Source organism: Diceros bicornis, chromosome 18 (genome assembly GCF_020826845.1).
Source record: "Diceros bicornis minor isolate mBicDic1 chromosome 18, mDicBic1.mat.cur, whole genome shotgun sequence".
NCBI lineage: Eukaryota > Metazoa > Chordata > Mammalia > Perissodactyla > Rhinocerotidae > Diceros > Diceros bicornis.
Genome location: NC_080757.1, coordinates 35,857,163 through 35,995,849, shown reverse-complemented (window position 1 = coordinate 35,995,849; position 138,687 = coordinate 35,857,163). Strand labels below are relative to the sequence as shown.

The 138,687-nt window shown below is 49.3% G+C and overlaps 7 protein-coding genes across 17 annotated transcripts; 4 read left to right on the top strand and 3 right to left on the bottom strand.

Annotated features, from left to right (window-relative positions):
* The first annotated feature begins 19,837 nt into the window (after nucleotides 1-19,837).
* On the top strand, nucleotides 19,838-34,472 carry XYLT2 (xylosyltransferase 2). 2 transcript variants are annotated; one of them, XM_058560690.1, is made up of 11 exons: nucleotides 19,838-19,996; nucleotides 27,070-27,562; nucleotides 27,821-27,996; nucleotides 28,305-28,507; nucleotides 28,976-29,056; nucleotides 29,253-29,469; nucleotides 29,558-29,734; nucleotides 29,995-30,257; nucleotides 30,545-30,740; nucleotides 31,407-31,740; nucleotides 33,287-34,472. In XM_058560690.1, exons 1-11 carry the CDS (start codon nucleotides 19,862-19,864, stop codon nucleotides 33,607-33,609), a joined length of 2,598 nt encoding a protein of 865 aa, XP_058416673.1. In that variant the 5' UTR covers nucleotides 19,838-19,861; the 3' UTR covers nucleotides 33,610-34,472. The 2 variants fall into 2 exon arrangements, with proteins under 2 accessions (XP_058416673.1, XP_058416674.1); XM_058560691.1 differs by lacking the exon at nucleotides 19,838-19,996 and adding an exon at nucleotides 20,596-20,725.
* A 6,029-nt stretch (nucleotides 34,473-40,501) lies between these two features.
* On the bottom strand, nucleotides 40,502-46,075 carry MRPL27 (mitochondrial ribosomal protein L27). The gene is made up of 4 exons (XM_058560718.1): nucleotides 46,010-46,075; nucleotides 43,496-43,627; nucleotides 43,027-43,094; nucleotides 40,502-40,917 (listed from the first exon to the last, which is right to left on the bottom strand). Exons 1-4 carry the CDS (start codon nucleotides 46,047-46,049, stop codon nucleotides 40,711-40,713), a joined length of 447 nt encoding a protein of 148 aa, XP_058416701.1. The 5' UTR covers nucleotides 46,050-46,075; the 3' UTR covers nucleotides 40,502-40,710.
* Nucleotides 46,076-46,267: 192 nt separating this feature from the next.
* Nucleotides 46,268-53,615, top strand: EME1 (essential meiotic structure-specific endonuclease 1). 5 transcript variants are annotated; one of them, XM_058560699.1, is made up of 9 exons: nucleotides 46,271-46,562; nucleotides 47,474-48,285; nucleotides 48,371-48,498; nucleotides 51,040-51,129; nucleotides 51,230-51,351; nucleotides 51,543-51,669; nucleotides 51,893-52,008; nucleotides 52,231-52,277; nucleotides 52,792-52,975. In XM_058560699.1, the coding sequence occupies exons 2-9, from the start codon at nucleotides 47,499-47,501 to the stop codon at nucleotides 52,911-52,913; spliced, it is 1,539 nt and encodes a 512-aa protein (XP_058416682.1). In that variant the 5' UTR covers nucleotides 46,271-46,562; nucleotides 47,474-47,498; the 3' UTR covers nucleotides 52,914-52,975. The 5 variants fall into 5 exon arrangements, with proteins under 5 accessions (XP_058416683.1, XP_058416682.1, XP_058416684.1 ...); XM_058560701.1 differs by lacking the exon at nucleotides 52,231-52,277 and adding an exon at nucleotides 53,234-53,615 and having other exon boundaries at nucleotides 46,272-46,562; nucleotides 51,504-51,669; nucleotides 52,792-52,981; XM_058560696.1 differs by lacking the exon at nucleotides 52,231-52,277 and adding an exon at nucleotides 53,234-53,615 and having other exon boundaries at nucleotides 46,274-46,562; nucleotides 52,792-52,981.
* Nucleotides 53,616-53,695: 80 nt separating this feature from the next.
* On the bottom strand, nucleotides 53,696-67,788 carry LRRC59 (leucine rich repeat containing 59). Its single transcript, XM_058560714.1, has 7 exons — nucleotides 67,507-67,788; nucleotides 65,407-65,466; nucleotides 63,615-63,773; nucleotides 63,279-63,383; nucleotides 59,774-59,846; nucleotides 57,469-57,642; nucleotides 53,696-55,733 (listed from the first exon to the last, which is right to left on the bottom strand). Exons 1-7 carry the CDS (start codon nucleotides 67,609-67,611, stop codon nucleotides 55,489-55,491), a joined length of 921 nt encoding a protein of 306 aa, XP_058416697.1. The 5' UTR covers nucleotides 67,612-67,788; the 3' UTR covers nucleotides 53,696-55,488.
* An 18,003-nt stretch (nucleotides 67,789-85,791) lies between these two features.
* On the top strand, nucleotides 85,792-120,907 carry ACSF2 (acyl-CoA synthetase family member 2). 3 transcript variants are annotated; one of them, XM_058560695.1, is made up of 16 exons: nucleotides 85,792-85,872; nucleotides 107,673-107,868; nucleotides 108,253-108,381; nucleotides 108,648-108,701; nucleotides 109,089-109,207; nucleotides 109,347-109,512; nucleotides 110,072-110,167; nucleotides 110,311-110,468; nucleotides 110,763-110,854; nucleotides 111,140-111,216; nucleotides 117,620-117,727; nucleotides 118,934-119,085; nucleotides 119,953-120,094; nucleotides 120,181-120,291; nucleotides 120,429-120,497; nucleotides 120,774-120,907. In XM_058560695.1, the coding sequence occupies exons 3-16, from the start codon at nucleotides 108,313-108,315 to the stop codon at nucleotides 120,822-120,824; spliced, it is 1,464 nt and encodes a 487-aa protein (XP_058416678.1). In that variant the 5' UTR covers nucleotides 85,792-85,872; nucleotides 107,673-107,868; nucleotides 108,253-108,312; the 3' UTR covers nucleotides 120,825-120,907. The 3 variants fall into 3 exon arrangements, with proteins under 3 accessions (XP_058416678.1, XP_058416676.1, XP_058416677.1); XM_058560693.1 differs by lacking the exon at nucleotides 85,792-85,872 and adding an exon at nucleotides 86,646-86,810; XM_058560694.1 differs by lacking the exons at nucleotides 85,792-85,872; nucleotides 109,089-109,207; nucleotides 109,347-109,512 and adding an exon at nucleotides 86,646-86,810.
* On the bottom strand, nucleotides 111,424-115,583 carry CHAD (chondroadherin). Its single transcript, XM_058560713.1, has 4 exons — nucleotides 114,643-115,583; nucleotides 112,628-112,791; nucleotides 112,219-112,364; nucleotides 111,424-111,948 (listed from the first exon to the last, which is right to left on the bottom strand). The coding sequence occupies exons 1-3, from the start codon at nucleotides 115,414-115,416 to the stop codon at nucleotides 112,223-112,225; spliced, it is 1,080 nt and encodes a 359-aa protein (XP_058416696.1). The 5' UTR covers nucleotides 115,417-115,583; the 3' UTR covers nucleotides 111,424-111,948; nucleotides 112,219-112,222.
* A 76-nt stretch (nucleotides 120,908-120,983) lies between the features above and the next one.
* RSAD1 (radical S-adenosyl methionine domain containing 1) lies at nucleotides 120,984-128,953 on the top strand. 4 transcript variants are annotated; one of them, XM_058560704.1, is made up of 10 exons: nucleotides 120,984-122,672; nucleotides 123,088-123,221; nucleotides 123,338-123,542; nucleotides 125,932-126,069; nucleotides 126,175-126,297; nucleotides 126,491-126,554; nucleotides 126,981-127,128; nucleotides 127,334-127,388; nucleotides 128,302-128,405; nucleotides 128,590-128,953. In XM_058560704.1, exons 1-10 carry the CDS (start codon nucleotides 122,538-122,540, stop codon nucleotides 128,705-128,707), a joined length of 1,224 nt encoding a protein of 407 aa, XP_058416687.1. In that variant the 5' UTR covers nucleotides 120,984-122,537; the 3' UTR covers nucleotides 128,708-128,953. The 4 variants fall into 4 exon arrangements, 3 of the variants coding, with proteins under 3 accessions (XP_058416687.1, XP_058416686.1, XP_058416685.1); XM_058560703.1 differs by having other exon boundaries at nucleotides 126,139-126,297; XM_058560702.1 differs by having other exon boundaries at nucleotides 125,932-126,297.
* The last annotated feature ends 9,734 nt before the right edge of the window (nucleotides 128,954-138,687 follow it).

Genomic DNA, 138,687 nt, shown 5'->3' with positions numbered 1-138,687 from the left:
GTGGCTAAAGAAACCGTGAGCACTTCTGTTGATAGGGAGAAGGTCCCCTCTGTGGCCTCCAATAAAAATGTGAAAACTGACCCCAGGAAATAAAAAGGAGTAATGGAGTTCCAGAGAAGGTCAAATTCTCAACTAAGACAAGTCTGTTCTGCCAAGGTCATGCCCAAGAGAGAAGGATGGGACTCAGAGACTCGAGATGGGAACATCTGGGTCAACGCACTCGAAAACCTTGAATCTCCACATTCCACTGAACCCTCTGGACCTGCAGAAGGGCCTCCTCCCTGTTAAGGGCTAAAGCTCCTCCTCCCTGAAGATGATGCAGGGACCTCTGCTTTGCAAGGCAGTAAGCATTCCCCTTCCTGGCCACCAGACAAAGAACTAGAGTCAAGTCATAACAAAACCCAGCCCAGGAAGTGCTCCAAGAGCTTGCCAACATGTACTGGCAGGAGCTGATCTGGGACTGGATCCTGAGGGTGAGGACCAAGGGGGCAGAACACAAAGTTTGACTAGAGAGAATTTATTAATATGGGAGCACTCACTCTCCTGTGATACAGGATTTCACCCCCTCACAAGGACCCCAGGAGAAGGTGCTAGAATGGCTCTTAGAAGCCTGGAAATAGCAATGGCCCAAACTAAGTGAAGTAGAAAAGCCCAAACTGCTATGGCAGGTGGTGGAAGAAGGGATCAAACGGCTCAAAGAAGAGGGCCTGCTAGACTGGATTATCCCATGGAAGGAAGGCCTGCAAACTCCCCAACTGACTGTGTTCTCTGGGAAAGTGCATAGGACACTCTTACCAAAGCTGGTAGAAGAAGCACCAGTATCATTGAGAAGTTCTTTGTTGGCTGTATCCTCCATTGGCCAGGGCTGAGGCTGGGGGGCACTGTTATAGAATGGGGCTCCCTGATAGTAATGGCAATAAGAGGAACTCTTTACTCCTTGATAAGTAATTGGAATAATAGAGGCCAGGTGGTAGCACTTAACTGTCAGAAGATGCCACAGTTCTCATAATGAGCAGCAAGGTCAGAGAGGCAGCCAGAGGTCCTGACTCTCAGAGAGCCGTGAAAATGGTTAATAGGACATGATGTCCCTAGAGGCAGGATAGATGGATGGCCAGAAAGAGCATTGCTTACCTTGTTTTTTAAAAAATCAGCCACCTCAATACAAAATCATGATTCCTGTCCAGTTCCCAGCCTAAGGTAAGACCTAGAACCTACTGAATAAAGAAGGACGTTGTATCACCTGGAAAATGTATAGGGTAAAGTTCTCCCAGCCCTTCCGTAGGATGAACTTGGGTGATTACTTAAGTAATCATACACTGGGGAAAGAGGACTACCCAGACATTTTGAGGACTATTGGACACAAAGTCCAAGTTGACATTGATTGGCAGGGATCTGGAGCATCATCCTGGCCCCTTGTTAGAGTGGGGACATATGGGGTCAGGTAATAAGTGTAGTCCTAGCCCATGACCAGCTTTACGGTGGGCCCCCTAGGTCCACAGACCCACTTGGTGATGATTTTTCTGGTCTCTTAATATATAATTGGAATAGACATAGCTGAGAGGTGACAGAATCCTCTCACTGGCTCCTTGGCCTGTGGGGTAAGGGCTATCAGAGTGAAGCAGGAGAAACAGAAGCCTCTGAAGCTGCCTCCCACCCCGGCCAACCAAACCCCGTATCTCATCCTGGGGGAATGGCAGAGATTAGACCTACAGGGCGGTCTCCATCATTTCTCCCATTTACTTCCCGGGTCTGACCCCTCCGTCATCCACCACTGTTGAATCTGTGCCTCTCCCTCCCATCACATATAGAGCCACCTTGGGATGGAGGGTAGGGGGCAGATGAAGGAAGCTGATGGAGGAAGAAAAGGAACAAGTTTGGTTCATGGATGAGTTGGCGTGGTATGTGAGTGAAAGCCAGAGATGGACTCCCGCTACACGATCGCTCTCCTCAGGGGCGGCCCTGAAAGAACAGGGAGGAGAAATCCCTCCACGGCAGAGTTTCAAGTGGTACATCTGATGATTTGCTTCGTGTACAAACAGAAGTGACCTGAAGTAAGAATGTACATGGACTCAGGGGTAGTGGCAAATGGCTTGGCTGGTTGGTAGGGACCTAGAAGGAGAAACATTCAAAGAATAGGAATAAGGAAGTCTGGGGAAAAGGCATATGGATGGATCCACAGGAGGGGGCATGAAGTGTGAAACTTCTGTATCACAAGTTAATGTGATCATTGAGAACCACACAGGGGCTGGGGTGAAGTCAGTCCCACCCAGGCCAGAGAGAAAGGATAAAGGGTGCTGGGAGGCAGAAACAGCAGATGTCCACTACACTGATAAATTTATTTTGGGAACAAGTAGCCAAGAAAAATTTCCCTGGATTTTTACTTCTAAGACAGAGTGGAAAGATCATTTCATCTAGTCTCTTACCAAAAAGGTAACTAACCAGCCTCCATTCGAACACTTTCAAACAGGATGCTCACCACCTCTCCAAGCCACCTGTTTCCCTTTAGGACATTTGCAACCATTCAGCAGTTTTCCCTTACATGGCAGGCTGGGGTTTTCTCTTCCCACCCCCCAAGGAAGTACACCCGCCTCTCCCCCATCTTCAGGCTCCATCCCAAGCTAGGATCTAGAAGAAAGTATTTTGGTAAGGCAGTGACAGACACTTTGTTAGCAGAACAATCCAGTGAAGTTATGCTGCGAGAAATTATCCATTTTAGTAAGAGAAAGATTGTTTGACTGGTACATGTTTCACTCAGAGGGAACTAAAACCTTCTCTGTCACATGCAAACCTCCTCTACTTCCATTGAGAGGAAAACCAGAAAGAACCATTTGGCTGAGAGCCTGGAATGGGGGGGCCATTGGATAAAATGACCCAGGGGCTGTTTGCAGGTGGGGGGTATAGTGAAGAGGAAGAGAACAAGGAGGAACCAGAGAGGGATTGCCCAGTGGTTTGGGCTCAGTGGAAAAAGGAGAAAACTTTTCTATTTTATTCTTGACTGTAGGGTTGATTGTCTAATGATAAGGTTTTACCTTCCCACTCTTTCAAATTTGAAGGGTCATACTTACCTTGAGCTTAAACCAGTACTAATTATTTCTGAGTATCACCCAAACATCTCTGGGTAGAGCCAGACGAAGAGGGAGGCCAGCATGGCAGTTGTGTGGGGTGAACCCTGGGCGTTAATTAGAAAGGCGGTGCCAGCGAACTCAGATTTCCACAAGTGACTCCTTACATAAGAGGCAAGAGGTAAAGTATTCCCAATCCTGCTGGAGTGGGCAATGCCCTTGGGTGCAAATTCTAAAATACTGTTCATCAGCCCCAAACAATTTCTGTTGAGTATTTCTACCAACATGTAGATCATAAGGTGCAGCCACGGGCCTGGCACCAAATCTAAAACCAGCCAGCAACTCTGATATGCTTCCCTGAAGACGGCAGCTGCAGTCAGCTGAAATTATGAAACCAAATCACACAAGGGGAAGACTGCTTACCCAGAAGGAGAGATTTATTTTATTGTCTAATATTTAAACAGTTTTATATGCCTCCCAATAAATTGTCTGAATGGTTCAGAAAAGAGCATGTAATAAATACATGCAATAAATCCCTCGTTTTTAACATAAAGCAATATATACACAGATTTTATTAACAGGGCATCTGTTTCTCTCCATCTCACCCACATCTCTCAGTCCCCGTGGCCTCAATAGCCTGTGGGTACAAATGAGGCCACATGATCATTAATGCCCAAACCACAAAAGCTCTTTGCTTCAGCCTGCAGCACCTCGGATGCTCGGCCACCCCCTCCCCAACATCTCTGAGTGAGGAGTCTCTCTGTGCCCAAGGACCAGCCTCCCTGTCTGAGCCTCCTCCCCAGCCAGCCATTGCCCATATGCCCCCTCACATAGGGACCCAGCCCCGCTGCTGCTTCTGGAGCCCTGGACCACCCGAGGCCTCTCCTGATGCCGCTGGGCAGGCTGGTCTTTGCTGGTGGCACCCAGCGCCCTCGGGCCCTGAAAGCTGCCGAGGTGTCTGGAGATCCAGAGGTGGAGCGGGGGGGAGAATGGCCCCTCCACAGCTCCACATCACGTCCCGTCACCTGGACTTCAAAGGGGCGGGGGGTCCAGGGTACAGAGTCTCCCACATCCTTCAGCTTCTGGCCCTGCACGTGTCTCCATCAAGTTTCTAAACCAGTTCCTCAGGCGGGGCCAGGAGACGCGGGCCACTCCGTTCCCTCTCTTCTCCTTTCTCATTTCTTCCCTCTTTTGGATTTTCTTCCATGCTAGCGTGTGTGTGTGTGTGCATGTGCACATATGCATAGACACACACACACACGAACGAAAGCTTCATGAGAGGTAGGATTTTTTAAAATTATTTTATTGAGGTCATATTGGTTTATAACATTGTATAATATCAGGTGTTCGTTATTATATATCAGTTTCTGTATACAATGCATCTTGCTCACCCCCGATAGTCTAGTTTTTATCCGTCACTATACATATGTGCCCCTTTGCCCCTTTCGCCCTCCCCCGGCACCTCCTTCCCTTCTGGTAACCACTAATCTGTTCTCCTTATCCATGTGCTGGTTTATCTTCCACTTATGAGTGAAATCATGCGGTGTTTGTCTTTGTCTGGCTTATTTCGCTTAACATAATACCCTCAAGGTCCATCCATGTTGTTGCAAATGGGACGATTTTGTCTTTTTTATGGCTGAGTAGTATTCCATTGGATATATATATATATATGTATGTATATATCTCCAATATATACATACACACACCATGTCTTCTTTATCCACTCATCCATTGATGGACACTTGGGTTGCTTCCACATCTTGGCTATTGTGAATAATACTGCAATGAACATAGGGATGCATAAATCTCTTTGTATTGATGATGTCAAGTTCTTTGGATAAATATCCAGTAGTGGGATAGCTGGATCGTATGGTAGTTCTATTCTTAATTTTTTGAGAAATCTCCATACTGTTTTCCACAGTAGCTACACCAGTTTACATTCCCACCAGCAGTGTTTGAGGGTTCCCTTTTTTCCACATCCTCTCCAACACTTGTTATTTCTTGTCTTGTTAATTACAGCTATTCTGACAGGTGTCAGGTGATATCTCATTGTAGTTTTGATTTGCATTCCTCTAATAATTAGTGATGTTAAACATCTTTTCATGTGCCTGTTGGCCATCTGTGTGTCTTCTTTGGAAAAATGTCTGTTCATATGAAGGCAGGGATTTTTTGCCCATTTTACTCACCATTGTATCTTTAGTGCCCAGAACAGTGTCAAGCACATAAAAGATGCTCAAGGAACTTTGTAGAATGAGTGAAAAAAAAAGTGAATCCAAGAACCCCTTCTGCCGTCTCCTTCAACACAAAAGCCCATGCCCCTATGTGTATCATTCAGACAAAGAGAGCCCACAGGGTCCCCAGTCCACCAATTCTACAGCTCAGCTAGGCTCAGCTAGGACGAGGACTCAGCTGTCATAGTCATGTTATCTGCATGCTCTGGCCTTAGCAGCGTGGCCCTACAAAATGGGCACAAGTCACAGGGGATCCAGTTCCCATCCCATTCAACTATAGGAAGCCCAGCCTTCCCAAGTACTCCTAGGATCCCTGGGGGAATGCTGACATGCTCCCTTATGTCACCCTGAGCCCCTACTGCCTCACCCAGCCTTCTGCCCCTACCACTGCTCCACTCTCTCCATCCAGCCACTGCCTGCCCTATTGCAGCCCATCCCCAGCCTCCCTCAAGCTGAGCCTCCTTATCCCCAGCATTGGCCCAGACCCTTCTGGGAGTTCAACACAAGAGTAGGAGACTAGGTTCCAACTACTAAGACTTTACTGAAAGTTTGAGGGGAGAGAAAGCAAGCAGAAGACAGAGAAACACTTCCTACTGCCTCTCGATGACCCTGGGCCCACCCCCCAGGGCCTCTGACATCTCTTGGACCACCCCAGCTGGCTGCTGTGGGCAGGGCCACTGCCCTGAGAACGTGATCTGGCCCGGGCCACCACTCCTACCTCATTTCCTCCCATCCCCCCTTGCTTATCAACCTGCAGCCCCTGGAGCTTTCTTTCTGTTCCAAGAATGTGCCCACCTTGCTCCCACTGCAGGACCTTGGCCTGGCTGGCTTCGTCCGGTCTTTACTGCCTCTCCTGATGTCGCTCCAGGAGGCCTTCTCTCAGCACACCATCTACAATAGCCCCCCAGCCCCTCATTGTCACCTCAGCCTGTTGTATGGTCCTCATAGCTTCCATCACTATCTGAATCACTCTTATCCATTTATTTCTGCTTGTGTGTCATCTGTCTCTCTTCAGGAGACTGTAGGCCACATGCGAGCAAGGACTTTGTTCCACTCACCACTGCATCCCAACACTTCGAATGGTGCCTGGCACACAGTAGGTGCTCTATTAAAACCCACTGGATGGGGCTGGCCCCATGGCTTAGCGGTTAAGTGCGTGTGCTCCACTACTGGCAACCCGGGTTTGGATCCCGGGCGCGCATGGACGCACTGCTTCTCTGGCCATGCTGAGGCAGTGTCCCACATACAGCAATTAGAAGGATGTGCAACTGTGACATACAACTGTCTACTGGGGCTTTGGGGGAAAAAAAACGGAGGAAGATTGGCAATAGCCAGTCTTCCTCAACAAAAAGAGGAGGATTAGTATGGATGTTAGCTCAGGGCTGATCTTCCTCACAAAAAAAAAAAAAAAAAAACCCACTGGGTGTTGAATGCTGACTATCCTCCCTGCTTGGAGTCCTGGTCCAACAACTCCCAAGCCCAGAGAGAGGAGGGCTTTCCCTCCTCCCAGCATTAGGCCCACCCCTGAGGCTCTGATATTTCATGATGGGATCCAGCTCCTCCCAGCATGCCTGGCGGTGGAACTGTTGACTCTGCTCAGGGGAGACCCCCGACAGGGGTACGGTCTAGCCCTTAGCCCCAGTCAACCCAGACAGAATTCTCCAACAACAGGACATTTCCTAGTGGTGCTCATTTAGGGTTGAGGACCAACATGTGGAGGGCATCAGAGGTCTGCGGAAAGTGAAGCCCTGCCAGATCCAGGCCAGTTCCTTTAGTCAGTCAGAGGCAGGCAGGGTCAGGCTTGTATGAGCTTTGTCAGATCCCTGGCACCCCTGATCTGTGAGTGTGTGAACAACACACACACACATACACACACACACCATAAGACACAGACCATCGAAATCCATTCTGAGAAGCTCCTGAGTCTGGAGACAGAGGTCCAGCTCCACACAACCATGCACCCCGTTAACATTTGGAAGCAGACCACTTACTTCACCTCCGGGCACGGGATGGTCAGTGACTCAACAGTCCTCCCCAGGAAGGACGAGTGGGAACTCGCTGGTCATCCATGTAACTCACGTCTCCTCCCGGCGTTTTGCCCAGAACAAGAATCAGCCTTGGTGCAAAGGTGAATTCAAGCCTCCACCACAACGGCTTCCGCCTTTCAGAAGGCAATTTTCCTGGGTCCAGCCATCAAGGTTTCAAAAGGCCTCCATTCCCTCCACGCACCCCATCACAGCAAGGCCCTTCCTGTTTCCACCTGCATTATCGCTCTGGTGCACAAACACCATAGGGGGCGGAGGGCTTGATTAACTGGGAATGGCTTTAGCTGTTTCAGCCTCTCTATGATCATTTTTAAAACATTAAAAGCACAGAAGATGATTCTTTAACTGTTTTCACAATCAGAAATCAAAGGGGAGGAGGAAACCTTTTAAAATCAGAATAGACTGAAAGTGGAACACGTGCCCAGCAAATGCACAAGCCCACACTGACGGGAGGGGGGTAAGTGCACAGGGAGGGGGGACACACGTGGTCACTTCTGCCTGCAAAGACGGGAGGGCCCAGGAAGAGGGGTCCTGAAGGGGCACTTTAACCTGCGTTTAAAAGATGTTTAGGGGCCGGCCTGGTGGCGTAAGCAGTTAAGTGCGTGCGCTCCGCTGCAGTGGCCCGGGGTCCGCCGGTTCGGATCCTGGGCGCGCACCGACGCACCGCTTGGCAAGCCATGCTGTGGCGGCGTCCCATATAAAGTGGAGGAAGATGGGCATGGATGTTAGCCCAGGGCCAGTCTTCCTCAGCAAAAAAAAAAGAGGAGGATTGGCAGATGTTAGCACAGGGCTGATCGCCTCACCAAAAACAACAAAAAAAAGATGTTTAAAAGATGAGGTGGTGCACACCAGGCAACAGCTGGCGAGGGGTTCAGAGGTCATCCAGGCCTGTGTCTCTTCCATCCAACACTATTTCCATGCAGAAACCTCTGTCTTCATTGCCTCTATCACCAGGAAATCGTATCAAAGTAATTGGGAAGATGGATCCCAAAAGCCTGGAATGTAGAATGTTAAGAGTGGAAAAAAATTGTTTTCTCTTTTTCAAATGTTCAAGTAGACATAAGAATTGTGAATAAGTGAGCAAAAGTTGGCTGGGAATTCTGGGCAGGAGGGTGACATAGACGCTGCTCTCTGGATATCGTTCTCAGCCTTCCCTCCCTCCTGTCCCAACGAAACACCCCTGAAATGGCCGTCAGAAAAAGCAGAAGACTTGCAAAAAACCCGGAAACTAGCCGCCCACACCAAGGAAATGTGAGGACTTTCTGCTGGACTGTGCCCTGAGGGCCAAACAGAAGGCCTGGTTGAGAGAAGGCAGGCTGCTACCGCACCGATAGGGGCTGTGTGTTCAGGACAAAGTAGGAGATGCTGGCTACCCAGGGGAGTCCCCCTCCCTCAGCAGGCAGCCACCATCCCAGGGTGGCCCAAGGGATGATGGGGTGAAGGCGCACCCCTAAGCTTCCCTCCCTCTCTGCACTCCTGCAGCTTTCAGACCACCCAAGTGCACTCTGTGCCTGGCTGGTCACACCTGGGCACAGCCACCGAGAAGCTCTGAGAAGCAGTTGGTGGCTCCATAAAGCAGAAAAGCACGCCGCCATCCTGCCAGGAATTCCCCAAAATCTTTAATTAACTTATTTGCAATGGTATGTCTTCTTCAGAATTTAAAAATAATAAAACTCCATTTTTTTTTCCTTTTCTAAAAATGCATCCACGGAGGTGGCACTAAATCTCCCAGCAGCGGCGGCTCAGCTCCTGCTTTCTCCCACTCCTCCTGGGCTGCATGGTGTCTAAAACGATCATTCCCTGCTGTGCTCTCTGGCCGTTCTCCTCGAGTCCTTGGGTTGAACCTGAACGGCTGAGAAAGATTCAGGCAGAAACTCTTACCACCTCCCACTGAAGTGGCTCGGTTCCTTCTTGACTTGAGTCGTCGCTGGATAGCTAAAAATGATGTCCCTTTCTTCCCCCGCTAAGTGTGGGATCATTTGAGAAACAGGTCACAGGAATTAGGCAACTGGAGATGAAAATGTCAGGTTTATCACTGACAAAGGGGACAGGAGAATGTGGCTTTATCTCAGACAAATTGGCTCCCTAGTGGTTCACGCTTGACCTAGACAGACTTTGCCATCAGCCCCTGATAACGCTGCCCCCTTCAGGGCCACACCATGTATTGCCAGGCAAAGAGCAGCCCAGAAAACACTCTTGCTGAGGAGCTGAGCCACATTCACCAGTCAGGTAAGACACTCCTCTGAGGAGTGGGTGACAGAAAGGCCTCCAGAGATTCTGTGGCCTAAGTTGGCACCCCACTCCTACCCTCAATCTCACCCCCGCACAAAAAAAATGAAACCAGGGAGGGGCTGGCCCAGTGGAGTAGTGGTTAAGTTCACGTGCTCCGCTTTGGCAGCCCGGGGGTCGCAGGCTCAGATCCCAGGTGTGGACCTACACACCGGTTATCAAGCCTGCTGTGGCAGCATCCCACATATAAAATAGAGCAAGATGGGCACAGATGTTAGCCCAGGGCCAATCTTCCTCAGCAAAAAGAGAAGGATTGGCAAAAGATGTTAGCTCAGGGCTAATCTTCCTCACACACAGAAAAAAATGAAACCAGGGAAATAAAGATCCTACTCTAACAGTCATACCGGTCAGCCTTAGACTTTTCTCTGTGAGGATGAGGCAAAGGAAAGCTCACAGGATCTGGGAAGATTCTGCAGCTCCAAAGATAAACATCCCCTAAAGTTTCTGAGGAATCTGCCTCTTTAGGAGGGAAAAGAAAAAGATTTACTGCAGCACAAGTTTCTTAAAAAATATCTGAATACCTGATTCGAATTCTCAATAAGATTCTGGGGGCTCTGGAAAAGATCTAGAAACTAGAAAAGATCATAATAAAGAGGCAGAAATCTCAGAGCAGACAGTGTAACAAGGAGACAGAAACCACAATAGCTGGGTCAAAGCCTATGACGTAGGCTGTAAATAGCAGACAAGACACTGGAGAAAATAAAATTAACATGGTGAAGGGTGAAATGATGGAGAGACGAAAAGGAGAGAGGCAGGCGGTCAGACATGGGGGCTATAACCTGGGAATGACGGGGATTCTGGGGAGAAAAGAATAATACAGCAAAAGCAGTAACTAAAGACATGGGAGGAGAAGACTTTTCTGGGATCCAGAAAGAACTCATCTGGAAACTGAGGGGATGTTCCGAGTCTCAAGCAAAGTTAATGAAAAGAGGGCAACATTTAGGCACGCTATGCTGGAATTCTCAAAGGAAAAGGAGTTCACAAAATTTCTGGAACACACACACACACCCTTGGAACAGGGAACTGAAGAGTGAGAGAGATTTTGCTTTTCTTTTTATATCCTTTGTTCTGTTGTATTTTTTTAAACCACCACGTGCATATATTTCTTTTATAATTCTAACAACAGGCTTAAATTGGAGGAAGGGGTGATAAATAAGGATCTTATAGACAAAGGGGGAAAAGAACACAGAGCCTAAAATTAAAATGATTTCAGACTTCTCACATCATCCAAAGAAATAAATGTCAATTTTTTTTACCTCAGCTCATCATTAGAAATACATTTTACTTTGTAACCCATATATATATATATATATATATATATATATATATATATATATATATATACATATGTGTATATATTGAAACAGGATAAAGGATATAAAAAGAAAATTTAAATCTCCCTCTTTCTTAGATCTTCAGATATTCATGATGCAATAATTATCCTTACTACAGTCAATGCACTTGAATGTTTTCTATTCTTGTCTATATCATTCCATGTTTTTTAAGATGCAGTCACAATCTATTAAATGGAGTGGGTTGTGACCTGCAGTTTGAAATACACTGATCTAGAAAAACCTAAAAGAAAAGCCATGTTGTCATTCATGGATGACGGCAGCAAAAAGACCTTCTCAGGTGTGGAAGTTGTTTGAAAAATAATCCCCCTGAATAAATCCCTTGAAAATGTATGCTAGGATACCAGGGAAAAAATCAGATGTAAAAACTCAAGAATGAGGAAAAAAAATCCAGCTTAAAGCATCTGCTTACAGGTTTATAACTTTCATGTCTTCTCAAAAGAATGGGAATTGCTGGCATCTTTTTTTGCAATCTTCTGGCAATATCTTTTAAAAATTGGAATGTACGTACGCATCTCACTCTTGGGAATCTATCATACAAAAATAAAGATATCAGTATATAAGGATATATAAACTAAGATGCTGCTCGCAGCTATATGTAGAGCAGCAAAATCACTAGCAATGACCTACAAGTCCAATAACATGTAGATGGTTTAATAAATTATGGTGTGTCTATACTAAAGGAATAAACAGCATGTAGCTATTTCCAGTAAATTAGCTATAAGTGTATTAACTGGAAAAGTGTCCATGACAAAATGAACCTACGAGAATGTCCGTGATAAAATGATTTAAAAAAGCAAGTAGTTGAATAATTTCTGTATGATTCTGTTTTTGTAAAACATTGAGGCAGAACCTATTAAAGGGTTTACAGCTGCATGTATTTATGCGAGCCGAAAGATGTGGAAGGGACACAGCAAACTGTCAAGGCTTGTTAATTCTAAAGGGTGGGGCAGAGGAGAAAGAGAGGGAGATCACTGGCTGTTCTGAAACACTTTTGAGCTGACTTGTTGCAATAAATATGCCTTACTTGCGAAATTTCTAATCCAATTTAAAAAATGATCTACTTGGTAAAGGGCATTAAACTTAACTTATAACTTAAAGTTGTAGGTTATATAACTTAAAGTTAATATACATGTACTACTCTAAATAATTGTTTCTTTAAAAATTTTTTCAAAATTGAAGATTCCAAAAAAGTATTTATTCCTTTAAAAAAGATTAGCTATTATAAACAAAACTGACAAAGTTTATAATCCCAGATGAAATTAAGAGAAAGTGGGAATGAATGAGGAAAAACTTATTTTCCACAACGAGAAGTAAAACTTATAGTTCTATATGGACTATGACCATTGAATATCATATCAAACACATCTGACAACCTTTAAGGTAAACTCATGTAGAGTTAATAAAGAATTCTAACTCTTGCTTTCTAAGTTATTGAGGATGACAGTAAACAAGCAGTCTATGCAGCACTAAAAAGAAAATTAACAGAAAAATGTGCGTTAGGCCTAAAACTAAAGCACAATATTAAGTCCCAAACAACCCTCCTTATCAAGGGGACCAGGGCAGGTCCTGCTTACTCCTGAGGAGTGGGTTTCAGTTCCCTGCTAGCTTGCATGATTATTCAAACAAGCCAATAATATTCTCTATGAAAACCAGGGGTCATCTCACACTTTTGATACTATAAAGCCTGCCTCCCACAGCCCTTGCTTATTCACTCTGTTCCTGAGTACCCTCTGGTCCCTGTATGACCCTGCACAGTATGCTGTTCCCTCCTCCCCTGGACAGTGAGCATATGTGACTAAAGAAACCCCCCAGAAACGGGTGTCATGTGTTCAGCCACCCCCATAACCCTAGGGCAGGAATCTCTCCTTCGCCAGTGGGGTGAATAGCTGGCAATTAAAACACAAGAAGATATAAAAAAGCAGAAGGCATCAAATAAATTGACAAAAGCAGTGCTAATCCTGGTACGGCTGGGAGAGAAAAGGAAAAGAGAAGATTTCATTAATTCAACAGAAGATAGGAAAGGAGAAAAAGGATGGTGAGCAGAAAATATAGCATAATAGTAAAAGTAAGCCCAAATAAATCATTAATGGCAATAAATGTGAACTGATTAAGCACATTTGGGAAGACACAGATTATCAGACTGGGTAAAAATTAAAATCCTATTGTATGTTATTAATTTTTCCTTCAACTCTGGAATAATCTCAGCTACCGTATCTTCAACATTACTTCCCCACCATATTCTGTTTTATTTTCTTCTGCAATTCCTATTGGACATGTTTTAGAGTCTCTCAATCTATCCTCCTGCTTTTTGAACTGTTCCCTCTTATTTTAAATCTCTTTGTTTCTCCATCTGCATTCTGTGTAGATTCTTCAGAACTATCTTCCAATTCACTAACTTTATCTTCAACTATATCCAGTCTAAAGTTCATCCCATCTTTTGAGATATTCTTTATTTCATGACTATATTTTTATTTCTGAGATTTATAATTGTTTATATGTCATATCCATATGTTCGTTTCATTTTCATCCACATTGTTTCATAATTTCTTGTTGTCAAAGGATGTCTTCATTTATCTCTTTGAGGTAAATGAGAAATTCCTTATTTTGAAGTGTTGCCAGTATATTCTGAAAAAATGAATTTCATCTGAGTTCATATTTCAGTTGTCGAGTTGGTTGGCTGTCTTTTTTAGCATTTGATTTCTTCACGTGCTTTAGAATTTTGGTTTGCAGTCTCATTATGGCTGGGAGTTTTTTCTTTTGCTTTGTGCTCTATTTTTCACTTTCTCCTTTCTCGTCTGGTGGATTTAGTTTGGCGGTTGCATCCACTGTGCCTAGTCCAGAACTGGTCCTGTGATGGCAGCTGTGAACTTGTGCTCTTCACTGACGTGAGGGTCTTGCAGACCTAGGCACAGGATTAGAGGACGGCTTGACCCAATTCTTGATTGTGAGGCTGTCTTTGCTCTGCTGCCTCCTTAAGCCCACAGTTTGGGCCATAGCTCCTGAGAGCTGGTCAGTTGCCATTTTTTTCAGCCTCCTTTCACAAGTGAGGGGGCCTCACTCCAGTCCCCGGCTTCAGCCAGAGAGTCTGGCTCTACCCTCTATTCTGTGTGTAACATTTTAGCTCCCACTACCCCATCGGCCCTTGGCTTTGGCCCTACTCACCACTTTGCTTTCCAGTTAGTTCTCTTTCTTGTCCACTGAGATGTTTATCCTGTTTTTTAGCCTGTTTATGTCTTATTAATGTTTTTTAAAACTTTTTCTCTCATTGTTATGTGTTTGGAGCGTAAAGGGTATGTCAAAGTATGAACTTTCCAACCTTCCTCTAGTGAATGTTTAAGTCACTTGGAGATGGAGTTTCTACTTCTCACGGTGGAAACATACTAGTGGATAGAGTTTGGGGTGAAATAGTTGAGCACTGAGACTACAACCCTGGAGCTTAGTGGGCTGCGCAGGGATGTGGACCAGACCAGCAAAAGTCCATCCGGGCAACATCTCATTACGGACCAGCTTCCTACAGCTACCCCATGTGGCAGTAAGATGATTTGCAGGAGCAGAACATTCCACCCAAAGTGCTCTCCTGCTTGGGAGTGGAAGCCCAGCTGACACCCCCTTTGTGAACTGCACGTGCCCACCACAGGCTTTTTAGACAATTCAGAAGACCACAGAGAAAGCTAATATCACCTATGGGCTCTCAGTCGGCTAAACAGAAAAATGAAAAAGAGGTGACCCTTTCATTTTTGGAACAATGCATACTGTTAAGATAGAATACAAACAAAATAGAAAGAAAAATAAGAGAGACATAGTGGAGTGTTTAAATTCTTCTCCAGAAAAAGACTCATAAACTTCAATATTGACCGAAAAAAGAAGCACAAAATTCCGAAGAAACCAATAACCAAGAGGGAAATAAAATAGAACTTACCAAAGAATTAGCTCCCTAAAGGACTCCTGGGTTAGATGCTGTTGCTGGCAAGGCTTTTCAAATGTTTAAGGAACAGCAGTGTCTATTGTTGCACAAATTATTTCAAAACGCGGAAGAAAAAAAGAATGCTCCTCAATTTGTGTTGTAAACTGATATAATTCTGATTCTCAAATCTACCAAAAAAATAAAGTAATAAATAACAAGCAAAGAAAACCATAGACCAGGGTTTGCAAACACAAGTGTCTTTAAGAGCCAGAAAGTAATATAAATGGGTGACATAAATTGGGTGCGAAATGACAGGAAAAAGCAGGAGCTACAGGAAGTGGAGAGTGAGCAGTCCTTCATCAGGAATTCAAAATCAACCTGGGCTGGTCAAATTAACAAGTCCCATGAGTCACCAGTTTGCAGCCTCTCATATAGGTCGATTTCTGTTACAAACATAGGTGTAAAAATCCTAAATGAAATATTAGCAAGTCCAATTCAACCTATATTACAATTAAAAAAAAAATCTACTGGGGCCGGCCCGGTGGCGCAAGCGGTTAAGTGCGCGCGCTCCGCTGCGGCGGCCCGGGGTTCGCTGGTTCGGATCCCGGGCGCGCACCGACGCACTGCTTGGTAAGCCATGCTGTGGCGGCGTCCCATATAAAGTAGAGGAAGATAGGCACAGATGTTAGCCCGGGGCCGTCTTCCTCAGCAAAAAAAGAGGAGGATTGGCGGATGTTAGCTCAGGGCTGATCTCCTCAAAAAAAAAAAAAAAAAAAAATCTACTAAGACCAAGTTACATTTACCATAAGGAATGCAAAAATGTTTTAACATGTGGAAATTATTTTTAAAATAACCCATCATCTCAATAGGTCACATTAGAAAAACCCATATGAGCATTTCAGTAGATGTTGGGACTTACTTCCTGACAAGCAGAGGCCCAGGGCTCCAGAGCTGGGTTGGGTGTGAGCTGGAAGAGGGTTTCCTAAAGGCAGCATCTAGGAGTAAAGCCAGCACCAGGCCCAGCAGACAGCCCAGTGAAGTGTCTGTCCAAAAAATGGACCAGATGAAGGCGTGAAGAGAGAGGCTGGGGAGATGCTTGGAGGCACAGTCTCGGGGCTCTACTGCAGGGAGCCGCCATGTCCTCTGGTCCTGAGCCAAGTTCCGACTCGAGCTGCCGAAACCGCATTTGAAAACATTCAGCATCTATGCCTCATAAAACATCTCCTAAAACTACGCCTCGAAGGATAATGCCGTCACGTGAGAGAGGATGTATCATACAAGCATCCCACTTAAAACCAAAAAATCCTTTCTCATTCTGATTTTCTGAGGAGGCATTTTGTATCTTCAAGACTTTCTACAATAAAAGGGAAAAAAAGCACAGTGGAAGTTATGGGGAACCTGAAGAGGAGACAGAGGGCAGCACAGAGAGCAGCAGTGAACGTTGCATTTTATATATAGTCAAACCTAAATCAGTCTACGCACGTCATACCTCGGTAACAAATGTGTTTTAAAAAAAGTTAAATCTAAATGGATACTGATAGAGTGACTGGGAATAAATGCTAAATAAAGACTCCTACACCTCCACTTCATACTACATACAAAAACAAACTGCAGAGGGATTAAAGAGTTAAATGTAAAAGTATAAAACAGAAATTGTGGGGGACAATATATGAGACCATATACCTCATCAAAGATGGGGGGAGATCTACTGAACTGGAACAGAAAATGAGGAGCCACAGAACAAGAGGAACATATTTGATTCCCAAAAAAGTTAAAAATTTTAGAAAAGTCTTAAAAAATCAAAGTACAGTGATAAATTTAGGGAAACTTTAAAAGGATGAACAACTCTTAAAATTGATAAGAAAAAGACAAATGCAATATCATTAGATAAACTCATGAAGAGTGTGAAGAAGCAAATTCCGGGAAGAGCAAATCCAGTCAAGAAAGCAATTAACAGACACTCCCCAGCAGAGAACTGCAAATTATAAAACCAAGGAGGTCACTTCTCACCTCTCAGGTTAGCAAAAATTAAAAACAGCGCTAACACCTGCTGCTGGAAGGGATGCAGGAAAACAACACCCTCATACACTGCTGCTGGAAATGGGAACTGGCACAGCATTTTGGAAGAGCAATCTAGCAATAGCTCTTAAAATTAAAAATTCTTTTTTCCCCAGTAATCCCATTCCTGGGAAACTCTACCATTGAAATAAAGGCATTAGTGCCTAGAGTTATGTGTAGAACCACATTTATTATAGCCTTGTGGGAGTGGCAAAAACTGACCAAGTGAATGCCTGTTCAAGAAGGGAGTGGAATATTATGCGGCCATTAAAAAGAAAGAGTTAGACCTGTCCCATCCAACTTGGGGGAATTTCTACTATGTATTTATGGTGAAGGGAGAAAAGCAAGATGCAGAGGAGTGTATGTAATATGAGTCAACTTTTTAAATATAATGACATCCATTCCCCCCAAAATAAACGTGTGTGTGTGTGTGTGTGTGTGTGTGTGTGTGTGTGTGAATTGTTACAGAGAAAGGTGGAAGGAAGGAAGTTAGGCAGGAAACAAGAAAGCCAGCCAGGCTGTTAACATGGAGGGGAAGGGGAGAGAAATACTTATAAATAAGTTTCTATATTTAAAAATCTTGTGTGTAGTGCCAGCCGGGTGGCATAGTGGTTAAGCTCTCACACTCCGCTTTGGTGGCCCAGGGTTCTCTGGTTCAGATCCTGGGCGTGGACCTACGCACCGCTCATCAAGCTGTGATGTAGCGGAGACCCACATACAAAATAGAGGAAGATTCGCACAGATGTTAGCTCAATGACAATCTTCCTCAAGCCTAAAGAGGAAGATTGGCAGCAGATGTTAGCTCAGGGCCAATCTTCTTCACCAGAAAAATAAATAAAAATTAAAAATAAAAACGTTGTGTGCAATGTGACCCCACCTATGCAAAATTATGTCCACATAAAGAGATGGGGGAAAGGATGCTCACCAAAATATTAATGATATCTCAGGGGGTGAGATTGCAGGTGACTTTTACTTTTTTCCTTATATTTTTTCTGTTTTAAATGTATATAAAAGTATCTATTATTTATATAATCAGTGGAAAACAAAGTTATTTTCATGAGGGGGGCATATTGGCAGGCAGAGGTCCCTAGGGGACCTGATTTAATGAGCACACAAGATCGATATTTAATTAACATATCAATTGCTGGCATGTCCAGGGACGGTTTCCAAAATCCTTGAAGTGTAGGTTCTCTTAAGTAGCCAAGCTGTTGTCTGAAACATTGTTTACAATTCTCCCATTTAACTAGGGCTGAAGAATGGAATGATCGCGAATACCGAACGGGCGGGAGATGATTAAAGGTGGTTTTATGTAAGTGCCATCAAATACCTGGATCTCCTGTACTCATCCCAGCTTAGAATTCCCTCACCAAGCCCCTCTCCCAGCAACTTCCAAATCCCTTTATCATTGCCTTCAAATTTTTTCTTTTTTTCACCATTTCTTTTTCCAGACCCCTCTGTAGTGGTTTTTGCTTTGTGTGTGTGTGTGTAAGAGGAAGATTAGCCCTGAGCTAACATCCGTTGCCAGTCCTCCTCTTCTTGCTGAGGAAGATTGGCCCTGGGCTAACATCCCAGCCGGTCTCCCTCTACGTTATATGGGACGCTGCCACAGCATGGCTTGACAAGTGGTGCGTTGGTCCACGCCCGGGATCCGAACCTGTGAACCCTGGGCTGCAGAAGCGGAGCTCGTGAACTTAACCACTTCTGTAGTGGTTTTTAAGGTCTCCATTTTAAATCTTCAGTCTTGGTTCTGTTCCATTCTGGTGCTCGGCACTCCCCGGCGGGGCATGCACCTTGCTTTGGTGGGGACTGCTTTCTCTCTTCTCCCCTTTCTCTCTCCGTGGACCTGTCGGCTTCAGGGGAAAGCTACAGGTGTCTATGCGGAGCTTGAACATGCCACGCTCTGAAAAAATGTTAGGGTCAGCTGGTTAAATAGGAAGTTGGGCTTCTCCTGCTCTTTCTTTCCCAACATTTTATTGAGCATTGCTGGGTGTCCAATGCCGGCCGCAGGATTCAAAGGTGAATAAGGCATGATCCCAGAGAAATCACGCCCAGATACGTCCTCGACTGTACAGTGCTGGGGAAGCACTTGGGGAGGATGCCATTGATGGGGGGAACAGCACATGCCAAGGTCTAGTGGTTTCCAAGTGTGTTCCCAGATTAGCCACACAGCATCACCTGGGAACTTGTTGAAAATTCTAATTCTCAAGCCCATTCCCCACCTACCAAAGCAGAAACTCCGGGCGTCGGGCCCAGCAATCTGTTTTATCAAGTCTTCCAGGTGATTCTCACACAGCCTAGAGTCTGAGAACCGCAGCTCTAGCAGAGGCGTGAGGATGCTTAGGATGAGAGAGACAGGGGAGAAGAAAGAGGCTTTGTGAAGGGCCTCGGATGCCAGTCAAGGGGGTTAGACTTCGCCCCATAAGTGCGGCCTTCAGGGTCGCAAAAAAAAGCAGCGGCCTGTGGCACTTACGCACTCGCTCCCAACTGGGCGTTTCTGGGAGCTCTAGCATTCTCTGCGCGCCCTGGAGCGGAGAGTTTATCCGCGCGGGGCTGAGTTCTTCCCCCCCCCCCCCCCCCCCGCGACACCAGGCAGCCAGCAAGAGAGAGGTCGGGCCCCGGTACCCTGGGTTTGCCGTCCAAGAAGAGGTGAGCACACACTCGACATGGATCACGGAGGGAGACAAGGAATGCGCGGCGTGGGTACCCGATCCCACGCCCTCCGCGGCCGAGGCAGGCGGCTCTGCGGGCCCCAGTCTCCGCCCCTGGCCCGCGGGGCGCGGCGATTCGGGCCCGCGGGCCCCGCCCCGGCGCGCGCCCGGCCCGCCTCCCGAGGGGCAGGCAGCAAGGCTCGCGCCCGTGCGCGCGCCCGCGGCCGGGTTGCAGGGCTGGGCGCGCGCCCCGCGTCCCGGGCAGGAAGATGGTGGCGAGCGCGCGAGTGCAGAAGCTGGTGCGGCGGTACAAGCTGGCGATCGCCACGGCGCTGGCCATCCTGCTGCTGCAAGGCCTAGTGGTGTGGAGCTTCAGCGGCCTGGAGGAGGACGAGCCGGGCGAGGTGCTCCGACTGCGGGGCTGGCAGGAGGGCAGGCCGGGCGCGGGGGCGCGCGGGGTCCTGGCGGGGCTGCGGGCGGCCCCGGCCGGGGAAGTGGGGCACTGGCCGCGTGCGTGCCAGGCGCGGGCGGCTGCCTGGAGTGCAGCATCGGACGCCTGGCGCCCCCTTCCCAGGCGGGCCCGGGGCACTGCGCGTCGGGGCGGTGCGCGACCCGGAGGCCCGGGCCGCGGGCGGACAGGGGACTGGGGTGGGAGGGGCGGGTCTTGGTGGCGTGGTCTCCCGCCCCAGGAGCAATGAAGGTCAGGCGTAGGGAGCGGGGCCGGGAGGCGGAGCTGGGTCCGAGCCTGCTCCGAGGTGGGGAGCCCCAGGCCAAACTTTCTGAAGTTGGGAGGGGGCGGGGGTGTGCGCGCCGTGGGCGGAGCAGGGGGGCAGAGGGACCCCGGGCATCCGCGCCCAGCGGCGCCTGACGGGCAGTGGCTAGTGGGGAAGTGGAGCCCGGGGGTGGAACTCAGTCTGGCAACTGAGGGAAAAGGGAGCGACCCCGGGCAACTGAGGGAAAAGGGAGCGACCCCGGGCAACTGAGGGAAAAGGGAGCGACCCCGGGCAACTGAGGGAAAAGGGAGCGACCCCGAGGGAGAGACGTGGAGTGTCCCCGATGCATGGCTTTCTCAGCCAGGGGTCTGAAGAACCTGCGTGGGTCTTCAGGAGAGGATGGCAGGGCAAGGTGAGCTGGTGAGTTGGCCTCAAGACATTATGGAATTGGGGAGGGGGCCCCTCTGGCTCTAAGGGAATGAGGACAGCAGCAGCTGGTTTAGCAGAGCCCCAGGCCCTGGAGCAGGGACAAAGCCGTTCTGCTCAGTCCCCAAGTCCCTGCCCCGAGGGTCTCACTTACTCTTGGCTGGTGTGATTTTAGCTGGAGGCCCAGATATGTCCTCCTCAGTCTGGTCAGGAAGGGTCCAGTGAGGTCTGGGGCCATCCTGAAAGGTCTGGGCAGATAGGCCAAACCCTGGCCCCAAGCTGTGGGTCAGAAGGCGGGGCTTCCCTGCCCCCAGCGCCACCCCCTTGGTTCTAGTGCCCCTAGGGCTCTGAGTCAGATGCTCTGCTGGCCATGTCCTCTTGGGTTCTCCACCTGGCAGGGTGAAGGCCAAGGGAGCCCCAGTGCCCACTTCCCCTTCCTGCATCTGGGCAGTCTGGAAAGCCTGGTGTGGATGGAGACTGGGAGAAGAGCTGCCCTTGCCTTTTTTGGGAGAGCCAAGAGGCTGGGATGGTGAGGGGAGCTGGAACAGAGTCACATGAGACCATAACTCCAAAAGGAAGGGGCCGTGGGGGAGGCTGGCTCTGTGACATCCAAAGGGAGTGAGCTTGTTCTGTGTGGACCAATAAGTAGGAGAAAGAGGAAGAGTGTGTTTCGGGCTCAGTGTAAGAAGAGTCTTTGGGCAGATGAGACATTCTAAGATGGAATGGCTGCCCAGGCAGTTAGGGAGCCTTCTGACCCTGGAGTATGTGACAGAGGCCGGTGACCACTCTGGGGAGAGGCATGGCACGGCATCTGAGGCTTCTCAGAAACAAATGGCCCTGAACAGCATGGCTCCATGAGTCTTTGTTTGGGCTGCGAGATTGTCCAGGCCTCAAGGTCCCTGCTGCCCTGCCCACAGGCTGGGGTGGAGAACTGGGGCAGTAGAGTGGCTGGAAGCCCGTCTCCCCACCTCCTCCTCCAGCTTCCTAGCAGAAGCTGATAGGGGAATCCCTGGACTGGAATGGAAAACGATCCTTGATGACCTAAAGGTTGTGCTATCCAAACAGCCTTCGGTGCTTGGCCCCCCTCAGCAGCCACCTCACCAGACCTCGGGGTTGCCAGGCAGCATAACATAGTGCTTACGAAGGTGGGCACTGAGGTGGGACCACCCCACTTCACCGACCTATGTCCTATTCTAGCACTGCTACTAAGTAGCCGTGTGGCCACTGGCAAATTACCTAACCTCTGTCCATGTTCTCATCAGTATCACCCCACAAGACGGGGATAATAGCACCTCTTTCATTGGGTGATTGTAAATATTAAATGAAAATGATGCCTCTGAAGTATTTGCAGGAGTTCCTGGCATATCCTAAGCTGTCAGTAAATGACTCTTCTTCTTATCTCAGCACTGCACACTGAGAATAGGGATTCATTCATTCATTCACTCCTTCATTCAACAAATATTTCTTAAGTCCTACTTTGTACCAGGCACTGTGATAGTACTGGGAATACAGAAATAAACAAAATAGACAAGGTCTCAGCCCTGGTGAGCAAACAGTCTGCGGGGAGAGACTGACAGTGAAAAGGAAATTCAGTAGAATAACAAGGGGGCTGGTTTAGAGCAGGTGGTCGGGGAAGGCTTCTGCAGGAAGTGGCATGTGAGCTGAAGGAGCCAGTCAGCCTGGGGAAGTGGGGGCAGAGTTTGGGCAAAAGACCCTGAGGAGAATGGGCTTAGCTGGGGCCCTTTGAGGAATGGAAACGAGGGTATGGTGGTACTCTGGAAGAAGGTTCAAGACCTAGTCCAGGGCACATCCTAGAGACCACAGTAAGGGGCTGGGGTTTTATTCTGAGTGCAGTGGGAGAGCACCAAAGGGGCTGAAGCAGCGATGGGATCAGATATGCATTTAAGACGCACACTCTCTCTGTTTATGGAAGGGCTAGAGTGGAGACCAGGGGTGACTATTAACATCCAAAGAGCCACTTTATGCTTTTCAAAGCTTTCACAAACATTGTCTCACCACTTACTTTAAACACAGTCTGAGAAGTCTGAAGGTGGTAGGGTGTGGGGTGAGCGTTTCTCTGTTCACTGTCTCCGTGGCTCAGAGACGGATTCCGAGGAGGGGCTGTGGAGCCTGGAAGTGGCAGAGGACTTTGAATGCCCCCTCAGTGGGGAGGAGGCGGCCTCGGAGGCCAGAATGCATCCATGACAGAGGTCAGAGGGCCAGAAGGAGGGGACGCTGACCTCAAGGACCACAGAGGGCAGCTCCACTAGGGCCACAATATGGGCCTCTGCCGCTGACCAGATGAACATGCCTGCAAGGGGGCAGAGGTGGGGGTTGGTTGCCCACCAGGGGACCTCCCTCCCATTCTTCACTGCTGCCTCCTGGTCCCCCAGCCTCCTCTGAGATTGTCCTTCTTGGGGTCCGCCAGCTCCCTGCTGCCGTGCATGGCACCACGATGCCCATCTCCTCCCACATGCTGTCCCCCACCGTAGCCAGCCTGGCCCTGCGCCCCATGCCCTGCCCTCCGGACTAGCCTCCTGGCTCGCTGATACTGGCTTCCACCCTGAGAGCCCACAGCTCCTCTGCCATCTCTACCCACCTAAGCTTGAGAATGTCTTTCTCTCCCCACGGTGTGGCCGGATCAGACGTCACCGGGTTGATGTACACTGAGCTCAGTGGGGCTGCCCAGTCCAGGGTGCCCTCCCCAATGTGGATACAGAATGGGGTCTGCTGCTTCCTCCCCACCTTGCCCTCCCTCTCGCAGGTATCTCTTCTCAGATGGAGATAGATGCCCTCATCTCTCATTGCGCACTTCTCAAGAGATTAGAGGGCTGTGCCAGGCACAGAGGGCATGGTGCTAGGGTGTAGGGGTAGGGCTCTGGCCCTAAGGTGACTGTCAGCCTGACACGTGAAGTGCCTGCTATGCTCTTGACAGGGGAGGGGAGGAAGGTCCTAGCGAGAGGAGGGGCGGGGAAAACTCAACCCAAGAGAGTCCAAAGTGTCTGAGGGCCTTGGGCCCTCTCCTGACTTCACATTTGACTATTTCCTCCTCCACTTCCAGTAATAATAATAAAGATGGCAGCATTGAATGCTGAGCCTGTGCCAAGAGCTTTACATTCATTCATTCAACAAATATTTATTGAGCATCTCCCATTGCCAGACATTCTTCTGGGCTCTTGAAATCCATCAGTGAACAAAACGACAAAAAGCCTTGTCCCCATGGAGCTTACATCCTTGAAGGGGAGAGACACAGAATAACACGATATAATAAATACATTAGAGGATGAGTGAAGGCAGTAAGTGCCATGGGGAAAATAAAGCAGAGGATGCAGGAGAGCTGGAGCTTTAAGTACAGTGGTCAGCGTGGCCTTACTGAGAAGATACCATCTGAGGAAAGAATTGAAGGAGGCAAGGAATGAGCTGTGGGGACATCTGGGGGAGAGCATTCCAGGCACAGGGGACAGCGAGTGCCAGGTGGGATTGGAGGATGCTGAGAAGGCCATTGTGGCTGGAAAAGCATGAGCATGAGAAGAGGTTGGTAGGAGATGAGGTCAGAGAGGGGCAGGGTGGCAGGAGGGGGCAGCTAGACACAGCTCACACAGCCTTTGTAGGCCCCTGTAAGGTCTTTGGGCTTTTATCCTCAGAGGGGAAGCCACGGGTGGTTTCAAGCAGAGGGCTGGTGAGATGGACCTTGTTTTCACAGGAACACTGGCTCTCTGATGAGAACCAACTATAGGGGCAGGGACCCCAGGTGGTGGGGGGGTGGGCAGTGATGGAGGCAATGAGAGGTGACCAGATTCTGGATGTATTTCGAAGGATTTACCGGTGATGGCTGTGAGGGAAACAGGAGTCAAAGATGACTCCCAAAAGTTTTTGGCCTGAGCAACTTGAAGGAGGAGTCATTGTTAACTGAGATGGGGAAGACTGAAGCAGGGGCCAGCTGGGGAGGAAGATCAGGAGTCGCTTTTGGACTTGTGGGTTTGAGAGTTCTATCAGCCTCCCAAGGGAGATGTCAAGGAGGCTGGCAGTTCAACACCTGAAGGTTCCAGGGAGCAATTCGGGCCAGAGAGAGAAATCTGGGAGTGGATGGAGTTTAAAGACTCAATGAGGTCTCCTGGGAAGCAAGGGCAAGGAAAGATCCCAGGGTAGCCTTGGGAGATAAGGAAGGGTCAGCCAAGAAGACTGACAAGGAGTGGCCACGGAGGCAGGGGAAACACCAGGAGGGCGTCCTGGAAGCCAAGTGAGGAGGGTGCTTCAAGAAGAGGCTGTAGGGCCGGCCCCGTGGCTTAGCGGTTGAGTGCGCGCGCTCCGCTGCTGGCGGCCCAGGTTCGGATCCTGGGCGCGCACCAAGGCACCACTTCTCTGGCCATGCTGGGGCCGCGTCCCACATACAGCAACTAGAACGATGTGCGGCTGTGACATACAACTATCTACTGGGGCTTTGGGGGAAAAAATTAAAAGAATAAAAATAAATAAATAAAAAAAAAACAAAAGAAGAGGCTGTGGTCCAGCAAGTCAAGCTGCTGACAGGCCAGGCCAGAAAAGGACGTGCCCTTGAGCGGTGGAGAGGAGGCCCGTGGAGTGGGTCCACAGAGAACGGCCGGAGGAATGGGGACGGCCAGTGGAGACAGCTCTTTCAGCTGCTTTATCTCAAGCTCTCTCATTTGACACTGACACTTCCCTCCTATATTTTACAGCTGAGGGAACACACTCAGAGAAGGTAGGTAACTGCGGAGGAGTGGCAGAGCCCTGGTGACTCCAGAGTCGTCACATGATGCCTCTTGCTCCTCCGTCCCTTCCACGTCTCACCCACCAGACACCAAGCAGACGCCCCTATGTGCACTGGGGAGATGGGGCTGACATGACAGGCTCTCCCCAAGGAGCTCAGTCTGCTAGAGGAACGTCCCACTCAGGGCAAAGGGGCTGGCTTGCGACAAGGGGACTTGGAGCTGGATCTTGAAGCATAGATAGGATTTGATCAGGAGTGGGGGGGTGGGGTTAAGACAGGGGGACGGGGTTGGGGGGCGTGCTGGCCCCATGGCGCAGCAGTTAAGTGCACGCGCTCTGCTGCTGGCAGCCTGGGTTCAGATCCCAAGCGCGCACCGATGCCCTGCTTGTCAAGCCATGCTGTGGCGGCGTCCCATGTAAAGTGGAGGAAGATAGACACGGATGTTAGCCCAGGGCCAGTCTTCCTCAGCGAAAAAAAAAAGAAGAGGATTGGCATGGATGTTAGCGCAGGGCTGATGCTCCTCACAAAAAAAAAAAAAAAAAAAAGACAGAGGGACAGGGAAGGCTGGGGATACACGCTTTCAAGTGTGACCGGGCCATCTAGGGAAGCGCCTGGGTTGCGAAGAGGCAGCAGGACCCAGGAAGCAGGGTGTGGCAGCCGTGGAGGCACACCGCTCAGATTTCCCTTCGAGAGAGAACCTGTCGGGAGAAGTAGTTAGTTGCCAGCCTCCAGCTGCAGGTGCCTTCAGGCTCTGCTTCAGCCTTCCAGCCACAGCCAGGCACCTCCTGGGCAGCCCCCAGCCAGTGACTCAGTGTGGCGGTGGTACAAGGGCTGGCATCCGCAGACTTGTCTTTGCACTGGTTTCCCATTAGCTGGCCAAGGCTCTCTCCGAGCTGAGCTGTAGACTGACGCTCTTCATTCCTGCCCCACCTTGCACAGGTGTCAGGCTGGCTTGGTGGTCTAAAGGCTTTCTCTCTGATTCCTGTTCCTGCTCCCCCATCGTCCCTAGGAGTTACCCCCAATGAATCTCTTGCTCTCTATCTTGGTCTCTGCTTCCCAGAGAACCCAGCCAGTCATGGGGTCTCAGATTTCACCTGTGTCCTCCACACCAGGCAAGACCCCTTCACTCTGTTGTGGCCTCAGCACTCCCACGTGGAAATGCTGTCATCAGCAGAATGCTTTCTTTTGAAGAACACGGCCTCTTCCCGGCCAGGCCCGGTGGGTTGTGCTGGGTCGACACTCTTGTGTCATTTGCAGGGTCTCTGCACCCTTCGCTTGTGATATATGTGGACATTCATTTTCATATCTGCTGGAAAAGAAAGTAGTCTCTGAATCCAAAGCACAAGAGACTCAGTGCCCTGTGACCTGTGCCCTGTGATCTGTGAGATAGTGGGGATGTGGGTGTGACGGTGCCATGGAGGGAAGCGACGCTTCCTTGGCCGCTGGTCAGGGAGGCTCCCAGTGGAAGTGCTATGTGTGCAGAGTCCTCAGGTGAACAGAACTTCTCTAGGTAAAGAGTGCCAGGGGCCTCTAGGCCTGATGCCAGCAGGGAGCTAAAGGAGCTGGAGAGTGACTGCCCCAGTGACCTGTGTCTGTCTGTCTTTTACAGAAGGGAAGGCAGAGGAAGCCACGGCCGCTGGACCCCGGCGAGGGCTCCAAGGACACAGATAGTTCAGCCGGGCGGCGGGGCAGTGCAGGCAGAAGGCACGGGCGCTGGCGGGGCCGTGCTGAGAGCCCAGGTGTACCTGTGGCCAAGGTGGTACGGGCAGTAACCAGCCGGCAGAGAGCCAGCCGGCGGGTCCCGCCCGCCCCACCCCCAGAGGCCCCAGGCCGCCAGAACCTGAGTGGGGCAGCGGCCGGGGAGGCGCTGGTTGGGGTGGCTGGCTTCCCACCACATGGAGACACAGGGAGTGTGGAGGGCGCCCCCCAGCCTACTGACAATGGCTTCACCCCCAAATGCGAGATTGTGGGCAAGGACGCGCTGTCTGCACTGGCCCGGGCCAGCTCCAAGCAGTGCCAGCAGGAGATCGCCAACGTGGTGTGCCTGCACCAGGCTGGGAACCTCATGCCCAAGGCTGTGCCCCGGCACTGCCAGCTGGCTGGTAAGAGACAGGCATGGGCGGAGAGGTGGCAGCCCCAGAAGGTGGCATGGCAGGGATCCTCACCCCCATCTCAGAGGAAGAAAGCTCAGAAAGGCCCACCTCCCTGCCCAAGTTGGTGATAAGTGCATGAAGTGGCAGAGGCAGAGCTGGGACCCAGGAGCGTCGGGTTCTTTCTTTGGAAGGCAGGCAGCCCCCCCTTCCCATCTCACTCCCACGCTGGGGAGGGGCCTCACTGATGCCCCTGTTCTCTACTCTCAGGGAAGATGAGTCCTGGCATCCAGTGGGATGAGGTCCGGGCCCAGCAGCCAGTGGATGGCCCTCCAGTACGAATCGCCTACATGCTGGTGGTTCATGGCCGTGCCATCCGCCAGCTGAAGCGTCTCCTCAAGGCTGTGTACCATGAGAAGCACTTCTTCTATATCCACGTGGACAAGGTACTTGGAGGTGGTGGTGGTGAGGAGACCAGGGGAATCTGAGTGGGCAGAGCAGAGATCCAGAAGGTTGCAGACAGACAGGGTCTCTGATCTGCTCCGGTGGCCCAGAGATGGGGAAATAGGCCTAGAATGGGGGAGTGGCCAGCACAAGGTGACACAGCCAGTTAGGAGCTGGAGCCTTGCCTTGTGCCCTCTCCATTCCGTGTCACTTGTACTCTGTCCCAGGGTTGGGGTAGAGTGGGGAGCTTGTAGTGCTGGGGGTCCACCTGCGGCTGCTGAGTATCCCCCTCCTCGCCCCCGCCTCGCAGCGCTCCAACTACCTGCACCGCGAAGTGGTGGAGCTGGCCCGGCAGTATGATAATGTGCGGGTGACGCCCTGGCGCATGGTCACCATCTGGGGCGGGGCCAGCCTGCTGAGGATGTATCTCCGGAGCATGCAGGACCTGCTGGAGGTGCCCGGCTGGACCTGGGACTTCTTCATCAACCTCAGTGCCACCGACTACCCAACCAGGTGTGGGGTGGTACTCTGAACCCTCCAGATGGGAGGGGGCCATCTGGGCACTCGGGGTTGGAGGGTCCTGATGGATTCCTAGCCCCCCCTACGCCTCATTCTGGGATCCGCATAGCCCAGATATGGTCCCTTGGCCCCAGCCATGTTTTAGGGGAGGGGTTGGTGAAAGATGATATGAGGACTGAGAGTGGCAAGAGGTGGGGAGGAGGAGGAGCCAGAGGTCTGTACCTGGGGGTGCTAGGTCAGACAACAAGGGGTGGAGGAAGGATGAGGTGGTCTTCCTCAGGGGCCTCAGGTGCCCACCACCCCAGAGCATCAACCAGGGGTAGGGTATGTGGCCAGGACAGCTCTCAGTGAGAAAGGAAGGGACCAAGGTGTGAAGGTAAAGAGTGCTAGAGGGAGTCTGCGCTGGGCCAGTGACTGAGCAACCCCCCTCACCACTCTGCCCACACACCATTCCCTCTCCAGGACCAATGAGGAGCTGGTGGCTTTCCTGTCCAAGAACCGGGACAAGAACTTCCTCAAGTCGCATGGCCGGGACAACTCCAGGTGAGGGGGTGGGGATGGGCCTTGGCCCTGGGGTCTCATCACATCCTCTCCCACACAGGGGGCTTGGTGGCCCTAGCCCAGGGTTACAAAGCCTCCAAACCAATCACAGATTGAGGAGTGCTGGTTCCTAGGCGGATGAGAGAGCCTGGACCCCACCTTGCACAATCCTCAGCCGTGGCCGGTCTGCCACCCACAGGTTCATCAAGAAACAAGGCCTGGACCGGCTCTTCCACGAGTGCGACTCGCACATGTGGCGCCTGGGAGAGCGGCAGATCCCGGCAGGCATCGTGGTGGATGGCGGCTCTGACTGGTTCGTGCTGACGCGCAGCTTTGTGGAGTATGTGGTGTACACAGACGACCCGCTCGTGGCCCAGCTACGCCAGTTCTACACGTACACACTGCTGCCAGCCGAGGTGGGTGAGCCGGGCCTGCACTGTGACCAGGGAGGGCACGTGATGGTGTGCCCATGGCTCACCCTCTACCCTGCCCTGCCACCCACAGTCCTTCTTCCACACGGTGCTGGAGAACAGCCCGGCCTGTGAGAGCCTCGTGGACAACAACCTGCGGGTCACCAACTGGAACCGCAAGCTGGGCTGCAAGTGCCAGTACAAGCACATTGTGGACTGGTGCGGCTGCTCCCCCAATGACTTCAAGCCGCAGGACTTCCTACGGCTGCAGGTGCATCCCCATGACCCCTTGCTAGGGCCGCACCCCAACTTTTCACTGTCAGCTTTCCAGAGTCAGAAAGGATTCAGGGTGGGCTAGTCAGAGAACCTGAAGAGCCTTCCCCTAGAGCAGCCCTCGGGGCTCTGGGCCTACAGTGGCAGCAGGAAAAGCCGGGGAGGCTGATCTCTAGGCAGTGCTGGGAGGGTCCCCCTCCCCTGCCGTGCTCTCTGGGACCTCCAGACCCCTTCACCCTCCCTGCCTCACCCCTCCAGCAAGTCTCCAGACCCACCTTCTTCGCCCGGAAGTTTGAGTCGACCGTGAACCAGGAGGTACTGGAAATCCTGGACTTCCACCTGTACGGCAACTACCCCCCTGGCATGCCAGCCCTCAAGGCCTACTGGGAGAACACCTACGACGTGGCCGATGGCCCCAGTGGGCTCAGTGATGTCATGCTCACTGCTTACACCGCCTTTGCCCGCCTCAGCCTACGCCATGCCGCCACTGCTGCACCCCCACTGGCCACCCCACTGTGCAGGTGAGACCTCCTTCTAACATATTGCAGGCCCTCAGGGTGTGGTGCCCTATGGGGAGGCCAGTCAGAAAGAGATGGCCCCTGCCCCCAGGGAGCCCCCAGTCTGAGGCAGGGAAAAATGGAAATAAAACAAAGACGGCAGAAGCCAGGCACACAGGTGCTGTGGGTGTGAGATTTGGGGCAAAGGAAGTGCCTGGGGATGGGAGACCCCAGAGCCTCCTCCCTGGGACTCCAGGCTAAGTCAGGTGTGCTGATGGCATCTCCCTTTCTCCCTGCTGGAACCTTCTTAGGTTTGAGCCCAGGGGCTTGCCGTCCAGTGTGCACCTGTATTTCTATGACGACCATTTCCAGGGCTACCTGGTGACGCAGGCGGTGCAGCCCTCAGCCCAGGGGCCGGCAGAGACGCTTGAGATGTGGCTGATGCCCCAGGGGTCGCTGAAGCTGTTGGGGCGCAGTGACCAGGCCAGCCGGCTCCAGAGTTTGGAGGTGGGACAGGTCCTCCCCTTGCTTTCTCCTGACCCCCAGCAAGACTCAGGGTAGTGGGGAGAGAAGGACAGACACCAAGGGAAGGGCAAGGCCTGGGTTAGGCCTTTCAGGACTGGGTTCATGGGCTCTTCTTTCCAGTGATGGTAGCCTTGGCGATGCCCTGTGCACATGCCTGTGTCACCCCCACATGCGCGCATTGAGGAGCGCCTCCCACTTGGGGTGCACGGAGGACGTGCAGTGTGCGGGCAGGGGACTGTAGTTCCACTACAACACAAGCCAGTCTTCTGAACTACAGGGATTTTCTTCTAGAGGGACTTAGACATTCCATTCAGGCCATAGGTTAGGCTTTTGAGTGTCTCCTTGGTCTCTTTTTCAGAGGCCTTGCCTTCATGTGGGGATAGTCTCTGCACGGGGCTTCAAACCTTATCTCTGCCTTACTCTCCCCACCACTGCAGAGCAAGTCAGAACGGGAGCCTACAAGGAATCTCAGAGCTGGGAGAGATATTAAAGAAATCCTAGTCTGAGCCCTACATTTTGTAGGTGGGGAAATGGAGGCCCAGAGGGAGACGGTAACTGGCCCGAGGTCACAGTGAGTTACAGTCAGCATCAGAGTAGGGAGAAGGACATTTCCCCCAGGCTCCTGCCCAGCTGCCTCCCTCCCTACAGGTTGGCACCGACTGGGACCCCAAGGAGCGTCTTTTCCGGAACTTTGGGGGGTTGCTGGGGCCGCTGGACGAGCCTGTGGCCATGCAGCGCTGGGCCCGGGGCCCCAACCTCACAGCCACCGTGGTGTGGATCGACCCCACCTATGTGGTGGCTACGTCTTATGACATCACGGTAGACGCGGAGACTGAGGTCACGCAGTACAAGCCCCCACTGAGCCGGCCCCTGCGGCCAGGGGCCTGGACTGTTAGACTGCTTCGGTTCTGGGAACCCCTGGGTGAGACCCGCTTCCTCGTGCTGCCCTTGACCTTCAACCGCAAACTACCTCTCAGGAAAGGTAAGGATCTAGTTCCCAAATGATGCCCAGAAGCCAAACAGAATTGGATTCGCCAGGCAGGTGACCCTGAGAAGCTGACCGTCAGAGCTGACCCCATCCCTAGAGTAGGGAAAGGGGAAGGTTGGGGCCTTGATCATGTGTCCCTTAGCATCCAGGGCCCTGCACTGGTATGGCAGAAAGAGAAGCTCTGGAGTCAGGTGGAACATAGCTCTGACACTTTAATTGGGCTTTTATCCTTGGCAAATTATTTGGCCTTCCTGAGCCTCAGTCTTACGACATGTAAAGTAGGAGTAATACAACTACTGGAGACCTCCCGGGTGCATGGTACACAAATACACTCAAACTAGCTCAAGTCAAAAAGGGGAAATTATTGGAAGAATGCAGGGCTCTCCCCTGGAACCCAGGAAATGTCTCAGGTCTCACTGGGAACCAGAGGTACTGTCTCTCTCTCTCTGGGGCCATCTTGTCCCTCGTCCTGTCCTCTCTCTGTGTGTCAGCCTCAGGCTCTGGCTTCTCGATACGTGATACATGGCCTCTCAGTGCAACAGAGACTGACCAGGGCCTCTTGGTTCCCAAGGTCCACATTTTGGGGACAGCAAATCTGATTGGCTGTCCTAGTCCATTGTGTGGCAGGTGGGCAGGGTCACATGGCCCTCCACCCACTTGGCTGAGGCTAAGGGAGCAGGCTCTGAACACAAGCATAGGCCGCAGGTTCCCACACGGGGGGCCTAATACAGATAACTACCCCCAAGGAGATATTAGGGGTGAGTATGTGGGTAAAAGTGGCTGGTATGCAGTAGGTGCTCAATAGGTAGGTAGATGTTTCCTTCCTCCAGCCACATCCTGTCACAGAGAAGGTAGGTGAGAACAGGGGTAACCCAGAGGAGGATGGGGTACTGGGGGTGGGGCATGGCAGATCCAGAGCAGGAAGCCACACTCGTGCTCTCCTAGGACTGTCTGATGAAGGGGAAGGGGAAGAATGGAGGCAAGCTTTACAGCAGGCGGGTATTGGAGCTGAGCCTGGAATGAGCTGGATTTTTATAGACAGAGAAGGGCATTCTAAGCTGAGGGGAGACTAAGTTGGCAGGTGTCTGGTGCATGAGGGAACAGAGGGTAGAGGGGAATATGATGCAGTGGGGTGGCGGGAAGGAAGGCTGGTGAAGCAAGCAGGCCCCCACAGCTGGAGGGCCTAAGTACTCGGCTTCTGATGGCTCTGGGAGGCACTGGGGATGGTTGAGAGGGGCATAGGTGACACAAACCACACCATTATCGGAAAGTTACGTTATTTTCTAAAGTGCCTTGAACCTACTGTTTTACTTAATCCTCATATTGGGATCTCAGGGATTACTGTCTTGATTTTATAAAACTAAGTTTTCCAGGCACAAAAAGTTCCATGGATTAGCCCAAGGTCACAGGTCACTCAGCAAGATGTGACTCAGTGGTAGAGTTGGGACAGGAACTGGGGTGCTCAGACCTGACTCCCAGGATCTGGTCTTCATGAAATCAGTTGGGCAGGGCATGCTCACTGCCTGCTCTGCACCCCCAGATGATGCCAGCTGGCTGCACGCTGGGCCACCCCACAACGAGTACATGGAGCAGAGTTTCCAGGGCCTAAGTGGCATCTTGAACTTGCCTCCGCCAGAGCCCGCAGAGGAGGCCGCCCGGCGGCACACGGAGCTCACAGGCCCTGCACTCGAGGCCTGGACAGATGGGGAACTGAGCAACTTCTGGTCTGTGGCTGGACTGTGTGCCATGGGCCCCTCCGCCTGCCCCTCCCTGGAGCTCTGCAGACTGACCAGCTGGAGCTCTCTGTTCCCTGACCCCAAATCAGAGCTGGGGCCTGTCAAAGCAAACGGGCGACTCAGGTAGCAGGGCCCCAGCCAGCAGCTCCGGAAGACCGGGGGATTTGCACCTTACTGAAACAGAGGGGTGTCCACCCCCACAGGCAAGAACCAGAGGCCCAGGCAGCACACCCATGTCAGCCATCAAGAACCCGCATAGACGGCAGGAAGGTGGGCGCAATATCTACTCCTGCTGATGGCTCTGCTGGGGACCAGAAGTTGGCGGGAACATGGGGAGAAGGGCTCCAGCTTCCACACCCCGTTCTTGCTCACCTTCCCCTCTAAGTTTTGGGTTTTTTTTAAAGGAAAATAGGTGGTGGGGGGAAGAACTGGAAACAAAAGATGTGCAATAGGGCTCAGAGGAGCCCCAGGAAGTGGCCATGGCTCTGGGGAGCAGGGGCCTGTCGAGCCCATCTGCTGTTGCCCTGGAGGAGGCTGGGTCTGCCTCACTCTTCAGGGCCTCATCCCCCAGCCTGGGCCTGTGGTGCTCACGGCTGAGGTTCTGCAGGGGTGCAAGTGCCGTGCCAGGCTCTGAGGCCTGGAGAACAGGTGATTTGGGGGAGCACTGCAGAGCTGGACTCTAGCGGGACAGCCTCTCCTCTTGTAGCCAGGGGACCGCAGAGCGGGTGGGGCTGGCTCTAGGGCTTTCCAGCATACCCTGCCCCTGGATGGGAAAGTCACCAGGACTTACTGAGACCAATGCAGGGTCTCCCAGGTAACCAGAACTGCGAGCAGGGCCTGGGCTCCCGCCCTAGAGGAGCTAGCCCTCATGAGCAGCGTGGGAAGAAGACTCTGTCAGGGCTCTCAGAAGCACCTGGAGCAGCGTTGTGCCTGAAGCTCAGTGTGAAGTCTGAAATATGCAACAGAAGAAATATATCTCTATCTCTCTAAGCTAAGCCTCTGTGTTTTTCCTCCTGGATGTCAGGGAGCCATCACTGTTGGGCCTTCTCCTAAAAGTCTTGGCTGGTATTTTGGCAGCTGGTGGAGCTGGTAGAGCTTTGGAGAAGGTGGAGGTCTCATTCCCCCAGAGTGAGAACAGTTTAGAATCCATCCAAGAGCCAGAAGGGATGCAAGAACCCATCTAATCCAGCTCCCTCTTCTTCTGAGGGGTAAACAGGCCCAGAGAGGCTCAGAGACCACCTCATTGCCACCTAGTAGGCCAGCGGGAGAGCCAGCTGAGTTCTTGAGAGACCCGATCCAACCACGGCCTGGTGGTTACCTTTGGTGCTTGTCCCTTTAGAGGCAGGAGCAGTGGTGGCTTGGGTCCCTGGCCACTGCCCTAGGACCTGGGAGGGCCATGGTAAAAAGGTTTGTCCAGGCTCCCTCCTTTCCTCAAGCCCTTTCTCCCTCCAACTCTCCTGCCATTGTCAGCAAGGGCTCAGTATCACCTCACACTTTGCTTAATGTGGGAGGGAAAAGGTTTCTCAGACCTTTAAAATCACCCCCATCAGCCAGTCACGCTGGCCTGATCAGCTGAGCTTGGGGGACAAAGGGCTCAGTTCCTGCCCAGGCTGCCACATGTCAAGTTTTCCGAGTTGCCAGGAGGGGGCACCCTTGACCACCAATAACAGCATTGGGGTCTTTGTTTAGCCACTGTGCTTACCTGGAGTGCAGTATCTCATTTAATCCCCACAGCCCTTTGAGGCACTTTTATTATCTTCATTTAGCCCATCAGAGAACTGTGAACTGATGAGCCCAAAGCTATTAGGTGGTGGCAGCAGGCTTCAGATGGAAGCAGGCGGTCTCCAGGCCACTCTGTCACTCCATTCTCCTGCTCTCCTACGGGCAGATAACCAGGAAGGAGCTAACAGCAAGAACTCCAAGGAAGAACAGTGTTTGGGTTCAGGGACTAAGATGACTGTTTATTCTGGCTCCTATTTTAGTAAACATCTAAAGCTCCACTGTGGGTCACTAGAATTTTTTTTTTTACATCAACTCCTAGGTCAATAAAAAGAAAAATTAATAACTGGGTTCAGCATATTAGGCACAGGCAGTAAATATCAGAACATGTAGACTCTGCTGGCTAAGGACTCACCGACCAGCCTGCAGGTTTAATCCGGGCTGTGGTTATGCTATTGTTAGGTTAGCATGACAGTTTTCAAAGTCCTGTTTTTTGAAGCTAGGCGGGATATGCACTCTGTCTCAGCCCCTGCCACTCCCACCCTATCACCCCAGGTCCTAGTTACTCATTACTGTCACCTGCTGCGAACATTCTGAGTTTGCACTTCCAGCCCAGTGCATGTGATCCTGAGGATTCTGAGGTAATTGGTCTGAGGTAGCAACCCAACAATGGTGTGAGTTCAAAGCTCCCCTAGGCGATTCTGATTTGCAGGCTGGCAGGAGAACTACCAAGTCCAGCCCCACTCCCACTGCTCTGGTGGGCTGTCTTGGCCCCATAAGTTAGAAGCATTGCAGGACTGGGACCAGGCTCCACAACTCCTGACAGGTCCGTAGGGCAGGCCTGGCGGCGGGGGCCCTCTGCTGCCGTCCTCTCCGCTGTCCAGGTCCCTGAGGCAAGTGTGAGTGCGCTTCTCTGCCCACGGTATATCCTACCCTCGTCTTTCTGTAGGGTAGCTCAGCCTGGAGGCTTGGGCTTTTTGAGCCTTCTTTGAAATCCTCCTCTGGCTGGGCCCCTGGGGTCGAGATCAGAATTTGGCCAGACGGGACGTGGGGCGGGGGTGCAGGCCAGTTGGGGCATGCTGGGCACCCGGAGCTGCACACTAATTCCTTTGGAGGGAGGGGGAGAACTTGGGCAGAGAGGCTTTTGTACTTTGTGGCCCACATGTGCCCGGCTTCCAGGGCAACCATGGACACCTCCAGTCCCTTAGAGGTGACAAGACCAGAAGACAGCCAATTGGCATCCAGGGCCCAGTTACCTGGGCCAGTGGGAAGTGGAGGGGGGCACAGTTGGGCTGGGAGGGGATCTGGGAGAGAGAAGTGCAGAGATCTTGGCCAGCTGGCGCGCCCCTGGCTGTCTCTCAGGCTTAGCAGAAGCAGAGCCTGCTCTCCTGAAGGTTATAGAGGGAACTTCATGGCTGCCAGGTCTGCAGAGGGGATTGCCATTTAGGGGACACTAGGTCACGGCATGGGATTGACCATAACAAGCAGGGGCAGAAGCAAAGAACCTCGAGAGCTGCTCACAGATATCCTGGCTCTGAATGAAGTTGTTCCTCTGGGCCAGGGTTCCTGGGTTGGGGGGTGACCAGGCATGGGGAGAGAGCCAGTCCTGTGGCCCTGCTGGCTGTCCTCAAGGTCGCTCAAGGCTGATGCCTTTTCTTGGCACCCCTCTGCCACTGCTCCTCCGCATGCAGAGATCACCATGGACAACAGCCTCCTAGCCATAGTTGTGGCCACTGGTAAGTCCCTACTGCTGTCCGAGTCTCAGGGTTGGGGCAGATGCGCCCTTGGCCCCTCACCATAGTCCGGAAGCCCAGCCTCCTCATCTATAGGGTCATCTAGAGAAGCCACTTGGGAAGAATGCTGTGTATGGTCAGCGTGTGATCCTGAGGTCCCTTCTCTGCCAGTTCCACGATGCCACAGTCCAGGACAGCAGGAGGGGCTGGACACAGGAGTCTGAGTTCAGACTCTAGAGCCCTCCCCTGCCTCCTCAGATCCAGTGTGTCTAAGGGTGTCTGCCCTGACAAAAGTTCCCGCCCCTCCCTAAGTGTGTCCCTCTGTAATCTCCCTTACACACATTGCTCCTTCCCTGGGCTGAAGGAGACAGGATAAAGCTACTCTGCTCTTCTGCACAAATCTCTGCCACAGGGAGTTGATGCAGCAGCAAAAAGGGAGCTGCGTGCACCTCAGTTTCCCTTGCATGTCAAGCTGACACTAGACCCAGCCAGGTCATTCTTCCCCGACTTCTGGAGCAGAATTCCAACCTGGGGAGGTGAGACGGGCCTGTGCATGCCGGATCCAGGCTGCACCCGACTGTGCCTCTGGGGGGAGGGTAGTTTCATCCCTGGTGTTCATCATGGCCATCCTGCTGCTGCTGCTCTACCAGCGTAAGCCCCAGGGCTGCCAGGTCCCCTGCTCCTGCCACTTCTTCCGGAGCCCCAGCCAAAACGTAAGCACCCCTACCCAACAACCCTTCCCTTCATGCCCCCTACCCTAATCCCAACAAAAGGGCACCTGCTCTCTGGCCAAGGAGAAGCAACTGTTCAGTATGGAAGAGGTCTTTGTAACCTATGATAGACTGCCTCTTCCAGCCTGGGGCCCCTCAGGGCCAGGGCAGCAGCGTGGAAAGAGTTAATAACATCCTGGCCAGCCTCCTCCCTGGCCATTGTTAAACAGAACCCAGTGCTGGGAGCTGCTGATGAAGACAGTGGGACAACGGTCTTTTCCCAGCTCTCCAAGCAACTGGAGGCCCACCCTCTCCCTAGCTCCAACGGGAAAGCCCAGAGCCCTGACTTCTCAAGGTGGGGGTGGGTGCTGTCAGTCCTCTCCCCAGGGATGGGGCACCATATGGGATCCTGGGTACAGAAAGCAAAACAAATCTTCTGACTTGCAGCCTCCCCAGGCTCTGATGCCCCCAGCTCTGGGCACCAGACAGAGGATGGAGAGGTGGGACAGGAAGAGGAAGTATTCTCTGACTCTCCCCACAAAGGTCATCAGAGCTAGCTGCAAGATCGTGAGAGAAGGAGCTAGTGGCCAGTAAGGAGTGGAATCTCTACACCCGAGTGCATTTCAGAAATGATGGTCTGAGCTTTGTGCCTTGAACTTGGTGGAGAGAACTAAAGGGATGGGGAGAGGGACACAGGGACAGAAAGGGTTTGGGCTCTGCTCTCTTGCTCACTGACCCTAAATCCTGAGCTTCACTTTAAGTTGTCCCTCATAACCCCCAGGACTGCCCCCTCCCCACTTCAGCACCATGGGACGTCCCACCGAGGTCCAGCCAGAAAGGTGCCGAGAGTCCCAGGGGATGCAGGTGAGGGAGGACCCTTGGGGTTGCCACTTGGGAATGGGGGAAGAGGTGTGTGCTAGGGGCCTGAAGCCAGGCCAGGGGCCTAGTGAAGCTAAGGGAAGGATGGGATGAGGCCTAGAGAGACTTGTTGGAGAGGAGGAGGGCATGTGGTACCCTGATCTTGGGCTCACCCTGGAGAAGAGGGTGCAGATGGAAGCTGGAGAAGGGTCATGCATGCCTACCTGGCTCCCTTGGCTTTTCTTGGTCACATGGCTATCCCCAGGGGGCCGAGGTATTCTGTGTGGGGCTGCCCAGCAGTTACCGGCCGCCCCTGTGGCAGCTGGCTCGCCTGCCCAGCTATGAGAGTGTTCGAAAGAAGGACCGGCAGCAGCAGACTCACCAGCTGACTGCACAGCGCTTCGGGCTCTGGGCCTGCAGAGGTGAATGTTCAGCCCTCCCAGCCTTGGATGCCCCGGAGAATTGAGCTTTCTTCCTATTACTCTGTTATACACAATGCCCAATTAGAGCCCCTCGGGCCAGGACAAGGAAAGAGCCACTGATGGAGAGCCCCAGGATTTGGCTGGAGGCCCCACTTCACCTCTTTGGGTAGAAGGAAGGATGGCAGACATCAGCCCAAGGAGTCACCCTGTGACTCAGGATGGGCTCCTGCAGAAGGGTTTCCATGGAGCCAACAGCTCTAGGACTCAACTTGTTTCCAGGAAGGACTGTGACTGGGGGAGAGGAGACACAGAAAGCAGCACTCCAAAGAAAGGGCGGGTGTGTATGGGGGCGGTGTAAGGGAAAGGTTAATGCTTTTGCTCTCCTGCCCCTCCAGCTGCCACCGAGCTATGAAGAAGCCTTAAGGTCACTGCCAGCACCACGACTCAACCATGGCTCTGCTCACCCACCCCAGGAGGCAGCCACCTGCCCTGCTCCGGGAAACCCCACTGTGTAGGGAGGGAGCAAGCTCCTCCATTCTGCCCCTTCCCACTTCTCCGGGGAACTGGCAAGGACAGTGCTGAGCCTATGAAGATGCCCCCACAAATCTCCCCCAGCTGGGCCTTGGTACATGAGACCTCATGAGAAGGAAGCCAAAGTGAACCTCAACAAACCCCGGATCACCTTTGCCAAGGATCTGCAGTTGGGAAATCTGGGGTCATGCCCTGAGAACACAGTGACAAGTTCAAGGCAGACCTCCAGAACTGGGAAGTTTCTCTGCCCTCAGTCTCTGGAGCTCCTGCCTTCAGGGCAGAGAGTCCTTGGAAGGAAGCCACTAGACTCTACAAGTGGGGGGCTACAGCCAACATTGCCTACCTCCAACAGCCAGGACGACCATCCACCCTAGCTGAGACTCCCTTCCTGGCCCTTCCACGCAAAGCCAAGCCTCTAAAGGTCTTAGGCTGGGTTGACAATGTAGGCCTGCCCCTAGTCCTCTCGAGGCCCAGACTGAGTATTCCTGAAGCCAGATTCTTTGCTACTGTTTATGGTTTGAGATAAACCAAGAACCAGAAAAGAATAAGCTTGGTGTGTCTCTCTCTGGGTGAGAGGGAAGAAGCCTATTTGTCACCCTCACCCATTCTGCCTTGTCATTGACAAAAAGACCTTGGTATTCCAGGGAAGATGGGGCCTCTCTGCCCTGGAACTGCAGAGGCAGGGAAGGGTCTGCCATGCGGCCATTTCTGGGGCTGCCGCCCCAGCTCCCTCTGAATGTGGCTCTGGAGAGGAACATGACCATGTTGCTTTCTCTGTTGGCCCTTCCCACCCACTCCTCCCAGGGCCCTGAGTTCTGTGGGATCCAGAAGGGGAAGTGGCATTGAGCACAAGCTCTCCTCTTCCTTCCCCTCTGGGGGATGGTGCTAAAGCAATCCCCTCCACAAAACAAAGTCCCCTCTTCTTATTTCTTTGCTCTGGGAGGCCTCTCTCCTGCTTCAAGGTTCCCCCTTGGTGTGCACTAGAGATGGATAAGGACCAAATCAGTAAGCAGCTCCATCCAGGTTTGTCCCCAAATAGCACAGACTCATGACTCCAGCTAACTTTATTTTTGGCCCAGGTCAGGTCTTGCAAAGGGTTTCCCAGCCAGTCACTTCACAGAGTCTCTTGCAGTCACCATCAAGCAGACGTCTTCCTCGGGAGGCCTTGTCGTTACCCCAACCCTTGACTTCAGCTGGTACCACCCTCTCCTGTCAGCTGGGTTCCAGTCTCTGTCCAATGGCCTCAACCAGGAGCTCAAAGCATAGCTACCAGTTTGAAGGTGCCCTCAGGCTTGGCAGGAACCACGTGAACAAAAGTCTTGTAGAGCACAGCGCCCTTGGGCAGCCTGGTAACCAGATCCACAGCCTCTGAGTTGCTGGGACTAGGCACGTAGACTTCCTTAGTGAAGCGGACTACCCCCTCCTCCAGGGCATACAGGCACTTCCTCTTCCCCAGCCCCACCTGCAACACACAGACCTGGTTAGCTGGATAGACAGCCAGGGGATCCATCCCAGGGCTTCAGGACAGACTTCACACAAGAATTCAGGCCGTGAGGCCAAAGGGGAGGGTTCAGAAAGCTCTATCTCAGGTACCCTTTCCCATTGCTTGGCACTTCCTTGCCTTCTACTTCTTTAGTGACTCCATGACAGAGGAGGGAAAAGAAAACTCCAACAGCCTATCCTGGTGGTTGCTCAGTCCCTGAGGGCTGATACCTGGACCCACGTCTGTGCAGCTGGCCAGAAGCCATACCAGATAGAGCCCCAAACCAGGCCCAGGAAAATGCCCCTAATCACTGCCCCTGGGAGCTTGCTTCACTTAGACTTAAAAAACACCGGACTGGGCCGGCCCGGTGGTGCAGCAGTTAAGTGCGCGTGCTCTGCTTCGGCGGCCTGGGGTTCACAGGTTCGGATCCAGGGCGCACACCGACACACCGCTTGTCAAGCCATGCTGTGGCGGCGTCCCATATAAAGTAGAGGAAGATGGGCACAGATGTTAGCCCAGGGCCAATCTTCCTCAGCAAAAAGAGGAGGATTGGCATAGGGTGTTAGCTCAGGGTTGATCTTCCACACACACACACACACACAAAAAAAACCACACACTGGAGTTGTCATATTAAACAGTAGTTTGATATACATTTTCATCTATATCGTGATCTATAAAGTTTAGGCTCTATGGAAAGTATTGACTAAAGCTATATGGATAGTGCACATACTAATAAAACAAGAATGATATCAGCCAACAATGATGCAGTGCTCACTGTGTGCCAACTCTGTTCCAAGCTCTGTTATATACATTAACTCATTCAATTCTCACCTTGTGAAGCAAGCACTATTTCTAACTCTGTTTTTCGGACGAAAAATATGAGCAAAGAGATTAAACTATGTGTTGGATATACAGTTTTTTAACTGTATATATTTTATCTTTTTTCTTTTAGAACTTGAGATTGGATGTGTGGCGATTTTTACCCAGGCAGTCCAGCATTCTTCAGTATTTCTCTGATTAAAAGAATGGGTTCTGGAGCCAGGACGCCTGGTTCAAATCCTAGCACTACTACCTACTACTGTGTGATCCAGGCAAGTTGCTTTACTTCACTGTGTCTCAGTTCTTTCATCTATAAAATGGGGATAAATATTAACTACTTTAAAGGGTCACCTGAAGGATTAAATGAGTTAACAATCATAAGGAGCTTAGAACACTGCCTCGCTCAAAACATGTTAGCTTTTATTACTGCTGACATTATTATTTTAGCAAATCCAAAGAGTTAACAGCCACACATCCAATGTCTCAAGTTCTAAAAGATAAAGCTACTACAAATACAATCAATTCACATACAAATTAGCATTTCTGAAATAATTATAGGTTACCATTAGCCTTTTCGTACCTACTAAAACTGCCAAAAAAAGAGGCAGGGGGATGCATTACAAAGGAAACTAAACTAATATTTAAAATAATGTGAAGAGTATAGTACAGATATGTCTTAACAAAGAACTTTCCTACCTCAAAAAGTAATCCCAATTTGCTGAAACTGAAATCCCTGCCTGGTACGGACCTAATTTCTAGCACACTGAATTCTATTTCACTAAATTCAAACTATCTTTCAGCCATCTAATAACAACTTTATGCAAAGAAGGAATTATTAGAAATAAGGAAAAATGAATAAATTGAAATTAGTTTCCCAAGATTCAAAAAATATCTTAAATCACCAGGCATCTCCTCCAAGAACCAGGGATTAGAAAGGAGACCCAAGAGAACCAGGCTAATGCTATACTAGGGCAAAACATAGCGACTGGGAGTCAGGCAGACCTGGGTTCAAATCCCAGCTCTGTCCCTTGGGCCCCTCACTCTCTAAGTCTCTGGCACCTTACCTGTAAAACGCAGATGATACCTACTACCTCACAGGGATGGGCTAAGGATGAAATGAGATAATGTAGGCCCAGGAATCAGCATGATGCTTGGCATTTGATAAGCACCCAATAAATGCAACTGTTATTATTACTACTGCTGTGCTTAGGAGCGTGGAGAGGTGGTCCTAGAAAAGAAAAAAGGGGGGAGGGCCACAGAGCAACTCACGTGGGCGCCTGGGTGCCAACGGAAGTGGCGCTGAGTCGCAAGGATGTTACCAGCATGAACATAGTGACCTAGAAGAGAAGTACACAAGTGTACTCACTCTGGGTCCCAGTGATGGGGCAGCGCAACAAACTGCTAAGAAAACATGACAGCCCAAATGCTGCACACCAACCTCTAAGGCTGCCCCTGGATAAAACCAACTTCCAGATGGTCCAACACAAGCAGCCCCCTGTCTGCCACACAGCAGCCTCCTCTCTCCAGTTACATGGCCAAGGTTCCTATCTATCTACTCTACCTCAGGGCCCCACCCCGCATCAGGTCTTTCTGCCTCTCTAACCTGGAGCCAAATGCTCTCGTGAGCTAAAGGAGAGTGACGGTGGGGCACCTGCATGGTCTTCCCACTCTTCAAAGGAATGCCAGGGGCAGCAGGGTAGGGTGCAGCTGGGAAATAGAAACCAAGGCACACCCTCACCCTCCATTTTCTTGATGCCAAAGCGTCTGCCTGGTGACTTTCCACCGAGGTTTTTGGAGCTGCCACCTGTCTTCTTGGATGCATATCTGACGGCAAGAGCTTCAGCCTGAGGGGGGCTCAGCATGGCTGTAACTGCAGAGAGAACAGAAATGTTGTTCAGACAGAGAGGCTCCCAATCAGACTCTCTTTCTCTGCGTCAATGGGCCATTTGCTAAGCTGAGAGATGGCAGCGGGCAGTGGCAGGGGAGGTGAGGAAAATATGTGAGCAGAAATGCCACTTGACTGTGTTGGCGAGGGACAAGTCATTCCTTGTATTTTCCAGGGTGTAAGCACTGCATGAGACTGTGTGTGTGTGGCCAGGGGAGAAGGGGGCAGTGAAATATAAATGGGAAAAAAAAAAAGTAAACACCACGTGTCCTGCATCCTGACACATTCAGTCCTGTTGTGAGACAAACAGAAACAGAAGCCAGCAAGAGGACACCACAGAGCTGCCTGTTTCCGCCTCACTCACCACATGCCCTCAAGGCTCCATGCAATGTGGAGGGGCCAGCCCACAGGACCCAGCAACAGGACACCCAGAGAGGCTCCTACTTTGGCCCCATGCACCACTTTCTTACCCACCCACCCATCCACTGCACACCAGATACTTGTAAACAAAAAGGGCAGCATCTCTGAGGGTGGCTCCCACAGGCTCCTGGCCATCTCAGAAGGCTGGACTCTTTTTTCGGCAAGCCCATCAAGCATAGGTCCGACCAAGAAGACTGACACCGTGCCCTTGTTAATCTGACCTCTCCATACTCATTCCAAAGTGCTCAACGGCAGTTATTCTAAAAAGGAAAGTGAACTAAAATTCATACTAACCAAGATGGAAACCACTTGCTATATGACAAGTGCAGGGCTGGCAGTGCTTGCCTTCAGGTATCCAGACACAGCCATGGTTAATCAGGGCCATGCCAGGGTATTTAGAGAAGCCTTGTGGGTCTCTAGAGCCTGTAAGCTTAGAGTTCCTGAAGCCTAGGTTTCTGAAGTTTTAATGAGAACAGAGACTAGCTGGGGCAAAGGACCAGCGATAAAGACTTAGAGACAACATGTTAAATGCCCAGCACCAGGATCTACCTACCTTTACTTTTTTTTTTTTATTTTTTTATTTTTTTTGTGAGGAAGATCAGCCCTGAGCTAACATCCATGCTAAACCTCCTCTTTTTGCTGAGGAAGACCGGCTCTGAGCTAACATCTATTGCCAATCCTCCTTTTTTTTTTGCCCCCAAAACCCCAGTAGATAGTTGTACGTCATAGGTGCACATCCTTCTAGTTGCTGTATGTGGGATGCAGCCTCAGCATGGCCGGAGAAGCGGTGCATCAGTGCGTGCCCGGGATCCGAACCCGGGCCGCCAGTAGCAGAGCGCACGCTCTTAACCACTAAGCCACGGGGCCGGCCCTACCTACCTTTAAACACCTCTTTATTCATTCATTCACTCACTTATCAAGCTCAGGAACTGGGCTCTTGCTTTACCTATATCATCTCAGTCACAAATCTTTGCTCTCCACCCTACTCCCCATCCTCCTCCTCCAAGTAAATGATGTCACCACCTAAGCAGTTGCAGATTCCTTTCCTATGCTCACCTCACATATCCAGCTAACCAGCAAGCTCTGTGGATTCTACCTCCAAAACAGATCTCAGATCCATCCATTTCCCTGCAAGTTCACTGACACTACTAACATCTCGGCTAAATCATCTCTCATCCGGGCTACTATTACAGCTTCCCATCCGGTTTCCTCATTTCCACTCCTATCCCCTCTTAAATTCACGTAAGAGCAATGGTTTAATTCTCAAAATGTAAAATTCGGTCAAGTCACTCTCTTGCCCTCACTCTCTTCCAGGGCTAGGCTCCTGTCATCCTTTAGGTCTTAACTTACATGTTACCTTCTCAGAGGGCTTCCCTGACCACCCAACCCAAAGAAAGACACATACACACATTTTTACTTTCACAGCACTTGTCACAATTTACAACCATTTTATTTATGTGCTCATTTATTGGTTCATCCACTAGAAAGAACCGTCCAGGGGATAGAGACTACGTCTTCATCTTCTCTGAGATCCCCAACACCTACCACAGTGTTTGGCACAAAGAGCTCAATCCGTTGAACGATCGGATTCACTTTTTGAGCTCCAATGTGCCAATGTTAGTACCCCATTTTTATAGATGAAGGGATCCAAACAAACTCAGAGAGAGGAAGCAGAGTGCCCATGTCACCAACTGCCAAGAAAGCTGTACTTGCATGCCAGGCAGGGGAGGAACACGTGCTCCTCGAACCACCACCACCCACACGGCTCGGCGCCCTAGATGTGTCACATGATCAGAGACAGCCACCCCTCAAACCTCGCGGGCCCCACACACTCCCCCGTCCGCACCCAGGGTCCTCCGGAGGAACCGGCCTCCACCCCGCGGCTCCCTGCAAGGTGTCCACTCCGCCTCCAGCCCTCGCCCCGCAATGACCACGGCGTCCCGTTACCAGCTGTTCTCGTCCTCAGCGCCAGCACCGCCAACGCCATGTTTGCCGTACACTCGCTTCCGGTCTCAGAAATCTACTTCCGCTACCGGGCGATATACTTCCGGGGCGTGCGAGACAGTTGAAAGAGTGGCGCGAGAAGTCGCAGGTGAGCGTAGCGGCTGCTGGCGCGGCGGGCGGGCGGGGCAGGGCTTCCCTCTTGATCCCTGTTCCGCAGAGGCTTGGTGGCCAGGGCGTCCTGGACCGCGGAGTGTGGAGGAACTGCCCCGCCCTGGGGCCGGGGTGAGAGGCGCGGAGCGTGCCCGGCAGGAGCCGGCTTGGCCGATCCCTCGTTTTGCGGGAGTCAGGGAGACAGGGATAAGGTCCCTCCCTAGTCATTCTGCTTACTTTACTGAGCGCCTACCCTGTGCCAGATACTGTACTAAGCCTTGCAGATGCATGATTTCATTTATTTCTCACAACCTTCTAAAGTAGGTATTGTTGTTATTCCTATTTTACTAGAGAAGAAAGCCCAGAAAGGTTACATTGCTCATCCCGTGTCACACCTACAGCACTGGTAAATATTTGTTCGAGGAATGTCTTTTGTATATAATCCAGCAACTGCACTCCTAGGTATATATGCAAGAAAGTTGAAAATACGTCCCCACAAAAACTTGGACGTGAACGTTCACAGCAGCATTATTCATAATGGCCAAAAAAATGGAAACAAACCAAATATCTATCAAGTAATTAATGGATAAACAAAATGTGGCATATCTATACAGTGGAATATTATTCAGCCGGAAAAATTGAAGTACTGACATGCTACAACATAAATTAACCTTGAAAACATAATGCTAAGTGAAAGAAGACAGTCACAAAAGACCACGTAGTGTATGATTCCGTTTATATGAAATATCCAGACTAGGCAAATCCTTAGAAATAGAAGTAGATTTGTGGTTGCCAGGGGCTAGGGGAGGGGGAAATGGACAGTGACTGCTTAATGGCTATGGCATTTCTTTTTAGGGTGATGAAAACGTTCTGGAATTAGTAGTAGTGATGGTTGTACAACTTTGTGAATATACCAAAAACCACCCATTGAACTGTACATTTTAAAAGGATGAATTTTGTGGTATGTGAGTTATATCTCAATTTTTTAAAAAAGGATGACTTGGCATCTCCAGTTCAAATGCAGAGATCAACAAGGAGGTGCTGTTGAGTCTTGTTACTACCCCATTAAAATTTTGTAATAGTAACTTCCACTTTGCTTATACCTCACCTTGGCCTAGAAAGGATTTGAAGAGGGTTCCTGTTAGGCTACAGACGTAACTGTTCTGAGTCCCAGAATGAACGTGTTGGGACCCTCTCCTATTTCTCTGTTTCTCTATTTCTCTATATATTGTATTTATTTCCATAAAGCTAGGCCATAGAACACCTCTAGTAGACTGAATTGATTGAGTCTCTGTCTCCTCTCTCTTTTCCTTTTAGGGAATTAATTTGATAGCACGTATTGATGGCTCTCAAGAAGTCATCACTCTCACTGGAATCCAGTGAGAGTGACTCTGAGGAGTTGCCAACATTTGCCTTTCTAAAGAAGGAACCATCTTCAGCAAAGAGAAGACACCCTCAGAGGGAGGAGAAGGTTATAGTGGTTGACACTTCAGATTCTGAGGCTTCCTGTCCTTCATCACCACGGTTGAAAGATCCACCACCTGTTCCGGACACGGCCGCAACGGTCATACAAACCGAGCCAGTCAGGGTGCTAAGCAGTGGAAGTGAAGATGAGGAGGAATTTGTTCCCCTGGCTGAGAGGCTAACATGTAAGTTTTTGACCCACAAGCAGCTGAGCCCCGAGGACTCTAGCTCCCCAGTTGAAAGTATTGTGGATCATCAAAATTATGAAGGAGCATTATGTGACTGGAAAAAACAGCCCTTTCCAAAGATCCGTGATGTTCCCCTCTGTGACACCTCAGAGAGGCGTGCATTAAATAACAAAGACCTTTTGGTAGACAATCCATGCCATCAGCTTCCAGCCTACCAAGGTACCTGCCCTGTCCAGAGCAACAGCTGGACAGTAATCAAAACGAATGCTGAGGACGCCCTGCCTCAGAAGAGAACCAAGCGTAGTCAGAAGGTCCGGAAGAAAGGCTCACAGGGATGCCAGCAGCGGGGACAAGCAAGCCAGAAGGAAAGCACCCTGAGACAACAGGAAAGGAAGAAGAAGGCAGCACTGGTTAATGGGCTGAAAGCTCAGAGGCCAGAGGAATGCTTAAAGCACATCGTTGTGGTGCTGGATCCAGGTCCTCATAGCATCCGTCTTCACCCTATGCTGAGTTAACTGCCTTCTGGGCCACCCACTGACAGCCCCTTTCCCATCTGTTGCAGTGCTGTTACAGATGGGAGGTGGGGGCCAGCTCCTCGGAGCACTGCAGTCCATGGAATGCTGCTGTGTGATTGAGGCACAGGCCGTGCCTCACAGCATCACCTGGAGGAGGAGGGCTGGGCCAGCCGAGGTAGGGGTTTTCTGGCTGATCTCTCTCCTCCCCTTTAGAGTTACAGGATAAATATGCTTTTATTCTAAAGGATATCTATCAGTCAAGGCCCCAGCAGGAAAACAGATGGCACACTCAATTTAGGATAATTTGAGGAGGATTTAATAAAGGGAGTGTTTTCTAAGGCGTGGGCAGGGTACAAGGAAACTACAAGGGGCAGCTCAGTACCTCACGGTAATAACAGCATTAACCAGTTTCTGCACCTCAGGTACTGTTTGCATTTCAGATCAGATAATCGTGTTGTGCTGGGCTATCCTGTGCATTGTAGAATGCTTAGGTGGCATCCCTGGCATCTGTCCAGTAGATGCCAGTAGCACCCCTCCCCATCGTGACAATGGAAAATGTCTCCAGATATTGCCAGATGTCTGTTGTAGGGAAAAATCGCCCCTGGTTGAGAACCACTGGCATAGCTGTTTCCATGCCTAGGCCTGAAGGGATGAGAGGAGGAAGTGTTTACAAAAATCGGGAAGGAGAGAGAAATGTAAAGAGAACCCACCTGAGAGAAGTTTGACCTCCAGTAGAGGAGTGTAGGCAAACCTAGGTGACCCCATTGGGAGGGAGCCAGGGAAAGCCATACCCTGACTTCACTCCTCCCTCCTTCCTATCTCCTGCTGGGTTCCCACTGGCCATACCCAGCCAGAGGGCGTGCACCCCTTGCGATGTGGTCTGTAGAGATCACCCTCCTCCAGCAGACAACAGAGTAGGGAAGGGTGGAGAGTGGATCTGTGGGCAGAGGGAAGATAATCTGCACAGGAGTCCTAGTTCTCTAACTGGGCTTTGGGAAAGGGCGGGCTCGTGTCTGAATCCCAGTCTCATGGCTTTATTGCTATGACCCTGGGCAAATTATTTCTTTGTGCCTCATGTAAAAAATGAGGACACGGTTAGTCCCTCTCAGTCCCCTCTGTTGTGGAGACTAAATGAGATAACCACGCACTGAGCATGTAGTAGGCGCACGGTAAATGTTCCTTCCCTGTCCCGGCTCCCCGGGTTACTACAGCTCTTGTGCCTTCCACTCCTCTTATCTGTGAATCCAAAATACTCCACCCCTCATTTTCAAGAGTCTAGTGATGAAACATTAAGATTTTTTTCCTGTCTTGTTTGGATCTCATAATTTTCTCAGTAATTTAGGGCAATTACACACTTTTTAATTTGGGGTATTAGCAAACCTTTATATTCACAAAGCAGTTTATCCTTTCAAGGCACTTCCACACTTTCTCTTTTTTTCTGCCTCCCTGCCTCCCTTCCTTGAGGAAGATCAGCCCTGAGCTAACATCCAGTGCCAATCTTCCTCGTTTTGCTGAGGAAGACTGGCCCTGAGCTAACATCTGTGCCAATCTGCCTCCTCTTTATGTGGGACGTGGCCTCAGCATGGCCTGACAAGCGGTGCGTTGGCGCGCGCCTGGGATCCGAACCTGGGCCACCAGCGGAGCGTGCGCACTTAACCGCTAAGCCACGGGGCGGGCCCCCACTCTCTCTCTTTTTTTTTTTAATATAATTTTATTTATTTATTTTTTCCCCCAGAGCCCCAGCGGATAGTTGTATGTCATAGCTGCACATCCTTCTAGTTGCTGCATGTGGGACGCGGCCTCAGCATGGCCGGAGAAGCGGTGCGCCGGTGCGCGCCCGGGATCCGAACCCCGGCCGCCAGCAGCGGAGCGCGCGCACTTCACTGCTAAGCCACAGGGCCGGCCCCTCACTCTCTCTCTTATGTTTCGGTCACAGCTATCCTGTAAGGAAGGAATTCTTCCCCCCACATCACAGGTGGGGAAACTGTGGCTCAGAGAAGTTGAAAGCCTTGTTAAGGATCACAGCTGATCAGTGGTTGAGTGGGAACTAGAACCCAGAGCTCCTCCCACTTACACGTCACTGTTATTGTGGGTCTTAGCTTTTGCTTACAGGGAGCCAGTCAGAAAGCTCTGCACAGCCCTGCTCTCGATCACTCTGTCATACTGCACCACTGTGGGACTGTCTGCTGGGAGGCGGCCTTGGCTTTGATTATGCCCTGGCTGTGGTGAAGAGGAGGTGCTCTCACAGACTGAAGTTTCCCTATGGTTCTTATCTTTGTCACACAAAACCATGTGTTTGTAAGGGCCACTCAGCTCATCGTTGGCATCTACCCTCAAAGCCCAAGTTACTTATTTGTACCACATCCTTTGGAAGGGTCTCCTTTCCTTCCACTCCCCTATTCAAAATGCATAGAAATATTGGCAGTCACTTTTCAGCCCTTGTCAGCTCACTAACGTTCCTTGCTTATGCACTGCCTCTTGAGATGCAGTGCACCAAGGTTGAACTGGAGCACCAGGAGTTGAGCACTGGGGAGGAACAGGGTCACGGATTATTGTTTCTTGCCACTGTGACTTTATTCCAAAAGAAAAAATATAATGCAAAATGGGCTAGGCTGATGGGGGTGAGTTCATTCACCCAGGAGGCCTGGGACTCTCTCGCAGGTGCTGAGCACCTGCTGACCTGCCTCCCTCTGCTGGGTTCTGGGTCCTTTGGCAGGATGGAGAGGAGGGCTGGGTGGAGGAGCCGATGGTCCTGGTGCTGCTCCTGGCAGAGGCGTTTGTGTCCATGATCTGCAACTTCAAGCAGGTGGGTAGAGCCAAAGGGGGGTGGGTGCTGAGGCATAGGGTTGAGGATAGGGTTGACTGTAGGGAGCAAGAATTAATGCAGCTTCTGCCACTTCACGCAGGGAAGTCTGGGCAGCACCGAGAAAGGGAAGGAAACACTTCGGAGCTTTGTAACTGACGTCACAGCAAGGACAGCGGGGAAAGCTCTGTCCCTGGTGATTGTGGATCAGGAGAAGAGCTTCAGGTTTGGATTTAGCATTAAAGGGGGCAACTCTTGGCCCAACAGGGGTGAATTCATTCATCCCAGATCTGGGTCCCTCTGCAAGATAGCATCCCTGACAAGGCCTGTGAGATGCTCTGGTCCACTCTTCTCACACCCCTTCTGCCTGAGCTCAGCCTGGAACTGCTGCCCTTTGATTTCCTTCCCTGCTCCAGTGCTCCAAATCCTCCAAGGAGAAGGAAACAGGGAGTGGCAAATAGAGAACAGGCCAAGGAGAAGAAGCAGCAGAGACAACCAGAGGCCAACACAAGGCCCCTGGTGTCCAGGGTAGACGTGGAAGAGGTAAGAACTTTGTGTTGCCGGAGTCAGCTTGGGTGCCCGCTTTGCTACTGATAAAGAGTAAAATGCCTGCTGGCCATACTTTCTGCGCTGGCACCAAGTAGGAGAGAAGGGGCCACACAGGGAGCCAAGGGGCTGGGGTGCAGCTTCAGTGGAAGTGAGAGGGGAACAACTTCAAACTTGTCTCTCTCCGCCCTTCCAGTCCATCCTGCTTTTGGGTTTCTAGGCACTGGTGGATCTGCAGCTACACACACAGGCACAGGCTCGAGTTGTGCAGAGCTGGAAAGAGCTGGCTGACTTCGCATGCACATTCACAAAGGCTGTGGCTGAGGCGCCCTTCAAGTGAGTGCCCCCGGCCAGTCCTGGCTCCAATGCTGGGCCTCGTCCTTTACAGCAGTTCTGGTACCCAAAGATGTCCCTTTCCTCTCAGCTCTGCTGTCAGCCCATTGTCTCTCAAGCTTGAGGCAGGAGCTGACCTCCTCTGGGCATTCCTGGGAAGAGCCCTCAAGCTCAGTCCCTTTAAAATGTTCTGCTTTAGCTTATGTGGAAGTTTGTGTTCTGCAGGTTGGTTCTGGGTGACAAGTCGGCCAGGTTACCAGGATTCATTACAGGTCAGATCACAATGTAATAAGTCCTCATAAAACACATTTTTAGCCTACTTAGTTTAAGGATTGTTCATAGTCAGAATTTAAAATAAGGGACCTGAGACCATCCAGTCCAAGTCCCTGATTTTATACCTGAGGGAACTGAGGCCTGAGGAGACTGGCTTGTCTAAGCTCCTAGCAAGTTAGAACCAGAACTAGACTCCCAGTTGCCTGATACCTAGTACCTTCTGCCTACCCCTTGCACACTGCCTCTCAGGTCAATACAAACCAATCTCAACATAGAAGAGTCCAGTACTTTTCTGTTACCTTCTCTTTTAATGAAAAAGGACTAGATGTCGTTTTTAAGGGAATCAGCAAGTAGCACTGCTTGGGAACAAAGCGAGCACTCAAATGCGTCAGATATAACACTGTACCCACCTCTTCTGAGGTCAGTGGAGGAAGGGTTTTAAGTTCCCAGTTAAGGGGACAGGTGCAAGAGAGTAACAAGTGACTCACAGCTCTTCAACTGTGCTGTTGGCAGGAAGCTCCGAGATCAAACTAATTTCTCCTTCTGCCTGGAGAGTGACTGGGCTGGAGGGGCAAAGGTGGACCGCGCTGGCAGAGGACTTGCACTGGTCTGGAGGAGACAGATCCAGCAGCTGAACCGCGTCAGCCTGGAAATGGCCAGTGCTGTTATGGATGCCTATCCTTCCCCACAGCTCCTGGTCCAGGTATGCTGTTTCCGGCGTCAGCACCCAGCACCCTCTGGCCTTAGTGGACTCCCAGATGGTTTCCATGGATAGCACTGGTGAGGGCCCAAGAATGCCTCTAGGTCAACAGTGCAGGTCTGCTAAGATCAGAGTTGTTGACACTGACCCAGGGGGGGAGGACAGGTTCTCACCCCCAACCCAAGTCAACTGCCCCCTTGTTCATGGATGAGGAATGACCACGTGGTATACTAAGAGGTCATTTACTACTTTCAGGCTTATCGGCGGTGTTTTTCGGAGCAAGAACGCCAGAATTTGCTTGCAGACATACAGGTGCGCCGTGGGGAAGGTGTGACATCCACCTCCCGCCGAGTTGGACCAGAGCTGTCCAGGCGTATCTACCTTCAGATGAGCACTCTGCAGCCAGATCTCTCTTTAGACAGTGCAGACTGATGCTAGCCCTCAAGGACAAGGATAGACAGCTGGAGATGTCCGCCTCACCCAGCTCAGAACATGACTACAAAGCAGAGATTGGAAGCGCCTCCCGAACCCAAGCCTGGGTCAGGCCAACAGACTCTTCCTGGGTGTCGTTCTGTGTGAAAGTCTCCCTACCTGTCAACTTGGGGCAGAAGGCTGAGATACTTGCATGTACTTCACCAGCATTAATGTTCGCTGCCATGTATAAACCACCCCTACCCCTGCCCCAGCCAGCCCTCAAAATACAAAGGAACAAAGACAGACCACTCAGACACATATTTAATAATTGTAGAAATCCAAAAGAACCTCAGCATCAAATCTCAAGATCATGAGTGAACTGCCCTTGGTGGGCTGGCTTACCCAGGCTGGGTGTGCTCCAGCCTTCCTCACCCACTGGAGCTGCCTCGACCAGCCAGGGAACAGGGGTGCGATCACTATGCTGACTTCTGTATTCTCTCAATCTCATTTTATGTACTCTGTGTTTAGATTCAATAAAGCATTTGTACCAATGGCTCTGGAGCTTGGAGGAAGACTAAAGGAATGTGTAGTGATTATGAGTAAGGTGTGGGCCTACGCAGCAGAGCTATCCTTGGGGAAGGAGAGAACAAGTCATTTCTTCCGGTATCAAGACAGCCATGAGTGGCAGTCCTATCCAAATGGGCCACTAGGGCTAAAAAGCTGGACCCTGACCTTAGTCTCTGAACTGTGACAGGTTCCTGCTCTCCCTGGGGAGAGGCAAGGAGCTTGCAATTGGGAGCTTTTAGTGAATGAGCACCATGACACAGCCATTTCTGATCCCTTCATCTAGCTGCTGTGAAAAGATGAGGCAAAGGAGGCCACAGAGCAAGAAAATGCTTAATCTGGCAGACAAGAGAATGGACAGTGCTGCCCTTATCTGTGGTGGTCATGAGTGAACGCCCCACTCTTGAAACTCCATGGTGCTACTGGTTTCCCTTCATTGTGCAGGTGTAGTTATAGGTCTAGAATCAAACAATTCTAAACCCCAGTCTCCATGAAACTTGAGTTTTCAGGTTGCCTTTGAGGTATTTAGTCATACCAACCACTAACAGATGGTCACTAACAGAGCTGTCATAGACAATGGCTTTGCAAGGGTCCGCCTTCCTGGTTATTGGCAATTGGGGAGTTAATGCTCTGAAACTGAGGCAAGGAGGCTGGACCATCCCCACTTTATGGAAGCCACATAAGTTGGGGCAGGACTCCACAGGAGCTGCCCAAGACCCTCATGGCATTGAGATTTCCATTTGTGGGTCATGAATCTGTCTGCCATGGAAGATTCTATACTCTGGCTGAGAGATACTCAATTCTGGTGTGAGTCCTGTCCTCTCGGGACATTATTAAGGAGGCAAAATGATGGAAAAGAAAGAAAGGATACCCGAGTGGGACTCCAGTTCTGCCTCAAACTAGCTAGGAGACCAGTCTAGTAGGCAAGTCATGAAAGGCCTGTTTTCCTGTCTGCAGGTGTTATATTAGACTGGATGGTCCTGAAGTCCCTTTCACAGCCTGAGAGTTTGTATGGTTATTAAAATGTTTAAATGTCTGAGGTCCTTAAGAAAACAAGTACGCCCCACCCCCCCAATTTAGGCTAGATTTGCTGAGTGTGGTGTTCCCTTAGTCCCCAAAAACACACTGCCTCCTGATCTGCCCTGGCTACCCAGGGAGGGATGAAAGGAAGGGTTTGTGACATAAAAAACATGTAAATGTAGTGACAGCTGACCATTTAGTAGAAATGAGCCTTGCCTTTACACAGCTTTGTATAACAACTAGAAAAGGCTATGTTTTTTCCTCTCCCACCCCCAGCCTGTTCCTTTAGGCATGCAGGTAACTGTCCCCACCTCCCATTTCTCCTTATTCCACCAGGGAACCCTGACTAAGGAACAAAGAAGTCCTACAAAGAGGAGGTCTCAAGTACCAATCAGCAGCCATTTGATGATGGCAGGTAGGTCTGATGCTAAAAAGAGGTTGTGTCCAGCAGAACCCAATTCCATAGGAATCCAAGCTCCAAGGCTGGGAGGCAGCAGGTGTTGAGGACAAGCTCACTGCTGAGAGTCGGTCTGCAGGACCCACTGGAGGATGTTGTGGCTGCGCAGGCCCCGGACCGCATTGTCGTAGATGGTGTTCACACTGGTGCAGAGGGGCTGCTGCTGCAGCTCTGTCACCCGACAAGCAACCAGCCCGCCGGCCACACACAGCAGCAGCAGCAGCAGCAGCTTCAGCACAGCCCAGGACCGGGTGTGTTTCCGGGGTGGTGGCTTCCGTGGGCGAGAGCCGGACTTAGATTCTTGAGGGACAAAGTCACAATAGACAAAAAAGTTCAGTCAGTTTGGGGAGACCCACACTCTACCAAGCAATGCTAGTCTCCTCCATGCAGATCCATATCCCCCCTCTTCTCTAACGACAACTCTCCAGGCCCTGAAGAGAAAACTGTCCTAAGAACATCTGAGCTCTTAAAAACTTTGCCATGCAGGGGCCAGCCAGTGGTGCAGCGGTTAACTGCGCGCGCTCCACTCTGGCCGCCCAGGGTTTGCAGGTTCGGATCCCAGGCGCGAACTGACGCACTGCTTGTCAAGCCATGCTGTGGCGGCATGCCATATAAAGTGGAGGAAGATGGGCACAGATGTTAGCCCAGGGCCAATCTTCCTCAGCAAAAAGAGGAGGATTGGCATTGGATGTTAGTTCAGGGCTGATCGTCCTCAAAAAAAAAACTTTGCTATGCAGAGACTGAAACATAAACACCTTCTCCCTTGGATCTCAAGGGAGTACACCCAAAACTGGAACTCTTTCTCCATGTCTCACTTAGCACACACAGTCCTCAGGGTCCTAAGTTATCCTCCATAACATGGTGACAATCCAGGCCCCTCGGGATTGGGGGAGGGCCTTATCAGGAGGCATCAAGCATGGATAGAGTGCTGCCCATTAAGGGAAACAGGTTTGAGAGTTATTAATATTGTTAAAGTCATTATTATTATATAAGATGCACATAAAAAGAAAGCCTGGAAGGTACACCATATTGTTAACAGTGATTACTGCTGGGAATGGGGGACTACAGGTTAATTGCCATTTACTGATATATATATGGGACTTTTCTAAATTCTCTGCAGTGAACACATATTAAATTTATAATTAGAAAAAAACTGATTTGATTTTTAGGCAAAATTTTGAGAGACTTCACTGAGCACCCACACGCCAAGAACTGCATGATCCTGTCACACAGATGTTCTCATTTAATCCTATCACTATAAGGAGGTATGATCCTCATTTTACACAAGGAGACAAAAAGGGTGGTGAGATTAGGTGACTTGCTCAAGGCCAAGGAGAGTGAGCAGTGACAGGGCCACGGGCCTCCACCCTCCCTACAGAGCTCCTCCCCCCTCACGTGCCTCTCCCTCGGGGGTCCCTTTGGGCCCAGAGGGTCTGCGATCCTCCTCTGTACATGGAGCCACATCACTATACAAATTCAACTGGACATATTCAGGCAAAACACTGACAAGTGTTTTTATACAACAGCTCTCTGAATGCAGGCCAAATGATTCCTGTGGTGTTCAAGCAAAAAGAGAGTGATCTGTTCCAACTTGGAAAGAAAACCATAGGCGGTGCTGGCTTTACTGAGATGGCACCACACACTCAAAACACACCCAGGACACTTCACAGATGACGTGAGGGACTTTTAAGGGTAATCTGACCATATGCAATCTTTGCCTCTCTCAATGATTTTAGGAATCTAACCCCTACAAAATGTGCAACTCCCTGTTCTGGGAATGCTTTAAGCCACATCTGACCAAAACACATGCACATAAGCACATGGCTCTGAGGAAACACACCAGCTGGGCACTCGCTCCTTAAGAGAGACCCCCATTCCCGTAAGCAAACGCCTCAGAGTTACTCCCAGGCCTTAGAGTATATTGTATCTGACAAGGTTTGCAAACTTGCTCGCTCACTCACTCACTCACTCATCTATGCCTGAAAACATAAGCAAGTCACCCCACTGCACCCGTGCAAACTGAGAGCAAACGTACTCGGGGCCTGATTTGTTTCCTTCTTAGGTTTCTTCTCCTGCTCCCGCTTGGCTGCCTTGAGAGCATCATACTCCTTTCTCCGGCGCTCCTTCTCTTCTGCCTTCTCCCGCTTCCGCAGTTCCCGCTCCTGAGCCTCCTTAGCTCGCTGCTTGGCCTCCCGCTTCTTCTCGGCCTCTGCAAGAAAATATACCCCAAAATGACTTCTCTCCCACAAACTTTCCAGTGTGCTTTCCCAAGTGACTAAAAGTATGGCTTCAGCCTCCTCTTCCCTCATGCCATGGGTCACATAGGATATATTAAAAGGAAACAGCTGTCTTTCTGCTCTCTGGGAAGTAAGCCCTCCCTAAAATACAATAAGCTGCTCTCAAGGTTTGCTGAATGGGTTCTTATCAAGGGGTTCCTAGCCACAAGTAGCAGAGATTAGGGTGATGTAGCAAGGGGGACAGGAGAAAGGTGTGGGTGCTGAGTCTGGTGCTCCTCTAGAATTAGGTACTAATGCAGAAGGCACAGCAACTACCCAGCTCAGAGATGAGAAGAAACAAGGGAGGTGTTGATTCTACGGGATTGCTATCTTCCCAAGCTTCGGAAAAGAATGTGGTGTGGGGAGGCAAGTAAGCAGAGAAAGCAAGCACTCAGGTCCAGGGTTAGAGATGATGGAAATGTTTTCCCGAGAAAGTGAGACTAATAGTTTGTCAGAAGGACTCGCTAGACTTCAACTCAGGAGTCCACGTAACACATTCAGATTTACTTCACAGCCCAAGTCTGCTTACATGCTGGGCCCCACTTACAAATTACTGGGTTCTAAAAATGCATTTCCAAATTAGTTATTTGGAAGCCTGAAGTACATTTTTCCAAAGCCAGAATGCCACAAATGATGGTGAAATGTCCTTTTAGGGCTGAAAAGCCTATTTGAACCATCATGTAACTGAATAGTAGCACTATAAGTACTGTAGCTTTCCACTGCTTCTCCACATACAAACAAGCTCCAAGTTCCAGCTGGGCACTGAGAATGCCAAGAACACACTACACCCAGCCTCAAGAGAACATGTGCTGTCAAGCAGCAGAAGCAGCAGTGGTCAGGGTAAACATGGGCACCACAACAGCCATACACGTAAAACGGACGGTCGTAACTCAGGGGTTCCATCTCAGGGACTGCTGTAACCAGTACTGCACACATCCCTCCTCTAACCATGGGAGCCCTCCAGTAAGGGGGCTCAGAAGTCAGCCAGCCAGTCAACAGAGCACCTGCTGTGTGCCAGGCCTTGTTCTAAGTGCTCGAGATGTAGCAGTGAAGATAAGTCAGGTTCTAGTGCCTAAGTTATCTACTTTCTACAGGAGGAGAGAGACAATAAACAAGTGAACAAATAGTAAAAAGACAGTGATATGTGCCATAAAGGAAATAATAGAGGATGTGACGGAGAATGACAGATGGGATGGCCATTCTAGTTTAGATGGTTCCGAAAGGGTTAACCTCAGGCAACATCTGAGCGAGACATGAGGGACTACAGGAAGCCAGCCATGTGAAGATCTGAGGGAAACGGAAACCAAGCAAAGCCTCTAAGGTGAGCCTGTACTTTACATGTTCAAGCGACAGCAGAGTGGCGGAAGTTAACAGCATTCTCTCCCTTGTGTATGGAACAAGGCCAGAGAGGCCAGCAAGCTTGGGCCATGGCAGGCCTTGTCAGCCATATTACTGAGTTTGAATTTCATTCTAAGTTCAACTGGAAGCCATTGGAAGGTTTTAAGCAAATAGCAGCATAATTGATTCAAGTTTTAAAAAGATCTCCTTGGCTGCTATGTGGAAAATGGCTTTGTGGAGAGGGCACAAGTATGGAGACAGGACATCGTGTTAGGAGGTACTATGGTAGTCCATAGGATGGTAGCTTGATTACGGTGGTGGTTCTGAAGGTGGAGAAATGGTCACGTACAGGACTTGCTGACAGACTGGATATGGGAATGAGGTCTTTCCAATTTTAGGCTTGAATAACTGCAATGATGGTGATCTCCTATTATGGGGGAACAGTGAGAGGGGGTGAAGGGGATCTGTTTCAGCCATGTTTAATTTGAGATACCTATTAACCCTCCAAGCAGACACGAAAGGCAAGCAGTTGAACATGACTCTGGAGCTCAGTGGAGAAGCCAGGACCAGAGAGAGAATCGTCAGATAAAGATGATGCTGTCTACCACCGCACTGCTCCCCACTGCTCCTCACAACTCTTCTACTGGATTCTAGCTCCTGAAGCACGAGAATCAGCTGGCTCGGATAAGGACCCGGAAGATGACTAGAGGAGTGATGGCCACCTACCTCGTTCTACTTCCAGCCGCCGCTGTCTCTCTCGCTCCTGATCTGCCTGCACGGCTTTCATGTGCTGTAACACCTGCAAAGGGGAAGGAGGGAGCTGAATTACTCAAAGCAGTAGTCTTCTCAGCTCACATGTCTGCTCAGCGGAGTCTCAAAACAGACTGCTCTTCTCAAGGTCCCAGATCACCCTGGGCCTGGCAGCAATGCAGAGTTAATGGAGTAAATCCTTTCTTTGTATCCTAACTTACTGCACCAGCCCTACTTGGAGAAGAGTCATATGAGCCCAGGTCACTAGAACTGTCAAGAAAAAAGTCTGTGAAACACAATGCCAAGTGGAATCTGTAAGAAGTCCCGCCATTTACAATCACTCTTACACACACGATTTCATATAAGTCTCCCAGCAACTCTTGATGAGCAGGGACAGCACCTCCCCTAAGATGCTTTCCTGACCTCCCTCTTTTGGCTACCGCAGGATCCCCTCCTCCCAGTCCTGGGGAGTTTGCTTATCCATCTCAGTCATAAGACCTTAAGTTCCCTAAGAGGAGGGACTATTGCCCTGTCTGTAGGCGAGCATAGAGCTTAGCTAATAATAGGCACTCAATACACGTGTGACGAAGCGACTGGCTTCCCATTTCAAAAGGAAGGAAACCGAGGCTCTGATACGGCGATCAGTCCACGTCACGTGGCTAGAAAGCAGCATAGCCCCGAGTGCGGGTCTTCAGAGTTCCTAGACCAGAGGTTGTTCTGCTCACTTCTAGTACTCCTTCCTTTGAGCACTTTTCAGCAAGGGAAAGACCCATTGGGCCCAAACACCACACAGTGCACTGGCACCCTGAGCCCCTCCAATCCTTGTCGACTTAGTCATGGATGATCTCTGACTGAAACAGCCAGAGATTCTCACTATGGGAATGGATAGGGGAGAAGGTAAAAGACTTTTTTTTTTTTTTTTGGTTTGTTCATATTTTTTAGAAGCTGGTATTCCTTGGATGTAGGGGACAGAGTGTAAACTTGGACCCCAACACGATCCTGACTCTACCACCTACTATCTGTGTGACCTTAGCAAGTCACTTAACCTTTCTGAGGCGATTTTCTCATCTGGAAAACAGAGATAAGACAGACTCCTCTGGCCTGTTGTGAAGATTAAATTACATAACTTATACTGGCTGCCTAACATAACCCCTGGCATTATATATGCTCAATAAACACAGCTGCTTGTTACTTTATCTTCTTTACTGCATTAATAAGAAAAGAAGAAAACCTAAACTATTCTAAATTAAGACAGCAAATTGTCTGTTTCATTATTGTACTAAACAATCTGCAGGACAGACGTGTATTTTTCCCCCCCCAAAGCCCCAGTAGATAGTTGTATGTCATAGTTGCACATCCTTCTAGTTGCTGTATGTGGGACGCGGCCTCAGCATGGCCGGAGAAGCGGTGCGGCGGTACGCACCCGGGATCCGAACCCGGGCCGCCAGCAGCGGAGCGCACGCACTTAACCACTAAGCCACGGGGCCAGCCCAGAACAGACGTGTATTCAAATGTAATTCTTTTATTTTGTAGAAACTTCAGACAAGCACACACCCATCATAAGAGGGGCTCCGGAGCAGGCCTGCAAAAGCAGCTCCCTTCAAGAGCCTGGTTTGAAGCCACAAGGAACTCTGTCCTGGGTAACCTAGGACTTGAACCTGCTGTCACCTCTCCAAAGGAAGTCAAGTTTACTAAAAACTGGCTGCTCAACGAGGAGCTGCAGGATCTGGAGCAAAGTCAAGCTTGATAGTGAGAGGCAGATGGTGGCAGCCCCAGTACTAAGTCTCTGTCTCACTCTGAACTCTGACTATTAAATAAGCACCATTCAGTTGGTTTTAGGGGATGCACAGCTGGCTAAATAAAGAGCTCAAAGGTTTAAGAGATATCCTTTTTCACTCTGGCTACAACACATCAGGAGTTAATTATCTGAAAACACACCAGGTTCAGAAATCAGAGACTCCTCTAGTCTAGACTGTGAGCCCCTGGAGGGTAGATTGGTCTACTTATCCCAGTCCACCGCATACAGTAAGCACTTGATGATTGCTGTTGCACTAACACATTGTTTTTAAAAGGTGCTTCACTCTGCACCACGCTGATCAGTAACTATGACTAATCCATGCACCCACTACATCAGAGCTGGTAAGACCTAAACTAACTCCTGGAGAAAAATGACCTCATTCTGACTGCCCCAAGCCGCTCTCCTACAATGCCTAAAGGTGACAGCTGAAGCTCTGGGGCAGCAATGCCAGGGAGCATGGCTTTAGTTACCACAAATGCACTGTGCTACCCGGAGCTTTGTCTGGAAGATATATGTGAGTACTAAAGAAATTTGCACTCAGTAAAAATTACTTTTGTGGATCAGCAATATCATATGGTTCAACATATTATTTGTTGAATGAATAAGTGGATAAATGAAAGGTGTATGCATACTGAGGGTTGCTCCTGTCAGAGAAATGGAAGTAATACCTACTTCCCAGGGTCATGACGATTATGAGATGAAACAGGTAAAGCATGTAGGACAAAGGAAGAGTGGTCAGTGGTATCCACTGTTTCTCTTCAGAACAGACATCACTCCTAAAGCACCAAGTCTTCAAAACAGGATGCACTGATCACGTGTACTATTCCCGTCTAAGGGCAAACTGTTGCCTTGCCTACTTGGTTGCATTGACTTTGTGCTTGGTTTCTTGTAACAATGGGTGATACGGATGATGAGACTATATAAGAAGACCTGAGCTAATAAGAAAAGAAAGGCCATTACTCTTGAGATCCATATAGAGATCCATCATACACATATTTCGCTTATGTTAATTTTAGCATTTAAAGTTAAATCTTTTTGTTCACCATGCCCCCTAAGCATAGCCATGTAAGTCATCCAGTGCTCAGCTGGAGAAGCAGCAATGTGTTCTAAAGCTGGAGGGAAAGAAACGACTGTAGTTGGAGTTTTTGAGAGGTGGGTATAGTGCTATTCTTAAGAAGCAATGGAAGGCATCTTCAAGGCTCCTGGCCACCAACAATGTTTACCTTCCATGCTGTCTTTAGTTCCTCACTCCTGTGTCAGAGGACTCCACTGAAATCAAATGCCAGATCTGCCCAAGCTGTGCCTGTTTACAGCTATAAACTTACAAATATTAACAATACCTTTATTATCAAAATTCCTACATAACTGTGACTCAGGCCACAGCCCCTAACCCTCTTGTCCCATTTAAACACCTGTTGACATAGTGCTGTGTTGGATCTTGCAAGGTCCTAGTTTCTTAATGGAAGTACTACAGTAGAGCAGACGATGGTATTATTCTACTACTTGTGAAGTAAACACAGAAACAAAGGTCCCTTTGCTTGATAGCTCATAGGAGACAGGTTTCACTGAGACCTTAGTGCTTTAATCAACACACAGCTACAGTGTCCTGGGGCGGAAAACAAGAGGCAGCAGAGGCAGGTCCCAAGGGGGAATGTGAAGGTAACACCGGGAGCTTCGTCTTACCTTGCTGGCACACTGCTTACACTGCTTCTCATCCAAGCAATCCCCTGCCACTTTGGCCAGGACAGGATCCAGGGGGTTATCTTTCAGGTCCAGCCACTTCAGGCTCTAAAGAGATGGGGCAGAGAGGCTGCCTAAGCTCAAGTTCACACACAGAGTCCCTCGAAGTGGAACAAAATGAGCAGCAAGAAAGTCCCTCTGTGTTCCAGCTGCAGGGAAAGCCATCTGAGGCAGTTCCAACAGGGTGGGTGTCTCTGCCAGCCTTTCTCACAGCCATGCTCCACGTTCCCGAGCCCTGTGCCACACTTGGCCACAAAACACGGGGTCATGAATTGTTACCTTGAGCTGAGCAAAGCTGACAGGCAGGGTGACCAGCCTGTTGTTGAGGAGATCCAGGTGCTGGAGGTTGACCAGACGGCCAAAGTCGGCCGGCAGTTGCTGCAGTTTGTTCTTACTCAGGTCCAGCTTCACCAGGTGTGTGAGGCCACAGAAATCCGACTAGGACCCAAAGAGAGAACACCTGAGCCTCGGACTCACACACTTGCATCTAACAGTCCAGGAGCCCCCAAGTCAGGGGCACCTATGTGTAAATCCTGACTCCACCTTTTCCCAGCTATTCCACATCCAGTGAAAATGGACTCACTCATCAGCCCTGGTGGGAAGTAGTGAGGGCGTATGCAAAAGGGCTTTGCACAAAGTAGACACAAATTAAGTGTGGGTTCCTTCCCTCTCAGTTCTCCTTCCAACCCATCCTCCACATCTCTCCTGGAGCGATTAGGGACCCGCTGCCCTCTCACAGCACCCTACGTTCACCTCTCATAGGAGCTGTCAAACATAGTGCAACCATCCATTTTCCTAACAAGACGAAGCACCCCTTGAGCACCCAGTGTTATTCGCATTCCTTCTTTGCAGCACCTAGCACAGCACTTAGCACAGGTGCTCAATGAGTGTTCTTTGAATGACTGACTGACTGACTGGGCTAGGGCCCATCCTACCCATATCCTGGCTCTTCTTCAGCACAGTTCAAAACATCACTCTTGTCACTAAGCCTTCGCTCAGCACCCAGCTGAAGTGATGCTCCAGCCTCAGCTAACGAGACATGAGTCATGTTCTCTGGGGACTTGTGAACGCCAGTGGATCTGCACTTCAGGGAGGGCACGACAACTGAACAGACTCAGCCTGAAAGTTGCACTTGGGGTGCTGAGTGACCATCTGACAGAGTGTAGAGCAGGTGTCAGGTTGCAAGGAATTGCTACCCTTTAATGAGAGAGAAAATACTTTCCTGAAAAAGTGGGATCTCAGATGCTTTTTTTCCATGTTAGAAACAGATCTTGATAGCTATGGGAAGATGCTATAGATGATAAGTGAGACCCAGGAGAATACTGAGAGGAGAACGGACTACCAACTTCTGAGACTCGGTCTCTGAGCCAGAGCCCAAGAGAGTATGGCAAGGAGTGACATGGCCACAGTAATGGATGGAAAAGGCAACAATGACAAGAAACTTAGGCCTGACAGAGAAGGAGCACTGCCATTACCCAGGAGAGGCTGACGGGGCTGAAGGACTCCAGTGCCTTCACAGCTGGAGCAAAAGGGAACTGGGAGAAGTTGTGCAAGAAAAAGCAAAAGGATTTGACCATAGATTGGATATGCTAGACGAAAAAGTATCTCAAGTAATTCAAGGACTGGGAGAACAATGATACAGTAGTCCCATAAAATCACACTTTTTCCTGTTCCCCATCAAAAGATGCACAAGGAAGCTGTTCATAAACAGCTTTCTCTCTGGAATGCAGAGCAATTACAAAATGGTCTCTAGCCTCCCCTATGCAATAGGGAGGTAAACTATTTTTCAAAGGAATAAAATAAGGCAGAAAAAAGATGAACCCAATAAGTGACCCAGCTGTTGACTTTAGTTTTCGTGGCCTGACTTTCCCGTTGTTCTAAAGAAAGAGGACTCTATACCTGGCTTCCCTTCCCACTGAGACAACCACCCCACTCCACCCCCAACACACTCGGATTCAGTTGTAGCCTGCGTGCAGGCCTGTCCTGAGATTATGCCTATGATACAAGTCCCCCAAAAAGGAAGGAGAAGCATCGGGCTCTAGAAGGAATCGTGCTTGCTTGCCAGTCTTACCGGTAGAGCAGTCAGTTTATTGCAGGACAGATCCAGTACGGTGGCCTTTGGGAGGGCAGCCTAAGAAAGGGAATGAGAACAAAATGTCAAACCAACACATGGAATGATTCAGTGACATCTGCTAATAAAGCGTTTTCCAGAGAAAGTTCCCACGATCAGGAAAGACTTTTTTTTGGGAGGAAGATCAGCCCTGAGCTAACATCCATGCTAATCCTCCTCTTTTTGCTGAAGAAGACCGGCTCTGAGCTAACATCTATTGCCAATCCTCCTCCTTTGTTCCCCAAAGCCCCAGTAGATAGTTGCACATCCTTCTAGTTGCTGTGTGTGGGATGCGGCCTCAGCATGGCCGGAGAAGCAGTGCGTGGGTACGCGCCCGGGATCCAAACCCAGGCCACCAGTAGCAGAGCGCGCGCACTCAACCGCTAAGCCACGGGGCCAGCCCAGGAAAGACTTTTAAAAAAACAGCACTAAGGTATAATGTTCCTGAAGACAGGAGAGAAAAAAAATGAGCCAGTCAACCATGACCTAGGGAAGAATGCAAAGCGTAGGGATTTGGCTGTGGAACATCCAAGAAAGGAAAACAGATTCTTAGAAAGTCTCCATAGCACTGTTAATATTTTCTCTAGCATCTCTCTTTTGTAGGTTTCAGGGCAGGGGCTGTGTCTAATACAGCTTTGCGATTTCCACATTCCCCAGTTCAGGGCCTCCCAGGCACTCAATATACATGTTGGCTGATTCACGACTGAATGAATGAGTAAATGAAGGAATGCCAGAGTGAAAACAAGGCCCTCACAGCCCATCTCCATTTTCCCATCGTGTTCAGGGCTGGAGAGGCTCGGCAAAACTGACCCTTCTTTCTCCCTAGGGCAATGCTGCACTGAGCAGATGCCTGGAGTAAACAGTTCCGGACAGCAGTCCTAGGGCCAGGCTGAAACAAGGCTGGCAGTCTTCCTGGGGTGAGGAAGGAGGCAAAAATTCAGTTAAGGACCCTGGGCCAACCTGCACTTTCCAACTGTCAGAAACTCCTAAGAATGAAGTTTGGCCACCTAAAAAAGTTTTAGATATTACAGTGAGAAGAATGCCATGATAATAGCTACATGCATCAGCACTTGCTACCTGCCGAGTATTTTACATTACAATCTGATTTCATACTCACAACACTCCTATGAAATGGGAACTATTATCACCATATTATAAATGAGGAGATCTAGGCAAAGGTTAACTAGCTTGCCAAGGGCACTCAGCTATTAAGCAATGGAGCTGGAATATGAACTGGGAATCCTGTTCTAACCTCCACACTACACAGCCAAGGAGGAGGGAAGACTGGGCCAAGGGCCAAAGGCAAATGTAGTTTCCTCAGGGCAGGGAGGAAAGTGTAGGTCATCCAAAGTGAGGCTATGGTGGGGGTGGGTGGTGGGAAAAGCAGGGATGCGTGACATCACTCCACTTTGGCAACAAACTAGTTGTGTAATCTCCCTGGGGCCTCAGGCCTCAGTTTCCTGAGTGGGGGTCAAGAGTAGGGGGGTGGAGGGGTGGGCCGCTGGCAGCGTGGGCTTCCCGCCAGTTTCAGCTGAGCAGGGAAGAGACCTTGCCGACCAAGCAGTGAGACTTCACATTCTCCAAGGAAGGCCGCCTCAGGGGTGGGGCAGCCAGCTGCGATTGCCAGCTTCCTAGAAAAGCCTGGTTCTGGGCCACACCCAGGTCTACCCGGAGGCCTACTTCTCGGACCACGTCATTCATTCATTTGTTCATTCATTCTCTGAATACAGCCAGCAACCGCTCCGTGGGCACCTACTTTGGGTCCGGCACGGAGCTGAGCGCTGTGAAAGCCCCCAAAATAGGGGGTGATTCACTTCTGACCCGTAAACAGCCCAGGGCCGGACAAGCAGCTCCTCTCCATCTTCTGGAACTGCGCCAAAGTGACACGTGTACATCCCAGGAGGGACACCGGGGCCGGACGCGGCCTCCCCGGGAACTCAGTCCCACTCCCACCCTCCTGGTACTAGAATCTGGAAATTGAGGCACGGGAAAGGAGGCGGCCCAAGCAGGGGCCAGCGCCAGGCGCGCTTGGGCGCCTGGGCCTCGCGGGACTGTACCGACCAGCTCCTTGACGGGGACCTCATTCAGGTCGCTGAGGCTCAGGTCCAGCTCGTTGCCGTCCAGCTTGTCGCGGAGGTTCCCGCCCTTGCTACCGGCCTTGGTCATGGTGACGCCGGTTGAGCGGGTCCCGGCTCCGGAGCTGCGACGGGCAGGAGAAAGGGGCTGAGAAGCCGCTCGTCAAGGCAACGGACTCGCACCCAACCAACAACTCCTGCGTCCTCCGCCGCCGCAGGTCCGAGACCGCCGCCGCCCGTCCACCCGCCGGCCGCACTCCGAGCCCCGCGCCCCGCTCCCACCGGCGCCGCCGCGACGACGACCACTTCCGTGTCCACGTCACCTTCCGCGGCCACTGAGACGGACTGGGCCAGAGCGGCCCGAGCGCGTGAGGGAGCGCCCTCTAGCTCCCAGGATAGCGCACTGCAGTCGCCGCCACCGCCGGAGGGGTGGAGTTTCAAGGCTCGGAGTTGGGTTGCCCCGCCGAGCGACAATGTTTCCCGGCGGCTTGGAGGGCGCGCGCTTGGGCGTCGTCGCTGGCAGCGCCAGGAGGCGAAAGGGCACCGGACTGAGGGCCAGAAGATCTTGGTTCACATCCAAAACTGACCTCATCAGATCATCCCCATACCCCTGGATTAGGAGCAGAAATTGAGTGTCCTTCAAAATTGCTCCTTGTTCTCTACTTAACCATCTCCAAAGCATCATCATCCGGAAAACTCAGCCTCTGGGGGCCCGCCCCATGGCTTAGAGGTTGAGTGCGCGCGCTCTGCGGCCGGGGTTGGGATCCCCGGGGCACACCAACGCACTGCTGAGGTGGCGTCCCATATACAGCAACTAAGAAGGATGTGCAACTATGACATACGACTATCTACTGGGGCTTTGGGGAGAAAAAGGGGGAAAAAAGGAGGAGGATTGGCAATAGATGTTAGCTCAGGGCTGATCTTCCTCTCTCTTACACACACACACACACACACACACACACAAACTCAGCCTCTGAACGTTTCTTATCTCCTCCTCACTGCCCCAGCTCTTGTCCAGGCCGCCATCAACTCGTGCCTGCATTACTCTGAGTGTCTCTCTCTCCCATCAACCTCCACCCAGCTGCCCAGACAGTCTTTCTAAAAATCTAGCTGAGTCTGTTTAAAACCCTTCGAACCTCCAGACAGCTGTAGGATATGGACCACTCTCCTTTCTAGACTGGACCCAGCCTGTTTCTGCAGCCTCTTCACAAGCCCTATGCCCTGCCTGGGATGCTGCGTAGACTCCAGTAGGTGGCCTCCACACCTTTCCCTCTCCTGGAATGGCCCAGCCTTCCCCACCCACCTTGTCAACCTAGCTAATTTCAAGTCCTTCAGGAAACTTCCCCTGACCACCGTGAACCCCAGGCTGAGTTAGAGGTCCCTCCTTAGGGCTCTGGCAGTGCCCTTTGTGCTGCCTTATTATCAGAGGTGGTAGAGCTTGGTGGCTAAGGTGGGGGCCTCTGTCTGGCATTATACCAGTTGGGTGTTAATCCTGGCTCTGCCACTTACTATTTATGAAACCTTACACAATCACCATGCTTTATCTATGGATCCATGAGAAATGTGCATAATAATAGTAGCTAGTTGAGAGAGTTTGGGGAGGACTGAATGAGTAAAACCCATGAAGAGCTTACCACAGTGACTGGCACTCAGTAAGTATCCAATAAATATTAGCTGTAATTCATAATCCACCATACTTATCTTTATGTGTCTGTCCTCCACTCTAGACTGATAGGGCAGGGATTTTGACTTTGTATCCCCAATGTCTGAGGGTCTGATGCGTGATAATTGCTCATTCAGGTGTCTGTTGAATGAATGAATGAATGAGAGAGTGAAGCACTTTACCCACTCCAAACTTCAGTTTGCTCATCTTTGGAATGGGGATATTAGAGCTTATCTCAGAGGGGAGCTGTGAAGACCAAATGAAGTCAGTGCCATGGCCTACTCATTGAATAAGTCATTGCACACACTCCTCCCTCCCCCCAGAAAGGCATTGTGCTGGGAAATAGCCAAGGGCAACTGGGTAATAATGTACCCATGGGTCCTCTAGGACCTGTTCAACTGACTCCGTCTTATCAAGAAGAATTAAGAGTGGTTTTTCAGGAACTGAGACCCCTTGTCCAATTCAGGCCAGTTGAGACCACCAACCTATCAACTGGGTCTGCACAAATGCCCGATGAGGGACCTTTTTGACGTCAAAGGGCTGAAAACTCCACCCTCAGATCATGTTAACACCACCATTTTGTGAATATGCGTCCTGTGAAGAGCCATGAAGCTTGACTATGCTTGCGCTGATCATCAATTACCTTGCTTCTCCTTACCTCCAATCATCTATCACCACGCTTCAGACCGCCCTGCCCTTCATCCCAGAAATTTTGCCCCAAGCCCTAGATCAGGGAGACAGATCTGAGAGCATATCTCTCCTGTCTCCTTGCAGATCAATCCTGCAGGTAAAGCTATTTTTCTTTTCCCAAAGGCTGATGCCGTAATAATTGGCTCTTCATGTGCATTGGGTGGCAAACCCTTGCTTGGTAACAATTTTCGGCGACCACAAAGGAACAAGGTCCTGTGACTGCCCACCCAAGGCTCTGGAACCCCCAGCGGGGTGCAAGGTCTTTTCCTTGACCCTAAGTGGCCGCCTAGAAAATTTCGTCTACAGGCTTGGCTGATGGCATTTTTTTTTTCTTTTGGAAGAAGAAACAGCGCACAAGCTTTACCATTACACCAGTGGGCTAGCCCCAACCTAAGGATTCTTAAGCCAAGCCCTCAGGCTTGTAAGATTTTGCAGTTCTTTGTAAATATTTACACCTTCTGGAAACTAGGTTTTGAGCAATCTTGCTGGAAGGTGGAGTGCTTGACTCTTTAAAGATTAAAGATTTCTTTGTTTCTTGGTTTGAAAGCTGAAAAGGAGCCCAAAGTGCCCACTGTAATTTTAAATTATCCTGGGTTGTCTTGTCAGCTATTTACAGTTATTTCCATTTTAGGGGGCTCTTTCCAAGGTGGCCACAACAAACAAGGTAATTTCTAAATTAGAGAGTTTGTTACAGTCACCGAGAAACTCAGTCCCCAAAACAGCCAGTTCAATTTAGACAAACATTAACATACAATACAATTCCACATATAACACAGACCATAAAACTAGCTAGTTTGCCAGGAGTTGCTCAGAACCAGGAGTAGCTCAGAAGCAGTGCTAGGAGTTACTCAGGAGCAACTTCACAAGTGAGCCTTTTATCCTGCCTCTAATTACCTTGGGTGGCTCAGGCCCAAGGTTCAGGACTCAGCCTGCCAGGATTCCCCAGAATACAAGCCAAACTTATATTTTCAGAGAACCAAACCAGAGAGGCAAGGTAAAGGACAGTTGCTTTCTTAAAAGTTACTTAACTTTTAAAAACAACAACTTTCTTAAAGTTACTTACCCAGAGCCCAGAGACGTCTTGATCTAGAAGCTGTTTGTTCTCCCAAAAAAGAAAAATAAGTTATGAAAGGTACCTAAAAGAAAAGCATATTAGGTCATGGCTTTACAGACACCTACGTAATCTACTCCCGGGGTTAATGAGACTCTGAGAGATTTTCTGGGAAACTGCTGTTTAACACACCCAGGTATAGTTACTGCTCCTCTTGGCTGAAACCTGACAAGATATTTGAAAGGATCTAGCAACTTACAATCATAAATTCAGCCAAACTGAAAGCTAATATTCAGAGCCTGATAGGAATATTTTTATGCCTTCTTCCCTAAGTTAAAATAAAACTAAGCACTCAGAGGGAAAGAAGCAAATTAGGGATGATGTAGTTGGACAGGTAGATCGACCCGTAATGTCATTTAAGTTACAACCCAATTTTTAAGGAATTAAGAGCAACTGTCCTTAAAAATCCTTGCAAAACTGGATATGTAGCTCTAGAGGCAGTTCAGATTCCATCCATTTCCTTATCTCAAAAAGGATTATATGAACGACAAAAAAGCAAACGACCTGATCAAAAAATGGGCAGAAGATATGAACAGACATTTTTTCAAAGAAGATATACAGATGGCCAAGAGGCACATGAAAAGATGTTCAACATCACTAATCATCAGGGAAATGCAAATCAAAACAACACTAAGATATCACCTTATACCAGTTAGAATGTCTATAATCACCAAGACAAGAAATAACAAATGTTGGAGAGGACATGGAGAAAAGGGAACCCTCATACACTGCTGGTGGGAATGCAAACTGGTGCAGCCACTATGGAAAACAGTATGGAGTTTTCTCAAAAAATTAGAAATAGAAATACCATATGACCCAGCTATCCTACTACTGGGCATTTATCCAAAGAACTTGAAATCAACAATTCAAAGAGACTTATGCACCCCTATGTTCATTGCAGCCTTATTCACTATAACCAGGAAGTGGAAGCAACCCAAGTGTCCCTCAACTGATGATTGGATAAAGAAGATGTGGTATATATATACAATGGAATACTACTCAGCCATAAAGAAAGACAAAATTGTCCCATATGCAACAACATAGATGGACTTTGAGGGTTATTATGTTAAGCAAAATAAGCCAGACAGAGAAAGACAAACACCATATGATTTCACTCATGTAGAAGATAAGTAAACACTTAGATAGAGACAACAGTTTAGTGGTTACCAGAGGAGAAGGGACTTGGGGGGTGGGCACAAGGGGCAAAGGGGCACATTTATATGGTGACTGACAAATAATAATGTACAACTGATATTTCACAATGTTACAAACTATTATAACCTCAATTAAAAAAAAAAAAAAGCTTATAGCCTCTCCAGGAACTGTTATCTAGTCCATGACCAATTCCTAAGACTGAAGGAAAAAAGAGGAAAAGAGGAAAGAAAAACTGCCTATAGAGTGCCCTTGCCCAAAATCTAGCATCTTGGGTGTCTTCTCCACAAATATTAGCAGAAAAGCTTAAAAAAATGGATTCAATTATTCTTTCCTAACTAATGAACTTTATATTACTGTACCTGATTCATGGCAGTAATTTTAAAACAATAATTATGGAGTCTTTGTGTATGTGTGTCTATATGTATGTTATACATGTGTGATATCTTACCTCCAGGTGGTATAATTTCTAAAAGCGCTCTATTCACTTGGCTTAAAGTAAGCACTTATATAAATTATTTCTAAATGTATTAGAAACTAACCCAAATGTCTTTCAAGTTAACATGATATAAATTAACCTTTGGTAAATGAAAGCTTATTTAAGTTTGTTGGTTTGATTGAAATAGGCATGTCCTCCAAGTTATCAACATTGGATATGATGTAATATGCAGCCTTTATTAGTAAAATGAGATCATGTTATCACTGTTACAAAATCTGTCAGCAAAAATAATAGCTTAGAATGATAGCTGGTTTTGTCTAATGTTTCATAAAGTTTTTGTGGGGACTCTAAATAATTATTGGGAATAAGTAAACTAAATAGATATAAGTAAGGTAAAAGTTTTTGGGTAAACTTTTAAAAATAATAATGTGTTATGGCATGTATATTAAAAATAACTTCTAGGGACTGGCCCAGTGGTGTAGTGGTTAAGTTCACACACTCTGCTTTGGTGGCCTGGGGTTCACCGGTTTGTATCCCAGGTGTGGACCTACACACTGCTCAGCAAGCCACGTTGTAGCAGCATCCCACATACAAAATAGAGGAAGATTGGCACAGATGTTAGCTCAGCAACAATCTTCCTCAAGCAAAAAGAGAAATGTTAGCAACAGATGTTAGCTCAGGGCCAATCTTACTCAACAAAAAAAACAAACAAAACAAAAACAAACAAACAAAAAAACTTCTAAAATCTCTTTGGTAACTTGAAACTTTGAAGTTTTCTTAGGTGAAATTAAATGATAAAAAATTAATTGACTATCTAGGTCATTTTCAAATAAGATAAAATATTGAAACATTATTACTAACCATGTCTAAGTTTATCTACTTTTGGCTTCTCATTAGAGAAACTAAAAGATGTTTGGGTCCATTAGTAAACATATCTTGTATTTTGTTTAAAAATTGTACTATGAAGTAGCATATTTCTAGAAATTATAAAAAGTATTTATAAATTTGCCAAGCCACAGAATGCTCAAAATTAGAATTTAGTTTTCTCTCTTAAAAAGATAATTTTCTTGAACTTTTAGTCTGCTCTCGATAAAGAGATTATAAAAGGTTATTCTTTACCTTTGAGTAAGTCTACCTAAGAGACAGAAATTCTATGTTTTGTCAGAATAATTTCCTATGTTCTAAAAAGCTGAAGTCTCTCTGTTAAGAAAACTAAGTAAGGGTTTTTGTTTGTCTGTTTAGCTCTCTCTCTGTTTGCTGTTAACATTTTCTGTTGTAACCTTGGTTAAATAGATAACTAAGCATTGTTTCCTATCTGACCAAGTGTTATAAAACCTTTTGCTATTTTTCACAAACTTCCCAAAATTCAAACTTTGAGAATTTCCAGTGGTGCCCTGGGACTTCTCAAAGAATTTGTTCTCTCTTTCTATAAAGAAGGAAATATTAAACTAATTAGGCCAATTTGGTGTGTTAAATTACATGGGAAGCGTTGTCAAGTAAATGATGATAAACTTTCTTAGGTTATATTGCATGGGTAAATGTTATTAATATGAGTGTTTTTAAAATTACATAACAATCCTAAAATTCTGATCTGTCTTGGTTATCAGTCATAACTCTAGTTGTTTTAAATTGTTGTATGTCACAGAAATAACCAAGTTTCTTTGTCAATTGCCATTTTTAAGTCTTTTTTCATTCACAGATAGTTATTGTTTTACTCTGATGCTTTTGCAGATATGTTTCATCTTCAGAGAGATTCATGGAAAGGACTCTGATGCTTGCTCTAGAATATAGGTTTCTGACAAAATTTCATATTATAGAACTGAGCTGGGTAAGAAATTACAGAACTCTAACAGAGAAACTGATGGCCTCACAAAACTGCTAACAGAAGATCAAGAGTTTATTACATGGGACTGAATGAACTGATGAGGATAATTATAATTTTTATGACTTTTCACTTGAAATATTGCTGATCTTTAATGTTTTGCTTTCCTAGATTTAAGGAAACCTTTTTCTCTTAAGCTAACTATGTTATAGCAATTTGGTAAAATTATACCTTTGTAAGCAGAATTGAAACATTTATTTTTTTTCTCCCTACTCAATCCCTCTAGAATTTGGAAACTCTTGATGAGTGAGCATTCTTATTTTCATGGCAATATAGTTATTTTCATAAGTTCAATAAGAATCTGACCTCCTTATAGCAGGACACAATTGGAAACCTTGGTTATATTATCAAGGCTTTGACTGGAATGTCATATTTGAGAGAAACATGCATAGACTCAGATATGACCAGATAGTTCTGAGGAACAAAGGATGACTTTATGGAATAAAGCCACTTGGAAATATTGGTCTGATACCTTGCTTACAGGGTTCCCAGCAACTTTACCAGATGAGTAAAGAATTCACATCCCTGGCAGGTGCAAAGAACCTCAGGATATTTTGGGGAACTTCAAGAAAAAAGAGGAATTCACCCAAGTCTATAGGTATTGCAGATAGAGTCTGATGACAAATCCTTGGTTTGGTTTTCCTCACCTTGAGAGGCCTTTAAAGTTCAATATGAGATTCCTTATGAAAAGTTCCAGCAAAGCAGATTTAAAAGAGCCCATATGATCAATTGCTATTCCTACTGTACTTGTGTAAATAATTAGGCCAAGTTTACTGAAACTATACTTATTTTGCAAACCACTGAGTCTTAACTTGGCTATCTTTGGTAAAAATGAGGGTGATTTTAGAGAGAAAAATTATGCTTCAATAAAAACTATAGTACACCCTCATAGATATTAGATTCTAGTTCTATTAATTGTCTTTGAGGTTTTTGTTTTCTATCTGTAAATTAGACTGGATCCTGAATTCTTCCAGTCTCCCAAAATATCTGGTTGCAAATCTCCAAACTAACATTTTCAATTTTTTCCTTCATTTTCATTTGGAATCATTGAGAAATGAAACCATCCTTCTTCCTGAAGCCCTACAAATAAAACTGGACAACTTGATATAAACTTAAGAGAGATTTATGCCTGTTGCTGTGTAAGCTGCTCAGAAAGACACTTGAACACTCGATGACATCATCAGAGACATTTCAAACTGCAAAAAATGCTTTGACCCTGATATCTAGAAATCTTCTTGACTGGCTGCCCTCTGCGCTCAGAAACTTGTTCATAATTTGTTCCAACCATTAACTTTGCTTTTTTTCTCTCCAGAAATGCTTCTTATTAAATACCTGGTCACTTACTTACACAATATAGGCCTAACTTTGGGAGCCCACCTGCATCATCATCTTACTAAGAGACTAGGTCAATGAGATGGAACAACCTATACCACTTATCAGCAGGAAGATGCTAGAACAGTCATCACCCCACTTCCCTCAAGATTGAGGAATGAACAACAAAAAGGTGAGATTTGTAACCATGGGCCCTCCAGGACCTGTTCAACTGACCCCATCTTATCAACAGAGTAATTAAGAGTGGTTTTTCAGGAACTGAGACCCCTTGTCCAATTCAGGCCAGTTGAGACCACTAACACATCAACTGGACCTGTGCAAATGCCAGATAAGTGACCTTTTTGACATCAAAGGGCTGAAAAATCCACCCTCAGATCATGTTAACACCACCATTTTGTGAACACGCATCCTATGAAGAGCCATGAAGCTTGACTACACTTGTGCAAATCATCAGTTACCTCGCTTTTCCTTACCTCCAATCATCTATCACCACACTTCAGACCACTCTGCCCTTCATCCCATAAATTTTGCCCCAAGCCCTAGATCAGGGAGACAGATCTTAGAGCATATCTTTCCTGTCTCCTTGCTGATTGATCTCGCAAATAAAGCTATTTTTCTTTTCCCAAAGGCTGATGCCATAATAATTGGCTCTTTATTCACATCAGATAGTAAGCTTTACTTGGTAACAATAATACATTAACGCTTGGCAATCTCTAAAGCCCTTAAGCATGCATTATCTTATTTTGATAATGTACATGAAGTGACTATGAGGGCATTTTATTACCTCTCTTTTATGAAGGAAGAAACTCAGGGAGGAGGAGTAACTTGTCCTCGGTCATATAACTGGTCAAGGGGTAGACCCAAGTCTTTTGATTCCAAATCCTGTTTCTTTTCACTACACCTTATTATCCCTATCCCCAAAGAGCCTACAGTCAACACAAACAATTATTATATAAGGTAGAGAGGAAAAATGCCCTAACACATACAGATAAAATCTGTGTGTGAATGTACAGGGCTGTGCAGGTGTATGTTTGAATGTGACGACGTCAGACTAACATATAAGCACATTCTGTGTGCCTAGGACTGTGATTTACGTATATTATTTCTTTTAACTCACAACAGCCTTATAAGGCAGACATTATTTTGGTTTTACAAAAGAAGTAATTGAGGTTCAGAGAAGTCAACTATTTAAGGACAATCACAGCAAGTAAGTAAATGTATTCCGAGGAAGGTAGGTCATACCCAGTATGGCGGAGAGGAGGAGCCTGGGAGGAAGGAATAAATCAGAAAAGGCTCTTCCAAGAAGGTGGCATTTAAGTTGGGCTTTGAACAATGGGTCAGATTCAGACAGGCAGAGATGCAGCCCAGGGAAGCAGGGCAGCAGAGTGAGGAATTCACAGCAGCTGTTCACTTTGAGAAAGACTTTTTAAATCCCTAAGGTTGGAAACTTGCAGCCTCATGAGAAAGTGAAGGCTGTCATCTGTTGACAGCTTTTCCTTGGGGACGACAGACTGGCCCTGTGCTGCAGCCCCCAAACCAAGTACAACCTTGTGCCTGGATGTCCAAGGTTGTTTGGGGAGCTGCCAAAGTGCACACAAGATCACCAGCAGCCCTTGAGAAGCCAAAGATCAGAACCAGGACAGGATGCAGCTTCTTCCTGGAGAAACCTTGGGCATCAGGCCAGCTCTGCCACTCTAGTGTGATCCTGGCAAGTCACTCACTCTACCTCTCCAAGCTTCTGTTTCTCTTTCTGCAGAATGGGGATAATAAAATGGGAAAGTGTGTCAAGGGCCCACAGAGAGACACATATGAGAAAAAGCCAAGAGCACTATGCAGCATGAGTCAGCATTTCTAAGAGCAGCTGGTTTCACGGTTTATCCCCACAGCTGGAGGTGGGTTGAAAAAAGGACAGACTCAGATAGCCCTTGAGGATTAGAGCCCCCAAAGTACTTTTTAATGCCAATGATCTCAGTTTGTATAGTTTACTTATTCACATAGATTTGCTTTAAATACTTCCACGTGTAGAGAGATATACCATGTTCCCATAAATTAGTCTATCCCAAAGTAAATTTCAAATTTAAAGCAATTGCAATTAGCCATCCTAACAAGATTTTTGTTTTGTTTTTAGAACTAGGTAAAAATGATCTGAAAATGCATAGAAGAGGGAAATAATAACATTGTTATGGAAAGATAACTGTATGAGAATTGCCAAGAACACTTGATGAAATAAAAAAATGGCAACAAGGATCTGGTCCAAGCAGATCTTAGAGATTATAATAAAGCTCAAAACAATATAGCACTGTCATAGGCAGGTATCAGTGGAACAACATAGAGAGCCCAGAAACAGATATAAATGCATATGAGTCCTTAATATATAATTAAGATTGCATTTAAAGTCAAATCCATCAAAAGGAGAGCAGTTGAATAAATTAGAATGTATTTACACAAAGGAACACTACTGTGGAACATTATGCAGCCATTAGAGAATAATTAGAACTATATGTATTGACCTGGAAAAAATGTCTGTTGTATATAGTCAAGTAAAAAATGCAAGTCATGGGGCCGGCCCCATGGCTCGGCGGTTAAGTGCGCGCGCTCCGCTACTGGCGGGCTGGGTTCGGATCCTGGGCACGCACCAACACACCGCTTGTCAGGCCATGCTGGGGTGGTGTCCCACATACAGCAACTAGAAGGGTGTGCAACTATGACATACAACTATGTACTCGGGCTTTGGGGTTGAAAAAGGGGGGAAAAAAAAGGAGGAGGAGGATTGGCAATAGATGTTAGCTCAGGGCTGGTCTTCCTCACACACACACAAAAAAATGCAAGACGTTCAGTAAAATGCATGGCATGATCTCATTAAAAAGAAAAAAATTTAGGGCCGGCCCCGTGGCTTAGCTGTTGAGTGCGCACACTCTGCTACTGGCAGCCCCGGGTCAGATCCCCGGTGCTCACCAACGCACTGCTTCTCCGGCCATGCTGAGGCCGCGTCCCACGTACAGCAACTAGAAGGATGTGCAACTATGACATACAACTATCTACTGGGGCTTTGGGGAAAAAAAAGGAGGAGGATTGGCAATGGATGTTAGCTCAGGGTTGATCTTCCTCACAAAAAATAAATAAATAAATAAATAAATAAATAATTTATTTTGACATTATTTCAGACTTACAGAACAGTTGCAAGCATAGAAGGAAGAATTCCTGGATACCATTCACCTAGATTTCCCAACTGTTAACATTTTACTACAGAAATATATACATATTTCTGAACTATTTAAGAGTATGCTGCAGACAGATGCTCCTTTATCCCTAAATACATCAGTGTGTATCTCCCAAGGAAATCTCTTATATAACCACAATTACTAAAATCGACAAATTAACACTGATCAATATTACTATCTAATTTATGGATCTTCATGAATTGTCCAGCACGATCTCATTTTTTTGAGAAAATATATAAAAGGGAGGATGGAGAAACACATACATGTGTCTACATGTTTGTATGAGCCTAGGAAAGGTATGGAAGAATATCCACACTTTTAACCTTGCTTATCTTGAATATTTGTTACAAGGCACATGTATTACTTTTGTAATAAATTATAATGCAGAAAAGTTTAATATAAATAAATAAACTATGAATGAATGAATGAGTAAAATCACTATAGGTTGATTTTACTTCAAATTGGAGTCAAACTTCAGATTAAATCCTGGTTCTGCCAACTTTGGACACATTGCTTAATCTCTCCAAGCCTGGATTTTCTCAATCATAAATTTCCATGTATAAAGGATGCTATATATTTTTTAAATTATTTTATTGAGGTCATATTGGTTTACAACATTGTGTAATTTCAGGTGTACATTATTATATATCAGTTTCTGTATAGACTGCATCGTACTCACCCCTAATAGTCATGTTTTTATCCATCACCATACATTTGTGCCCTTTTATTTATCCCTTTTGCCCTCTCCCCCATGCCCTTCTCCTCTGGTAACCACTAATCTGTTCTCTTTATCCATGTGTTTGTTTATCTTCCACATGTGAGTGAAATCATACGGTGTTTGTCTTTGGCTTATTTCACTTAATATAATACCCTCAAGGTCTATCCATGTTGTTGCAAATGGGACGATTTTGTCTTTTTTATGGCTGAGTAGTATCCCATTGTATATGTATACACCACTTCTTCTTTATCCATTCATCAGTTGATGGGCACTTGGGTTGCTGAGGAAGCTATACATATATATATTTTTTTATTGATGTCATAATAGTTTATAACATTGTGAACTTTTAGTTGTACTTTCACGCCTTGTGCCCATCCCACAACCCCCTTCCCCCTGGTAACCACCAAACTGTTCTCTCTGTCCATGTATATTTTTCCTAGGGATTAAATGGGAAAAAAAATACACAAAGTTCCCAGTCCCTAGAAGGCACTCAAAAAATGATTCCTGTAAAGCCATTCAACTGCTTTCCCCTTGTATGTTCCCTCCTCCTCCTTTTTTGCTCATGCCATTCAGCTTGGAACGCCCTTTCCTCCCTTTCCAAGGTCACCATCTTTTTCATCCTTCAAGGCCCAGTCTAGATGCCACCTCCTCCAGAAATATTTGCCTGATCACCCTGACCGAAAGTGAGCTCTTTCTGCTGATGCCCTCCAGCTAGCCCATGCCCGTAGCACTGTGTCCTGCTTCACATTAGAGCTGTTGGCAGGGATAACAATGATGGAACCCCAGGGAGTCTGCTCCAAAGAAAGGCTTTCCTTGCTCATCAAAGGCTGCCATGCTTCTCTGTTGGTTCTGTCTGTGTGTGATGCCTGGAACCGCCACGACGAGACCATGAGGGGAGACACTGCCTGTACACCGAGAACGGCAGAGTGGCGAGATGGATTAGCTTAGGTTGTGGTACCGGCATCTGGAAGCATCCTGACACACAGCCCAGGCCTGAAAGGCCTTACTTCTTCATCACTTGGGGGGCTTGAATCCCATCAAATAGAGATACTTTTCAATATTTGTACCTCCAAAAAATGTACAGTAGGCATTCTATGAATATTACTTGCTTTAGTCATTCATTTGACTCAAATCACCCAAAGTGTATTGAGTACCTACCACATGCCACACATTAACTAGGGGCTGGCTGTGAATAAAATTCATAATAATTATAACATATGCCCTGACTGTCTCTCTCATAAAGCTCTACATTATCTCCCACTAGTCCCCAAAAAGCACTCTTTGTTCCCCTAACAAAACTACTAGCAACTTCCAGAATGTGCATGCTCTCTGCCTTCACATACACTTTCTCCCTACTCTCATTATATATACTCCCCCTATTACATCCCATTGGCCGTCCACAGTTTCCCCTCCCAATCCTATCTGTGGCGGGCTGTATAATGGCTCCCAAGGATATCCATGGCCTCATCCCCAGAACCTGTGAATACATTACCTTATACAGCAAAAGGGACTTTTCCTATGTGATTAAGTTAAGGATATTGAGATGGAGAGATTATCCAGGATTATTCAGTTGGGCCCTAAATGTAATCACAAGTGCTCTTATAAGAAAGGCAGAGGGAGATTGGACATAGAAGAGGAGAGGCAATGTGACTACAGAGGCAGAGATGAGAGTGATGTGGCCACAAGCCAAGGAAAGCCTGGGGCCATCAGAAGCTAGAAGAGGCAAGGACTGATTCTCCCCTGGAGCCTCTAGAAAGAACCAGCCCTGCCAACACCTTGATTTTAGTTCCATAAGACTCACTTCAGACTTCGGGGCTCCAGAACTATAAGAGAATAAATTTCTATTGTTTTTAAGCCACTAAATTTGTGTAATTTATTCCAGCAGTAATAGGAAACTAATTGGTACTCATTTCTCATTTCTCAGGACTCAGCTCAGATCTCTAGGAGACCTTCTGCAATACACCTAGGGTAGGCGCCTGTCCCCTATTCCCCCTCTTCCACAGCACTGGCCACACCGCATGCCATCATCAGTCTCAGGGTTGGTGTTCTCTACAAGAGAGTGAGCTCTCTGAGGGCAGCTCATATCTTGAGATTCATCTCTCCAGCCTGAGAGCCCAGCATTGTGCCCGGTACCAAGTGGACACTCAATGAATGTCTGCTGAGCCAATGAATGAGCAAAGGAAGATAAATTAGATTTGGTCTGATAACACTGATTCTTTATCCAAGACTTCATAGTTGACTTTAGCTCTTGACTTTCACCGGAGAAAAGCTAAAAATTACATCATCCAAAGAAGGATTTTTGTCCTACACTCTACAAAAGCAAGGCTTTCACAACTTCTGGCAGCTGCCAGCATTGCATCTTATTTAGTTTTTCAATTTTGAGCTGTCAGCAAGAAAATACTGATTATTGAAGATCATATCTGCCTGTGTCTGCCATCAATTATTAGTTTCAATCAAAATAATTTTGCTGTACACAGCAGTTCAGAACAAGCTCCTTATTTTCACTTTCAGTTTGAAAATCAGAAACGTCCGTTTTTAGAACAATTTTTATCAGCCTTGTTCCCCCCTCACCCCCCAGTGGTGGGTACTGGTTACTGGATCTGATTGGCAGAGAATAAGCATTATGTTCCAAGTCACTGTCACCTCTTCTTTCAAAATTAAAACTCCCTTCCTCATGCTCCTCTCCCCTCTTCTTTGTGTAGCTGCCAGCAGTCTCTCCTTTCCCACCTCTCTTCATGACCTCTGCATTTATTAGACAGCTCCCATCTCAGACATACAATGAAGAAAATTCTTTAAAAGGGACATTTTTCATACACTACTTGGAAACAGTCAGTTACAACAGGGAGCTGTGAAACATTACACAAGAAAAGAAATTTGCTCGAGGTCATTGAGAGAAAAAGCAGCAGAGCTGGATTCCTCCCAGATCTGATTCCAAGGCTGACTGCAGGGCAATGTAAGCCCTTTGCACTCACTGTTTTACAGTGAAAACCTCACATAACATGCTGGTCTCTGTAACTGAACAATGGCACATTCAGGATGCTTCCCTCGGCCGGTAAATAAAACATTTTATTAAGATGAAGCTGGTACCCTGTCTTAGGAAAATAAGACTAGAAAAAGACTTTTTTAAAAAAAGCAGCAGTTCCCTGCCCCACCCTTCCTCCCAGTCCCATGCTCCAAAGAGAACCTTTTTTGTGTGTATGTGGCAAAATAGATATAAACAAAATTTACCGTTTTTACCATTTTTAAGTGTATAGTTCAGTAGCATTAAGTATCTTCACAATATTGTGCAACAATCACCACCCTCCATCTCCAGAACATTTTCACCTTCCCAAACTGAAACTCTGTACCCAAACAAAAATAACTGCCAGTTCCCCTTCCCCCCAGCCCCTGGCAAACACAATTCTACTTCCTGTCTCTAAGAATTTGACTACTCTAGGAACCTCAAATAAGTAGAATCATGCAGTATTTGTCCTTTTGTGTCTGGTTTATTTCACTACACATAATGTCTTCAAGGTCCATCCCTGTTGTTGCATGTGTCAGAATTTCCTTCTTTTATAAGGCTGAATAATATCCTATTGTATATGTAGAAATATACCACATTTTACTTACCCATTCATCCATCAATGGATATCTGGGTTGTTTCTGCCTTTTGGCTGTTGTGAATAACGCTGCTATGAACACTGGGGTATAAATGTCTGTTCAAGGCCCTACTTTGAATTCTTCGGGGTACATACCCAGAAGTGGAATTGCTGAAATCATGTGGTAATTCTGTTTTTAATTTTTTTGAGGAACTGCCATACCGTTTTCCACAGTGGCTGTACCATTTTACATTCCCGTCAGCAATGCATCTTAGTTCCAATTTCTCCACATCCTTGCCAACAGTTGTTGTTTTCCGTTTTTTTGACAGTAACCATCCTAAGAGGTATGAAGTGGTATCTCATTGTGGTTTGCTTTGCATTTCCCTAATGACGAGCTATGTTGAGCATCTTTTCACGTGCTCATTGGCCATTCGCATATCTTTGGAGAAATGTCTATTCAAGTCCAAAGCGAACCATTTTGAACTATTTTAACCATTTCTGCTTTATCTTCTTCTGTTATTTACCTCTAAACAATATACTTATTCATTGATTTGACTTTTTTCTTGATTTTCTGTTTGATAGGTAAGGATTTGCACTCCCATCTCTTCTCCTCAAGTCCTCCTAATATAGTTCATTTTTATTTTTGTACATACACGCGTTGCTTTGTAACTTTAAATAACATACTCCTTTATTTCATGTTCCATCGTTGGTAGACAGGATCTCTTGACATCTCAATTTATAAGGCGAGAATATCTGCCTCCACTCCCCATCTCTTGCCCTCAACTACTGTCAGGTGTGACTTCCAATGTTCATAGTATTTACATTCTTGCGATTAAGTCTTCTGGACTTGATTCATAGGTTGATGCTAAGATTTAAAAAAATCAATAAATGGTGTTTATATTTTAAGCCCATTTTTGAAGCAGAGAAGGGAAAGATTGGCAAAAGGGAGGGACAAAGGGCTTTCTCAGGGTAGCCAATAGCATAAGCAAAAATCACAGGGACCACGTGCAGCACACAGCTCACGTGCTGGGCTCGGGCAGAAAGCACCCGGGGGAGCAATGAGGAACTGAGCTGGCTGAAGGCAAAGGGAGGAAAGTTGCAGGCCCCAGATGGCCAATGTGTCCTGCTCCCTCTCCCTCAAAGCGGCCCCCAAGAATTCTGGTCAACATGATCTGCTACCCTGACTCAGGGACTCCCACCTGAGGCGTCTTCACTCCACTTTCTCGCAGCCCTCCTCCCCCTTCACAGAACCAGTGCCTACCAGGCCTTTGAAGGCTTTGTAGAGAGGAAAAACAATTCCTCCTCCTAAAAATGGTTTGCAATACCTAACACAGAGGAAGATCTCAGAGTGTAGACACAGGAGGAAGGAGAGGATGGAGAAAGAAACAGTCACTGAAGGCTGGCCGAGTACCAGTTCTGTGCCACTGGACTCAATCCTCACCCCAACCCTCTGCATAAGGCTGGTATTATTATCCCCATTTTAAAGATGACAACTGAGGCTGGAGAGGCCTTGCCCAAAGCCACAGAGTATGGGCAGAGCCTTGGCCTGTGTTCGCTGTGCCCACCTTGACCTTGGGCGAGTAACTGAAACTCTCTAGGTCTCAGTTTCTTCATCCATAAAAACTGAGACACATTCCAAGGCATGCCCATCCCTTGCAGGGGGATTGTGAGGGCCAGAGACAGTGTCCTCGAAGAGCCTGACGTGGGAGATCATCCTGAAACTGGAGGCTGTGATTTCACGCCTGTGTGTCTGGGAAGTCAGGAAAGCCCCAAGCGTGGAGAGCCGAGGCTGGAACAAAATCCAAGGAGCAACTCGTCCCTCTCTTCTTCCAGGACTGACCTTCAAACTAGCAAGTTATGTGGAGGGGCCTGTATCAATCTCCACCCCTCACTTCACAGGCCCAGAGAGGGGCAACGATTTACCCAGGGTTACCCAGCAAGGTGGTGGCAGAGCCTGCCAGGCAGGGCTGATACCTTGGACTTGGATATACCCCAGCGCCCCACATTCCTGGGCTAGGCTCGCAGAGTCAGTGAGTTAGTCTAACTCGGAAGGCATGCCCTCGCGAGCCCAGCTCCTCATAATCTCTCTGTTCCTTTGTCTTCTTTCTTGCCCTATCAGCACACAATTTGAAGTGTGGAAAGCCTCCCCAGGAGCCAGGGTTTCAGGGTGATCCGAACTCACTCTTAGGATCATAAAGAGGAGCAGCAGAGTCTCCTCATGACCTCAATTGAGCCCGAGTTCCCAGATAAAGGCAAAGTTCTTCTCAGGCCAGGCCCCACCCTTAGCCACCCCTTCTACCCAGCCCAGCCTACATCACCACCTCTGGGTCAGGAGAGGTGACCTGCCAGGGCCTATCCCCCATTGATCTCCCCCTCCTCCTCTGGACAAAGGGTCAAGACTAGAGTGAGACCATGTGATCTGGCACATGTGCCCAGTGCCACCTTTTCCTGCCAGGACCAGAGATGGGTAGTCAGTCATCCTGCAGCTCTGCCTAGGTCTTAGCACCTTAGGGACCATAAGGAGGGACTGGAGTGAGAGTGAGAAGGATGGTGCGCGGAGCCTCCCGTAAGGTCGCTTTTTTCGCGTTCAGGGCAGCGCACGGGACCCGGCCCAGAGCTAGGGAGGGCAGATGCGGGATGAGAAACACAGGTTCTAATCCCTGGCGCCACCTTACGGTGCATGGCGGGTCAAGGCAGAGGCCCAGGCGGACTGATGGGACGCTGCCGCGTGGGAGATAGGGGTACCTAACTGGCGTCCCTTCTCAAGCTGACGTCTGGCCGCAGCCGGGACTCGGCCTGCCCCCGCGGGCCCCGAGAAGGCTCCCCTGCTGCACCCTTTGTCCCGGCTGTCTCCCCACCCCCAACTCGCCGTCTGCTCCAGCTGGCAGTACTCAGGGGCGCTTAGCGCCGGCTCCCTTGGCCTCGGGCTCGCAACCCGGGGGGCCAGCACGTGACCCGTGCGCTAAACCGGGCTCAGAGGTTGGACGCGTCTGGGCCTCGCCGCCCGCCCCGCATTCGCGCACCGCTAGCACCCCCTCTATGAAATCAACAAGCTCTTGCGCCCCCAAACCCAGGCTCCTGGTGGTTGGGAGGGGGACCTGCCTTGGACTGCGGCCGGAGCCTTCAGATCCCATGGGAAACCAGGGCAATTCTACGAGGGTGGGAGGGGGAGGGCCGCGGGTCCGAGGGGAAGGTGGCCTAGCGCGGAGTCGCTTCCTCCACCCCTCACCCCGCCCCGCCCCGCCCCGCCGAGACCGAGTCCTCCGCACCCCATAGGCAGAGGCGACCCTCCCCGCCTCCCCGCCTGCTCCGCTCTCGCCCCGCCTCGGCTCACTTCAAAAGTTTATTCGGGCCAGGACGCGGGGCCTAGCGAGCCATGGCTGTCTGCGTCGGGATGCTGCGCCTCGGGAGGCTGTGCGCCGGGAGCCCGGGGGTGCTGGGGCCCCGGGCCGTCCTCTCCCGGGGTTGGCAGGAAGCGAGGTGGCAGGGCGTCCGTCCCCTCAGGTATGCGGCCCGGGGAAGAGAGGGGACGGGCCAGTTCCCCGAGAGGGGGTCTTGGGGGTCCTGCAGAGCTTCGCTGGGGGCCGATCCCTCTTGGGCTGGGAGGCCCGCGGCTGCCACACCTCTGGATGGCTCCCGCTGGGGAGTCGGTACCCCGCGTCTAGCACCTAGGCAACAGGAAATGCTGGCCTGGCCCGCACAGATTGGGGCTGCGGCTGGGGGCTGGCAGTGACCCTGCGCTGAGTGCGGGTTCTGGTCTAGGACTCTAGATTCTTCCCTTCATGGGCACACAGAGGGCCAGGAGTGTGGGCCTTTAGCAGTCTAGTTTGAGGGGGAGGGGCAGGGGCAAGGCCTGGGCTCTGTCCCCAGGACACTGCCTCTGAGCTGGATAAACTTCAGGGATGAACTTGGGGATCTTCAGCCCTGTCTTGCCCCTTTCCAGGCCACTAAGCTCAGCAGTCTCCCCTCTCCTCACCAGCTGCTGACAAACACTGCTTTTGCTCCTTGCTACCTACTGGGCCTGTTTTCTCCTGTCCTCGGTGCAAAGGGTGGGATGGGGGCCGGCTGGCGGAGGATGCCTTCCCAGCAGCTATGCTGCCTCTGTAGCGGTGTAATAAGTAAGGCTGCCTTCCGGTAAGTTTGCAAATACGAAAGTGTGTTGGTTGAGCAGGGCCGAACTCCCTCTGATGTTTGCAGTGGTGGTTGTTATCTTCAGCACCCAGCAGAGGGGAGGCCTGCGCACCGCTGAGCCTGCCCTGCCGCACAGCTGGGCCAGGTACTAAGTCTGGGGTCAGGATATGGTTTTTGGACACCAGGTGAGGTGTGGGCCTGGGGACGGAAAAGTGAGGAGAAGCCAAAGAGACTTCTCAAATGAGAAAACTGTTTGGTTAAAAAATAATAATAAATTGGTTGTGGGGAGTTGGCGGGAGATGCAAACTCCTCTTTTGGCTAGAACTCCAAGATCGCGATGTTTTGAACTTGCTGGTTCCTGAAAACTAGAAAGCATGCAATGCTTTAAGATTGCTGTGCCTAGTTTTCTGGGAAAATCCAATGGCTGAAGGCTGATCAGTAGATGGGATTCTGATGAAGAGAGCTGGGTTCTCTTCTAGCTCTGTCACTTGCTACTTCCCAGTGCCTCCTAGGCAAGCTCTGCCGTTGCTACCCCCTAGCCTCCAAGCCCTACCTCTGGACTCCTGGAGGCCCCCTTAGACTGTGAGGGCTCTAAGGAAAGTTACCCCCAAAAGTGTACATGTTTCATGATGCTAAATCTGGCTACCTCTGGCCACATGGCAACATGCCTGAACTTTGACTTCTTTGTGTAGAAACAAAACAGGTTCCTTACCTGCTACAGGCCTGCAACCTCATAATAGGGGCAGCAGGCTTCAGAGAAAGTCTGGCTCTGTGTCAGGAAGAGATCCATATGTCCAGAGAGATAAGATTTCCTGAGCATTTGGCGTAATTCCTTCCATTTCTTGTGCTTGAACCGTTACCTGCTGACTATGGTAGTTTGGCCTCATGTCGCTCCTACTTTCCCCTTCAGAAACCCTCAAGAATCTCAAGCATTCAACAGACATTCCCCAGAACATATGTCGTGTCAAGCACCTGGTGGGTGCTGTGGTTATAGAAGCCATAGAACCCAGTCCTCCAGGACTTTGTAGTCTAGTGGGGAAAAGATGAGTCAAGGTGGTCGCTACTCAGTGTTCCAAGTGCTATGGTGTGGAAAGCTCCTGGACTTCTGTCCTCTGCTCTTTCTGATCTGGTCACATATAGCCTGCTTTCCTGCTGCCCAACACCCCAGGCCTGTTATTTGTCAGATCCCCAGTTTTGCCTGTTAGGAAAGAGCAAGAACTTTGAAACCAGACTGCCTTGGGTCACAGCCCTGGCTCCTCCAGCTACTCGATGCATGACCTTAAGTACCTTACCTTGCCTCTGAGCCTGGTGAGTGTTACTAATGCTACCTGCTTGCTAGATTGACAGAGGCTTGTTCTTCTCGGGCTTTCCTTTTGGGCAGGACTGTTCCCTGAGAACCTTCAAATGGTGTCTGGGTAGGACTTACTGCTGATCTGAAAGTGGGAGAGGATCCTCTCCTCAGTGGCCTCTTTCTTGCACCTGGTTCTCTATCTTGGCCAGTTGCCAAGATGGTAGCCTCTGCCCAGCCATAAGTCCAGTCCTTCGACCTGCTGGACACTCCCCTCTCCAACAAAGTCACGGCTGTCCAGAGCCTTTTTCCCCAGAAGGAAAGAAGCTGTCCGTTGCTCTCCAGGTGTCCTGAACCACCAACTCCTTCCCCTTGGCCACACTTCCCTTTCCCCAAGGAAGGTGGATGGGCTAGTCTGGGGCTTCAGGGAGCCTTGGAGGGGGGAATCCAATGCTGACTCCTTGATGAACCTGAGATGAGCAGGCTTCCTCCAGACCTCTAAAGCTGGCCTGGGACTGCCTGCGAGGCAGCTACATCCAGGGTGTTGGGAGCACTTGAAGCTGTGAAAGACAGAGAGAACAGTGGCTTAAGCCCCTCAGAATTGGATGTGATGCTCAGAGCTGGGGATCCAGTGACTAGATGCTGGCTGATGGTGGGGGCTGAGGGGTGAGTGGGCTTTATGGACCACCCTCCAGGGGGATGGCTGTAATCAGGTGGGACCAGTATCGGAAACTCTAAAATGCTGTCTCTATATGAGAAGATTGTATTAAGCCAGGAAGTATTTTGGGTGGAAACTAATCATTACAAAAAATAGACTCTTCCTTTAATCCCCCAAAGATGATTAATAAGTGATTTGGTAATGATATCCCTACGCATTACATAGAGGATCCTCCAGTCTAAACGTAACACTAGAAAATAAACCATAAACTTGGATGTTGTATTCAGTGAATGGTACAAATTGGTATTAGTTACCTTTCCTGCCTTGCACATAATAGGCGTGCAATCTACTGTAGAGGGTGCAGTGGGGGATACAAAGATGGATGAATTTGTTTTCACTGAGTTCTTTGCCTAAAAAGGATCTACAGGGGAAGACTGTAGACTCACCAATTCAAAGCAGAAAGGGTGTTGTACCGTGGAGAATGTGAATGAAAGCAGGGAAGAATCTGATTGGTGGGAGTGGGATTAGAGAAGACGCCCTGAAGAGGCTGGGGTTTGAGCCTGATCTGAAGTATGAAGCCTATATTTGTACAAAATCTTGCTTGTGCTTGAATTCTTTTGAACCCTTTAGGATGGTATGAAGCCCTCCTAATCTCCCCCATTATTTTCTTTATTCAGTCTGTAGACAAAAACTTTGGAGCCAGACAGTCTGGGTTCAAATTAACCACTTTCTAGCTAATAGCTTTGGGACTAAGTTGAACTTGACTTTTCTCATGTGTAAATTGTGTTGTGAGGGTTGTTAAAGGAGGTCACACAAGAAAATTCTTAACCCACAGCCTGGTGCCCAGGAAATTTTCAACCCATTTTAATAATGAGCTATTATGTGAGTAGTGCTTGTGTAACAATGGCTTTGCACATTCCTGCCGTGACCCCAAGCCCTACATTTTAGTAGCCTTGTCTGGAGAGTAGGAGGGAGACAGTTCCGGCAGGGGCAATTGCCTGAACTCAGCTGGACCTGGAGGTATCGACAGGCCTGTGCTTATACTGACTGTTGAGATAAAGGGCTGCTTTTTTTTTTTTTTTTTTTTTTTTTTGCTGATCATATAGTGAACGAACCAAAGTACAGCATGTAATTTCATCTCTTAAGTGGGCCTTGCTAGAGGAGTGTCCTGATAAATGACAGGTACCAACAATTCTGCCAGGTGCCTCTCCCTTGGGAAATAAACAGGTTATGTTTCTAGCTTAGAAATCATGTTTTGTGAATCTCGTTGGCATGAGTGTGTTTCTCCATTTGGGAGTCAGATGACAGGAAAGCTAGTCCCAGCCCTACCACTTCTAACTCAGTAGGGCTTTAGGGTAAGTCATTCAACCTCTCTGGACCTTGGTTTCTTTGTAGAATAGGCCACTCCGCTGAGAAGCATTCTGCATTTCTGTAGACATTCTGTGATTCCTAAGGAGGCTGGGTTTTGAGCCTGATTCCTGAATCCCAGAGGGCTGTGGTTGAAGGATGAAGCCTTCATACTTATATGGAGTCTGACTGTACTTGAACATTTATTAACTCCTCCTAACCTTCCCACACTCTGTCTTCTCTCTAGTCCTCTGTGAGTAAACAGAGAACATCGAGGGTTTTGACCCTCAGGCGCAAGTGCTCAGAATCACCCTCTACCCCTGACTCCTGTGTGCTTTCCCCAGGGGCTCAAGTGGCCCAAGGGAAAACCTGCAGCATGGATGCCTGCCAACCCCAAGTATTTCATGCTTTCAGAAATGTCCTCTGTCTTCTAGAGTTTGCTAGACTCAAATAATTATTTCTTGCATACTTTCTCTACATACACACAAACACACATACACCAGTGGTTTTGAGATGCTAAAAATGGAAGCTTCCACCAATATAGAGTACCTTGCTTGAATCTTTATTGTAGCTCTCCCCACTGGGGAGCTCTTTGTCGTTGTGTCCTTTGTAGGTTGTAGACTCCTTCAGGAAGGTTATGTTGCATGGTGGAAAGATCATGGGGCTTAATGGTATAATTACATATATTAAAATGCACAAATCTTGAGCCAGCCCTGATGGCCTAGTGGTTAAAGGTTCGCGTGCTCTGCTTCGGCAGCCCAGGTTTGGTTCCTGGGCGTGGAACCACGCCACTCATCTGTCAGTAGCCATGCTGTGGTGGTGGCTCACATGGAAGAACCAGAAGGACTTACAACTAGAGTATACAACTATGTACTGGGGCTTTGGGGAGGAAAAATAAAAGAGAGAGATGAAGATTGGCAACAGATGTTAGCTCAGGGCAAATCTTTCCCAGGGAAAAAAAGCACCTAATTATCTCTTAAAAAAAATAAATAAAAAATGCACAAATCTTAAGTCTATAGTTTGATAAATTTTAACAAATATATACGCCCGTTACTCAACACCTCAACAGATAGAACTTGTCCATCACTCTAAACAGCGCTGTTCAATAGAAATATAATGTGAGCCACATATGTAATTTTAAGTTTTCTAGTAGTCATATTAAAAAAATAACAAGAAACAGACGACAATGATTTTAATGATATATTTTCTTTAACTTAGTATAGCCAAATATCATTTCAGCATGTGATCAATCTTATAAAAGTTGTTAATGAGATATTTTACATTTTTTTCTTAAAGTCTTCCAAAGCTGGTACGTATTTAACACTTACAGAACACTCAATTCAGACTAGCCATATTACAATTGTTCTACAGCCACACCTGACTAGTGGATACCGTATTGACAGCATAGCTCTAGAAATTTCTCTCATGCCTCTTTCCAGTCAGTTCCCTTCCCCAACCAGAGGCTACCACTATTCTGATTTCTAATCTCCATAGGTTAATTTTGCCTCTTCTTGAATCTTAGATTATATACTTTTGTGTCTGGCTTCTTTTGCTCAAAAACCAAGGGATGCTTTGGGAGGCACAACTCATTAACTCTGACAAGAATTCGTGAAAGTGTGTGTTATACGTTAAACAGTATAGCTTTCCTTGATAACCATGGGGAAAAGGACGTGATCCCTCCTGTCCAATATTTCACCTCTTGGATGTGGCAGCAGAAAGGCAAGCTGAGAAGTGGGGGCCGAGAGTAGATCTTACAAATGTGTCAAGGGGCCATCCCAGCAGAGAGCGGTGGGGACAGTGTGGCTTCAAGGCCTGCTGAACTGGGCAGCCTGGTTACACCTTGTGGTTCCTAATATTATATAATCTAAGGCCTTTTTTTTTTTTTTTGGTGAGGAAGTTTAGCCCTGAGCTAACATCCATTGCCAATCCTCCTCTTTTTTCTTTTTGCTGAGGAAGATTCGTCCTAGGCTAACATCTGTGTCCATCTTCCTCTACTTTATATGGGGGACACCTGCCACAGCATGGCTTGATAAGTGGTGCGTAGGTCCGTGCCCAGGATCCAAACCTGTGAACCCTGGGCTGCCGAAGCAGAGTGCGTGAACTTAACCACTACGCCACCAGACTGGCCCTAATAATTTTTTTTTTTTTTGGTGAGGAAGATTAGCACTGAGCTAACATCTGTTGCCAATCCTCCTCTTTTTGCTGAGGAAGATTGGCCCTGGGCTAACATCCATGCCCATCTTCCTCTACTTTATAGGTGGGATGCCCGCCACAGCATGGCTCGATAAGCAGTGCGTAGGTCTGCGCCCGGGATCTGAACCTGCCAACCCCAGGCCCCTGAAGTGGAGCACGCGAACTTAACCACTACACCACCAGGCCGGCCCCTCTAAGGACATTTTTTGTAACTAAACTTTTCATTTTCAATTGTACATTCACATGCAGTTTTAAGAAATAACACAACGAGATCCCATATATCCTTTATCCAGTTTCTCCTAATGGTAACATCTTGCAAAACTGTAGTACAGTGTCACAACCAGGATATTGACATTGATACAATCAAAATACAGAACATTCCCATCACCCCAAGGATCCTTCAAGTTTCCCTTTCATAGCCACACCCATTTTTCTCCTACCTCCACCTCTTCCTTAACCTCTAGCAATCGGTAATCTGTTCTCTATTTATATGATTTTGTAATTTCAAGATGTAATGTAAATAGAGTCAAAGAGTATGCAACCTTTTGGGACTGGTTTTTTTCCCTCAACATAATTCTCTGGAGATTCATGCAGGTTGTTTTGTGTATCAACAGTTCCATTTTTTAATTGCTAAATAGTATAGTATAAGATGAGTCATATCCTTGATGTGGATATACAGTTGGTTTAACCATTCACCCACAGAAGTTGGGTTGTTTCCAGTTTTTTCAAATAAGACTGCTATAAGCATTCGTGTATAGGTTTTTGTGTGAAGATAGGTCTTGATTTCTCCGGAAACATAATTCTTCATTTCTCTGGGATAGTTGCCCAGACGTGCAATTGCTGGCTCATATGGTAGTTTCACGTTTAGTTAAAGAAACTGCCTGTTTTCCAGAATGACTTTACCCTTTCATATTCCCACCACCAATGTATGAGTGATCCAGCATTTTTGCCAGCATTGGGTATTGTCACCATTTTTTATTTTTGCCTTTCTTATAGGTGTATAGTGATATCTTACTGTGGTTTTAATATGCATTTCCCTAATGGCTAATGATGTTGATATCTTTTCACATGCTTATTTGCCATCTGTATATCTTCTTCAGTGAAACATCTCTTCATGTCTTTTGCCCATTTTCTAGTTGGGCTGTTTGTTTTTTTAGTGTTGAGTTTTCAGTGTTCTTCGTGTATGCCAGATACCAGTCCTTTATCAGATATGTGATTTGCAAATATTTTCTCCCATTCTATAGCTTATCTTTTCGTCCTCTTAACAAGGTCTTTCACAGAGCAAAAATTTGCAATTTTGATGAGGTCCAGTTTATCAAGTTTATGGATCATGCTTGTAGTATTACATCTAACACCCTAGATCCTAAAGATTTTCTCTCATGTTTTTTTTTAATGTTTTTTAGTTTTATGTTTTACATGTAAGATCTGTGATTTTGAGTTACTTTATTTTTCTAAGAGACTTAGGTCAAAATTCTTTTTTTTTTGGCTGAGGACCTTTTTCAACATCATAGTCTTGTGCTCTTGGTGGCCACTGTTCATTAAAATGGCCATCAGGGGCTGGCCCGGTGGCATAGTGGTTAAGTTCATGCGCTCTTCTTCAGTGGCCCAGGGTTCACAGGTTCAGATCCCAGGCATGGACCTACACACCACTTATCAAGCCATGCGGTGGCAGGTGTCACACATATAAAATAGAGGAAGATGGGCACAGATGTTAGCCCAGGGCCAATCTTCCTCAGAAAAAAAAAAAGCCATCAATTAAGAAAATGACCATTTGGTAGTGCTCTTCTTTGGATTTTATTTGTCACAACAGCACCTTCATTTTCTTGAACAATAGTTGTGTGTTGTAGCTGGTATAAATGTGTCACCGATCTGTGCAGGTACATAAAAATTATGACTTTATTTCAGGATAAAATGACTACTACAGGTTCTAAGTTGTCCCTTCCTGCCCAAGAATCTACCATCTCTACTCCCATATCAGGGGCTGCTCCCGGGTTGACCACCAGCCTAGTATCTTTGTGTGAATTAGGGAAAGGAGCTCCCCGCCCCGAGAGGATGCAGCCCCATGGTGTGTGGATTGGTGAGTGATGCACAGGCTGGAAGAATGGAATGTTGGATAATGAATCTTGGGGTGATGTGTAAGGGAGATGCACGAGGAGAGCCTGCCTCTCATCTGCCATGAGCTAGGAGATTCATTGGCACATTTAACTAGAACTGTGTCTCACACAAGAGTGAACATGTTGACTGAGGACTGAGGCTTGCCTATGAGCACAGCACGTGAACTTCATGGACAGACTGGGGCTCTTCCTCATTGGATAAATGTTAGTCTTGCCCTAGCACTTCACATGACAGGTCCTGTGGGTCTCATTCTGTCCATGCCAGGAAGTTGCTCCACCTTTTAAATATTTTAGGTACCCTTCTTAGGAGATCATCAGGCCTCTTGTATTTTTCCTCTTAAAATTTCGTATGGGGGGCCAGCCCTGTGGCCTAGTGGTTAAGTTCAGTGTGCTCTGCTTCGGCAACCTGGGTTCGGTTCCTGGGCATGGACCTACACCACTCATCAGTGGCCATGCTGTGGGCAGTGACACACATACAAAATAGAGGCAGATTGGCGCAGATGTTAGCTCAGGGCAAATCTTCCTCAGCAGGGCCGGCCCCATGGCGTAGCAGTTAAGTGTGAGCACTCTGCTGCTGGTGGTCCAGATTTAGATCTCAGGCACACACCAATGCACTGCTTGTCAGGCTATGCTGTGGCAGCATCCCATCTAAAGTGGAAGAAGATGGGCACAGATGTTAACCCAGGGCCAGTCTTCCTCAGCAAAAAGAGGAGGATTGGCAGATGTTAGCTCAGGGCTGATCTTCCTCACGTGAAAAAAAAAAATCTTCCTCAGCAAAAAAAAAAATTCGTATGGAAAATAATTTTAAACACAATCCCATGATAAAATAACAAACACCTGTGTACCTACTACTCCAAATTAAAATATAGCCATACTTGATACAGAAAATTATCAATAAAAGAAATAAAACATTATGGATCAAGTTGAAGTCCCTTTTATATCTCTCCTCTAACCCATCCCTCACCAGAGAGAGCTACTGTTGTAAATTTAATGTATATTGTGTCAGAGCATATTTTTTGCTTTTTTTTTTTGCTGAGGAAGATTGTCCCTGGGCTAACATCTGTGCCCATCTTCCTCTACACATGGCTTGATAAGTGGTGTGTAGGTCCACGCCTGGGATCCGGAACTGCAAACCCTGGGCCACTGAAGCGGAGAGCGTGAACTTAACCGCTACGCCACCAGGCCAGCCTCATATTTTTTGCTTTTAATATGTCTCTGGATCCATAAACAGTATATTGTATCATTTGCAAAGCACTTAGAATCATGTCATGCAAGTAATAAGTGCTCTTAGTTTTCCTATTTTTTGTATCCATAAAGATACTTACTATGATTTCCTAATTTTAGCAAAAATAGTATCCTAGTGCCCTTCTTTTTTCACTCAACAGTATGTTTTTGAGATCTATTTGCACTGACACCTATAGATCTAGATTATTTGTTTAACCTTCTGTATAGTAGTCCTTTGTATGACTGGGTCTCTGGCAGTGCAAGTGCTATGTTAAGGGGTTGACATTTTCAGCTTTTCTAGAAATTGCCCTAGAGGGGCTGTGCCGCTCTAACTCCCAGTAGCATCCAAGTCACCGTTTCCCCACATCCTCGCGTGTACTTAGTATTGCTGAACCATAAATGTTTGCCACTCTGGTGGGGGTAAAAAGGTATCTTATTGTGGTTTGAACTTATATTTCCCTGATTACCAGTAAGATTGGGCATCTTTTGAAACATCTCCTGTGAATATTCTGTTCATATTCTGTGCCCATTTATTGTGTTAGATTATTTGTCCTTATTAATTTGTGGGTTTGTTTTTTCTAAATACAGGCTAAATACTAATGCTTGGTCTCTTTTTTGTTTTAATTTTTATTTATTTATTTTTCCCCCAAAGCCCCAGTAGATAGTTGTATGTTATAGCTGCACATCTTTCTAGTTGCTGTATGTGGGACGCAGCCTCAGCATGGCCGGAGAAGCAGTGAGTCGGTGCACACCCGGGATCTGAACCCCGGGCCGCCAGTAGCGGAGCGCGCGCACTTAATCACTAAGCCAGCCGCTGGCCCCTTGGTCTCTTATATAGAAAATAAAATTTGTAAACCCTGGCAGTTGCTTGTCTTTTAGCTTTGTTGGTGATTTATATTTTCCTTAGGGCCTGGGGAGCAGCCTGGCATCCAATGGCTGTAGCGGGAGGGGCAGAGGCCAATTCATGACTTAGAACAAAAGCAGGCTGTTGCTTCCAATTTCCTTTCTAAAGCCTTCTTGCTGGTGGCTGGCATGGCACCACAGGGGAGCTGTGGTTAGCCTCAGCATGGGACATGTTCCTGCAGTTCTATGGGGCCCTCACATCTAGTCATCCTCCCTGCCTGGTGGCTTCTGAAAGGATTAAGAGGCCTTGCCGAGGACCTGGAGAATTTCAGTCTCCAGCAGAGGCAGAGCTCACCCTCAAGCCTCTGGCCCAGGTCCCAGGCACCTTCACCCAGCAGGTAGTATGTAACAGGTAGCTAAACAAACAGCTTCTCCTCCAGGTAGATCCTGCAGACCTGTTTGCTCAGCGTTGAGGTCTCCCTACCTCCCGTCAATGGCTCCTCCAGGCCCAGCTCTGCCTGTCGTCTCAGCCTGACCTTGGTGCCTAGAGCAGCCTCTAGCCCTGACTTTAGTCACCAGACCTGGAATGTCACAAAATTTTCCACAGGAACCAGCCAGCCCATGTTTGCTGTATAGGTCCTGCTGGAAGGCTAGTCTTCCAGGACGGGGCCCAACGCTGGGGCACAAGGCTTTCCAGGTTGGTGCGACCAGAAGGCTGTGCAGTTAGGGTACAAAGCCATGTGGTTGGTGCCAGGAGAGGTGAGCTGGAACCATGAGAATAGGACAGTGATATCAGAGGCAGCAAAGAAGATGAATCGGATACCACAAGTAAATCCCTGAAGAGAGCCAGCGTGTGCTTGAGGGCGAGAGGTGGGGGGCCGAGTGAGGGTGGTTCTCTGTGGGCCCATGGCACTCAGAGGGCCCTTCAGCCTCAGGTTTGCTGCTCCAGCCTCCGCAGGACTCCCGGAGAGGTTATGGACAGGTTGCAGTGTAAAGAGCAGTGCACGCAGGCAGGGGTCCAGGGTTGCCACTCACCAGATTGGGAACCTTAAGAAAACGAACCTCTTGGGGCCGGCCCTGGGGCATAGCGGTTAAGTGCGCGCTCCGCTGCTGGTGGCCCAGGTTCGGATCCCGGACGCGCACTGACACACCGCTTGTCAAGCCATGCTGTGGCGGTGTCCCATATAAAGCGGAGGAAGATGGGCACAGGTGTTAGCCCAGGGCCAGTCTTCCTCAGCAAAAACAGGAGGATTGGCACCTGATGTTAGCTCAAGGCTGATCTTCCTCACACACACACAAAAGAGAAAACTAACCTCTTCCTTCTTCATCCATGAGAAGGAATAATCCTTCTCATAGATGGTCCAAGACTGAGTGAGGATCATATGACATACACGTGGAAGCCCTTTTTAAGCCATAAGGCTCTACAAAGACTCATTTTTTATTGTATTGAGACCTTGGAAGTGCGAGTCCTGGGTTTGAATCCCAGCTTAGCCACTTACCTGCATTTCTTTGAGCCTCATTCCCTCATCTGTAAAGTGGGTGTGCATCCTGGTCAGGAAGTGATTATGAAGATCACAAGAGATCATGTGTATGGAATGTTTAGAAGAGAGCTGGCGTGAGGATACACCAATGAATGTCAGTTCACATTATCCTGAAATGTGCTTTTTCACCTAAAATATATTAGACATTTTCCATATCGTTAAAAATATAGAGTGTCTTCATTTTTTTTAATGTCATAGTGTTCCATTGAATAGATGCCCCACAATTGAGTTATCTAATCCTTTACTTATAAAGTTTTTTTCTCAATTCTTTGCTAAGCAGCAGTTAATGTTCTTATTCGTACCTTGGGCATTTGTTAGTTTTTTTGTTTCTCATTTTTTAGGATAGATTCCTAAAAGTAGAATTGCTGGTTAAAACGTATGCATATTCAAACATTAATAGATGTTACTAAATCAGAAGGGATCCAGATTTGGGGGTTCTGAAGCTTATACAATTTGGGACACCCTCTTTATAAAAAAGAATACAAAATTATAAATACCAAACAGCACAAATTGAATATTAATTTAGAGTAAGAAAAGAATTTGCTACAAATTGCTGGGGCTTTGAAGATTCAGTTCCTTTTCTTACGAGATTTCTTGGGCATTTTGCCAGAAATGCTGACATATACATGCTTCTTTTTGTTTTTTTTTTTGTGTGTGTGTGTGTGTGTGAGGTAGAGCAGCCCTGAGCTAACATCTGTTGCCAATCCTTCTCTTTTTGCTGAGGAAGATTGGCCCTGGGATAACAGCCGTGCCCATCTCCTCTACTTTATATGGGACCTCGCCACAGCATGGCTTGGCAAGCGGTGTGTCGGTCCACGCCGGGGATCCGAACCTGTGAGTCCCAGGCTGCCGAAGCGGAGCGCACGATCTTAACCACTTCGCCACCAGGCCAGCCCCTATAAATGCTTCTTGATTTGCAATCAGCCTCCTGTCTCCAATTCCCAGGAACTCCCAGAACTAGGGTGGGGTGAGGGGTATGGAAGCATAAGCTTCAGAGGCTTCCTGACTTCTGTACTTAATATCCTCTAAAAATCTTGCACCAGTTTACACTCTGGCCCATTTCTCCACATCCTTGCCAACTTTCTGTATTATCGATCGTTGTTTTTATGTTGAAATTAATAGCCATTTTATTAATCCTCTTTGGCTGGGGGGCTTTAGGCAATATTGAGGGCAGCCTTATAATCCAGGTGCTCTCTGCTGAATCCTCCTTCCTCCTTATTCTACGATAAGCTCTCTTACTGATTGCACAAAGCCAAGGATACCACAAACTCGTTGTGCTGGCAAGGATGAACTCTGATTTAACTGGAACTGCTTCCCAGTATTGCCTATGAGTACTTTTTTTTGTATGTGTGACGAAGATCAGCCCTAAGCTAACATCCGTGCTAATCCTCCTCTTTTTGCTGAGGAAGACAGGCTCTGCGCTAACATCTATGCCTATGAGTACTCTTTGACAAGAATACCTGTCATGGAATTTGAAATTAGCTGTGGACTCCTCTAGAAAGACAGCAATCTTTGGTTTGGGCAGAAGATTACTGATTTGTTATATTTTCCCTTGTAGTGACTTTTCATTTATTACAGTATTAGACAGATTTAATTACTTCCAATATATATAGGATTTTTGGAATAACAGCTGTGTGGCCCAGTGGCATAATAAACCAGAAGAATGACCGAAAAGATTGAGTTGGAAATATCAGCTGCTAAAGAGTCAGAGAGGAGGTCTCCTCCACCCCTACCCTTTCTCTCTCTGCAGATGCACACACACACACTTTTTTGCCACCATTTGAAAATAGATTTCAGACATCATAATATCATAAGATCATCTTTGCTGATCTTCCAGGGACCAAATACCTCCTGGTTGTTTTGCTTTGATTTGTGACATGGACCTCTTTTCCTGTGCTACTGGTCATTTATCTTCCTTCTGTGACTTTGGGGCAGATTCGGTTATTAGTGTTTTATGTGTCAGCGTCACTTGGTCTGTTTCACTGGAAAGCTGTTTGTGATCAAATGACAAAGCCATTTTAATCAATTTTTATTGCAATATCTTGAACAAGTTGCTTAACGTCTCTGTCTCAATTTTCTCCGTTTGTAAGACAGGGATAAAAGCGTTCAGGATGATTTGCCTGAGAAAAGCTGCATGACAGCATTACAGAGGAGGTGCTCAATGTTCCCTTTCTTTCTTCAGTTCACATACCCTGGGGGAGACCTACCCATCTCTGCTCTTCCCCAGTGAAAGGGCCCATCTTTTTCATAAACCAGAATCATGACACTCTCAACTTGTCATTAAAAGTCTTTACATTATAAACCAATGTTACCTCAATTAAAAAAAATAGTCTCTACAGACACTCTGGAAATTACATTGTAAAGCAGATCATTATCAGGTGGATTCTAGTTTCCTGATGGAGCAGTATTCCGGTTGAGAGTTGCCTTCTGGACCAAAGTCTTGCTCTAATAAGCCATATTCTAAACAATAAGCAAAGTGTCATAAGCTGCTCTGTGCCCCTGAACCTGAAGAATGTGCGTCCATGTACAAAACAGATTGGTTGAGCCAACAGGCACAGAGTGCCATGAACCGTACAGAGGGCACATACACTGCTTTGTCATTTATTGAAACTCGCAGGAAAATCCTGCCATGTTCAAAATGGAAATTTTTTCTTGAGTAATTTCTAAGACAGAGATCACAAATAGATGTGTTTTCTTGGCTTGCCCAGCGTTATTTATTAATGTATGTATTTTGCACAGAAGTGATAATGTGCTGCTTTTATCTTTCTAACAGCATAGGTTAGTTTTGCCTGTTTTGTACATATAAATGGAATCAGACAGTATATACCTTTTTCAATCTGGCTTCTTTCATTTAACACTTTTTTAGTGAGTTTCATTCATATCGTTGGGTGTAGCCGTAGTTCATTTGCTCTCATTGCTGTATAACATTGCAAATAATAAATCACCATTTATCTATCTGTTCTGCTGTTGATGAGTATTTGGGGTGTTTCCATATTGGAGATAATATGAATAGTATGGACATAATAATATCCTCATACCTGTCTTTCGGTGAGCACGCATATGATTTCTGTTGTATATATACCTAGGAGTGGAATTATGTGCGTTGTTTTTAAAAGTGTACAACCCAATAGTTTTCAGTATATTCATGGATAGGTACAACCATCACCACAGTCAACTTTAGAACATTTTCATCACCTCAAAGAGAAGCCCCATACTCTTAGCTGTCACCTCTCTCTCCTCCCATCCCCCTAGCCCTAAGCAACTGCTTAATCTACTTTCTGTCTCTATAGATTTGCCTATTCTCGACATTTCATATAAATGGAATTATACAATATGTGGCTTTCTGTGTCTGGCTTCTTTCACTTACCATGTTTTCAAGGTTCATCCATGTTGTAGAATGTGTCGACTTAAAAAGAAAACAGCAAGTTATTTTACCGGCAAAATGGGTTTCTTCAGGAATGGCAGAGGAATTGCAATTTGAGACATGCAAGCTATGGTGAACCATAGGCAAGTCCGGAGAGACAAAGGGAAGGTCAGGTTTTATGAGGTTGCAGGAGGAAATTGGGGAAGGTTGTTTTGAACAAAAGTTCCTTGGAGAAGAACAAGAGTTCAAGTTATGGCGGTTTCTCACTGGCTACAAGCTGTGGTTAGTGTGTTGTTGCTGGGGCAGAGAGGAATCTTCCTTCTTTTTCTGAAAAGCAGGAGATGAAATTCCCATGGGATTAATGTCCTCCCTTGTCAAAATAATTCTTATCTTCTTTCTTACTGCTGGTTATGCAGCTGCAACAAGTGGTATGTGTGTGAGAGTTCCCCCTTCAGGGCTTCCCAAGTCCATTTTAAATGAAGTTTCCTTTATTTATTTTCACAAATGTATCAATACTTAATTCCTTCGCATGGCCAAATAATATCCCATTGTATGGATATTCCACATTTTGTTTATCCATTTCTCCATTGCTGGACATTTGGGTTGTTTTCACCTTTTTGCTACTATAAATTGTGCTGCTAGGAACATTCGTGTACAAGTCTTTGTTTGAGCATCTGTTTTCAATTCGTTTGAGTATGTACCAACGAGTGGAATTGCTGGGTGATGTGGTAATTCTATGTTTAACTTATTGGAGAACTGCCAGGCTGTTTTCCACAGTGGCTGCGCCATTTTACTTTCCCACCAGCAAAGCACAAGAGTTCCAATTTCTCCACATGCTCGCCAATACTTGTTATTTTGGTTTTTTTTGATTATAGCTTTCCTAGTGGGTTTGAAGTGGCATCTCATTGTGGTTTTAATTTGCATTTCTCATGCTTGTTGGCCATTCATAGATCTTCTTTGGAAAAAACGTCTATTCAAGTCCTTTGCTCATTTTTTAATTGGGTTGTTATGTGCATTATTTATGATTCATTCATTTGGTCATTCAATTGAGCACTCTTACATTCCAGGCCCTGTGAGGCTCTACATAAAAACAGTGAACACATTAGTTGCCAAAAATGAAGTCAAGAGAATTCTTAAAATAATTAAAAAGTCCTTTGTTTCCTGACTTCTCTTATGAAATCAGATGTGGCAGCAGATCTGGGTCTGAATTCTCACACGTGCCAAGTCACCGGGGGCACCTTTAGGTGAGGCTCTGCTTTGTCTCCTGGTCCCTCACAACTCCCACCTGACTCGTTTGCTTAGCTTCAGTCCCACCTGGAGCCTCGCTCCAACCTGCAGCCCTGCAGTTTACGATGCCCAATCCAAATAGCTGACAGCTTTACTCAGTGTTTACTTTAATTCTTTGAATTAGGAGCAACTGGGACTGCTCGTGCTCCTCCAACTCTTTAAGCTTCCCACCCACATTTAAACAAACAAACAGAAAACTTTTCCTCAAACCAAATCTCTTTCTTGCTTTCTCAGGTTTAAAGGGCATATTTGCCACTTTAAGAATAGAAAAAGAAGTGGCCGTCCTTTTTGCCCATAGCTTTTGGGGTGTGTTCACGGAACGAGGGAGGTAAAATCAGTTGTTTGTGCTTGGGCTTTGGAAATGATGGGCGGTTCTTAAGTTTATGAGCAAATTGCATTGATTGGAGTTGCTAGAAATCTTAAGGCCTTTGGAGGAGCCACCTGTTTTCACCTCAACCCTGCCTTACCCTAGTCCCAGTTTCTTGGGTTCAGTTAGTAAACAATTGTGAGAAAAATAAAATTGAGATTAGACAATCTCTGGTGATCAGATAGGGGATAAATCCATAGCCCAAACAGAATTACCCATCCCACCCCTTTCTCACCAGATCCTGGTGGGGTGTAGGCAGGCATGGTGGAACGTTGCCCTAGTTACACTGGATTCTCCACTTCAGGCTCAGCTATTTACCAGCCAGGCAGTCCTCTTGGTCTCCTTGCACTTCAGTTTCCTTACCTGTAGAATGAGAGTTCATAATTCCCACCTGTATTTTTTAGGATTAGCTTAGTGTATATCAGAGAAACCCACTCTCACTGTGGTTTAAAGGTGATGGGAGGGGCCGGCCCCGTGGCGCAGCAGTAAAGTGCGTGCGCTCCGCTGCTGGCAGCCCGGGTTGGGATCCCGGGCACGCACCGATGCACTACTTGTCAGGCCATGCTGTGGCGGCGTCCCACATAAAGAGGAGGAAGATGGGCACGGATGTTAGCCCAGGGCCAGTCTTCCTCAGCAAAAAGAGGAGGATTGGCATGGATGTTAGCTCAGGGCTGATCTTCCTCACACACAAAAAAAAAAGGGAGATGGGAGTTTCTTTTTCTGGGAGACAGCCAGTCCGTGGCTGGCATGGTACATCTTGCTGCCAGGCTCCAGGCCCCTCTGTCTTGTTGCTCTGCGGTGCCCAAGCTCACCATGTGGCCCAAGATGGCTGCCATTCTTTTCCTGTCGCAGGCAGCATTCCAGCCAGCAGGGAGGAAAAAAAAGATGCCCTTTCCCCTTAAGGATTCTCCTCAGAAGTCGCACACAGTACCTCCCCTTAAATCCTATCTGCCAGAACTTCACCTTTGGGCCAGACCACCTGCTGGGAAGCTTGGAAATGTGGCCAGCTAAACATCTGAGGATGTGTTATTAAGGAAGAAGGGGGGCAGGCCCAGTGGCATAGTGGTTAAATTCGTGCTCTCCAGTTTGGTGGCCCGGGGTTCGTGGGTTCTGATCACAGGCATGGACCTACATACCGCTTGTCAAGCCATGCTGTGGTGGCATCCCACATACAAAATAGAGGAAGACTGGCACAGATGTTAGCTCAGCGACAATCTTCCTCAAGCAAAAAGAGGAAGACTGGCAACAGATGTTAGTTCAGGGCCACTCTTCCTCACCAAAAAAAAAAAAAAAAAGGAAGAAGGGGCATTTGGGGCTGTCACAGCACCTATCAGAGCTGCTGTGAAGATAAAGCAGATAACACGTGTGACCATCGGACTGGATTTTTTTTTTTTTTTGGCACATCAATCAATCTGTTGATTTGCCAACTAGACTTTCCAAGAGGCCACTGTCCAGTCTGAAAACCATGGTGAGTCAGCAGAAAATCAGGTTCCAAACCAAATAGGACTCCAGGTCATTGTGAGAATAGGAGGATGTCTGTTGTGAGGCAGAACCACCCACCTTTAATGCTTTGTTGACAACAAAACCATTAAACTGGCTGAGATTTGCACTTTGCTGCCTCCTAATCCAGATGCTGGGCTGTGGGAGGTGGCCCTCCAGGCCTTTAAGGGCCCTGGTCATCCACTGCATGTGGACAATGTAGGTAGAGTTAGGATTCACCCGTAAGTAACAGAAACCCAACTCAAACTGGCTTTCATTAATTAGGTAAATTTTAGATCCCACATATAAGTGAGATCACGCAATATTTGTCTTTCTGTGCCTGGCTTATTTCACTTAGCATAATGTCCTTCAGGCTCATCTTGTTGCAAATGGAGTTTGGCTATTTTTTTTTCCCCCAAACTGGTTTAAATTTAAAGAGAGAATTTATTGGCTTTTGACAGTGAAAAGTCCAGAGGTAGGTAGACTTACTATGTGGCTGGGTCTAGGGATTCAACAACCTGAAGACTAAGTCTGTCATGTGTCTTCCTGTCTCTGTCTCTCCCTACTGTCCTCTGTGCTGGCTTTCTTCTCCACATGCTTTTGCTCTTGCAACTATCCCTTTCGCAAACCCAAAGAAAAGAGCGTATCGTTTCCCAGTGGGCAAAAATGGATCCCTCTACAGTATGTCTGCGAGGTAGGGATTTGGGGTACACCTCTCTTGAGGGGTATCACGATGACCACCAGGAACTACCTCAGCAGTTCCTTAGGTTTGTCAACCTACGGATACCAGGGAGTGGGGGCTCACAGGACCTTAGAGCCCTGCGATTCTTGGCTGGTTTCTGGCCCGGCACACTTGCAGGAACCACCTGGCTTAGGTGGCTCACTACAACCCTTTGAGAAGACTGCCCAGGTAATTTAGATAACATCCGCTTGAGAACAACCACTGATCCAGTCCCCAGTCTTTATAGGTGGGGCAGCTGAGGCCTAGAGAGGAGAAATCTTGTGTCTTAATTTGGATTTCCCCCAGAACAAGGTGGTTCCTTGCAGATGGTCGGTGCAGATGGTTTATTTGTGATCGTAAGAAGGGGGAGTGGGGAGTGGGGAGAGGAGACAGGAAGAGAAGCCAATAGAGGGTGTGTTGTTGAAGTCATCGCCCAGGCAACCAGGTTTTACCCAACAGGACCTCTGAGAAGGTACAGATGCCTCTCAGAACTGTCCAGCTGAAGAAGGGGAGACTTGAGGAAGTTCCTGAGCAGACAGACCCCAGAACTGTCCCAGCAGCTGAAACCAGGGATGTGCTGAGGAGACGTGACACGGGACACCAAAGGAGTCTTTGACAGTCACCCACCCAGGCTGCAGCACACCTGGGATGAGACCTCAGACCCCCAGCCCCAGCCTAGTGCTCGCTCCTCCCCACAGAGCTTCAGCAGTCCCCACTGTGTGACTCATTGCCCTCCCAGGCTCCCGCTCTGCAGTCCAAGTCAGAGCAGCCTCCCCAGCAGCCTGCATCCTCACTCACCCTCCCGTGAGATGGCAATGGCCTCCTCTCCCATTTACAGGAGAACACAGTTTTTCTCCCTCGTGCCTTGCACTTCCCAGAAATTCTCCCCCACAAGCCATAAGCAGTCAATCAACAAAAGACAGATGTGGTCTTTTTAGCACAGGTAGCTGCAGAATTGAATCAGGATTGGCTCTCAGGCCCACACCATCCAGTGGTGGCCTGGAAGTCCTGGAACCTGGAGCATGCCCTCTGATGGGAACAGGGCCTGAGACCTGTTACAGTTCTACCTAGGCTCTCACCCAGGGTGGGCCAGTGAGCACACGCAGGCCTAAGCTTGTGATACTTGGACTTCCGGGTACCTGTTCTTGTTTTTGTTTTTTTAGCAATTAACAGACTGTTTTTTTTTAGTACAGTTTTAGAGTTACAGAATAACTGAGCAGACAGTACGTAGAGTTCCATATACCCACCCCACCCCAGGCACAGTTTCCCTTATTATTAACATCTTGCAATAGTGTGATACATGTTACAAATTGGTGAACGAGTACTGATACATTATTATTGACTATGGTCCCTAGTTTACATTAAGGTTTAGTCCTTGTGTTGGACTATTCTGTGGGTTTTGACAAATACCCAGAGGCCTTTTCATCAGGAGGGAGCAGTGTCTAGGATGACGCCGTTCCTAGCCCTCCTAGGCCACCTCTCTGTTGAGTCATAGCAGTGTGATTTACCTCAGTTTCCCTTTCCAGGCTCCAGGCTGCTAGCACGGAGTGGAAACTGGGGCGTAGGTTGGGAAAAGAACCTTCTCTCTGATTAAGGACAGGAAGTCAGCCTCAGGGTTTGGATCTCCCAAGGGTGAAGCAGCCCCTAAGTTAAAGGACCATGGTTCCTGGGGATGGGGTGGGGTCGGACTGTTTCGGGAGTGGTCCCTAACACATTGTAAGCAGCCTACCTCCCAGCTGGGTGTGCCAGGGCCTTGGTGCCAGGGAGGCCTGGCCTGGTGCAGTCAACCCCATGCCCCTCTCCCTACAGTTCTGTAGAGGCGGATCACACCGCCCCCCTGCCCATTGGAGGCTGCAGCTACATCCAGGGCGGTACCAGATTGCATCTTATCAATGAGACCATAGGGCGGTGCCTGGATGCCACAGCACAGAAGTTCCCGGACCGAGAGGCCTTGGTCGTCCTCCATGACAACGTCCGGAAGACCTTTGCCCAGCTCAAGGAGGAGGTGGGTCCTGATCTTGAATCCTCAAAGTGGGCAGTTGCCAGCTCCCAGGCTGCCCTGGCTGGGTGGAGCCATGAGAGCGGCATCTGGCTGTGGGGCAGGGTGCTGGGGCTGCCTGAGAACCCCAGGGATGTCAGGAGAAGGGGACAGGGTTGAGGCAGAGATGGCCTGGATGCTTCCTGCATCAGGTGCTCCTAGGGCACTTGTTAACTATGCAGATTCCCAGGCCTCGCTCCAGATCCCCTGAGGCCTGGGAATCTGCCTGTCCCTTGCTCCCAGGTGGTTCAGATGTGAATGAACCCCTGGGCCAAGGGCTGAGGTGGGAATCATGGGCCCTTTCCTGCTTGCCTGCATCTCATCCATTTGTGCCCCGTCGGTTTACACCAGGTGGACAAAGCTGCTTCTGGGCTCCTGAATATCGGCCTGTGCAAGGGTGACCGGCTGGGCATGTGGGGACCCAACTCCTACGCATGGGTGCTCATGCAGCTGGCCTCTGCCCAGGCGGGCATCATTCTGGTGAGGAGGGGCTTGCCTGGCACAGCTGGGTATGTGGAGGGGACATCATTCAGGGGGAGCTCCCAGCCCCTTGGCCCTAGAACCAAACCAGGGCCTGGCTGGTTTCAGACCAGGTAGTGTTTTCCCCTGAAGCCCACCAAGGAGGCCCAGAGTTGGAGGGCACTGCCTCTGTCTACACCATGTTTATGTGCCTCCTGAGGGTGGAGGGGCAGTGAGAGGAACAGAGTCTGCCCAGGACACTGACATACCCTTGCTGTCTCCACCAGGTGTCTGTGAACCCAGCCTACCAGTCTATGGAGCTGGAGTATGCCCTCAAGAAGGTAGGACTCACTCCTAGGGGAGGGGCCCAACTGGTGCCAGGCTCAGGGGGTGTCTGATTGTCACTGAGGTCTGACAGTGGGGAGGGCATGCACAGGTGGGCGACCCCCAGAGTCTATACCTTCCTCAGGCTGTGGGTGGGTGGAAGGAGAGAGTAGTTGGGCAGACACAAGGCTTGTGTGTGTATTGGGGGTGGCATGTGTGTGTGTGTGTGTCCTGGGGGTGGGGCATGTGAGTGAGTTGGTGTGTGTATGTTAGCGGGTAGTGCATGTGTGTGTCAGGGCAGTGGTGCACGTGTGTGAGAGAGAGCAACTGTTAGTGTGGACTCCACCAGATCCCCAGTCTGGGGCTTCCTGCTGACTGAGGGCAGGGGGGCTCCCCTTCCACAGGTGGGCTGCAAAGCCCTTGTGTTCCCCAAGCAATTCAAGACCCAGCAATACTACGACATCCTGAAGCAGATCTGTCCAGAGTTGGAGAAGGCCGAGCCAGGGGCCTTGAAGAGTCAGAGGTGGGGGTGTCCTGGGTTGGGAAGGGTGCATCGTGCAGCATCCTGGCCCCCTCATCTCCTACCCACCCCCAGGGATGAGGCTGGTGTCTCCCTGAGCCTTCCCTCAGCCCCTGACTCTCCCCATCCCCCCTACCACCAGGCTTCCAGATCTAACCACAGTCATCTCGGTGGATGCCTCTCTGCCAGGGACCCTGCTCCTGGATGAGGTGGTGGCAGCTGGCAGCACAGAGCAGCATCTGGCCCAGCTCCGGCACTCCCAGCAGTTCCTGTCCTGCCATGACCCCATCAATATCCAGTTCACCTCGGTAGGGCAGAGGTCTCTAGGCCCCAAGCCCAGGCTGGCATGCTAACCCTGCCTGCCTCTGTGACCCTTCCCTGAGCAGAGGAGGTCAGGCGTGCAGACACTCTTCTCCCAGGGCCAGCCCTAGCTGTCCTCTCTGCCCTAGAAAACGTCAGCAACTAGTGTCCTTGTCACATGCCCCCCTCCCCGGGCCCTCTCGTCTCCAGCACAGGAGCAGATGCACTATGCCTCCACAGGTCAGAGCTGGTAGAACCTGCCCCTCATTTAGCAGATGGGGAAACTAAAACCCAGACAGGGAATCTTCTGGTGGACCACAGAGTTCTCTGGGCCACTTTATGAGTGGCGTGAGGACAGAGGCCTTATCCTCCACATTTCTGGATCCTAACACTTGGCACTGTGTAGGCATGTGGTAAACCTTTGTGAATATGTATTGCCTGAATGAATGGATCTGGGGCAACAGTCCCAGTCTCCTGCCTCCCAGGCTAGTGCTCTTCCGTGCAGTGGCCCAGGGTAGGAAGGAGATGGGGAGAAAGAGGCCAAGCATCACCTGCTTGTCTTATCAGGGGACGACAGGCAGACCCAAGGGTGCCACCCTCTCCCACTACAACATTGTCAACAATGCCAACATGATAGGGGCACGCCTCAGACTGCAGCTGAAGGTGAGGGGGTGATGGCCAGGACCAAGGCTTACTGGCACCCTGCAGGGGTCGGGGGCTTGCTGGGCTTCCCCTGCTGGCTGGAGGAACTGGCTTCTAGGGCTTCTGGCTCCAGGATAGAACCAGATTCCTGCCTCCATCTCCAGGAACCGAAGGAGTTGCGGATGGTCCTGCCCACCCCCCTGTACCACTGCCTGGGTTCTGTGGGGGGCACAATGGTGAGCGTGATATATGGTGTCACCCTCATCCTGCCCTCTCCAGGCTTTGACGGCAAGAAGGCGCTGGAGGCAATCAGCAGAGAGAGGTGGGCGTCAGTAGGCAGCTACCCGTGGGCTGCTGAGACCCTCCCATTCCTCACTCATGGACCCTCATCCCTGTCCAAGATCTGTCCTCCCTCCAGCCAGGAGAAATGGAGACAGGGGTAGTGGGGGACCCCCAGGAGAGGACCAGTTCCTGCCTCCATAGAGCCTCTCCTGCCTGTTCCCCCCAGTTACAGCCTTGGCCCTGAGTGCAGCTTCAGGCTGGGGTGGGGGAGAAGAAGGAGTTCCCTTCCACTTCCAAGCCTGATTTTGAGATGTGCCCCCCCGCCCCCATACAGAAGCTCCTTCCTGTATGGCACTCCCACAATGTTCGTGGACATTCTGAACCAGCCAGACTTCTCCAGTTACGACATCTCGACCATGTGTGGAGGTGGGATGGGGCCAAGGGTGGCCAGGCCAGGATTGGCCCTCGTGAGCTAGATATGCACCCAATCTTTTAGTCAGGGGGCAAAAAGGTCACTGTAGAAACATGGGTGGGAGGGAGGCAAATCCCCAGTGTCCCTGGACTCCAGCCCATGGCCAGCTGCCAGGTGTAGAAACAGGTCCCGGGTCAGGGGAGAGAAGGGAATGTTCTTCCCTAGAAAGAGCTGTAAGTGAAGGGGGGCCACTGGGCCTGGAGAAGGGGGGAGCTGTGTCAGCTCTCTCTCTGCTTCAGGTGTGATCGCTGGGTCCCCTGCACCCCCAGAGCTGATCCGAGCTATCATCAACAAGCTGAACATGAAGGAGCTGGTGGTGAGTGGAGGCCAGGGCTCGGGGCTGTGGGCGGGGGGCAGGCCAGGCCTGGGGTGAGGACAGGCTGACTGGAGTGGGGATGAGCCCAGGCAAGATCTCCAAGGAAGACCCTCTTAGCCGGCCCTCATTCCAGAAAGCAGATGTGAGAAAATGCAGTCTGACCTCTTCAGCAGCTGGCGAGTCATGGAGATAGGGGACAAGGGAGTAAATATTATACATACATAAATTTATATTTATAGACATCTGGGGAAGAAACGCAGCATGGGAGGCTATGCAGCAAAGCACTGGTGTGCTGCTAGAGTGTCCTGGCAGGTGGGGGCTGGTGGAGTTGGGGTATGAGCTTAAGACCCTTTCTGGAAGCAAGGGGTGGGGCAAGGATCTGATGTTTGTTTCCAAATAGCGGGGAAAGGGGGGCAGAGGGAAGGAGGATTCTGGAGGGGTGGCCATCCTGATGACCACTCTGTTCTGGTTCTGAAGGACTTGGGGGTCTCAGCAACAGCTTCTCTAAGAGGAGCCATGGTGGTGGGGCCAGGTGTGATGGAGCTCTCACCATCAGGTGGAGCTGAGTTCATGCTGGAGTGCCGGAGTCCCCCTGCCAGGATATGCGTAGGTGTGGACAGCTCTGTGCATCAGCAGAGGCTGTAGGGAGGAGGTGTGGGTCAGAGGTGGGAGGGTCAGTAGTTTCTCCAGCAGAAGGCAGAGGCCAGTCACCAGGACTGGCTGGATCAGGACCTGTGGTGAGGCAAGGATCGGTGTCAGGACTTCAGCAACTCAGATGATCGGTGTCAGGACTTCAACAACCCAGCAATGCTTGGAGAGAATGGTGGGAGTCCTGGGCAGTATCATTTTCTCCCTCAGAGGGAAGTCCCAGTCCTCCCCTCCTCTCCCTGCAAAAATAGAGGGTCTACATGCCTCTCTGTGGGGAGGGAGTATCCTGGGACACCCTCCTCACTTGCCAGAATCTCCAGAGGGGAATGGGGGACCTGCCCACCCAGCCCCCACCTGTTTAATGGCGGCCAGCTTTCTTGGACCTCTTAGTGGGGAACTTGCAGCCGCGGAAGGCGTCCGTGTCACGAATGTGCTGGCCCCTGAACTTGGCGGGCGAGGCGCAAGTGGCATCAGGGCGGGAAGTCTTAGCTTCCAGCCACCTGTAGAGACAGAGAGTTGCTGGGGTTGGGGAAGAGACGTGGGAGCGCTGGGGGATGGGACAGTGAGCCCTGGGCCAGGATCAATGTGGCTCCAGAATAGTCTGGAACCGACATCTTCATTTTACAAATGGGGAAGCTCCCAGGACACACCCATTAGGTAGCAGATCTAGGACATATGCCCACGATATCTTAGCGCAGGACTAGTGTGTCTCCACTCCATCACATAAGGGTGGATTCTAGGGGTGGCATGGGGATGCTCTCACCTCCGGAGGCTCCGAAGCTGGCAAGTACACTTCCAGGGGTTGTTGGTGAGGGTGAGGGTCTCCAGGCTGTCAAAGGGGAAGTTGGAGGGCAGCTGGTTCAGGCGGTTGTTCTCCAGATGGACGTGTTTCAGTGTGGTCACACCCAGGAAGGCACCGTCGGAGAACTGGGGAGCAAGGTGGACATGACTGAGCACCCCAGCCTCTCCCGGCTCTATGGCTCAAGAGGGGCAGAGTCCTTCCCTGGACATAAGCAGTGGACACTGAGGAGTTCCACAGTGTGACTAAGTTGTCTCAGATGATCTAATCCATACAACCACCTTTTGAGACAGGTAGTGTTATTTCCAAAATGCAGACGGGAAAAAAAAGTTAAGTCCATTTCCCAGGGTCACACTAGCAAGTAAACAGTAGCTGCAGGGACACACCCAGCTCCTCTTCCCCTGGCACCATGCTCCCTGCACAAACACTGGGACTGAAGTGGCAGCCAGGGTTTGGCCCCAACGACCCAAGCTGGCACACAGTGAAGTTGGTCAGTGTTTGGTGGGATGGGAAGTGGGCCCAGGCTCCCCACAGACCCTCGGTCCTGGGACTTCCCCCAGCTCTGTCCTCACTGCTCCCTCACTGCCTGCCAGACACTATTTGTGGAGCCTCCTTGGTGGAGCCTTTGGCCAGGTTGCGTGGCTACAGAGGAAATGTTCTATTGGTGCCCACCTCTTGGCCCAAGTGTCACAGTTCCTGCCTGGCCTCCCTGCCCCAGATCAGCCCATGCTTCCCAATGAAGAGCCACACTGGCACTGGTGGGCCACAAGGGACTCTGACTTCAGCTGAGGAGGGGCCAGGGCTGAAGAAGGGCAGGCTCAGGTGGGCTCCATCCACCCAGACAAAGGTTGGCGGCCATCCAGGTATGATTCTGCCCTCATCTCCATGCCTGTGGCTCAGGGAGGGGTGTGAAGTTCTCTGGTAACCGGACTGTTCTGATGACCTGGCTCCTCCACCTTGCCCTGGTCCCCGCCCAAACCTCCTGGCTGAAGCCCCTGTACCAGAGAGATTTTCCAGTCCCAAGGAGGGATTCTGCCCTGACTCAAGGCAGCCCCACCTGGCCAGGTGCTGGGCATCACAGGGGAGGAAGGACTGAGCAAGGATGCAGCCAAGAGATGGGTCCGGCGACTGGGGTGGGCAAAGGGCAGTCAGTGGTCTGGAGCACAGTGAGGCACAGCCAGTCTTCCCTGTGGGGAGATATCTGGAGTCCTGTGCCAAAGATTGCCAATGGTGCATGGCTCTTTGCCCCTTCACAGAGCCCATGGGTGCCATGCCTGCAACCTGGGGGAGCCCCTGGTCCCTGGTCCCCACTCAGTTGAAATGGACCTGATAATGCAGTGGAGTGTGAGTGTGTGTGTGTGTGTGTGTGTGTATGTGGACTTGCTGGGGCGGGGGGGGGGGGCATCCACCAGGGCCTCTGGGGGGTGTAGAGGAGGTCTTCCTTAGGTATTTGCTCCCCCCTCACTCCCAGCCCCCCACCCCACCTTAGCACACATGCACACCCCCACCAGGAACAGGGTCTCTTTGTGGGCCTGATTCACCCAGCTCCTCTGGAAGGCTCCTCAATAAACAAACCTTCCTTTATGGAGTGGTAGGTTGACTGGAGACAGGAAAAACACAGCAGAGGAGGGGCGGAAGGCCCAACAGGAAGAGGTGGCTGCTGCCCACAGCGGGGGGGTTTGGGAGCACCGGAGATGCCTCCTAGGGGCCATTGGTGGGTCCAGGGCAGCCCCAGCTCGGTTTATAAGTAGGAATCCTAGGAAGGCAGTGGCTGAGACAAGGGACAGGGGCAGCAGGGCAGGACTTAGGGTGGGGATGTGATATGAGGGACAGAGGTGGCAGAACTCACCCTGGAGACAGCCAGAGAGAGAGAGGCAATTTTAGGGGAGAGGGGATGGTGCTCCGCTGTGGCCCTGGATGCCTGGGCCTCCAGGCAGAGAAGAAGGAGCCAGAGCAGAGCTCTGCAGCCAGGAACTCACCTTCTCCAGGTTGGTGTTGTCCAGCCAGAGGGTCTCCAGGTATCTGCCGAAAGACTGGAAGGCATTGTCGGGAATGCTTTTCAGGGGGTTATGGGACAGCTTCAACTCCTCCACCACCCGCAGCTTGCTCAGAGCGGCCGAGGGGTAGCTGGACAGCTGGTTCCTGTCCAGGTGGAACTTGGCAAGGTTCTCCACGTCGTCCAGAGCGCCGGGCTGCAGGGAACTGAGTGCGTTTTCAGACAGGTAGAGCCAGCGCAGGTCCTTGGCGCCCTGGAAGGCGCCTGCGCGCAGCTCGCGGATCTTGTTGTTGTTGAGCTGCAGGATGAAGAGGTTGACCAGCGGGGAGAGCAGCCCCCGGGGCAGCTCGGTCACCTTGTTGTGGTCCAGGTAGAGGTAGGTGAGCTCGGTCAGGTCATCGAAGGCGCCGGCGCGCAGCACGCGGATGTCGTTGTGGGACAGGTACAGGTAGATGAGCTGCTTGAGGCCACGGAAGGCCCCGGCGGCCACCTCGCGGATCTGGCAGTGCTGCAGGTGCAGCGACACCAGGTTCGGCATGGCACGGAATGAGTTGGCAGCCAGCACCGGGAAGTTGTTGCGCTGTAGGTTGAGCAGCTTAGTCTTCTCTGACACCTTGGGGATCTTCTGCAGCCCCACCTTGTCGCAGATGACATGCTGCAGGTCGCCGTGGCAGTGGCAGTTCTGGGGGCAGGCGGCCAGCGCCGGCAGCAGACCGGCCAGAAGGCCGAGGCTGAGCAAGAGCATCGGGCGGGCCATGGCCGGGACGCCAGGGGCCGGGGCCACGGGCAGCGGCGGCGGCGACGGCGACGGGGCGCGGGCGGCGGCAAGTCCTCGGCGCTCGGGTCTCCTGCCCTATTTATACGGTGGCCCTGACCGCAGCCGGCAGCCAGAGCCAGCTCCTACGTGGAGCATCGAGGCCACCGGGCTTAACTCCCTCCCGCCCAGAGATGCGCCCCCGCCCTCGACGGGGAGGGGGGCGGGGCCCTTCCCCCAGGGGGCGACCCTGCAGGTTGGGACCATGGCCCCCAACCTCGTCCTCCAGCCCCGGCTCCCTTCCTCCCTGCTCTCAGATCCTGCTTCTCTCCCCGCCCCCCCACCTCCTTTCCTCGCGCTTTTCGCGGGGGGAGGCGGGGAGGGATGGGGGTGTCTAGAGCCCCGAGTTTACACCGGAGAGAGGGAGGCGTTCCCTGAACTTATTTGTTTGCTCAAGTTTGAGCGTCCACGACACCCCCAGACATACTGGGCCGGGAGCCCTGGGCCCGGGGAGGGAGGAAGCGGGCCGGGACAGCCGGACGCGAGTCTCGCCGCGGTCGGCCGGCCGGCGGCGCTTTAATGGGGCTCTTGTGCGGCACCGGCCGAGCGTAAGAGCCGCTCTGTCACCGGGCTCCCCCTGCCGGCCGGACGCGCAGCCAGCACCACGGAGACTGGCCTCTGGCCGCTCTCTCCCAGCCCTGGGCTTGAGCTTCTGTCCCCTGCAGCCACTGTCCCCTTTCTCCACGGCTGAGGGCTAACCAGAAAGTGGGAACTGAGGGTGGGGGTGGGGGTGACCCATAGGACTCGCAAACACACCTGAAGACCACAGGCATGGAGTCAGGGCAACTGAACAAGCACAGTCGCACCACTTCCCCCCGCTTAATCTCCCTAAAATATCCCCATCTCCTCACCCCCACCCCAGTGGTCAGGACTTGCCCCTGAGGGGTCTCTCAGGGTGGCGGCCAGAGTGGCGCCAAGGTGTACTTGGCAGAGGCCACACATGGGCAGTGGCCCCAGGACTATGAGGGCGGGTGAGGGGGGCACAGTCCTGGCTACAAGGGACCAGCTCTGGACAACTCAGGCTGCCAGACCCTCGGTCCTGTGGGCAGCCCTGCCCCAGCTGACCAGGTATCTGCTTGTCCACTTGCCAGCCACGGTGTCCGGATTCCTGTGGAAAGGGGAGGGTGGGCAGGCAAGGTCTCAGCTCTGGCCCAGCGTGAGCTCTGGGCTGCCTGGTAGGGGTTGTTGTCTGTGTTGGAGCGTGGGGGGAGGAAGGGACCTCAGATCTTGCCAGACCCCAGCTGTGCCTGAGCCAGGCCAGCTAACACGGAGGATGTTGGGAGTGAGGTGGGGGTGGAGGACAGACAAAGTTCTGGTGTCTTTGCTGGCGGGAAGGAATCTAGAATACAGGGTAGCTAGCCCCTCTCCTAAGCCCCTTTCACCCATTGCCTCTAGATGGGGGTCATAGTTGGCCCAGAACATTCCCTGATGGTATTTAGGCTCCTCCAAGGCTGGCTTCTGGTTTTCTGTTACTCAGGATGTTCCAACCGCTAGAAGTGTGGGGAGGTGGGGTTGCCACTGGCTTTTTAAATCCTTGCTTTGACTGTATTTTTATTTTGATGGAAATAAATTTACAGGAAAGTCCCCAGAGCTTGGGGGGTACCCACTGCAAGGCCAGGCACTTGTCCCGAGTTTTGGGTGGGTGGGGCAGGATAGGAGTGAGTGAGTGGGTGGGTGGGTGGGTGGGTGTGTCTGTACAGCTTCCAGGTGGGCCAAGGCAGGCTGGCTTTCTCATCAAGTTTATGGGACCTTTGGCTTGGAAGGGAGGGGCAGGGGATGTTGTGGCCTGAAATCAGGAAGAGGAGGAGGGTGCTGAGGCAGCCTGGGGATGAGAGAGAGAAGGCTGGGGCATTGGTAACGCTGGGAGCCACAGGCTCAGCATGTGGCTGCTCCAGGGAAGCAGGGAGACTGAGAGCCCTGAGTAGAAGAGAATGGCTTCCCTGCTCTCAGTTTATTTCAGACCTGTGGCCCCGGCTGGTTGAGCTAGTCTGCTCACTGTCCCTACACCTCTGCCTCCTGACCTCCTGCCTCCTGATTCAGCTACCTTCCACTTTCCCCTGACTTCTTTCCCATTCCCCCAGGGGAGCTTGCCCCATCCCTCTGCAGTCCCTGCGCTCCCTCCAAACACGCTTTCCGGACCCTCTAGGTGGCTTATGGAACCACAGAGAACAGTCCCGTGACCTTCATGAACTTCGCTGAGGACACTGTGGAGCAGAAGGCAGAAAGTGTGGGCAGAGTTATGCCTCACACAGAGGTGAGCCCAGACCAAGACCCCCAGACCCCACCTCCCACCAGTCAACTGGGGTGCACCCCCTAGGACGTTTATTGCTTTCAATTGAAGATCCAAACAGCTCGCTCTAGATGCTGAGAGCCCCACCGCAGCAGGGTCTTCCTTGGCCTGGGGCTTTCTCTGTGGACTGAGGCCAGAAAGGGGGAAGAGCTGGAGCAGCGGCCTTGAGCCGCCGCCAGCTGAACTTCTCCGCAGTCTGCCTTCCTGTCTGAGGTGTGTTTTTGCCAAGCCCCACTGTCTGTTTCAGGGCAGCCAGGACAGCCTCAAAGAGGAGCCAGAGCACAGAGATTTTTCCTACACAGCTCTTTCTCTCTCATAGCCCCCATCCACCTCTCACTTCAGCAAAGTTCCTCTTTTGCTTGGCGTAAACAATTTCCCAAGCAGCCTATCCCTTTGGGGGTCCCTTGCACCTTGAAGGCTGACCCAGAGCATCCCTTACTCTCAAATTCCCAGCCGTGACTCCTTTCCTGCTCCAACACAGGTGTTTTATGACAGCGCACACCTGGTTTCCCTGCGCCTTGTGCCCTGGGCCCTCCAGGGTCACTGCCACTATGCCCAAGCAGCTGCTTCCCTGGGGGCTAACTGCTATCCTGCCCTCCTCCCTGGAGGAAGTGTGCAGTGATGTTAGCCCCCTCCCCTGTGTCTGCCACTCAGTGACAAGCGTAGTTCTCCCCATTTCACAGATGCAGACACTGAGGCACACAGGCTAAGCTTTCCTTGCACGTTGGCTATGGCTCATTTGTCTGCTAGGCTTTCAGAGTGCCTCTCTGCCACCTCTCTCATTCACATGACCCTGCCATGCCACTCTCTTTGGCTTCTTTATTTGCTGCTTAGCGGAAAGTAAGAGGAGACCCCCCTTCCTTCTGCACAGTTTATAATTCTTCAGCTGGCCTAGCCTTCCATGGGCCCTCCTCTCTGTGGCAGCTCCTGCCCACTCCATTTCCTCAGCTCCTCCTGGCCTGGGCCTAGACTGTTCTTTCATGCCCAGCTCAGGTTTCTGACTGGTGATGGATCTACTCCAGCTTTGTCTCTCTTCCCTGGATTGAAATGGGCAGAGCCAAGGGGCCTCATTACCAGGGGGAGGGAAGGCAAAGCTCTCCCCATTTCCGAGGGCCCCCCATCCTGAAGTGAGAGGACGGGAGGCCCCAGCCTGAAGCTACCCGGTCCCAGGCCCAGATCGTGAGCACAGAGACGGGGACACTGACAAAACTGAACACACCCGGAGAGCTATGGATCCGAGGGTACTGCGTCATGCTGGGCTACTGGGGTGATCCCCAGAAGACTGAGGAAGCAGTCGGACAGGACAAGTGGTATCGGACAGGGTGAGGAGGCAGGGCGGGGCGGAGGGCTTGGCTGCCGAGGGGAGGCGGGGCCTGAGGCTGAGCTGGGAACGTTAAACATTAAAACTAGAACATTAAACTTGAACAGGGAGAACATGCGTGTCAAGATGGCCCCTCACATCTTGGAGACTTAATTTCTAAAATATGTAAAATGGGGATGGTCATGCTCTCCGCACAGGGCTCCCGGAAGGATCATAGGGCTCCTGGAAGGATCAAATCCCACAGTACAGATAAGAGCGCCCAGGACGGTGCACTAGACGCGTGTCTGCAAACTCTGAGCCAAGATTCACTCATTTGTTAGTTGAACAAATTCTTATTGTGCACCTCCCAGATGCCAGCACTATTCTGGACACCGTTGGTCCAGTGGAAGGCAAGATGAGAACGGTCCTGCTCTCACTTCCCACATGTCTGGTGGAGGGAGACAGATACAAACAAGATAATTTCAGACATTGATAAACACCATGAAGAAAGTAAAATGGGTCATAGGAGAGAAAGTGGCTGTGGTGGGGAGGGGAGCTTCTCATAGATTGGGTGGTCAGAGAATGCCTCTTTAAGGTGGAAGCATTTGAGCTGAGACCTGAATAGTAAAAAAGAAGCTAGCCATGATAAGTATATGTATAGATATGTTGAGAGAGAGAAAGAATATGTTATAGGTATTGGTGTTTTTGATTTTGTCTGTCTCCTCTGCTAGACTATAAGTTCTAGGGAATGTCTTGTTCATGCTGTATCCCCCAGAGTCTAGAGCAGTGCAAGACACAGAGTAGGTACTCAATAAATGTTTGATGAGTGAGCGAGCCAGCCAGCCAGATGAGGCAGAGGTGGGAGGCCATTCCTGGACTTTCCTTGCAGAGACATCGCCACGATGAACGAGCAGGGCTTCTGCAAGATCGTGGGCCGCTCCAAGGATATGATCATCCGGGGCGGTGAGAACATCTACCCTGCGGAGCTCGAGGATTTCTTTCACACACACCCGCAGGTGCAGGAAGTACAGGTGAGGCACCCAGCCCAGATGAGAGCCCAGGAGCAGGAAACACGGATGGGGATGGTGAGCTCTGACATCTGTCTCTGACTCTGAAGGTGGTGGGAGTGAAGGACAAGCGGTTGGGAGAAGAAATCTGTGCCTGCATTCGGCTGAAGAAGGGGGAGAAGACCACGCCGGAGGAGATCAGGGCTTTCTGCAAGGGGAAGGTGGGAGCCTCAACCCACTCAAGCCGATGTTGCTCACTTCTTCAACCCCCTCTCCCTGCCAACCAGCCAGCCCACTGTTCCCTACCCCCAACCCTACGACCCACTCAGCCTCACGCTTATCTCCCTCTGGTCTGCAGATCGCCCACTTCAAGATTCCCCGCTACATCGTGTTTGTCACAGAGTACCCCCTCACCGTCTCAGGAAAGGTGTGTAAGGTGGAGGAGACTAGGGAGCGGCAGGGCAGCCTGGGTCCCCAGGTGCAGAAGGCCAGGTGGCCCCACCTATGCCTTCCTCAGAGATGGGCAAGAGTCTGTCGAGAGGCTGGCAGTAGGGTGACCAACTAGTCACCTCATCCTAGTTTGCCCCAAACTTTCCTGGCCTTAGCTAAAGAAGCTCCTCCGTCCCAGGCAAACCAAAACAGTTGGTCACCCTAGCTGGCGGAGGCCCCAAGCCTGGCTCTCACTCCGTTCTCTTTCCTCTAGATCCAGAAATTCAAACTTCGAGAGCAGATGGAACAACATCTAAACCTGTGAACCTCCCAGGCCCTCCCTGCTCTTCCCCCACATTCCCCTTGTCCGTCCTTGTGATTTGGCATAAAGAGCTTCTGTTTTCTTTGGCTGGTCTCTTGCTGACATGCTCTTCTGGCAGCTTCTATGGGATGGAGAAAGGGAGAGACCGAAGGGAAACTAGCACTTTTAGACCTCCTGTTCCTTGTCCACGATGGCCCTAAGTGCTCTGGCATGCATTATCTGCTTACTTTAATCCTCATTCGATCCCTTTGAGATACCAACCCAATTTTTTTTAAGGCTATATTCATTTATTCATTTCTTTTTCACATTGTTGTCAGATTAGTCCCTCAAGAAGTATTATTTTTTATACATATACAACAGCTTTATTAAGATATAATCCACCCATTTAAAGTGTCTGATTCAATGGTTTTTAGTATATCCACAGATATGTGCCAGCATCACCAAAGTCAATTTTAAACATTTTCATCACCTTAAAAAGAAATTCCATACTCGTTAGCTATGATCCCACATCCCCCTATTCCCCTATCCATCCCCCCTCAGCCAACTCAATTTTGATTTTTTGTTTAAATTGATGAACCTGGGGCTTCCCTGGTGGGCAGGGCCAGATCAAGCAGGCTGTAGCTTGACCCAAGAAATAAAAACACCTGGGCTCCAAAAGACACATATGTTTCCAGTCCAGAAACAGAAACTTTGCCCCTGCTTGCAGTCCTTACCTCCCGGGGTGTCTGCCTCCTCTTTACTTTTGAGAAAATGAACATAAGTTTAGGATACTCTCAGTGCCAGGCACCATGCTAGGTGCTTTCGTATACATTTTCTCTTGCAATCTTCCCAACAACCCTATCAAGTAGGCATTAGCCCCATTTCACAAATGGTGAAACTGAAACTGAGAGAGGTTCAGAGTCTTGCCCAGGGCTACACAGCTGGAATTAGAACCCAGGTGTCTGACGCTGAAGCCCATGATCTTTCCACTTCATGGGACAGTTCGCCAGGTGCCTGCTTTCACAATCCCTCACCTGCACCCTGTCTCTCCCACATACACCATCTCTGACTCGCCTACCCGCAGGGGCCCAGGTTGGCCTGACCCAGGAGATGACAGCTACTCTCCTGGCCAAGCCGGTTCCCCCTGGGTTTTCTCTTCCTTCAACATCCAGCCCAAGTGCCCTCTCCTCCCCGACTGACTCCACGGCCCTGTAACAGACCGCCTCACAGCACGGAGCACACTGGCCTGGTATTCAGAGGTGCTGAATTAATATCTGTTGCCTGTTGTCTCTCGTTGGTTTGCCTCTCTCCTGTCTTATGCACCGGTACTGCGGCCTGCTCTTATGCATCTAGATGTCCCCAGCCTCCAGCTCTGAGCCAGGCACATAAAATGAAGGAACTGATGGAACAAACTAAGAGTTCCTGGATGGGTCAGGCAACTCGCCCCAGAACAGGGTGCCAAAACGCGGGCAGCTCAGCCCACAACCTTCTCCAGGCCGGCAAAGAAAGGACGGACAGGCGCCTGCGGCGAGCGCATCACTGCCCAGCAGGTGGCGCCCAGACCCGAGGCCCCGGGCCCTCCCGGCGCGTCATCGGACGCGGCGCGCGCTCACGCAGCCCCTTCTTCCGCCGGGGCGGCCCGCTGGGCCTAGCTCTGCGAACTCGTGTGCGCCCTGGGCGCATCTCGGGCTCGGATCTGGCCTCGCGCACCGGCCGTCCCCCGCCGCAGTGGGCGTCATGGCGCTCCCTGGGGCCCGGGCTCGAAGCTGGGCGGCAGCAGCCAGAATGGCCCAGAGGCGCCGCCACGCGCAGGGTGCGGGCGAATCCCCGAGTCTGGCGCCCCGGAGCCAGCGCGCGGCGCTATATGTTCACGTGAGTGGAAGGGGGAGGTGGAGCTCGCGGGGCGTGGCCGCGGGGGTCCGGAGCCCACGTGGCGACTTGTCACGCATGAGCCCACCTGCCGACTTTCCTCGCCCCCAGAGGAGGTCTGGGATGAGACCTGGTGCCCTGGCCGGGAAATGTCTTGGTCCGGAGACCTGAGGTCTCTGGTGCTCACCAGCTCTGTGACCTTGACCAAGTGATTTCCCTTCTGAAGCTGTTTTCTCATATTGAAGTGGGCGTAATAATCCCAGTCCCACCTGCTTTGGGGAGTTGTGTGGCTTAGATGACGTAGCTAGCCACTGTTGACAGACCTCGGAATGGGGACCGGGATTTGGGCGACTGAACCCTGGAAGTGGCCAAGGCCGCCCCGGTCACCTCTCCCTGTTCATGCACTCCCTGCCCCCAGTGGCCGTACTGCGAGAAGCGCTGCTCTTACTGCAACTTCAACAAGTACATCCCCCGCGGCGTGGAGGAGGCCGCTATGCGGAGCTGTCTGGTGACCGAGGCTCAGACGTTGCTGCGGCTCAGCGGGGTGCGGCGGTGGGTACTGGGGGCTGTAGGCGGGTGTTGGGAGTTATTTGGGGGGGTGGATAGGACAGATGCAGGCATCCCAGAGAGTGCCTGCAGGTCTCATCTTCTCTATCCTCTTTTCCCAGGGTGGAGTCTGTGTTCTTTGGTGGGGGCACCCCCAGTCTGGCCAGTCCCCGCACTGTGGCTGCTGTCCTGGAGGCAGTGGCACAGGCAACCTGCCTGCCAGCAGACTCCGAAGTCACATTGGAGGTCAACCCCACTTCGGCCCCAGGCTCCAGGCTGGCAGCATTCGGGGCAGCAGGAGTCAACAGGTTGTCCATTGGCCTCCAGGTAACCCATCTTACCCAGCCCATCCCAGGGCACCCAGGCATTCAGTGCTGTCTCTCCTCTGGTCACATTCGTTTATTAGGCAAACGTTTATTGACCTCCTTCTGGGTGCCAAGGCCCAGTAGGTACTGAAAAGTGTATGGTGACACTTGTGTAACTTCCTAACTGTCTGCTTCTGTGCTGGACCAAAGCTCTCTGAGGCGGGGATCATGCATGCCTTTTTGTACAGCACAGCATTCCAAGCACCCACCACAGTGCCTGGCACATAGGAGATGCTCAAAAGAGATTTGTTACATGGTTGGAAACACAGGAGGAAGCAAACAGGTGGTCAGACCGTTGCAGCATGGAAAAAAAGATCTCTATAAAAGACTTTCATAGTACAGCCTGAAGGGCATCTCAGACTGATTAAATCATGGAAACCTCACTGGAGGAGGTGATATTTGAATGAGGATGAGGAGTTCACCAGGGGAGAGGGTGTGGGAGGAAAAGACACAGGATATGGAAGAGCCTTGCATGTTTAGGGGAGCTGTGAGTCATTCCTTGTGACTGGAGAGGCTGGAGACAAGGCTGCAAGGTAGGGCCCAGAGCCATCAGCACCATACTAAGGAGTTTGGGTTTTTGCCTAATGGTAACAGAGGAGCCGTTGAAAGTTTTTAAGTAGGGGAAACATAATCCTCTCAGGGTGACCCCTGGTATTTCCATATCCAGTATTGCTTCTACTTCTAATATGTGTACCACTTACCATGGAGTGGGGTCAGGGCTCTGTCCCAATGGGATATACTGAAAAGGACACATCACTTCTGAGATATTCTAGCACTAAATGCATACATATCTTGAGTCTAATTGTGAGGAAACATCGAGAAAACCTAAATGAAAAGACTTTGTGTGTGTGCTAAGAACAGATAACATGAGATCAACTTTACCCTCTTACTTTTTTTTTCTTTTTGTGAGGAAGATTAGCCCTGAGCTAACATCTGTCGCCAAATCTCCTCTTTTTGCTGAGGAAGATCGGCCCTGGCCTAACATCCAAGCCCATCTTCCTCCACTTTATATGGGATGCCGCCACAGCATGGCTTGACAAGCGGTGCGTCGGTGCGCACCCGGGATCCAAACTCTGGGCCACTGCAGCAAAGTGCGAGCACTTAACCGCTATGCCACCGGGCCGGCTCCCTCTTAACAAATTTTTGCTTTTCCAGTACAGTATTGTTAACTATAAGCACAATGATGTACAGCATATCTCGAGAACTTATTCATTAAGAGACATTTTTGAAAACAACTGGCCTGTACTCTTCAAAAATGTCGTTGTCATGAAAGACAAAGAAAGGCTGAAGATCTAGACTAAAGGAGACTAAAGAGACAATGACAGCTGAGTGCAATCTGTGACCCCTGGTTGGATCCGGGCTTGGGGAGGGAGAGGAATTTACTGCAGTAGACATTGGGACGATTGGCCAAATTTGAATATGACTATGTATTAGATAATGGCGTTGTCTCAATGTTACATTTCCTGTACCCTGTAATTGGATTGTAGTTATGTAAGAGAGTGTCCTTATTCTTAGGATATACACACTTAAGTATATATAGGGGTACAATAGTTAATTACATTTAAATAATCACATTGAGCTAAGTGCTCACTAGCATGTGGCCAGTGGCTACCATATTCTACTAAAATGTTCTGTGTCTGCTCTGACCAGTACAGTACACTGGTACACAGTGTACCAGTACGGTACACTGACCACAGGCCTGTAAGCCCTTGGGATGTGATGATTTAAATTTAATTAACTTTAAATAGCTATATGTGTTAGTGCCTACAGTATTGGACAGTGCAGGTATAGAACATTTCCATCATCGCAGAAAGTTCTTTTGGACAGTGCTGGTCTATAACTTACTCTCGGATGATTCAACAAAATAATTATATGTGTATACGTTCAGAGAGAGACAAAGCAAATGTGGCAAAATGTTAGTTGGTAAATCTAGAGGAACGTGTTTATTGAGCTTTTCTTTCAGTTTTTCTATAAGTTTGAAATGTTTCAAAATTAAAATTAAAGAAGACCGTTGGCTTTGGAGTCAGACAGTCCTAAATTCCAGGTCTGACTTTGCCATTGTATGACCCTGGGCAAGTTTCTTAGCATCTCTGAACCTTAGTATTCTCACGTGTAAAATGGAGCTAATGTTGGAGGGTTTTTAAGGATAAATTAGACACTGCATGAAAATGCTTGGCACGTAGTGACCCTTCAGTGAATGGTACGCTTGGTACTGGCTTGACCATCTGCCTTCCAGCTGCCTGCCATGTCCTGCATTTTCCCCTATATCTGTGTCTACAGTAAGGTCAGTGAAGCATTCCTGTCTCCCTCTAAGCCGGCCCGCATACTTACTCCCGACCCTCTCTCCCCAGTCACTGGATGACACTGAGCTCCGGCTGCTGGGGCGGACACACTCGGCTAGCGATGCTCTGCGCACCCTGGCGGAGGCCCGGCACCTCTTCCCCGGGCGTGTCTCTGTGGACCTGATGCTGGGGCTGCCGGCGCAGCAGGTGGGGCCGTGGCTTGGGCAGCTGCGGGAACTGCTTCGCCACTGTGACGACCACATCTCCCTCTACCAGCTGTCCCTGGAGCGCGGCACCACACTGTTCACCCAGGTGCAGCAGAACGCCCTTCCTGCCCCTGACCCCGAGATTGCTGCTGAGATGTACCAGGAGGGACGGGCAGTCCTTCGGGAGGCTGGCTTCCGCCAGTATGAGGTCTCCAACTTTGCCCGGAATGTGAGTCCTGGGGCTGATGGCTGCAGGTGGGGAATGGGCAAGCTGAGGTGTGACCAGGGAACTGTGGCCCTTCGGGGAGAAGGGTGCTCTTGAGGCCTGAAATGATGGGACCTTCTGACCAGGTGCCCCTTACCTGAGCAGACACCGGGCCCCCCTCTTCATTCTGCACTGACTATTCCCTCCCTCCCCACAGGGGGCGCTCAGTACCCACAATTGGACTTACTGGCAGTGCGGGCAGTACCTTGGCGTTGGGCCTGGTGAGTCCCCTGTGAACCATGAAAGGGATGACTCAGGAGAAGAATGTTATGGCTGTGTGATCTTGGGCCACTTATTAACCTCTCCAAGCCTCTGCTTCCTCATATGTAAAGTGTGGCAGAAAACACTTACTTCATAGAGCCGTTCTGTATATATTTTGAGGTGCTTGATATAGTGCCTGGCACTGTAGTTCTCAATCTTCAACATGTATCCGAATTACCCAGAGGGCTTGTTAAAACCCACATCGTGGGGCCCCACATCCAGCATTTCTGACTGGACGGGGCTGGGGTAGGGCCCGAGAATTTGCATTTCTAGCATATTAGATGCTGTTGGTCCAGGGACCACACTTTGAGAACTACTGATTTAACATCTGGCAAGCACACAGTGTTAGTTGCTATTAAAGAGGGGGTGGTTGTTGATGTTGTCAGGGGCCCATGGGCGATTTATGCCCCAGGGGGCTGGAGGCTACATCCGGGAGGCTCGGATCCAGACCCTGGAGCCTGACAACTGGATGAAGGAAGTGATGCTCTGCGGTCACGGCACCCGGAAGCGTGTCCCCCTGGGCGAGCTGGAGCTGTGAGCATCAGAGGTCACCATGGGTTCCCCTGCGCCCCCAGAACCACCTCAATGTGAACATCTTTGTTTCCTGCCTTGTCCTGCCCCCACCCCGCCCCATACTGCATGATCTTCATAAGGCCCCCGTACACACATTCCAGCATAGGGTTTGAGGAAGGGGAGAGGCACAGGTCTCTCCAGGATCCTTTGGTGGTTTTTCTTTCAGGCTGGAGGAAGTTTTGGCCATGGGGCTACGCACAGACGTGGGGATCACTCACCAAGTAAGGGGTCGAGGGGCTCTGCCACATCACTTCCTTCTAAGTCTTGCAGAATCACTCTCTCTGTCTCTCACTCTTTCTTCTGCACACACACACACACACACACACACCCTGCTCCCCTGCACACCACTTCCTCCTAATCACTCTGTCTCTCACTCTCTCTTCTACACACACACACACACCCCACCCCCCGCTCCCCTGCACACCACTTCCTCCTAATCACTCTGTCTCTCACTCTCTCTTCTACACACACACACACACACACACACACACACACACACACACACACACACAGACACAGACACCCCACTCCCCTAGGGCTAGCAGCTGGATGGTTGGGCTTTAGTCCAGCCAAGGCCTGATGGGCAGAAGCAGTGGGCAGGGTGGTGCAATGGTGAGAACCCTACACCAGGGCTGCGGAGACCCAGGCTCTGGTCCCCATTCTACTGCAACCTTGGGCACACATCCTTTCACCTCTCTGAACCTTAATTTTCTCAGCTTTGTCGGGGAATAGACTAGATTAGGATTTTCAAATGTTTTTAAGCAGCACTGAAATCTCGGATAGGAAGTGCAGCAGATAATTATCGATCAAACTCAGAGCTGCTCTGGATGAAGTCAGGCCGTAAAGGCCTGGCTGGGGCTGGCCATACCCTGACCAGCAGAGAGACTGGGGAGGAGCAGAGGAAGACGTGGCTTGGCTGGGAGCTGGGTTTCGGCCTGAACATGGAGTAGGAGTGGAGATGCCCCTCTCCCTGCTGGCCCTTTGGCCTGGTCCTGATGTGCATGAGTCAGTTGTTGAGGTCCCTGTGCTGGACTGGACCCTCCCTCACCCCACCCCAAGACAGGTGGCCCAGAGTAGCCTCACCAGCTGCCCGCCTTGTGGTCCCTGTCCCTCTGACCCTTCTGGTTTCCCCAGCACTGGCAGCAGTTTGAGCCGCAGCTGACCTTGTGGGACGTGTTTGGAGCGAGCACGGAGGTGAAGGTGCTGCGGGAACAGGGCTTCTTGCTGCTGGATCACAGGTGTGTTGGGGCGGAGGGGGGTGTTAGGAGTCCTGGGGAGCCCTGACCACAGATCCGCAGACCTGGGAGAAGTGAGAAAGACTGACGAGGCGGGGCGTGGGTGCCAGGGCCTTGGCACTGGTGGAGGGTGAGTGTTTACATTGGTAAGGTGACACAGTCACATCCAGGCCTCTCTGTTTTCCAGGGGTCTTCGGTGTTCCTGGGAGGGTCTGGCTATGCTGGACTCTCTGTTGCTGACCCTTCTTCCTCAACTCCAAGAGGCCTGGCAGCAGAGAACTCCCTCCCCTGTGCCAGGAGGATGACCAGATGTTCCTGTATCCCAGGACAATGCCAGGTGGGCTTTGGGGGTTGGGCTCACACTGCAGACATCTCCACTGCCAGATGCAGTCTCAGCTCTGGTCATTGCCCAGCCCTGGCATCCCCAAGGGAATGGCTACAATGAGGTAGATGGAAGGACATTTCTGGTCTGGGAACTGGCATCAAGTCCACTCACCACTGCCAGAGAGGGAGTAATAGTTTCTGCGAGTGCCTCTCATTAGTGGACTCTAAAGCAAATCCTGGCTGGCAAGAGATTCTGAGAAATATAGCTCTTAGGCTTACAGGCCCTACAATACAGGACAGGACACAGACAGGACTTGGTATGCTCATGGACCCATGTGTATATCCAGCACAGTGGCGTAGTGGACTCTGAGAACAGTGAAAAGATCAGCACAAGCCTTGCCTCTTCTCTTTTGGCAACCAGGATACGTTTGGGGTGTCAGGAGCCCCACAGACCCTCCTGAGTCCCCTCCCCCAACCGCTTCCCACTGCAGCCCTTCCCTTGAGAGAGTGAAGGAAGGGGAAGGAGTTCAGGAAAGACCCAGAGCCCAGATTCCCCCCAGCCTTTTACCTGCAGAAATGGTCACCTGGCTTTATTTAGTCTGTGAAGCCCATCTGGAGCCTGTCTTGACTGTGGTCCTCCCCTTTGTCTGGGCTCCTCCCAAGAGTGTGAAATCCTGATTTGGGGGCTAGGGGCTTTGTCTCTGGCTGAGATTCCTTCCTGTTCCCGGACAACCATTTGCCCAACGATTTGAGCATCCATCGATGATCCTTGCCAAAATCAATGATTAGATTGAGGGTTGCAAAATGTTAATTTCTGACCCCAGCATTCCATCTACATTCATTAACTGGCATTTATCCATAAAAACAGAGCTTTCCCTGTTTTTGAAGGGAAATTATATGCAGGGTGTTTGTGTATATGAGAGAGAGAGAAAGGTGTTTTCCTGGGAAGAGGTTCCATAACTTATCATGTCAAAGGGTATTGGGATCCCAAAAGTAATTTAGTACCACTGCAAATCAGGGCCTGCTAAGCTCAGCCTCCAGCTGGGTGACTAAGGATGGGGTTCCCCCCACCCCAGAGGTGAGCATGTGCATTCCCCTCATGCCTGGTGGGTGTGAATATCAGTCCTTCTTTGAGCCCGTGGTAACATGGTAAGCATGACTACCTCTCCTTTATTCATGAAATATTCAGCAAGCACCAGTGGTCTGCCAGGCACTGCACCAGGCACGCAGAGAGGAATAAGACCTGCTCCAGCCCTCGAGGAACTCACCACCATGTTGATAGATGTGCAAAGAGATAAATTCCAGGGTTATCTGGAAAGGTGTGCCAGCGGGCTGTGGAAGCCTGCAGTGCATTTGGTTCTGAGGGGCTGGGAGCGGGAAAGGGGGAAGATGTTTTTCTTACTATGTCCTCTGGCCCTGGGGCAGCTTGTAGGGTGACCTGGGATGCCTGGTGGGGGGGCGCCTCTTCCCAAGCCTTCCCCTGATCTTGATATTCAAGAAGTGAGCACGGGGCTGGAGCAGGTGCGCCATCAGATAAGCTGTGCCTACTCAGGTTTCTCCCAGCTGCCAGGGCTCGTGCCACCTGAGATGCCCAGGCCCTCCCAGCTGGGACACCTCACGAGGCCTGTGCAGAGGGGCTGGATCGGAGCCAGGGCCAGGTCAAGGTGGCACTGATCACCTTCTGTGACTCAGCCTGGTCCCACCCTCACCAGGTGAATCACCTCCAGGAGGTAGAGCCAGGGAGTCTAGTTTTTAAATGCTTCTTAAACGGCTCTAATGATCAGGCCAGTTTGGGAAGCCCTGTCATCTCCTGCCTTCATCCTGAGAGGCTGGGGTCAGGAGGAACGAGGGAGACATGGCTACTTTCAGACATAACAAAGTGGAGTGTGGTCCTTCCCTCTGCATCCCAGGCCTTCCATGGCTCATCCATCAAAGGGGCTCTCCTCTTCCATATTGAGGCTTTGGGTGTCATCTTTCTACCTGCTCTACTGAAAAGCACACGAACACAAGTACAAGGGGTGAACAAGCTACTTTGGTGATGAGAGGAGGTGGGGAAATGTGATATGTGTGAGTGTGGTTACAGCTTGAAGGACCAAACCCTTCGTGTGCCAGAGCACTAACAGTTTTAAAGCCCTACCACTGAGCCCCCCCACCCCCAACCCCCACCAAGTAGTGTGAAGTGGGTAGGGCAGCTATTTTAATTTCCATTTTACTTGTAGGGACTGTTCAAAGGGGCCCTCTACCTTGATTCAAGTCCTATAAGTAGTAAGTAGCAGACCTGGCAGAACACTTCTAGACATCCAGAACTTTCTGTTACATCATCGTTTTATACTTACCGTGGGTCCAGGTCAATTGACCTGTCTCTTAAATTAGGCAAAATCCTGACCTCTTTCTGGCCTCTCTACCTCAGGCTTGAAGCCGCGTCTCTGCCTGGTACTGGGTAGCTTGGACTTGGTGTCTGTATTTTCCTTCCTGAAGAGGCTCTAACAGAGAGAACCCACATGTCCCATCTCCATGAGACCATCCACTTCTTGGGACAGACCTGCATTATGCAAAGAAAAGGACGTTAAATAATAGGATTGCTATAGACTGAATGTTTGTGTCCCCCCCCCCGGAATTCACATGTGGAAATCTCATCCCAAAGGTGATGGTGTTTGGAGGTGGAGCTTTGGAGCGTGGTTAGGTGGTGAGGGCGGAGCCCTCATGAATGGAATTAGTGCCCTTATAGAAGAGACCCCAGAGAGCTCCCTCCCCTCTTCTACCATATGAGGACATAGAGAGCAGACAGACGTCCGTGAACCAGGAAGCTGGCCCTCACCAGACACCAAATCTGCGGGCACCTTGATCTTGGACTTCCAGCCTCCAGAACTGTGAGAAATAAATGTTTGTTGTTTAAGCCACCCAGTCTATGGCATTTTTGTTATAGCAGCCCGAATGGACTAAGACAAGGATGAAGTAACTTGTGTGGTAGATTGTATTATTCTTCAAAATGTTACCACCCCTCCTTGAGTGCCCTTCCCTGAGGGCCTGTGGGGGATTATGTATCCCTGCCTTGTTGAATCTGGGAAGGGCCAGGAGACTTGCCCAGTAGGGACTGTAAAAGCCAGCGGGTGGTCCACCATCTCCTCCCTCTGCCACAGAGACCTGCAGTGTTCCAGTGGAGACCCTTTCATCAGCCTGGGTCCTGGAGTGAAGAAGTGTTGGGCAGAGGAGCAGGCCATCACAACAGACATGAGCAGGAGTGAGAAATTAACATTCATTGCTGTAAGCCAGTAGATTTTCCGGTTGCTTGTTACTGCAGCATAATTGAGACTTAACTGACTGATAACAATTTGTAATCCCCCCATTCAGAGATTAACCACTGTTAAGATTCTGGTGTGTATCTTAGTAGAAATTCTTATTGCATATTTAGATATACGATCTTACAAAATGGGATAATATGCATCTTGCTTTGGAGCCCTCTTGTTCTACCTAATATGTAATGGGCATCTTTTCCTGTCAAATTGATATCTACATCCTACTTTTTTAGTGGCCCTTCATTTGTAAGGTACCACTGCATGGTTGTGCCAAAATTTAGTTTACCATTTCCTGTTTGGTGAACCTGAAGGTGTAATTTTTGATTTTTATAAACTCTGTGGTGAATGTTTTATGTAAATATTTGTATGCACTGGCTTGATCATTTCCTTAGGTTTGGGATAAATCCCAAGAAATGGGATTGCTGACCAAGGATACACACAGCCTTTGTTTGGATATGCAATGCCAAACTGCCCTGCAGGATGCCTGTGCTGTTCACACTCTAGCCAGCTCGCTGGTGCTCATTTCTCTACGATCTCGTCAGTAGCAAGCATGACTGATTTTTCCAAATGATTCCAGTCTGAAGAGGGCTCTTAACCCTGCCTTTATTTATCAGCTAACATTCTGCTACCCTAAATTTGGCAGCTGTGTTGGTCCATCTGATCACTCTCAAGTCAGATAGCAAAGGGGATGCACCTCTGGGGCCACCCCAGGAGAGGACCTGTGTGTTCCAGATCACCTCTGAATTCCTCTTGTCCAGATCCCCTTTGGGGAAAATCCCAGACCTCTCTTCTATCTCCCTCCCCCTGCTCTCCTTTTCCCTGAGGGGACTTTTAAAGCCCATTTTTTTAATGACACAAACAACTTTATAGAAACATTAGAATTCTAAATGAAGAAGAAAAAAAAGTCACCCGCCATCAGTGGCCCCAACAAATTAAACTGTTTTTATTTGCCTGGGTTCCCTTCCAGCCCTCATCCAAATGCAGACAAGACTTTTGCCCAGCTGCGCTCCTGGCACAAATCTCATTTTGCATTCTCCCCCTTTTCCTTGTTCTGTCATCAGCAATTTTCCACGTTGTTCCATGGTCATCATCTTTCTCATTATTATTGTTGCACAATGTTCCAATGAGTGAATAATTTAATAATTATTACCCTAATGTAAATCACTTAAGTGGTTCCCCGTTCTCCCCTATTATAAATAACCCTGCAGTGCATGTTTTTATGGATATAGCTTCTTTGTTCATTTGAATGATTTCCTCAGGTCAGTTCTCAGGAGGGTCAAAGGGTATGAAGGCTTTCATGATTCTTTGTGTGAATTGTTATATTGTTTTCCAAAGGGTTTTTATTTTCCTGCTCAAAAAATAATAAGACTCCTTTTCAACCATATAGAAGAAAGCAAAAATTCTACTACCCAGAAATTACCATTACTAACGTTTGGACAACCATCCCTCCAGACATCTCTTGATGTATAGATACACATATAGATGTAGAAATAAAAATAACTTTTCACAAAAAGGATCATACTCGTGTGCCAATTTTGCAACCTGTTCTTTTACTCAACAACGTGTCCTGGGTTTTTCTAATTGGTTCTGCCACCCCCAGGGCCCACGTGGTAGCATAACGTAAGACAGTAATAGCTGTAAGTCAGGCCTGGTGCCGAGAATGTTGTCTGCTTCAGCTCATTTAAGATCCACAACAACCCAATGAGGTAAGTTCTATTATTATTATGCCCATTTTGCAGAAGAGGAAACAGGCTCAGAGAAAATAAGCTGTGTCCTTGGTCACACAGCTAGGAAGTGGTGGGACTGGCACTCAAATTGAGTTGTCTGGGGCTCCAAAATAGATGCTTATACGGATAATACATGAATATATTCTTACTGTAAAAATGTAATAATAATAAATGCAAGCAATACCATGGCATAGAAAGTAAAGTATGAACGTCCTCTTTACTCTTCTATAGAAGCTTGATGTGTGCTATCAGTTTAGGTTCAACTGTGTGTGACAGAAAATGAAAGTAACATAAGCTTAAACAAATAAATTTATTTTTATTCCACATAAAAGAAGTTTGGACAGAGCATTTCAGTGCTAGCATGGTCATTGGTCATGAAGAACTCAGGCTTCTAACTTGATGCTCTGAATCCTCAGCGTGTAACTTCCATCCCTAAGATCTCCATATGGTCTAATATTCCCCTGGAGCTCCAGCCATCACATCTGCATTCAAGACAGTAAGAAGAAAGGCTGGAGGGGTAACTGTGTTTTTCAGTCCCCTCTAAAGAGCTTCACTGAAAGTCCCTCTACCCCATGACATCAGCTGACTTCTAACTGTCCACCGTTATCCACAAGGGAGACTAGGGAGTGTAATTTTTAAACTGTTTATCTTGCTGCTTCCCCCTACCCCCCATAATAGAAGGGCTTGGTTAATTTTAAAAAAGGGAGAATAGATATTAAGAGGCCATCATACAGCTCTGCCACCATGGGTATCCTTCCCAATCCTTTTCTATAAACTTACATATATATGTACATATATAAAAATATAATTTAGGAAAGTCTATTGTGTAAAGAGTACCTTGTTTTAATTTACATTTTAAAGTTTACCAACCAAATTAAACATTCTCCATTAAATACGTGTTTACTAACTATTGTGTTGTGTGCACAGGTAAGCTCTTATTCAGCCAGTTAGAGCCTTGATGATTTCCTGATGGAGTTGAAGAACTGTCTAGATAGGTAGTAGATAGATAGTAGATGGATGCATGGATGGATGTTACAAGTATATTGACTCTTTTGTCTTATTTTCTGCAAGTATTGTTTCCAATATGCCATTTTTATCTTTCGTGGATTTTTACTTTTTTGGAAGTGAGTTTTCCAGAAATTTTAAATGTTTATGTATCGAGTCCATCTTCTGCCTTGTGACTTTTTCTGTCAGTTCCAGTCTCCAGAGATATGGTCACCTTTCAAGTTGGCTTCCCTCCTCCCAGGAGACAGTCTAAATATTGGCTGCTATGCCCACCTGGGTCCAAATCTACACTCGGCTGCTTCCTACCTGTAGGACCGTAGACAGGACTCTTCCCTCATCTGGGATCTAGTTTTCTTGGCTGTTTAGTGAAGGGGGTGCACCAGCCCCAGGTTCTCGAACCTGGCTCTGCATCAGAAACACCGGAGGCTCCATAAAATGCACGTTCCTGGGCCCCCTTCAGATCTACAGAATCCAAATCTGTGTATCCAGGAATCTGTGTTTGCTTATACAGTGAGCCTGATGCTCAGACATGTTTTGGAACCTCTGGACCAGCCAGTGTCTGAGATTGCTTCCTGTGCTGGGCTGTCTGAGCAGTGAGTGATAGGAGGGCGGCAGCCCTTGGCCACTTGGCCAGGTTGTATCCACTGAAGCCAACCAGCCCTGCCTCATCCTACTTGGTCACAGCCCCCATTTCACATCCCGACCAAGCAGCACCCTCTTCCTGCTTCCTTGGGGGTGGGGGTGGGGTGAGGTGGTGGTCAGGCTCCTGGGGTGTGGCCTGGGGGCTGCCACAGCAGTGCCCCTGGGGGAGGGGGCCAGTGTCACTTACTAGCTGGGTAACCTTAGCTAAGCCACTCACTCTGTGAGTCTCCATTTCCTCACCTCTGAAAGCAGGCACCGTGCCTTCCTCAAGGTTATTCTAAGGTTGGCAATGATGGATAGATGGATGGAAAGAGCCTAGTGCAGTTCCTGGCACAAAATGCGCATTTGACAAATGTGGTAGTGATCACTAGCACATGTGATTTACAGTGCCCTGGGCACGCCAGCACTAAGGAAGGCAGGTCCCGAACAGGAATTCCTGGTGCCTGACAAGACAGAGAGACCTGTCATTTCTCTGTGATGCTGAAACTTGGTAGGTAGCCCTGGGCTTCTGGAAAATTTTCCCCCTGGCCCAGTGTAGAACTTGCTACCTCCCAGGTCGCTGGGAGGGTGTGTGTCACAGGGCAGACTGACAGCCTCCAGGCAGCGGCGCCCGTGGTGGAAGGAAGGGCCCCTCACTGGTGACTCCTCATATCAGTGCTCCTTGCTCTCCCGCAGCAGGTCAGACAGGAATGGCCCCATTCCTCGGGTGGCTGACCTGTGCAGGCAGGGCCCGACCCCATCTGCCTCCCAGACCCCTGACAGCTGGGAGACACTCCCAGCATGTGCTTTGCCCCACCTCTGGATTAGGTCTCCTGCGGTGCCTGGTGCTCCTCATCCTTCCCTGGACCTTGGGCCTCATTACCTCCATTCCTGCTGTCCCTGATTCAGCCTGAGGCTTCCCCCTGCCCTTGAACTTGACCAATTTACACAGGCCTCACTTGCTTTGCTGACCTTTCTTACTGGATTAAGACCATAGAAAGAAGCCAGAACCCTTTTCTAGGCCTTGGCGGCACTGGTGGGGGACAAGGTGGGCAGGACCTCAACTAAGGGAGGCTGCTCTCCATCACTGAGGAAGATGCTGTGGAAACGCCCCTCCTCTCAGTTCCCATCCTGCACTGACCCCTCAGATTAATTCATGAAATACAAAATAAGCTATGAAAACTATCAGGCAGGCAATTCTAATCTTGAAGAAGGCCTGAAGGTCCAGGACAATTTAAGGAGCCTACTCATGCACACCAGGTTGAGCCCAGCAGCTGTGAACGGTTCCCACCTGGGCCCTGGAGTGTGCGTGCTTGTATTCAGATCCCAGCTCTGCGGCCTGTTAGCTGCTTCATCTCAGGCGGGCAAAGTACTTAACCTTTCTATGCCTCAGTTTCCTCATCTGTAAAATGGGAATGCTAATGATAGTCTCTACCTCATGTGGTTGTTGTAAACGTTCCAGAAGTTAGCACACGTAGCTAAAACAACCAAAGAAAAATATATAAATTGGATTTCATCAAAATTAAAAACTTTTGTGTGTCAAGGACACTATCAAGAAAGTGAAAGGAGGGGTGGCATAGTGGTTAAGTTCACGTGCTCTTCTTTGGTGGCCCGGGGTTCGCAGGTTCGGATCCTGGGTGTGGACCTATGCCATGCTGTGGCTGCATCCCACATACAAAATAGAGGAGGATGGACACAGATGTTAGCTTAGGGCTAATATTCCTCACACACAAAAAAAGAAAGTGAAAAGAAAACCCACAGAATGGGAGAAAATATTTGCAAATCACATATCTGATAGGAGTTTAATATCCAGAATATATAAAGAACTCCTACAACTCAACAACAAAAAGACAAACAACCCAATTAAAAGATGGGCAAGGCATTTGAATAGACATTTCTCCAGAGAAGATATACAAACAGCCAATAAGCACATGAAAAGCTGCCCAACATCATTAGCCATTAAGGAAATGCAAATCAAAACCACAATGAGACACCACTTCACACCCACTGGGATAGTCACAATTATTTTTTAAAAAAGGAAGTGCCTAGCCCAGTGGTGTAGTGGTTAAGTTTGTGTGCTACACTTTAGCGGCCTGGGGTTTGCAGGTTCAGATCCCAGGCGCGGATCTACACGCTGCACGTCAAGCCATGCTGTGGCAGCATCCCACATATAAAGTAGCCGAAGGTTGGCACAGATGTTAGCTCAGGGACAATCTTCCTCACCAAAGTAATAAATAAATAAAAATTAAACAAGGAAAATAACAAGTGTTGACAAGTATGTGGAGCAGTCAGAAAACTCATACACTGCTGGTGGGAATATAAGGTGGTGCAGCTGCTGTGGAAAACAGTCTGGCGGTTCCTCAGAAAGTTAAACAGAGTTGCTAAATGACCCAGCAATTCCACTCCTAGGTATATATCTAAGAGAATTGAAAACGTATGTTCACGCAAAAACTTGTACACGGATGTTCACAGCAGCACTATTCATAATAGCCACAAATTGGAAACGACCCAAATGCCCATCACCTGATGAATGGATAAATAAAATGTGGTGTATTTATACAGTGAAATATTATCTGGCAATAAAAAGAGATGAAGCACTGATAACATGTTACATGGATGAACCTTGAAAGCATTTTGCTAAGTGAAAGAAACAAGACACAAAAGGCCACATATTGTATGATTTCATAGTATGAAATGTCCAGAATAGGCAACAACTCCAGAGAGACAGAAAATAGACTAGCATTTGCCAGGGACTAGGGGAAGAGGGGGATGGGGAGTGACTGCTAACGAGTATAGGGTTTCTTTTCGGGGTGATGGAAATGTTCTGGAACTAGGTAGTGGTGATGGTTGTACAACCTCTAAATACAGTAAAAAAAACACCACTGAATTGTACACTTTAAATGGTAAATTTTGTTACATAAAATTTTATATACATTTTCTTTTAAGTCAGTACACATAAGTGTTTAGAAGGCTTCCCAGTTCATGATAAGCACACAGTCAGGTTAGTTGCCATTTAGTTTCAACTCCACTGGACTTGCGTGTTGGTCCAGATTGGGCAGAAGGCAGAAAAACCCTAAAAGGCACATTGCCTTTGGAGATTGAATTCACATACTTAATATAAGTTAAAGCATTCATTTACATGTAGTTTCTTCTTTTGTTTATTTTCATAGTCAGTTTGGATTTTACTTACTTTATGCCTATGTATATGTATACATATGTATAAGCATTTATATGTGTGCTGTGTTTTTAAATCTTATTTTTATGATTACTGTAGATATTTTTAAGATATGAAATGGGTTTCCAAGGCTCAAA

Coding starts and splice junctions, on each gene's coding strand:
- XYLT2 (XM_058560690.1), top strand. CDS start 19,862: ATGGTGGCGAGCGCGCGAGTGCAGAAGCTGGTGCGGCGGTACAAGCTG. Junction 28,508..28,975: donor GCCACCGACTACCCAACCAG/GTGTGGGGTGGT, acceptor TTCCCTCTCCAG/GACCAATGAGGAGCTGGTGG. Junction 30,258..30,544: donor CTGGCCACCCCACTGTGCAG/GTGAGACCTCCT, acceptor GAACCTTCTTAG/GTTTGAGCCCAGGGGCTTGC.
- MRPL27 (XM_058560718.1), bottom strand. CDS start 46,049: ATGGCGTTGGCGGTGCTGGCGCTGAGGACGAGAACAGCTG. Junction 43,628..46,009: donor GCTGAGGACGAGAACAGCTG/GTAACGGGACGC, acceptor TTCTCTCTGCAG/TTACAGCCATGCTGAGCCCC. Junction 40,918..43,026: donor GTTGGCACCCAGGCGCCCAC/GTGAGTTGCTCT, acceptor TGTGTGTTGCAG/GTGGGGCTGGGGAAGAGGAA.
- EME1 (XM_058560701.1), top strand. CDS start 47,499: ATGGCTCTCAAGAAGTCATCACTCTCACTGGAATCCAGTGAGAGTGAC. Junction 51,352..51,503: donor GATCAGGAGAAGAGCTTCAG/GTTTGGATTTAG, acceptor GCCTGAGCTCAG/CCTGGAACTGCTGCCCTTTG. Junction 51,670..51,892: donor CCAGGGTAGACGTGGAAGAG/GTAAGAACTTTG, acceptor TTGGGTTTCTAG/GCACTGGTGGATCTGCAGCT.
- LRRC59 (XM_058560714.1), bottom strand. CDS start 67,611: ATGACCAAGGCCGGTAGCAAGGGCGGGAACCTCCGCGACAAGCTGGAC. Junction 63,384..63,614: donor TCAGCTTTGCTCAGCTCAAG/GTAACAATTCAT, acceptor CCATCTCTTTAG/AGCCTGAAGTGGCTGGACCT. Junction 55,734..57,468: donor GGAAACAAATCAGGCCCCGA/GTACGTTTGCTC, acceptor TTGTCCCTCAAG/AATCTAAGTCCGGCTCTCGC.
- ACSF2 (XM_058560693.1), top strand. CDS start 86,683: ATGGCTGTCTGCGTCGGGATGCTGCGCCTCGGGAGGCTGTGCGCCGGG. Junction 110,469..110,762: donor GAGGCAATCAGCAGAGAGAG/GTGGGCGTCAGT, acceptor GCCCCCATACAG/AAGCTCCTTCCTGTATGGCA. Junction 120,292..120,428: donor GGGCTTTCTGCAAGGGGAAG/GTGGGAGCCTCA, acceptor TCTGGTCTGCAG/ATCGCCCACTTCAAGATTCC.
- CHAD (XM_058560713.1), bottom strand. CDS start 115,416: ATGGCCCGCCCGATGCTCTTGCTCAGCCTCGGCCTTCTGGCCGGTCTG. Junction 112,792..114,642: donor ACAACACCAACCTGGAGAAG/GTGAGTTCCTGG, acceptor CTTGCTCCCCAG/TTCTCCGACGGTGCCTTCCT. Junction 112,365..112,627: donor CAGCTTCGGAGCCTCCGGAG/GTGAGAGCATCC, acceptor CTGTCTCTACAG/GTGGCTGGAAGCTAAGACTT.
- RSAD1 (XM_058560702.1), top strand. CDS start 122,538: ATGGCGCTCCCTGGGGCCCGGGCTCGAAGCTGGGCGGCAGCAGCCAGA. Junction 126,298..126,490: donor TCTCCAACTTTGCCCGGAAT/GTGAGTCCTGGG, acceptor CCCTCCCCACAG/GGGGCGCTCAGTACCCACAA. Junction 128,406..128,589: donor TTCTTGCTGCTGGATCACAG/GTGTGTTGGGGC, acceptor TCTGTTTTCCAG/GGGTCTTCGGTGTTCCTGGG.